Here is a 122720-nt window from a genome sequence, read left to right as displayed (position 1 = left end):
TGACTGATGTTGCATTACTAACTGTATTTTAAATATAAAAACTTTTCATTTTGTATAACTTACTTGTAAGTTGTTACTGTCGAGCCCCAGAGTCAATGTGCCGGGGCTCGAACCCAAACCCCGGATAAATCTAAACCCCGATGACAGAACCATCTTTTTTCAAGCACTGCACTTGTCTGCCGCTGAAGGGCGACATTACAACTAGTCCAGGACTTTTTGAAAATAGAAGGAAAAACCCCAACTGTTTGTATTTGTTTTCGCGTTGCCGTGGACAGACAGCGATAACAGGATTGACTGTTACTCCTCTCTGAAGGGCAGCTCTTTCCTTAAATTGCCTAAGCAGTGATAACGATGTAAATCTCTTTTGGTGTGGAAAAAAATCAGTCACATCACCACATTTATATAAATCAAAGTAAATGTAAACACAACAGGGGCCTGAAGTAAAACAGATCCAGGGCCCTGGAAACCGTAGTCATGACACTGGGCTCTTCCTTATATGGACAGAGTACAGCTGCTTGTGTAGACTACAGTATCTGGACTCCGCTGCATGCCAGCCTCAGGCGTCAACCTGATTTAGTTACTCAAAAGCTTTATTTAGCAGCCAGAACTGATTTGATGAAGCAGTAACTAAGCAAATACAGTAGTAGTTTTACTTTTTGTGCCAGTGTTCATCAAGCCATGTTTTCTAATGGTAGGGGTCTTTTCATAGTATTATTGGTTTATTTTTATGTTGACAAACTGAATCTGTAATCTTTTCTTGCCAACTGTGGCTTGTATCTGGGTGAAATAGCTTCTTGAACTTGGTATTATTTAATTTAGTTAATTTTTTTTTAATTAAAAGAAAACCGGAATAAGAATAAATACATAAATGTGCATGGCTTAATGATTTGTAATAAACACTGCAATATTTCATAAAACAATTGCCAATTTTGATTTCATGGTGACTTTAAGGTAATCTTGGATGTTCTCAAAAATTAATACATTTTACTTCAAACTGGGGGTGGAATACGAGAAAATGAAAACATCTACACATTGACTGACAGAAAAATAGTTAAGACCACTTTATTGTGTATCAAAATACTGTAAATCAAAACTTTACTTTTTTTAGACTTTTTTTTTTTGTTAAATTCTGGAATACTGATTATACATTGACATTGGAGCACAAAGGGCTAAAGAGCTGACAAAGTGAGCGCAAAGTGACATTTTTGCCAATCGTTACGATTTACAAGTGTTTTATATAACCAACAACAACTAAAGCAGTATGCATCAAAAAATCTCCCTTTCGTTACACCTTCAGCCACATGACATGGTCATCATCTTTATTCTGCTATGCAACTTCCCTTTGGTTTCTAAATCACTTGGCACACAATCCCAGTCTTAAATGGCACTGAAGTGACATTTTCAAGAATGTCTTCATGGTCAAACGGAAGTAACATGCAGCTCTGTAGATTGAAAAATATTCAAACACTCAGAAGGTCAGACCCGCAGAGCTTTGGCACCAGTGTTAATTCAGTCTATGTGACAGTCTATGGTTAAGCTCCACTTCACCTTATGGTAAGTTAAATGAAAACAAGTTTGTTAAAGAAGTGGCTGAATCACATCTATATTTCTTGTGCTACTAGCATTGGTTACTCTGTACAATTATGACTTGAACAGCAGTCTCCTAAACCAGGCAAAACACAGTAGCAGCTACTCTGTGTAAAGGACAGGATCAGTTACAGACCAAACACGGAGCAAAAGCAAAAGCCTCGGATTTAAAAGATTGCAGAATGCAGCAAATGTAACAGGATCCAAAACTGACTGGCATACAGTGACAAGGTGCTTCTTTTAAATGCCCCTCTTACTCGAAAGCTAAATAGTGGTGCAGGAAAATACTGGATAAGAGGATCATAAAAAGGAAGGAGGACAAGCAAGTTTTCAGTGTTCATGTATTTGATGTTGGGAGGAGCCTAAGATGGTGTTGGAGGTTTTGGTGGAGAGCCATTAGACAGTGATGTGATACGGGCTCCCGGGAATGTGCTCATCGCCCCATTTCACCACCAGGATGTACTCTCCTTTCTCCTTCAGCTGGTAGGACACATTATAGAGACGGTTACCCAAGTGTTTCACCAAGATCTCTTCGCAGGGCACTTTGGGCCCATCCACTCCAACCAAGAGCATGTTCCTCCCTGAGTGGACAGATGGAAATACAGAGTCAAACGTGTGCATTGAACATGAACATTTGATATGGATAGGAATGTTTAATAGTTTGGTTTAAGGTTCAAAGACATCCATCTCTTGTCCGTACCTGCTTTACTACAGTCCACACTGAAAGTGTTCTTCTGTCCTATGAAGCCCTTGTTGAGTCCCAGACCCTTGGCAACTACACGGCTGGCGTCGGAGCTGCCCCGGCCTGGCGCTGCCTGCTGGCTGGTCGTCACGCTGCGGGTCACAGGGTCAACCAGTACTGATGAAGTCTCATGCATGCTGTGGCTATTGACCAATCGGGTACCTGCAAAAGGACACATTTGAAATTATGCACAATAACATTTCTGCCCACCACCAATTAAATACCATGATAAAACATTTAAGTTGACAAATGAGGCCCAAAAAAATAACACTTAAAAATTAAAACATTGTAAGATAAAACATGGTTTGTAATTGTTACAAGTTATTATTATAAAACTAAATCTTAAGCATTTTTTCTTACCTGTAATTTTAGCTTTGAATGGGCTGCCAACAATATGGTATGGTCCACCATATTTGATAGAAATTAGGTAGTTTCCAGGTGCCATAGGTGTGTAGGTGACCTTGTAGCCCTCTGGGCATTCCTGACAGTCCATCTTCACCTTGGAAGGTCCATCTATGGTCACTGCCAAAGCACCTGGGCCAGCTGAGCTGGTGTTCACAATGAACTCACACGGAGATCCTGAGAAGGTAGAGGTGTATAGTCAGTTGCACACACTGACAACTATAAAAGATCACACTATACATGATAGCTAAAGCTCTTTGTACCAGTGGTGCCTCCTTCTAGACCAGCTCCATAAGCAGACACCATTCCTGGGTCTCCAGCCTGGCCAGTTTCACCAACTCGGATCTTGAAGGGGCTTCCAGGGATGTGAGAACCATTGAATTTCACATCTATCAGGTACAGGCCATTCTCCCTGGGGATGAACCTCACAGCATACTTATCTGTGAGGAAAGACGGCAAGAGGACAGCAGTTGAAGATAAATTACAACTACTTTTGATAATTTGGGCACCAACATTACATATGGTAGCCTTGAGGTAATCAAAGTAATATCATTTAAGTAATTTTTTAAAGCTCTTCATCTTTATCCTGGATGCTTCATTTCCAAAAATATGTAAATGCTGAAGTGTGGCATACAGAGCAAAACACAATCAAATCAAGCTATCGTTACCTTCATCGATCTCTGTAACACAACATTCCTCAAGTGCTCCAGATGGGCTGTGAACTTTGGCATCGATGACTCCCTTCGCCCCATTTAGGCTCACAGCAAAAGAGGCCGGCTGGTTCACCTTTAATCCGGACTCCTGCATTAACACGACACTGCCACACTCAACCAAGGATCAAAAACGATGTAATAATCTGACACCACAAACATGCGACAGTCCCTCGCCTAATATGACTCTCTACATCTCTTACCTTTTCAGGCTAACAGGGTTAAAGAGAGAGGCTTTGAGAGACCTAGAAATGAAAGCCCTCCACCCTCAGCAATTCACAAAAGGAAATAGTTTAAAGTCAAAGAACAGAAAGACAAATGAGCCTCTTTTGCCCTCTTTAACCCTTTAGCCTATTATTTCCATCCATGTTGATGGTAGGGCTGTTGGGAGCCTTTAGGACAAGGCACGAGAAATACAAACAGTCCTTCAGTATCCCAGAAACCCCAGCACAGCCCATTAACACAGCAGCAACGGATAACAGTGGACTTTTTGGTGTGATTGGTGTTTGCAACATTTAACTTTTTTTATCAGTAATGAAAAAAGGAAATGATGTACCCATTATGCAGCTACCGAATGCATGCATGTATGTATGTGAGAGTATGTGGTGGTGTATGACTTTTACCTCTCCTTTCCTGTACCTGTGGCAGTACCATGACATGAAGCTAAGTTTGATTTGCTTAATGTGAAGTAATGTTTTCACTGTTACTGTGGCTGCTGTGCCAAGGGTTGACTTGGAGGCTTTTTTTGGGTGGACAAATGTCTGTCTTTCTCGAAGCCTCACCTGAAGACTGGCAACAGTGAGACGGCGAGCGTCATCGGATGGCGAGGCCACAGGCACCACAAATGGACTGTCAGGGATGTGCTCATCATTGAATCTGATAGATACTTCATAATCACCTGAAACGGATTGAGGCCAGTCAGCTTAAATACTTATAACTTTCCATAACAATGAACAAACTTCCTGAAGTGTAAATGTGTTATATATATAGGAAGAGTCCGGAAGAAAAGCCTCACCAGGCTCCTGGACAATGTAGGAGACACCGCTGGATCCATCCTTGCGGTCTTCAAAAGCAATCTCTGCCTTGCTGGGTCCCTCGACCGCAATGGACAGACCACCAGCTCCTGCTTCACGGGTCCAAATGCTGAACTCAGCTGCACATAGAGAAAGCATGAAGCATTGAGGGGAGATCACATTTATCATTGTTCTGGGAATTTCTGTGGGTGAAATCCATTATTTTCAATCGTATTCCATGAACCAAATGCTAAATCTGTGTTGTGATCTTTCACCTTCAAGTAGAAATCCAAGTTTCAAGTTGTTCATGCCATCTCATACCTGGTACACCTGCTTCTGCTCTTTCTAATCCTGGGCCTCCAGCACGGACCTTATGGGCGCCTCCCTCTCCAAGAGGACCCACAGTGAACTGGAAGGGGGATCCAGGGACATGTTGACCCTGATACTTCACACTGACCGTGTGCACACCCATCTCCGTGGGCACGAAGCGAATGCAGTACGTGTTGTTTTCTCCCTCCATGATCTCTGCCTTGTGTACTTTGCCAGATGGGCTGGTCACCTGAGCGGTCATGTCTGCGATGCTAATCTCTGTGGATCAACAGAAGGTGGTGCATTAAAAGAAGGGGATTGTTAATAATGATTAGGTTAATATTTTTCCCACAAGTCTTACCGGGGATCTTCAGGCTGAGGTCGCACTGGCTGCCAACATTGGCCACAGATGCAGCTCTTCTTTTGCGGGTGATGCTCTCTTTCATCCGACCCTCTCCTGTCACTTTGACAGTAAAAGCACTTCCTATTGGAAGAGCATAACGGGTGAAGTTTAACGGTCAATTTAATCATAGATCAATAACTGACCAACTTAAACTGCTGTTATGAAAGTACAGCACTGCTAATAAATACCTGGAACATGCTGGTCTGCAAATCTGATGTTAATTATGTAATTTCCTGGTTCTGTGGGGCAATATGTGACTTTGCAGGTGCCATCTTCCTGGTCTTCAGTGTTGATATCTACTTTACTGGGTCCCTCAATAGACAAACTGAGTCCTCCATATCCTTAAAATAAATACAAACAATTGAATAAAAAAAACAAACTACAAATAAATACATTAAATAAATACAAACAATATATAATAATATTACGATGAATCCAAAAAATTTTTTGGCTTTTGAACATGTTAATTACCTGCATCTCTGGTGTCAATGACAAATTCTGCAGGCTCAAAGGTACGGGCTTCACTCAGGCCTTGACCAGTGACACGCACGCGGCTGGCATCACCAATCTCTGATTGTTTGATCATGACGGAGATTGGGCTATTAGGAATATGACGTCCATTTTTCTTAATGTTAACAAGATGCTCTCCAATTTCCTTGGGCACAAAGGAGATACCTTGACAGAAGACACCAGAAATAGATCAGATTAGAACAACTGCAGACTTCACACATTTTATTCCACTTACTTTCACTTCCATTGTAACACTTACCCACATGCCCATTCCTGAGTATCTTGAGCAGACACTGCTCCTCCCGGCCAGAGGGGGTGGTAAGAGACGCGCTCAGCTGGCTGAGGTCCAGCTCACCGATGTCTAGAGGGATGTCAGCAGCTGAGCCCACCTTCAGATGAGACATGCGCATCGAGTCATCGCCTGTGGACAAACACGGAGTTGATGACATCACTTCAAACAATGCACATAAACTGACTTTTTCCCCCCTCATCTAAATATCAAAGCAGCTCTTAAAGCACCTGTGATCTTGGCCATGAAAGGGCTTCCGGGAATGTGCTTGTCATTGTACTTGACAATGATGTTGTAGTCACCAGGAAGAACAGGGAGGTAAGAGACTGTACAGGTACCGTCCTGATTATCAGTGCAGCTGATGTCTGCCTTTGACGGACCCTCGATGGCCAGAGACAGACCACCTAATGAACACACAACAAATATTGTAATCAGCTTTTCATTTTGGGCCATTCAAATTGATTTAAGGTCATCTGTTATAAGCCAGCGGCATTACTTACTACTCTTAATTAATGGCTTAACTAATAAATAAATTAAATAAGAAAATACATAAATAGGATCAATAAAATCAAAAACAACAAATTAAAAAGCTGAATTAGTCAATATGTACCCTCTCCAGCATCCTTGGTGTTAACAGTGAAGACTGCAGGCTTATTAACCATGCCATGAATTAGACCAGGACCATAGGCAGTCACATGACCACTGTTGACATAATCCACATAGAACTGCAGTGGACTTCCTAAGAGACAAGAGGAGGAATTCAGAATTGAACCATTTAAAAAAAAAAATAATTCAGACAAAATATGTTGATTAAACCAAAAACAACTTTTAAAGCATTTAATTATTGTTAACTTGTTAGTATGGCTAGAACGGCTCTTTTACCTGGGATGTGTATTCCGTCATATTTTATGTCCATCTCATGCAGGCCAGCCTCAGTTGGGGCGTATTTCACTGTGACTGTGCCGTCCTTGTTATCTGTAATATCAGGCTTGGCCACTTTTCCAGAAGGCATTCTTACATCACCTTTAAGGCATCGGGTACACATAAGAATCTTCTTGTAGAAATCAGGCCATTTCTATTTGATTGATTTGTAGAGTAGAATACCTGTAATTTCTCCCTTCTGGATGGTGAAAGGAATGACCAAGTCGAAGGGTCTCAGTCCAGCTACGTCCAGTCCGTTCATGCCCAACTGTCTGTCTGTAGCCTGTGAGGAAGGAGAGGGGAATCAGACCGATCAAACCCAACCAGGAGAGGGACACTGAACTCAGACAGACATCAGAACCTGAAGATCTAGAACTAACGGGTTTGTTTCTGAGGTTAACATCAAGTTATCCGAATTTACTAATTGCTTAGTTTGTTCATTATTACCTTTAATTGCACTTTACATTTCATTTACTAGGTCATGAGTCTACTCAAAATAAATGATCAATGGCAGACAAAGAATAATATTCAACTATCATCCTGATAATTTAAAAGTATGGCTGATGTCCACATATACTACTGTTAAAAAGTTTGGGGCTGATAATTTTTTTTATGTTTTTCTGTCTTCTGTGTCACATGGTCCTTCAGAAATCATTCTGATATGCTGATTTGGTGATCAAGAAACATTTTATATTGTTATTAAATATTTTATATTATTATTAAATGTTAAGATGTTTTAGTTGCTTAATGTTTTATGGAACCATGATACAAAAAAAAACCCCAAACCTTTTATCGGTAGCCTATATTGATTCTGATGTCAAGAAAACAAACATTTTGTATATATAACAAAAATGGAGATGAAGTGCACAAACAGCAGACATGACGACAGTTCCCTTAATAACAAAAACAAAACAATGATAATGGAGATGAGGATGACGAGGATGTTGACGCAGCCACCAACACTGTGAGAGAGAATGACACTAATGAGACACCGCAGGATCAGTCAGTGATTGACCAATCTGGAGAAGGGGTGGAGAAAAAGCCAAGCAGACAAGTGATGACGTGACCAACGATGATGTACCACGCACAAAAACAACATCTAATGCCCACACAAAAGACAATGACAGTGTCAAACACAGGCATAAGCTCGACAACAACCAGCCATTTTGTTCAAATGTAGATTCAACACATTTATGCTTTCCAAAATGGCTGTCATTTTATGTTTCAAAGAAAATGTATTCAAGAGTCCACATGAAGGCAGAATCATTGGAAATGAGGTGAAATAACCCCTACACCTGGAGGAAGAGAAAAACAGGAGGGTGAAAAAGGGAAGGACATAGGACCGATTGGGGACTTGTCAGTAGCAGAGCAGGAAATGGAGACGGGGAGGAAGGAGGGGTGTGTCAGTACCCATGGCTGGCCCATGTTGGGCGCGTAGGCGTACTGCAGGTTCTGGGTCTGCTGCATTAGTTGGTCAGGAGAGTCACCTTCCAAAGCCTGAGACAGGGCAACAGAATCAAAGATGAAATCCCTTCAATAACAACCACCTCTGGTTCAAAGCTGCTCACCCTTATGTTTTTACAGAACCTGTTTTTGTGTTAGGAATTGGCTGAAATGTCACTAAATGATGTCTGATATCTACCTCTGCACAGTGATTCAACTGTAAATGTAAAATATTTAAGATGTATATAATGCTAAACAAACACACAAAAAACAGCATGGTAGTAAGATAGGTTACAGAATAGTCCTCACTCCTGTAAATATTTAAACTGTGTGCGAATGCAACAGTGTTGAGGACCCTGACTTCATATTGTATGCTGACAGACTTACAGTTTTCCTTAAATCGGCGATCAAGAATCTCTCAAATCTCATAGATCTACACTGACAGATTGTTCAAACTCCAACTGACAAAATTCAAATGTAAACATTCAAACGTAAATGTAAAATCTCTTATTATGCTAAAACATGGTAGAAGTATTAAAACATGCTAGCAACATGCTATAAACGTTGCATAACATGAAAAACATCTAGGCTAGAAGTTTACTTTGTTGGCTTGAAAAAACCTTTTCTTTCAAACTTAATCTATTTTTTTTAAGAAACACACAGACACATCTTGAATCTTATAGAAATCACAAAATAAATTTGTCGGAAATACGAGAGAAAATATGGGGGGGGCTTTGAATTTTTGTTATTGGACAATGAGTGGCCTTTGAGTCTAAAGATCAAGAACTGCTACCCTAGAGGAAAGAAAATCATATGGCTTTGGAACAACATGAGGATGACTATTTCAATTTTGGGTGAACTAATCCTTTAAATTGAATGTGGATGCATTCACATTATAATGACAGTTTTGCACTAAAGGCTCACAGGGTATATTTAACACACTATCCCACTGGAAAGGCTTGTCTGTGAGAGTTCAACATTTGAAATGAATAAACAGTGCTCCATATGAACACAGGATATGTGTGGCATATATGTACCGTGACTTGGAAGGGGCTGTTGGGGATGAGCTCTCCACCGAAGCGTACACAGATGATGTATTTGCCAGGCTGGGGTGCTGTGTAGAAGATGTCAAACGTTCCATCCTCGTTTTCAACAACGTCCACATCCACCTCGCCTCCATCCGGAGTGCACACTGTGCATGTCACCTTGCCCTTCCCAGCCGCCTTCGCATCCACAGTGATGACCGTCTGCTCTCCGATCTGAATAGTTGGACCAACTCCAGCGCCTACAGAATACAGAGAAAGGTTTAGTAACAGGTAACGTGCAGGCAGATGTTTTGTTATTAGGTAGTTTAGTACCCATCTCTCCAAAGTTACATTCCACCATGCACTAGATGCTAAATGTCTGGAGCGTCAAGGCAACAGCTTTAGAGATTTAGGATCAATCATTTAAAAAATGTCTGCTTCTCATCTAGACCAATGATTCTCAACCAGAGAGATGAGGACCTCAGCAAATTTCCAAGGAGATCACAGGAAGACTTTGATTAATAAATAAAGAATCATGTTTAAAATCAAATATTATTGATATGCTCTTATTGAACATTAATTTCTGATTCGCTCAAAAAAAATAATTGTTTTGATATAAATCTTGACACTAAATAGCTGTTGTAATCTTATCATTAAGAATACCAAAAATATATTCGCCTTTGCGGGTTGGGGGACTCAGAGTCAAAAAGGTTGAGAAAACACTGATCTAGGCAACTGTTCCTCTTCAGCGACTTCAAAATGATAGATCCACTATCCTTTTTGTCTGCTACCTCAATTTCCAGAGTTGTCCATTTAATAATGTGATCACTAATACAAAAAGAAATGTACGAAAGCTGAGAAAAAAGAAATAATGAAATAATATCAGTACATGTACATTCCACCATACAGGCATATTAAAGACCTGTAAAGTTAGTCGTTAGTCACCTGCAGTCATCAACTACTTTGCTGTTGTACTGCAGTCCTTTTGAAATGGCAGAAACACAAGCTTATCTACAGTATGAATTATGTCTTAGCAATAGTAGTGGATAGGATGGCAAATTGTAAGGCCTTTAGAATCGGACACCGTGCAATTCTGCATGCAGTACAAAATAACAAGACTAGAGCATTATTCAAAGCGCTTACCCAAACCGTGACCTCCAATTGAGACTGAGAGACCGTGAAGCAGAGCGAGAAAAAGTGAAAAAGTAACAATCAGGGCAAAATACAACAAAATGTGTGCAAGAGATCAAACAGAAGTGAGGAATGAAGTGATGGGAATGTGAGCAGCGCTGCACAACAGTGTGTGTTTCTGGGTGGGGGATGAAGATGGGAGCAACACAGAACAAACTTTACACAAAAGATAAAAATCTGTTCCCTTGTGACAACCAGCCTGAACACTGAGGTTTAGATTAAATGTGAAAGTGGTTTAAAGAACAGAGTGGAGAGTCATCAAAACATTCATTTTCCAGTGGCTCCCAGACCACAGAATTTATTTTGATCACTCCACTCAGTGTGCACACTGGCAGAACATCTTAAAACACCTGAAATGGGTAAATAAAGAGGCACACTGACCCCCTCCTTTTTTATAATATGGACATCATGCAGTATGGCTTATTTTGCAGAAAAAAATCTAGTATTTTGAAGAACTGATACTGTAATTTTTTGCTATACTTTTATTGTGATAAGAAAACCATGTTAAGAAATACAGGAATTTTCAGATGATTTGAATGGTTATATTTTTAAAATCTGAAACTTTTTTGATGCGTGAACCATAATTTGAAGGGTTGACGATTCAGAAAAACTTGGAAAAAAAAGTGGTTGTTTTTACAGACATTCCACACAATTTTTTTTTGACATTCAATATTACTACAAAATATACATATATTTTTTTTTAATAAAAATATTACATAAATATTGCAACAATATTACTGTTGAAAAAAACAATATACAACTCATGTTGTTTTTAAATGTGCTATAGAAATGATTCAAACAATTGTGTGACTATACAAATCGGCTGAGGTGCCAAACAAATCGCGATTCATTTGGATTCTGCATTTATATGAATTTATACTACAGGGCAGTCGAATGCTCAAATCTGATTGGCTGACAAATGTTCTGAGGTGTGCAATTATTTTCAGGGAAATGCACGGAAAACATAGTTCCAGGCAACTCTCCTGATCACATTACAGTTCCATAGTACTTCGCATAGTTAACTAATAACGGTCACGCAGTTTGCACAAAAAGGTGTTGTCAGTGCTGCCCTGACGATTTTATCAGTTAGCCTATATAGTGTAGCAACTCAAAGGCTACACATGACATTTCTCACTAGCGGAGTAATAACATCAATGTCTTGAGGTGTGGTAACCGTAGTATATGCGGAATAGTTGACTCCGGGCAATTGTCTTTTAGAAAAAATTGTTAGAAAAATAATGCACACCCGTCGTCAATTATTCAGGGGAACTGACTATCTTTTCTTTTTTTATCTTTCTTCTGAACAATGCATATTAAAGCAGCGTTCATAAGAGCAGCTCTGTTTTGTTTACAGTGGTAACCCAGGCAACACTATCATTGTGGTTCATAAGCGCCACCTGCTATCAGAGAGTGAATCTGCATCTCATTAAGATCGTCTGCTGTTAGTACAGTTTCACAAAACTGAAGTCAGACCATTCTGTTCTTGCTTCAAATTTCGAAATGGTCTTATTTCGATTAAAAATTACTCAAGCTGCATGTATGCTGCATCTTTGATTGGATCATAATTAACATACACAGTGGTTGCCTCTAATTTTAGATGGAAAGAGCACAGACAAAGCCTTAGTTTGTTCATATTAAGAGATGTATTTTATTTGTGTAACTTGATTTGGGGTTTGTTGTAAAATATAAGTTAAGTTTTTTTTCATTTCAATTTCACAAAAGAAACGTGCAGCAACAGTCTAATAAAACGACACTTTTTTTATTTACTGTATAATGTCTTCAGTATTGTATTCCAATTGTAAATGGAATTTTGAGTTGAGTGAATCATTACATCCCTAATTATCAATTTCAACAACATGCTGCCCTACTATATTACTCTTTGTATTTAGAGCTAAATAATTAAGTTTGAAATGAATAGAAAGGGGCCTGAAATGGGAACGGTCCTTTATTTTGACTGTTACCACCGGAGCATTACATACCTGTGACTGTGCATTTGCTGGCGTCTCCCGTTGGCAGGGCTCTGATACGATATGGAGAGTATGGGATCTCATCACCACCATATTTGATGAGAATGGTGTAGCGGCCAGTCATGTCAGGCACATAGGACACAAGATACGTCCCATCCTGGTTATCACGAATGTTAGCCTTCTTTGGCTTCCCTTCAGGGTCCTAAAACAAGCATTAAGAACAGAAAAATGCATAAAAGGTTGAATGAGACCTTGGCAACTATAGAGCGGTGAAGAGAAGCATCAGCTCACAGTGATCTGGACAGCCAGAAGTCCCTCTCCTGCATCTTTGGCATCAATAGTGAACTCCACGGGCAGACTGGCAGGCACACCAGTGGTATTCAGACCAGGGCCGCTGGCACGGACCTTACTAGCATCATGAGTGGGCAGAACCTTCACCTTATAAGGACTGAATAAAGACAGAGCAGAGTGTGTGAGAGAGGGGAAATAAACAGCAGGGAAGGACAGGGACCAGGGGAGTTTAAAAATGCACCAGGCATGCTATAATACCACCATTCAAATTTCACAATACTTTAAATGGCAATTAAAGTAATCAAGACTCCAGCAAAAACTGACCTGCTACTAAACACACTACTTAATGCTGGCTTGTCAAAAAGACACACATAACGTTAGTTTACTATGTAAAACTGTTATCCAATCATAGCAGTGGGCGTTTACTTCCCAAGTCTTCGATGTGGCATACCCATAAAAACGGAGCGTCTCTCAAGCCGGCCTCAAAATCAGGGTAGAAAACCGTCTATTACTTATTGATTTTGAGATTTTTGAATGTAAAAACCATGTGAACGTCATAAGTGGACTTCAGACAACAGTATATTAAAAAAAAAGAGATTTCATGACCCCTTTAATAATTTTAAAACAGAGTACCAAAGGAATGTTACTTTTTACTAGTGGTTGACTGATATGTTTTTTTGATAGCCAATGCCGATATCTTGGACAGCAGTGTCCGATAGGATGATGTTTTTTTTTCATTAATATTTAAGAAATTAGAAATTTTAAACCGGATTAAAAAATAAATATGTAAAATATACATACTTACAGTTTAGATCTAATAATATAGAATTAAAAAGGAAGTAAATACTGTAACCAACAGGGCACTCAGTATTCTAGGAAGTTTGTGTGCACTGGGAATCATATGTTTCAAATACAGCCAAGGAAACCCTTATTTTACATACAGCACACAGAAAATGTCATGAATATGACAGTGGGGAAATGCATAAAGCGCAGCATAATTTGAAATCACAAGTTTAAAGTTTAAAGCATTCAATTCACACGGACCGACCGTCACCTACACACCTCACAAGTTATCAAAGCTCGATTCGACTAAGTCTGCAAGATTTGTGAAATTAAAGGTTAATTAATCATTAAAAGATTTGTTTAAATTATATAAATGCGTATTAGCTTAATTCTGATGGCAAACAAGAAAGTATTATAATGTTTGCCTTTCTATTACTGATAATATAAAAGCAATCATTATAATACTTTCTGTATACATTAATTCCTTTTTTTTAACCGTTCTATCTGATTATTAGACAGACTTCTATCCGTATTTGACAGAACTGTTAACAACGACAGAAAACAAGAGGGAGAATGTGAGCTGTGTGCGCTCAGGTGCTGCCTTTCTTAGTGACATCAAAATAAAAGTCCCTCCTTGAACACATCAGCCAAGCAGAAAAACTTAAAAATGCCAAATATCGGCCGATATATCGGTCGACCACTACTTTTGATATCACTTTAAAAGCACTAAAGATTTTTTTGTTAAAACTAACTTTGATTAACAGGGTGGTGGTCATTGATCTGAGCCAGCAGCTTACCTGTGTGGGATCTCCTCATCCGCATACAGGACATTAATAGAATAAGGTCCTTCTCTGGTGGGTACATAGCTGACCGTGTGAGTCCCGTCACCATTATCCACCACCTCAACAGGCTCCACGACACCTACATGACAAACAGTAAATCAATACAGTCCTCTAATTCAATGGAGGGGGAAAGAAAAAAAAAAGCCAAATGAACAAGATGATTCTTGAATCACACTCCAACCTTTGGGTCCCTGCACTCGGACCTGCAAGGGTGCCACTCCAGCCTTGCTAGCATCCACAGAAAAGACCTGTGGGATATTGGCACGCACGTTGTTTCCAAGCCCCTGACCCTGGCATTTCACTTTAGTTGCGTCAACAGTATCATGGACAGGTACAGAAAACGGGCTTCCTGTGGAGGGGAAAAAAAGGATTTAAAAATAAATAGTGAATAAATTTTTTTTAAAAAAAATCTAGAAAAATTTGATAAGAAATATACAAAAGAAAAAATAAGATAAAATGCAAAAATGAATACAAAAAAACCTATGCTGACCAGTGATTGGTTGGCCTCCATAGGTGACATTGAGGTTGTATGTGCCTGGCTCATATGGGATGTATTCAACACAACAGCTGCCATCTTTGTTATCAGTGCAGGACATTTTGGCCTCAGAAGGTCCTTCCATAGCCAGCCCCAGTCCACCTGTACCGGCCCCACTACTCAAATGACAGACATGGTGTGAGGTAGACAACCTTTTTGATCAAGAAAACAGCAGCTCAAGATTAAAACTAAAAGCTGAGTGCTGAATCTACCCACCGGGTCTCCACTGTAAACTTGTTGTGTTTGTTGGTGATGCCAGACTGAAGTCCTGGACCATGTACACGGACACGTGCTGGGTCACAGCCCTCGGTCACAGGCACACGGAATGGGCTCTTGGGAACTGGGCTGTTATCGTATGTAACCTCAACATTGTGTGTGCCTATTAACATAAAATTAACAATTTATAATATTACAGTAATACCACAATTTCACATTTTTCAAAGGTGGCGCATAGCCTCGTAAAACTCACTACCATGACGCCAAAATGTTTTATTACAGCCAATAACAAATATCCAATACGATTCTATACTATGTCCAAACACAAAAATCTATTATTTTAAAAACTACAAGTGAATTTAAGCATCACATGAATTTGAAGCCTGAAAAAAGGTTATTAATTTAGAAATTTGCCAAAGATTATACTTAAGAGTGTTTTTAAAGATATACTGTTAGATATGCATTCGACGACTAAGATAATCTAAATGCAAAAATAGGTAAAAAATAATGAACAATGAAATACCCCAGACTGAAACTCACCCTCCTCATAAGGTGTGTACTCCACTTGGTAGGTGCCGTCCCCCAGGTCTCTGATCAGAGCTTCAGTGCGGTTGCCTGAAGGGTTATTGATACAGGTCTTGATATGATTGCCACCCGTTTTGGTGAGAGCACGAGCATCAACAGTGAAATCAGTAGTGGCCTCCCGGAAAACACCTACAGGCAAACATTCAAAGTGACTAAATGAGAAAAGACAAGAGAAACACCTCCCAAATTAACCTGAGAACACCACACTACCTTTGCCTTCCACCCCAGGTCCGAACACTTTCACTCCACTGGTTTCCACAGCAGGCTCCACATTGAGTCGTGCTGGGAAGTTTGGCACATCCTGATCACCGTAGCGGATGGTGAGAGTATAAGCTCCAGGGTACAGTGGGATATAGGTGATGGTGTATGTTCCATCCCCATTGTCCTGAATATGGACCTCAGCCTCGGTGCCATTGTCTGAGATGATCTCGATAGTCAACTCAGCAGGACCAGCATTAGTGCAATCGACCACAAACTGTCCCGTCTCGCCAACCTTAGCTCGCTCCAGACCTGGCCCAGAACACCGCACCTACACATGAGAAGAGATATTGGTATATGAATGAAAGAGTACATTTGTTCTACTGTCTAAGCCAATATGGGACCAAGCCACCAAAATCACTCACTGAGAAGTCCTGCAACATTAAGCAAAATTACAGTTTATAGAATCTTTTTGTCATCTTGCAAAAGTTTGAAATGTGTCGTCTTGTCGTCTGCAATATTTAATTACTAGGTTGAGCACCATTCCAAACAGCCTCACCTTGGATGGGTCAGTAGGTGCAATGGCTTCCACGGGGAATGGACTGCCGGGGATGGGGGCACCATCATATGTCAGTTCAACCTCATAGGGTCCCTTATCTCTGGGGATAAAACGGACCTGACTGTTTTCTGGGCTCAGGCCTGGTTCAACTTTACAAGGCACAGATTTACCAGATGGACCTGTGACCTTGGCGCCAACCTTGCCCTGACCACCTGCTCCTTTGGACTTGACCGTGATCTCCTGATCCTTTCCAACGGTCATTGCTAGAAGAGAAAAAGCAGATTACTTTACTCTCAAATGGGTAAAGGGGATTCAAATCCAATTAAAAGGTTATTTTTGCTTTTCTCAATATATATCGTTTCAAAACAGCCTCACAGGTGTTTCAATGTTACAATCAAAGAAATTCTCAAAACTCTCATTTGAATCTCCCAGGATTACTAATCAAAAGCTAGACGAGGAATGGGATTACTTACTATTGCCAAGACCAGCCACTTTAACTTTACTGAGGTCCAGGGATGGGGCAACTGCTACAGCAAATGGGCTCTTGGGAATGGGATCACCTCCATATGTGACATTCAAACCCATATTGCCCTACATAAGAAAATGACCACGTAAATTTGCACCAGTATTCAATGGCTAAATAAAATTTAGTTACAATATTCAAACAATATATAAAAATTGCAATATAACTTCCATAACCAAGCACTACCAGACATTGAGACTGAAATAGCAAATGTGTGCTCACCTGTTGAACAGGGGTGTATTTAACAGTGTGGGTGCCGTCATGATTGTCGATGATGTCAAAGTCATGGACCGCCTCTCCTTTGGTTGGTCCAGTGAACTGAGCATCAAGTCTAGCTTTGCCTGCGGCCTTGGTGTTCACAGTGAAGTGAGTGGGTTTGTTCAGCTCCACATCTTGAAGAGAAATAACAGCAATTTTTTTCCATTAGAGGTTCTCCTTTAAGCTAAAAACAAAACTAAATGGGAAAAAACAAAACATTTAACAATGCAGAGAGTCATACTAAATAACTTGCTTATTATTAAAGGGGGGTCTAATGATATTTCATGTGTTTACAGTTATTTATACAGTTACTTGGATTCTCATGCTAAACATGGTCAAAGTTTAAAAAACGAGTTGGATGTATGACAGTATTTCTGTGCCAAATACATTCCTTCCATGTTCAAATAAGTTTCAGAAAGTTTTTTTTTTTTGGTGGGGTGGGGGGGGGGGGTGTATGGTCCTTCATGAAATTGTGAATTCCTTGTATGGGCCCTTCTCCCAAAAGAGCACATGCACACAGCAGACAGTGTGAAAGCAAGAGCAGCCCATCAACATGCTTCATTCAGGTTACAGAAGTCATCAGCAGCGCTGCATAGGACTTGATCGGGAAGAATGTGGTTTTTGATTTGAGGGAAAGATAATCTTGTTCAGCTTCCCAAAGAACCCAGCATTAAGGGAACAGTGGATGTAGTTTGTTTTTCCGGCATGGCAACAGAGTAGTGTTCATGTCTTTGTTTGTTCCCAGAATTTCAGGGACAAATAATTTATAAACAAGGCCCAGTTTGACACTGGATTTGCACATTGTTTGATACTGAAGGATGGAGCGGTCCCAGTGGTACAAGATCCTGGTCATGAGTCGGACCTTCAGGCGGTAAGTAAATCTGCATCAGATTTGTTTGTTTTGTTGGTAATTGGCACATAAGTGCATATAATGTAAACAACATGAACATGCTCATGACTGATTAGCATTGCCCACGGCACACCTCCAAGAGCTTGGCTGTTTTCAGAAAGAAAAGCTGTATCTCTCTTTAATAAATCTGATGAAACTAAAGACTCTTCGGAGATATGAAAGATGAAATTCCACTCTATGGGTACTCAAGATTAACATGAGATTGCCAGCATCTCACCAGTACGACTGAGTCCAGGGCCCTCTGCCTTAACCTTGCTGGCATCATGAGAGGGATCAACCTTGATTCTGATGGGCGTCAGGGGAATGGTCTAGAAAACAATACAAGTTTGAATAAATAAAAAAAAAACCTCACTAGACCATTTACCACATTCACTTATCAGTTTTCTTACCTGTTCAGCAAACAGCACCATGATTGTGTAGCTGCCCGCTCCAGGTGGTGTGTATTTGACAGTGAATGTGTCATTGTCATTTCTAATGATGTCAAAATCGATGTCAGCTTCAGCAGGTCCCACAACACCTGGAGCGCATTTGATGCCTATGCTGATGTCACCTAGAAAGACAGAGGACAAAAACAACACTATTAAGCTTATTTGCCTATGACATGAAAATATTAGTTTACATCTAGTTCTTTAGAGTTAAAGCTCTTACCCTGTCCCGCCTCGGCACAATCCACAGTGAAGTATGTTGGCTCAAATGCCTTCAGGCCAGTCTTGGCCACTCCAGGTCCTGATACTTTCACCTTATTGGGATGGCACCCTGCCCCAATGTTCATCTACACCAAAAATGTAGTAAAAACACATTTAGACACTTCTTGTTAGTAATTTTAAGGATGTTAACCATATCTGAATGACTACCCACCCTGAATGGGCTCTCTGGGATATTGACTCCACCCCAGGACATCATCACGGTGTGTTTGAGTGGTTTGCGAGGGGTGTAGCTGCAGCTGTATGTCCCGTTACCGTTGTCCTTCACCTGCACATCCACTGGGTTTCCATCACGGTCCTGAAAGTGAAAAAGCTTGTTAGTGCTTTGATTTAGAGCAAAAAAAGACCAGTCAGGAGCCATAAAGCAGGATTCACACCTGAGCTTGAATCTTTAGAGGAGCTTTGCCACCTAGTTTGGCATCCACAGTGAACTCGGCTGGTTTGCCGACTGAAAGGCCAGAGCTCTGCAGACCTGGACCATAAGCCTTTACCTGAATTAAAAAATTAAACCCATCATAAGAATTACCAACAGACTCCTTTACAACATGGACAACAAAAAGCTCATGTAAGGAATAATTTTTCAAATCACCAGATCAATTACCTTGTCAGGGTAAAAGTCTTTTCCTGGAGCAGGCACGATTTCAGCCATGAAAGGGCTGAGCTGGATGTCCTCGTTCTTACAGAGCACATGAACTGCATATTCGCCTGGTTCTGTGGGCCAGTACCTCACATCACAGGAGCCATCGCCCTTATCGTCACATTCAATCTTAGCCGGGGATGGGCCCTCCACTGAGAAACCTGAATGGAGAATTCACAAATTCATTTTGGACTTAAATACACTTGTATGTTGTTTAAACAAACCAATGAAAAGTCAGAGCTAGTGAAACATACCCAAAGTCCCCACGTCATCCCCGACAGCTTCCACCACAAAGTCAGCCGACTTGCCTACCACACCACTCTCTAGCCCTGGACCCCATGCCCTGACCTGCTGCGGTCCTGCTTCAGATCCAATCTTTACCTCAAACGGACTGGAAACAGGAATAAGCAATGGAAATTTAACAAGTCGAATCACTACATTATTATCAGAAGCGGATTCAATTATTAACTGTGCGTTTAACTTCTTTACCTGCGTGGAATGTGTTGTCCACCCCATGTGATCGTAATGATGTAATTCCCAGGTGTGGTGGGGTAATACTCAAAGCTGTACACACCATCTCCCAGATCCTTCTTCTTACAGGGCTCCTCAAGACCCTCTGCATAATACATTAAGCTTTTGGTCAACTAGTTCATAAAACATCTGTACTGTAGCATAAGTAAAACTACCCTATTATGCCGTTTTGAATATTGTCTTTCAAATGATCTGCAAGTTGTAAAGCCAAAAGTGCATGATATATAAAGTTATTGCCTCCCAAAAGAAAGAATGGACTCAGAAGAGCCTACATGAGTCGTTAGTATTTAGAATCCCACATCTGTGATGGCTACATGTCAAAGGGTAACACATTTGGATAATTCCCACCCATATTCTACATTGGCCGTCCATGAACAACTTGACCCCGCCCACAAACAAGTAATTTTACTGACGACTGCTTTTCTAATCTAAAGGAGTTCACACAATGCTTGCTCTTGAAAGATGGCTCAGTACCTGGTTTATCTGGACCAGCTGGCTCCACTGAATCACAACCAGTAAGTACGATAAATTATAGGATGTTTAGGCTATATATTTTATTGAGCATTCAAAATAGGCAACTATGGCAATAAGTGTATCATTTCTGATACGTGCTGTACACGATAGACCAAGCATAACAGACTGGGACATCTGACCAATCAGAGAGGAGTACACTCATTGCAAGGAGGAGTTTAGAGAGTCTGCATCTTTGAACTTCTTCGAACGAATCGAAATTATATGAACAAGGTGATATGAAATGCATATTTTGAGAAAACTAAAGGGTTATTTGACCTTACATGCATGTAAACCTATTGTAGGAGACTCCCAAAACAATATTAGGAACCTTAAGATGGCATAATGGAGACAGAGGGCTTTGGTACTGTGAATGTGAATACAAGTATGGCATCCACTCACTGGGCCCCTTGATGGTGACTTTCAGGTCTCCAGTACCAGCTCCCTTGGTGTAAACCTTAAACTCTGCAGTCTCCTTGATCCTCAAGCCTTTGGGCTGCAGACCACGGCCCTTGGCTTTACACAGGCTTGGATTACAGGCTGGTGAGAACAGACAACCAAGTTAGTACAAATTTGCGGTAAATGGCGTGCCCTTCTATTTACAAAAAAAGTATTCAACAGAAAAAGCAACATGCCAATAAGTATAAAAAAAAAAGCTATAAATATAAAATAATAAAAAAAATAAGTCACTGTGAGAAATTGAGAAATGGTGTCACAATTTTCTATGCATGATTTTTAGGCAGAGGCAGAAACGGGCTTCAAAACTTTATGCTTGCATAAGTTATTAGGTTAACAGTCTTTACTGTATGTGGTCATGACAGGATTGAAACAGGCTAACTGTCTGTGAAGAGGCGTGTAGGTGCTAGTTAACAAAATAGTCTCATGTTAACATTTATAATGTTAATGTATTTATTTTAAGTATTATTTCAATGTAATGCCTTGCCACACAGATTTTCATTGTATACTGCATTACTGTAAATGCATCTTGTATTTACAAACTGAGGGACATGATGAAATGTATGATTTCTATTATGATAAAAAAAAAAAAAAAAGTTATACATTAAAAAAAAAAAAATCAGGCATATTGGGGGAGAGATATTGCCTCTTCTCATGGTGTAAATTTTTTATCTTTCTTTGTCTTGATCCAAACAGCCTTCCTTACAAGAGGAAGTGGTAATAATGACTACAGTGCTGAATAATACTGGTGGAAAAACTGTCTGATAATAAAACTATTTTTAATGTTCCATTTGTCTACTGTGCCACATGTTACAGAGTCACAGGAATTTAGCTTGCTTAAAATGCCACGGATAACAATATGTCTAAACATGTCTCCTGAGAAATGGACATCTATTAGCACTTATATGGGCAGTTAAACATTTTCTGGTCAGTATAATCATCGTTTGAAAATGATGTCATGTAATTTCGTTGTCTTTTTATTGATGTAAAGGGATTGCAGCCTAAAGTGAGGGGCAACTGAAAATAACAGGACACTGACAGTAAAGCAGCAGGTCAAGTACCCAAGACATACTGTATCCAAGGAAACAGGAAAGGATACCAAAAGCCAAAAGGAGGCAGATCCAAAGAGAAAGGAAGAGATACCAGTAGACGTAGATGACACCCGTCCTTCAAAAGGAGAGACAATTCCCAGTGAAGAAAAACAGAAGAAAAAGACCGCAAGGAAAAAAAGCAATGCAGACAAAAGAGCATGCATCAAGGACAGATAACAGAAACGTAAACTTTTATCTGAAGAAGTTTTATACATATTATTCAGTGGTAATGGCCTTTCCATGCCTCATTAAAATGAATCCTGTGTGTATATCCCTTTCACCTACTTCCCTTTCCTGTCTTTCACACTGAATGCATTCATGCTTAGCCCTTCTCTGGCTCTTACCCTCTCCCACATGGACAGTGTAAGGGCTCTTGGAGATCTGTCCCCCAGCGAAGGTGACATAGATGGTGTGCTGGCCCTCCAGAGTGGGCTTGTAGGTGCATCTGTAGCTGCTGTTGCCCTTATCCTCAACACTGCACTCAACAGTGCCCTTCTTTCCACTGGGGTCCATAATGACCACCTCCACCTCTCCTACTCCAGCACCTGAGAGAGACCATCTCTTTTTAAAATAATATATATATTTTCTTATATACTCAATGAAATATAAAACAAAAACTAAAATGCTTATTTTGCATCAATCTCACTCACTTCGATAAAACAATAATAACAACATGTTTATTTTGCCTATTTATATCTTTAATTAGCTAAAAATCCCAAATGTTTATATACTTTATTTTTAGGGAATCATCATCTGCAACCATAAATGTAAGATATACTGAGGGCACGTACCAGCTGTGTAGACGTCAAAGTATGTGGTCTTGTTGGCGATGTTGCCAGCAGGCTCAAGTCCTGGGCCCTGGGCAGTGACCTTGCTGGAGTCTCCCTGAGCCATTCCCACATCCACCTCAAAAGGGCTCTTGGAGATGTGTTGCCCTGCAAACAGCACTGTCACCTAGGAGAACAGACACAGGTCTATTAAAAACCAGGCAAGACTGCTTGCTTCCACACTGTGATATCACAGTGTTATTTTTTTGTTGGGACGTTTTAGGTTTCATCTTTTTCAGGTAAACACTTCTGGGTACCTTGTGTTGTCCAGTGACTTTTGGAATGTAGAATACGGAGTATGTGCGGTTCTTGTCATTATTGGCTGTAACTTTGGCCTCCTCGCGGTGGCCGGCTGGGTCCTCCACGTAAACCAGTACTTCGCCCTGACCAGCGCTGATGGTCTCAACAGTGAACACTGCCTTCTTCATCACAACATTACCTGTGGGCTCAATACCTGCATGACACAGAACAATACTCATGATTCTTTCCAAGGGTTTCAAACGATATTGAAGTGATCAGTTTCAGACACAACTAAACCACATTAAATAAAACTGCAACAGGCAACTGGTCATGGTTTACCTGGTCCATAGGCACGGGCCTTTTTGGGGTTGAGTTTGGGCCTCAGGGGGGCACCAGGCTTGAGTTTGGCTTTGGGGAACTGGGACAAGTAAGTCATAACAGAGTGCTCGTCCACATTTGGATCAACGATTTCTTCTGGAGTGATCACCTGTTAAAGAAACAAAGCATGCAATTTAACCCAAACCATCCAAAATGGATGCAATTTGTAAAAAAAAAAACAAGGCTTTACTACGTTTTCATGTTATTTTGAAACCATGCCCACATGCCAACAGGAAGTTTCTAAAATACAAATTGTGAAGTATGTATCATAGCATAAAATCAGCCCTGTGGACAGAAACACCCAACCACATGCATAACCGATGGCACGCAACATGCCAACTATGGCACACCATCATCACACGCAGTGACAAAGAAACCTCACTGGGTAGTTTCGATACATCAGTATAGAAAAAAAGATCTGAATCAGTTTCTTAATAGCCTATTCTTTCAAAAAAGTAAAGTCATAAGCATTACTATAATACCAGGTGAGATCGCATACTGCAACCGTTATGGCCAAGGTGGAAAGAGCATGTGGCATGACAGAGCCAAACACTTTTTCATTGGTTTCCTTTCCAATTCAAGTCATGATCAAACCACAAAGCCATAGTTGCTGCACTGAATAGGAAACATGCAAGGTAGGGGGCTCTAGAACATTGTGTTCTTTAATTATTCAGGAGTTAATGAAAAGGCAAGAGATGAAGTACCTGAGGAACACCAAGCCAGTCATCAGCCTGCTGCATGGCCTCCCTGGCATTGTCCACAGGTTTGGTCTGGTCCCAGGAATCCCAGTCTGGACAGAGACCTGCACACAAAAAACATAATAATAATTACAAAAAATTGCATATGCTCAGGTTTTCTAACGAGTGTGCCGGACTAGTTTTAAAATACTTGATGGACTTACTATTGACAGCTTGAAAATTTTAAAAAGGTGTTTGATATGGATTAACTGGATTGATTCATGTAAAATCCATGCAGGGCCCATTTCCAAACATGTAGTGAAAGTGATGTGACATTCAGCCAAGAATGGTGACCCATACTCAGAATTAGTGCTCTGCATTTAATCCATCCAAAGTGCACACACACCGCAGTGAACACACACCCAGAGCAGTGGGCATCCATTTATGCTGCAGTGCCTGTGGAGCAGTTGGCCCAAGATTCGAACCCACAACCCTATGTTCAAGAGTCACACTCTCTAACCACTAGGCCACGACTCCCCATGTATGTATTAAACAAAAAACATACCATTATGTTTATATATATATATATATATATATATATATATATATATATATATATATATATATATATATATATATATATATATATATATATATATATATATAAATAAATAAATAAATAAATAATATATATACAGGCACTGCAGCATAAATGGATGCCCACTGCTCTGGGTGTGTGTTCATATATATATATATATATATATATATATATATATATATATATATATATATATATATATATATATATATATATATATATATATATATAATATATGTACCTGGAGCACAACTGTCCACCAGAGCACCAAGGGCTTTCCCTGACTGCCAGTCCCGACTGAAGTTGGTGATGGGCAGCTCGGGCAGCTTGTTCTGGATCCATCCGAGCAGCCTCTGTTTGGGTGTTTTCTGCTTGCTTTCTTCAGTCTCCTCCTCCTCGTCCCACATTGGCATGGAGATGGAATAATGCAGAATCAGAGTCCATATCAGACCCAGGATCAGCTTCAGGTTCCCATCCACTATGGCCTTACTGTCTGTAACACAGAGACCAGGGTTAGCCAAAATGCATTGGAGTAATTCATATTTTTAATCATCTGAGGGCACCTGTCTCCATAAAGCTGGAACAAATCCTTTTATAATTCAGCACAAGATGGTGCAATATGTTGCAGACCATCCTAAATGGTCACCAAACAATGAATTGCTTTTAACTGCACATTGGAAACATTCAGAATTAAAGCTGGCATCACTTCAGATTCAGATTGTAGATAATCAGACGAGACATTTGTGGATTAAACCATCTAGATGGTTGGCACAGTCCCATTTGAGGATTATTTCAGGACAAAAATTTCAATTTGAAATCTAAGAGCCAGATGAAGTCTGATGGCCTGCTATTATTTTTTCTGCACTTATTCGGTTCTTAAAAAGATGTAAATAAATGTAAACCCATCTCCTCTTCTAGTCATTCAACCCTGTGTCAACAAGCTCTGAACATGATCTGATCTACAACACTTTCAAATAATTTCCTGATATTTTTCCTGGGATTGGATGAATGCCTCAAGTGTGTGATGGAAATGTTACACCCTTTACCATGCTGTGATTACGCCCCTTACCATGTGGATTTGAGACTTTAGTCTTTGCAACTTTACAGATCTTCTTCATGCACCAATAGCTCATAACACTCCAAAGAGAAAGGAAAACTTTAAATTGCATAATATGACCCCTTTAATTTCTTTTTGACTGAGGAAAGACGTAAACATCTAGGATGACATGGGGGTGAGTAAACTATCAGGAAATTTTTATTTGAAAGTGAACTAATCCTTTAACAAGAGCACACGCCCATTCAGAATGTGGTTATAAGCTTGCACATGCATCCCAAGTTACAGAAGAGAGGGACACAAAACAATTGCAAAAGCACAGACAGAACACTCGCTCCGTCTCCTACACTGCATTTAGGATTTAAGTGAGGCCTTTAAGTGATTTTCTTTAAGCTTCAAGTTCATAAAAATGTTGCACACATCATCCATAAGATTCAAGCAGTTCATTAAAATACATGATTACTTTATAACAATGCACACACATTTAGGCTTTCATTCATAATAGTATTGATTAACACACAAACACACAATTTTTTTTTTTTTTAAATCATCAAGAGCCACGAGAGTTAAAATGACAAAACAATCCCTTTAAAACCTAACAAAACTCGATCTATGAGCAAATCATTGTCTCGAGGAGGAAAGAAAGCATTTGATCGGTTTAAAAATAGACTCTGAATAAATGCACTGTATATTTAGAGATCTCACATAACATTTTATCCCCCTCCTGAACCGTTCCAGTTATCCAGCAGCACTTGTTTGGCCATGTAAAACAATACATCCACATTTTTCTCTAGTTCTCTTCTTTTTCTCTAGTTTACAAACTAAAAGCCCCCAGAGTGTGCTGGAATTAATCTTGGCTTCTGCTGAAGGTGCGCTTGTACCCTCTCTGATCCCTTTATTCACAGACACACTGGGCATGTGCTTCAACATTGGAGCAATCATATGCAAATTTATGGATCTACAAAGAAGTGACATTATGGTTAATGCCTGAAGGGGAAGTTTAAGCATCACCAAATTTATCCAGATTCCACTCAAGTGGAACGTCTTGTAGATCATGCTAACTTTGTGACTCTGATGAATCTTAATCCCTGAAGGGAACTGAACTGTAAACTGAACTGGTACTGAAGGGAAAATTAAAAAAAACATGTGAGTGAAATATTAGAAACAAACCCAAGGCAGGATAATACAATAGCAAGGACTATGATGAGTGATTATTACGGTCTGATTCACTGTTATGGCAGTGAAGAGAAGACAAAGAAATAAAAAAAAAGATTGAATGAAAGTGTTATTAAATGGGAACTTGTTGGCGCTTGTTTAAGGTATTAGGAGGCAGACATTACCATCAACTCAAGGCAGGGTAGGGCTTACACAGACATCCTGTGGATTGTACAAATAAATTGACCCACAGACACACAAAAAAAGAAAAAAAAAAAAAAAAAAAGCATGCTGTGATTTACAGTTCCCAATAATCTGATGAATGAGTAAAAATGTAATGTGAGCTAATGTCGGAGGATTACTTTTTGGGGTGCATTTAAGATGGGGGTAGGCTTGTTTGAACAAAGAGTCTACTAGTCAGTATAAGCACTATGTAATTAGGCTGATTCAGAGGCATGTCCCACAATGATTAATAGGATTTCTTAAGATTGTGTTCTTGATTTTATAAACCGTTGAATGAAGAATATACACGAAAGCAACATTTTCAAAACCAGTTTTTTTTTGTATTTCTATATGATCATTGGGTGAGGTATTTATAAAAACAGGCTTGGTACACATGCTTGGTGACGCACTGCACACATGGCAAATGTATGAAACATGACAGGAATCTGTGTTGTTGCAGCATTCCCACCAAACACTGCAGGAAACACACACAGCACACTCATTCCTTTTAAGGACATTCATGCTTGTAGCTCTCCATCAAATTCCCAAAACATGAATTGCACATCCGAGAGAGAAAGCTGGCAGTGAGTAAAAGATGATAAATCAAAGAAGACTGAGAAAGAGAGATTATGGAAAGGGAGAGAGAGACAAAAGAAGAAAAAAAAAAGATATTGACAAAGACAAAATATACAAAGGACACAGACAGCCTGTGTTCGGAACCCAATGAAGCCGCATTCCTGCCCAGTCACTCGATGACTAAACTTGACATTTTCTGCATGAAGGCATCATGACATCATGTCTGATGATCCAAAACGAATATAGAGATTTAGAGATAAAGGCAAATATTTAGTTACCACAATGATTATTTCTTAGGAGACACAAGTAGTCATAACACATTCTTAGATTTATCTAAACCACTCCATCAGATGCCTTTTTTTTTCCCTTCACAAAACATCGACCACACACACACAAAAATAATTGTGGGATAGAGGCAACAACATACTGGCAATCAAATGAAGGCATCTTGGTAGACAAAATGTTATGCAAAAGTTGGATTTGGAAGGGTTTGTACCTTCCTTTCTCCGTACACTGCTTCTCTGGCTTTCAGACACAACCATTGGCTTGGACAGGGAGGGACAGAGACAGGGTTGGGGAGTTGTGTACTTCCTGTTTGAGCCATGTTGGAGTGCTGAGTCATCAGTAGTGAATCAGAGCAGATTCATTCCCATGACTCACCCTGTCTGAACCTGCTAAATAACCTCAGCCATCCTGACATCAGCCCTCACCCTTGACCCCACACCTCTGGACAATATAACGCACAACAGATGTCTGAAGACATGCCGAGGATGAGGAGGAGTGTTTGTCCAGAGACACATTTCATAAGAAAATGTCACATATTTCAGTTAGATAATTAGCCAAATAACTTTTCATTCACAAAAGTTTTAATAATTTTCCAGCAGTGGGGGTATAATTTTTTGCGCATGGTCGTAGACGAGGATTGAGGAAATTGCACACATTCCAAAAAGGTCTTGTCATCATGGTCAAGACGTCTATAGACAAACGCAATCAGAGACATGGAAAACTTGACAGGACTGACCCCCCTTCTCTTTCTCTAGTCTACGAAGACATTTCTGCTGTGGAACACAAAAGATGATTTAAAAAAAATAAAAAATAAAATAAAAAAAAAATAAAACTGGGAGCTAATGTTGTTTGGACCACAATGTTTTTAAACAAAATTGTGTTCAACAGGATGAAAAATCATACAAGTTTGGAATGTTATTTGTTATTTTTAATATGTTATTAAATTACTCCTTTATTTTTGGATGAACGATCACTTTAATGGAAGTAAAATTTGAGATGTAACAGAAGTAGCAACAAATCTTTTCTTCTGCAAGATAATATTAATAAAAAAAATAAAAAAAACAATCAGGAAAAATGTAAAACGTAGGTCTTGGTCATGGCCATCAGTTGATGATTGAATGGAGGCAGATCTGAATGAGAGTTTGTGTTTGACTGGGAGAATGTGGCAGGTTTAAAAGGACTATGTGATTGCAGACATCCTGCATAAGTTAACGGAGATAATTCGGTCACTTTATTAATTATGATCATAATTGCATAATTGAAACGAGTCAGTCTATTGTTCGTTATCTGGCTCGGCTCGGTGTTCATCACAGCAGTTCAGTCAATGTACTGTTTGAGTACATGAATTACTCCGGGATATTGGTTTGTTTGAACTCAGAGGGAGTGTCAGCCACATTAAAAAAGTGAACAGCTTAAGTCGTTTGTGGATTAAAGCGTATTAGAGATGCGAACCGTTTAAAACGATTCAGTTCGATTTGGTGAACTGAATGATTCGTTCGCGAACCGGAAATCCAGCTGCTTTGATTTGAACTCTCTCTCTCACACAGACACGGAAGAGAAGACAATGCTGAATAAAGTCGTTGTTTTTGCTATTTTTGGACCAAAATGTATTTTCGATGCTTCAAAAAATTCCAACGGACCCTCTGATGTCACATGAACTACTTTGATTATGTTTTTCTTACCTTTCTGGACATGGACAGTATACCGCACACACAGTTTCAATGGAGGGACTGAGAGCTCTCGGACTAAATCTAAAATATCTTAAACTGTGTTCTGAAGATAAAAGGAGGCCTTACATGTTTGGAACAGCATAAGGGTGAGTTATTAATGACATAATTTTCATTTTTGGGCGAACTAACCCTTTAACACTAGGGGTGCCTGGATTTTCTCAGATATAACATTGTGAGATTCGATGTTATATATCCATTTAATGCCATGATACATTTTCACCACATGGGTCACCCGCAACGACACTAGTGCCTGTCAGCATGTTTCTCTATCTCCAACATCTGTAGTTTGAAGAACCAAAAAAAAAAAAAAAGAAAACACGAAAACAACTGTTGTGCCGCAGGTCTTAATGAGAACCATGTGGCGTACAAATGTCAAATTCTGTTCACCCCGGCTTTGGTTTTCCAAACAGAGCACATCCAATACACATCGTAAGGAGAATCAACTCCGCAAGAAAACTTCCTTTTCTTTTACTTTCTATAACTTCCAAATGTCCCTCCCTCCTTTCCTCCCCTTTCCTCCCCTTTTCTCACTCGCTCTCTCTCTGGAAATCTTCCCCTTGGTTTTTTAGCCATAAAAGGGCAGAAGCAAACTTGATCCTGGCAGGACACCCATTCCCTTGCACAGTGGTTTCCGATTACAGCTGGGAGAGGGAGGGAACTGGAGGAGGCAGGGAAAGAAAGGGAAGGAGAGAGGGAGGGAAAACTGACTGGAGCAGAAAACTGCTGTGGTAGTGCTTTTGTAAAACCCCATATTGACAGAGCTGGACTGTCATTTGGCTTTGTTGTAAAACCCAGTTCCATCAAGTTCACCCCTAAAAAGAGGTCAGGAGAGTATCTGTCCATATTAAACATTCGATTTACATTACGTCAAAGCCAATAGAGCGTGTGTAGTGTCAAAGTCCATATATCACACAAGCATACATTCCAGACTACATTTTAACCTGGATGTGAAAAAGATGTGGCCATGTTCAGTGATATTTCCGTTCATCAGTAGTTCTGCCGGTGTGATTGTGAACATAAATCTGTGCTCCTAAATAAGGGTGGAGGTGAATGCCTTGGGACAATCTGATAAGTGCCAATTGAGCTGGATGCTTTTCCTGAAACCATCAAGGGTGAATCACCCCTACTATCTCAATTATACAATCTGCCAAAAAAAAAGAAAAAAAGAGATGGATTCTTCTATGGGTAGCGTGATCAAGGCATGCCATGCAATTACACCCATTAGGAAACACCCCCACGACCACTCCACCCTTCCTCGATCCCACTTGCACTTCTCTTATTTGCAGTAAATCTCCCTCTGACACACCTCCCCTTCACCCAAAATGAGTAAGTCATATCCTCCATCTAAAAATATTGCAAAACACACCCAGTTTCTCTGCATTAGCTTGACACCCAAGTTCAATTTCTTATCTCCAAAAGAAGAGGAAAGACTGAATCAGCAGCAATCTCAGTTCAGCAGATTAAGAGGTTTTCTCCCTTCCATTGACTGCCACATTCTATTTCACTCATCTTGATCCACCGTCTCCTCTCCAGGTTGCGTCCCTATTTATTCAGTCTGCCTACCGATTTGTCAGTCTCTGTTTGTAGTCTTGAGGCTTTTCTGAGAATACTGAGCGTGTGGCAGATGCCTGCATGTGGTTTTCATGCAGCTGTTGTCTAGTGGGGTGACAATGACCTTAAAAAACCTTTCAAAAGTTTTATAATAAAAATGGAACTTCAACTTTCAAGTCACAAAAAGTCATTAGAGTGCAAAATAACCTTATTCTTTTGGTTATGCAGAAATTTGGAGATGTGACTAAGTGTGACTAATTAAAAGAGCAATGAGGATTAAAAAAAAAAAAAAAAAAAAAAATTGGGTTGCAAGACAGGTGGGTGCTTTCCAGTGTGGTGAATGGTGTGAGGATATACAATCACGCACACTTGCACACATGCCACTTATTGGCTGGTGCAAGTATGCAATAGTACACCCATTATACTTCCATTTATGGCTACTTGAATTTCACTCGTATTTAAAGCAGCTGTAGCTGCAGTGACACTTTTGTTCAGGAGCACTAGAGTGCAGCAGTCGGGTTCCGGAACTAAAATCCCTTCATCGGTTTCAAGTTCACCATCTAGCATCGCACTACCTGTAATCCTAAACCGGATCCACAAAGATGTCACTATAACCATGGAAACAAGGAAACAAGGCAGCAAATTCCCATTCCAGGGCTCCAAACAAAAAAAAAAAAATCGAGGATGGAGCCTTTGGCTCCTATAAGAAAAAAACTTAGGTGCCAAATGATTTTTTTAGGTGCCACAGAATAAACAAGTTTTATGTGTTTTATTTAAATTATTTATTTTACATTTTAAACTTTAATCATACTGACGTGTTTATGTCTCATCTTTTCTAGACTTTATCAGCATTTTAATCCATCTTGTAGAGGACCTGGGAATGAAGGTTCACTTAAAGTGGGAGCTATCTTTTCCAACTTGAAATATACAGTCATGCGTTATTACACAAAATCTGTACCAATATCATGGACCATAAGCCTCACTTGGCCCCTGAGTATAGTTTGGGGTCCTCCTCAGTGTATCCTGTAAATGTTGTCATCTCTGTTAAAAATAAAGGTGCTTCATGATACCATAGAAGAACCTTTTTTTCCTGTCTAAATGGTTTCATAAAGAACCTTTAACATTTGAAGACAACACCACATTATGAAAAGGTCAGAAAGAGATTGTTCTTCAAAGAGCCTTTGACTGAATGGTTCTTTGTGGAACCAAAATTGTTCTGTGAAGAACCTTTTAAGCTCCTTTATTTTTAAGAGTGCATGTCTTTCACACTTTCAGTCTGTTTTTCTTAATTAGTAAAATAAAATTTTATAGGAGGAGTTGAATCATGAAGACAACAGCTTAAGTAAAAATATAAAAATTCAATAGCTCAGAAATATAGCAAAATGCTCCTTTTTATTTATTTTTTAGAATCCCGCAAGCGCACCGCGGGACATGTGACAAGAACCAACCAATCAGCTTCATCCTTTCCAGTACCAACAAAGCTCAGCCAAGATGAAGGAACCGCTGTTCATAGCTGTATATGGATTGCCATTTTTAAATAAATTTAGTAACAGAGCTACTGCAAGCGATTTTTAGTGCTGCAAATCCATTTATCCTTTGCTGAAATAAGCGTCTTCATGGAGAGAGCAGGTCATGGTTGCTTAATTTGGAATAATTTTAAAGCTGATACTTTGTAATTTAAAAAGTAACAAAGCACAAAGCTTTTTGCGATTACTGGATGGCAAGTGCACTTCAAATAATGAAGTTCATGCATTAACAGAACACTAAGATCTTAAGAAGAAGCCTTATGATTATAAACGAGAACTGTTAACGATATTGCCAATATGCACACAGATGACAGCTTTACCTGTTGTAGTTTGTTTAAGTTATGAACGAAATAGACGCTGTTTTTCTGCACTTTCTTCAAGTCTCCATTTCTCTCTCTCGCACCGTCGCGCGTTTATCAGTTGTTTTAGTGGGGGTCAGCTCTGCAGTTCTGCTTAATTCAGCTATGATTATCATTTCAGTTTATGTTTATAAATAAATATATATAAATAAATAAATAAATAAATAAATAAATAAATAAATATATATATATATATAAATAAATAAATAAATAAATATATATATATATATGAAAAATGATATTTAATTTAGAATTACATATGCTCTACTTTTGTTTCAGAAGCTGCATCGGAATCGTAATATATTTACAGACTAAAACAGTTTGGTTATCAGCATTCTTCAAAATATCTTCCTCAAACGCAATAAAGGCATAAGGTTTGAAACAACATTAGGTTGAGTAAATGTAAATGTAAATAAACAGATTTTCTATTTTTGTGAAACTATCACCAACTATTTATTAAATTGAAATGATAGCCTACTCAAAATATAATATAATAATAAAATAATAATATTACTTTCGTATTAATTTAACTGTTGAATAAAATATTTTCCAAATTTGCACTCATTCGTGTTTTAACTTTATGAGACAAAAGCTATATGTATAATTGTAAGGGCTATCCTTGCCATCTTCGCGCTCTTGCAAACTGGATGCTCTGACTTGCCGTAGAGTCCTTGTAGCCATGAGAGGTGTGTCCATGTAGATGAGTAAATAAATATGCATCTTAAGTGGCGTGTCGCGTTAACTTAACGTCTGTCGGCGTGTGGCGTTATTTTAACGCGTGGTGGCGTCTGGCGTTTACTTATCGCGTAACGGCGCTTATTTAACACCTGGCGGCGTTATGAAAACGGCGTTTTAAAATTAATACGTCGTTGAAAAGCACGCGTTTTCTGGTCCACTTGGCTTTCCATATGTGTCAGCGCTGCTGCGCGGCAGATCAGGACTGTTTAAAACTCTTTTTCTCACTAAAACTTCAATGCGCGTTCTCTCAATGCGCGAACATAACAAAAAGGAAAAAAGGCATAACAAGCTATTTTTTAAGAGATAACATGTAAATACATAGGCCTAGTCGCCAGTGGCGACCTCAGCAAAAACTTCACTCGCATTTTAATATTTATGGTTGCAAATGCGACCATTTTGGTCGCAGTTTGGAGCACTGCATTCCCATGAATCACTGCACATGACATTAGTCAGACATCCTATAGATACTTTCATATTTGAATATTTGCCATTAAATTCCAAATATGTTGCGTTTAATACATTTAAACAAATAAGGACAGTATGGGAACAGCTAGAACTTTTTATAGCAGGTTTTGATTCAAGTACAAGTTGCAATGCTTCATGGGATTATAGGTTTAAGAACAGTCTTTTATCTTTGTCAGATACTTTTCAAATCAAAAGAGTGTAATGTTGAGATTAATCTCCGAGCTGGTTGGTTCGGTTCATGGTTAGACCTTTATTTCGTTTTTTTTAATCCCCATGGAGAAAAATGAATGGGAAAAAATATTTCCACTACAAAAGGCAGCTGAAAAAGTGCTGGACTGTTGCACTTCATTGGCACAGGACAGTCACTTAAATGAAAAGAAAATCCTGGTATTGCCAATAAAGCACAAGAACATCAGGAAGCCTCCCTCGGTCATGGACCAGTTAAATAATGGCATGCCTCTCGATTTACAAAAAAAAAATAGCCTTAAATGCTTTCTACAAATAAAAACACTGGAAAGCTAAGTGGATGTTATAGTAAGAAAGTAACAATTGAATGTGATGAACAGGGAAAGACTTAAACCCGGCAAAAAACTCAAGATAAGTGGTCAGAACAAAACCAATATACTGGAACCTTGTGCTCACTGCATTTCAGAGGCTTTGAACAATTACACAAAGGGCCACAAATGTTTAATAAAGTCATTGTATTCTGCACCTATAGGTAAACGCTTACTGCCTTCACAACAGAATCAAGTCCTTACATGCAACTCAATTTGACAAGCTCAAATAAGTCAATTAAACTCAAATTCATTATCCGGACTCATACAGAATTATTGGATTTAAAATCACGTCAAGATATTGAGTAGCATCAAATATTCTTAAGTGTCCTAAATATGATTTAAAGGACAGTGCTGATTAAGATCTTGTTTTGTTACATCACATTTAAGCATGAACACATCAGATGAAGAGCGCCTCCTAGGCTCCACACTTTAAGAGCACCACCCAGATGAAGACAGCGATACAGGGCTGTCACGCTCTTCCAAACTTTGGAAGGCAGCTCTTTATTCGTATAGACGGGTAAAATATGGGGCTTGTCATGACAGGGGAACAGATATACCACCTTTATGCTTGCTCATATTCAAGCACACACAAATGCACATTTAATCATTTTCTGTCCATTCACACAGTATAATGTTCTCGCAAAGAAAATGATAAATTATATAAACCGTTCTATGAATTAGGGCTGTCAAAATGGCTGAAAAACTAAATTGGAATTTTGTTCCTTAAATAATTTCCAAATTCGAAATATATTCAAATTTTAAAAAAAAATTAAGTTAGGGTAAAGAAAAGCTTTTTGCTTTTCTTCTAAGGCAACAAGAGGGCACATCGAGCATAAGAAAAAATAGTGCACAATGTTCAAAAAAATGTTTATAAACCAATTACAATTAAGTTGGTTAAAGGTGCAATAGGTGATTTTTTTTGTTATACTGGAAGAAAGTCTCTTCACATCCCGATAGCAATCATTAAGTTGGTCTAAATGCATTTATCTGCATTTATATATTCTGTGGAAGACGTAGGACCAAGAAATGTACATCCAAATCAAAACACTCGGTCTGAGTGTTTTAAATGGCGTTCCTACCTGCCAGTCAATGTATGTACCTGCATACCTCTGCGCACCCTGTTCACGCAGACAGGATAAGTCATTAGCGCATTCACGCATGCTGTGCAGACAGAGCTAGAATGGCAGACAAACATCAACAACCACATTTCCTTCCTTGGATTGTAGTACTTTTAAAGTTTTCTCGCTGGTGAAATGACACACGATGTAGCCCAGCGGTTCCCAATTCCAGTGCTCGCACACATATTTTGGATGTCTCACTTAGTTAACACAAGATTCAGATTACCAACTCTTAAGAAGTGAGCTACGTGAATGAACTGTGTTCTATACCCTGTTCATTGCTCCCTACTCCCAGAGCAGGGGTTAACTTTACTTTGGAACATGGGCTGGAATTGGGAAACGCTGATGTAGCCTATTGTAGTAATGTTGTCTCTGGTATTCTGGTCTGCGAGCATAAATGCATTCAGGGGGCGTGGCTTTGAACGGCAATTGCAGGGAGGGTGGGACGTTTGGTTTCAATGCTATCAGGCTAATGTTAGCATTTTCCAAGATCTCCTATTGCACCTTTAAACAACTATAAACAAAACAGCATCAGGTATGCATGTATTCAAAGTTTAATACAAAGGGCTGAATACCAATCACACATTTTTCATTTAAAAATACAATCTGCAGTGGGATGGGAGGGCCGCCATTAAGTGTCAAGATATGTTTTTTCAAAGTTGTACTTGCATTAATGTCTTTCTAAATATGTGATTCTCTTGTGCGAGACTCGAGTGCAACGGTGATGTCCCTCTAGAAATATGCGTTCTGTGTGAAGTCTTGGTATCAATTTTGATGTCTTCTCCACATTGATGTTCTCTTCTCGCAATATTTGTAATAGGACTGTCACTTTTGAGAAAAATCAAATTCGAATGGATATCAAATATCATGCAATGTATTCGAATATATTTGAATATTTACATGACAAGCAACCCTTAGAAAAAAAAAACGAGCGCATCGCACCGCCGACCGCGTAGCTTACATTATGAGCACACATACCTTGGAAATAACGAACATGAGCACGCAAAAGACGCGATATGTGAACGGCCCCTAATGGAGAATTGGAGATTACATCACAAATGTTTAACAGGGAGTCATAAACAGGACTATATATCTGGATTATTATTTTAATTTTTTTACTTAATGTTTGAAACAGCAGGTTATCAACTTTATGAAGTGCCACTATGCATATCCCGCAACATTAGACTAAATGAAAAAAGAAAAGAAAAAACGATTCAGAACAGGCACAAACAATAACGTGACAACTTAAACAGCAGCAGGAATAAGGCATATAGCCTAGCCGAATTCATTTCTTAATATTGTTTGCAAGAAACACCAGTCTATCAACTTGATCTGGATTCAGTGCGGCTCTCTTTTTATTTATAATGTTCCCCGCGGTGGAGAACACACGTTCGGAGCGCACAGACGTGCTTGGCAACTAGCTCTTATTCGCTTGATTTGGTCATGGGCCTAAGATACAATACGTCTAGAGTGCCCTCTACTGGATAAGATGGCAAAGAATAAAATAAAAATCAAACGGTCTAATCATAGACTGTAAAAAATGCGCTACACATGGCATTTTAAAAACCAGATATTTTATTTATAGTTCGATTACGGATATTTCACGTCATGTTTGAATGCATATTCGAATATAAAAAGTGACAGCCCTAATTTGTAACCAACAACGCAGCAGCGCAGCAGTGTGTTCAACTGGATAGGCTTACAAAAACATTATAATTCAACGACACTTACAACGTCATCATATCTCGTGCGCCACTGAGAAGGCTGCGTCCTTAAATGCGCAATATGTAATTTTTCTGCTTTAAAAATAGCAGAATCACTATATGTTATATATATTTTTTAGTTGTGTACTTACATCATCCCGACAGTTTCCACGAACTTTCAAATCCGGAGAAAATTATAGTTTAATTAGAAGACACGGCACGTTTCTTTATTTCCGTTTTGTCGCCCGTCTATGGCGTCATATAAACTTTGACCCCTCTAGTCTATCTAACTTCCTGCGGAACCGCCAAATACAAAGGTGAACAGAAACAAAGACGAGACGAAGAAGAAAAAGTAGATTGAGACTATTATATTTTATATTTATATTCGTATTTAAACCTCAATCAATAACTAAGTTATGGATCATGATTATGCTTTGCCTGCATGTTCTGTGAAGCGCAAACGTACGGGTGAAATGACCCGAGATGGTTTTGGGACAAGATAAGAAACAAGACACGGGTAAATATTGGAGTTGCATTTCCAAGATAGAGAGAACTTCGTGACAAGCTGAAACTACAGAGAGATGCTGAACTCGCTTGCATTCTGATAAACAGGTATGCATCCATTCAGCTAACTGTATCTGTATATTTTGTGAAACGATGATGTCTTGTGTAAAACGCAGAAGGACTAGCTCTCATGTAAATCTACATTTGTTCTATATCTAGCTGAATAAAGTAGCTTCAAATGCAGTTCTCTAACTTGTTCGATATCATACTATAACGTAATTATAATTATTAACGAAAGGCGGCCGTGTTTTTTAATATATATTACTACTAGCTAGATGGAATATTGATTTGATAGGGGTCTCATAATTCATATAGACTGTTTCATCGGGCGCACGCGCCTGGACCTAAGTTAACTTCCGCTCTGTGTTGTGTATATCGGTCTGGCTGCAGTGACTTCTACAAACGCAGTTAAAGACAAGGTGATGAGTAGACTGAAGTTGGGCTTAGGTGGTTGTGCTGTGGGATGTGTTTCCCATACATTTATTTATTTTTGGAGACTCACCACAATTTTAAAACTGATTTTTTTTCAAAAAGGCTTCATTGAGTAACGTTAAGTACTGCACGTTTAATAATAATAATTCCCTTACATTTATATGTTTAAATATCAAAACGAGGCACAGGTGTTTTTATATCGCCGTATTTCTGAAGGAAGACTTGCATGTTATATGCCTGATAGCAGCGTATGAGCGTACCAGCTCTGCTTTGTTTACAGCTGTTACTGGGGAAACCTCTATTTCTCACGCTTTGTCTATGCTTTAAAACATCTACTGTTGGCAAATAATGAATTGCATTTTCATTAAGTCCGCCTGATCCACGCAGGAAACATTTTGTTTGTTATCAAAAAATATCTACTCTAGCGGGACTTGGCTGTTGTTATTGATTCTATTTGGAAGTCTACCAGAAGTTAAGTTAGGTCCACAAAATCGCTCATGCGCAGTAACGTTTTATTTATGTTGTTGCCGTTGAAACCGTCTCTCCGTTCGAAAAGACGTGATTGTCAAAATACTAAGTTAGAATGAGTGAGGAATGACAGGGAGCGACAGAGCGCGTGTTCCAATGAACAACAACTCCCATGAGCCTTACGCTCTTTCCCGACGTCATCAAAGTACGTCTTATGTTATTATTTTGATTGCGTGACCCCTGGTGGCCAAAAATTCCATACTACACGTTTAATGCACACCTAAAATTCTAATGCAACGTTTTTGCATTTGAATGTGGATTTTGATTTTAAATCCGACAAATACTCAAAAATATTTTTACAGCATTCAATGAACAGAAAAACACAAATAGTCCTACCATAGCATACTGAATTCCTAGAGGAAGCAATAACTCACATTCATGGTGAAAAATGTTTTACTGGCTGTTAGATGCTACTATGAAATTACACCATCATCTGTGGGTGGGTGAGCAATTCAGAGTCCAGAAAACTCCAGCTCAAATTAACAAGGGATGAAAGTGTTTCAAAGTAAAAACATTGAGCAACTGCGGAATAATCATTGATTGCAACACCTTAAGAGGACGTTTATTTATACCCTCTGGGCACTGTTGGGAAACTATCCCTTTAAGAGCAAAATCTACAGTCATTGGGCTATGGCACTGCTGATAAAAGCATGGGTTTTTCCTGAAGATACATTCTTTTTACTAGAACTCTAAAAGGCAGAATAAAATGAAAATCTTGAAATTCAAAAAAACAGTTTAAACTTGTAAATTGTAAATAACCCAAACATAAATGAAAAATTAAGACAAACTAAAGATGCTGGACTATTTCTAGGAACTTAATTTAAAGATGCTAATTTTTGACATTAATCATGTGAATCTTTGTACAGATTGTCAAGTATATCATAAATCAAGCTTGAGCACATGAAATCCAAAGGTTTAAAACAGGATTATGACACGAAAGTGCAGTCAATATAACAGAAAGGGACATTCTCAAATTCATGCCAATTTTGTGTTACAATAACCCAGCTTTTCTCTAAATATGCAGAGCAATTTGTTTTGTAATAAAGGGGAAATGATGAATGCAATCTTGAAGGAATGAACTTCAGTTAGATGTAGATGAGAGTAAATGACTTTCTATTCAAATAATTTCCACCAACCAAAAGGAAGTCAAAAATAAGTAAACTAAACATACATTTATATAATTTAACTATTAGTAAAACAAATTAAGCAGGCTGTAATGTTGATTGCCATTTGTCACACATTTAAACCCACACACATTTCAAATCTAATTCAGTATCTGACTGCACGCATTCGGTGAAACTAAGATCTAATACAGATTCACTCTGCACCGACAGTGACTGAAATGAGCGATAAACTAGAGGGCGTGTCCCTGTGTATGTCATCAATCAATCACAACCAGAACTGAATGAAGGGACCGTGTCTCGACATCTCGAACACAAGCAGTGTTGTGCAACTTGATGTTCTAAATCTCTCCGTTAAAACATTGACACCCACAACAACAATCTTAAATTCAGATGAAGACAGCGGTGCTCCTCATGAGAGGAAGGCGTGTTCTCGCTTTGTGCCACCACCGAACCGCGTGATAATTATAATAATAATAAAAATCAAAAACTGACACAAAAAAAAAAAAAATCAAAACTTCGTTGAAATAAGAGCGGAGGAAGTGAACATTCCCAGCTAGAGAAACAATGCAGTTTTCCACCCTTTTCAGCACTCTTATTGCATCAATATATATATATATATAAAAAAACATTTTAGTGCACTAGTCGAGTTCTGACTCATTCAGCACACAAACTAGTGTTAAACCACCCTAAACTATTCGCCACGATGTCTACTGCTGCTTTACGACATTTCGGGGCTGGACTTAGCTTACAACAGTTGAATGGAGCGACTGAGGTTCATCACTTCTTTGTCAGATTCTCAACAGCAAAGGCGATTAAAGCAATATCTTCTTTTCAGTCTGTGTGAGACACAAGTTCTCAAAAGTCCACAAAGCACGTGCAACTTGAGAAGCAATGCCACAACTGTGCACAAAACAGTCCTTGGCCACACTTCATTTCCATCATTCTTTCCCGTTATTTCGGGGCCTGCCTAAAATGTCATGCCCTGTTTATTGCCCACAACTCGGATCATAATGGATGCCACAAACAGAGGGCTAAACTCCAAAGAGTCACTGCATTATAACTTTATACTAGATGTAATAAAGTGCGACGATTAAAATAAGAACTGAAAGGACACATACCTATAGACACCAGCTTGATGTTTTCCCTGTCGAGGAACTCCAGAGCCACAGAGACGTTCTCCAGCTGCATCTGTCTGAACGTGGGGCGCTGGTTGTACTTGCGGAACATCTTCTTCTGGCTGAGCACCTCCAGAAGCGCGATCAGCCGGAGCCCATCGCTCAGGTCCGTCTGCAGGTTCGCTATGCGCTTATTGACACATTTCAGGTGCTCGTTGCACCAACGCGTGAATGTGTTTTGCTGGATCTTCTTCCATGGCGCGTCCTCGGCGAGATCTTTCTCTGTAGCGGGCATGTCTGCGTCCTTGTCCGGGGAGAGAGAAGCGTTGGATAGGGGAGCGGCGGCGGCGCTCGACTGGTGGGGGCGTGTGTGTTGACTCATTTTTATCGACTCTGGTCTCCTGCACTAATTCGCTGTCTCGCTTTTTGGGTGGAGTCTTGTGGAATTGTACAATTCGTGTGCTCTTCTTTACCAAGTTATGTGACTAGAAGGGAAAACAAAGAATTGACAGAAATCAGGCTAAAATAAACACGTATGTAATTACATTTGTGTTGCTCATCGACACATGGCAGAAGTACGTGGATATTTTAAACGTGTATTTGTTCTGTAAAACCTCTTTAGGTTTTTAAGATGTTGCTGAATGAAATTATGTCATTGTGTCATTCATTTAGTCGATTTATCAACGTTTAATGCGTCTGCTTGGCATGTAGGCTACTGACTAAGAAACATTACACGAAATATCGCTCAAAATCAGTATTCAAAGTAAAGCCTACCTCCTCTGACGTGAGAAACCCATTTCAATTAAACAATTTATGTTACACAGCATTTAAAAATATGTTAATTTATATTATGTATAGCCTATTTTTTTTAAACATTGTCATATGTTTAAAAAATGAATATTAAAATATTGTTTCACTATGCATTTATCAACATGTAGCACAGACTAAATTTAAGCAAAGTTCCGTGCCATATTTATGTGTTCATGTACCACCAATTATCAAATTATTAACTGCTGTTGGATATGGTGTCCAAACAACTTAAGTAAAAATTCACAAAAGATGAGTAAGAAAGTTTGTATGTTTAAAGAGGTGTTTGAATACCCAAGGTGTGCATACAAAAAAATCTTGGCAGGATCTCCATCCTCCTTTTACCCATTTTGTAGGAGAAAGTCACAAAACAAAACAATTTAGAACTGCATTAATCCCACATTTGACTAAATAAGGCAAGTGGACCAAAACAGTGTGAGGACGCAGTCCAAAAAGAATGTTTCCCTTTAGAGCTTTTTTCAGAGTTTGTCTCTCCAGGAGAATCTGTGGAATGCCCTTCATGTAATGAGCCACTGATACCTCCCTGACCCCCCTCCAATTCCCCCGCCCCCCATCATAAAACATCTACATAACCACATAATGTGTTAGACCCTTGCTCTCCTTCTCTGTATCGTTCATATTTATGCTCTGTGAAAACTTGATATTTCTAGCAGAGCATAAGATGAGCAGAAGAAATGCTCGGACTAGTCATTAAGCACAGCCTAAACTTTATCACATAAGACCCAAAATCATGAACTTCATTCATAACTATCAGAGTCCTCGCATAACTTTATATCTCATTGGCTTTATTTCCAGTCAGTAAAATCACCAATGTCCTATTGTTCTCAAATCCCATGTGATATTATCATGGCTACAATGCAGTCTAAATGTAAATAGGCCAGTTGCTCAGAAACAAAAAAATGAGAACAAACAATTCAGGCATTCAGAACAAGCCATTATTGCAGCCATATTATAGTTTGGCGCCACCTGCAGGAAATATGAAGTACGACAGGGTGATTTTATGTTACTCCTACCTCATAGCTCCACACTCGACACTTATTGATAGTAAAAGTTAAGTAACAGTTAACGAAAGAACTCGAATCATCAGAATCAGCAGGTTCTCTTTTTTTATTTGATGTGTAACATGGGATACAGCTACTACAGTAACTAGCAGCTACAGACAATAGTGAAATTGTCTAAAGGAAACCTAATAATAATAATAAATTAGTAGTTTAATATATTTCATTACTTTTATATCATCAAAACATGCTCTCAATGTAGTGAGTTCAACTAACATTTATGTAATCATTTATATAATCATTATAACTTTAGGTTCATTTGAGGACAGATACTTGTCAAATAGTGAAATGAAGATGGCATGTGATGCCATGATTCAGCCAAGCTGAAAAAGTGTGGTTAGCCCACACACTAACTGTTGGCTGCAAAGACTGATGTACATCTCATCTGCACTAGTGAAAAACACAGATTACCCACTGAGGGGGAGAATGGCACTATGGGTATTTTTGTAAAGGTGTTTTACTCTTGTGTCAACAGGATGTGGGGTTGCTATGCTCCTGTGCACATGGAAACCAAACAGAAAATATGAGCAGCAAGTCATGTTTTATATCATTTTAAACACAAATAATCATAACTCTGCAAATGACAGGGGCTAGTTGTCACATTTTCACTGCAGTGAATATATTCCTCTGGGTATGTTTACATTTGACAGTGAATTAAGCACATACCTTAAAGTCTTGCATACAAAAAAAAAAAAAAAAGAACATTTCTACCACTGTTGCCCTGGAAAAAAGATACGTTTCATTGCAAGCGGGCTGACTAAAAGCTGGGATCACACTATATGGGCTGAGTTGTCACAATGGAGCAGCAAAATTTAAACAAAAATTTGACACCTTGCCCCACCCTCACCCTTTTTTTTATCTCTTTCTACACAGACACAATCCAGCCTTTCAAATAAAGGCTTTCATTCATATTTGACTCATCTGAATGTATGCCAGTGTGGTTTTATTGTGCTCATTTATTTAACCAACACAGCAAAAATATAGCCTAGTGATACAGTAATTTTATTTTAAAGGAAATAATTCACCAAAATAACCCCAATTTAAGACGGTTTTGAAATGTGTTTTAAACCAACATACAAAACAACTGCTAGAGAAAACCCATTTGGACTTTTGACTCAAAACATAGTTACTGATACATAGCTCCTGTGACAACTAGCCCCGTACTCCCATAAAAAGGAAGAACATTTGTGTTGTACTGTAAACATAATGTTTTATGTACAGCAGTACGAGTCTTACTGTCTTACGAATGTCATCCAGGTGAGGTCGCGATGTTTCGTGCAAGATTCTCCTCGAGCATGGGGGGGCGCGCGCACCTCTCACATTAAAGGATGAAGGGCGCGCGCGGACCTTTCCATATTTTCCCTTATTTGGTGAGGGGGGCTTTAATTAGATTACGAATGATGCCCCCAAAAAATTCTGAAATTCTGAAATGAAGTCCATCGGATTTATACACTTTTTGTAAATGACATTCAGTATTAATTTTAAATAAATAGTAATGTTAGGATTTGCATTTACAGAGCCAACAAAGCCTTCAAAATAAATTATTTTTTAATTTCAATCATTTGTTTGGTTTTTTCCCGTCTTCTGATTCTTTGCAATATAGATACGCCCTCATATGTCCTTTGCAGGGCACTTAAAAGTACCCAGTAAATGAAAGACACCGAGCTGGACTCGCGACACCCATCACGTTACAAGAAACATTTACGCAAAATACAAACAGTTTGGTGGTGAAAGTGTGCGTCAACGATTTTTGTTAAGAATTAACCCCTAAGTGAACTCAATTTTGACGCAAACCGGAATAAAAGTAAGCTGCCCAGGCTCAAAACACTGAATGCAAGACAAAACATGCCTCGCAGGACTGAATAGAGGATTTATAACTTACATTTAGCTGCGTGTCTTGAAGTAATTACAGGTCCTGTATCCCTTCAGAGTTTGCGTGTGGCACAGGCAGCAGAGAGAGAACTTAACTGTACCACAGAATCTCTGTAAGACCCTCCCGGACCGGACGAGCGTCCCTGGAGGAGAAGCTTGTTCGTTGAACTAGAGAAAAAAAACACTAGTGACACTGCTTAGTCGTCTCTGCCTCCTTCTGTCCTCTCTGGTCTTAATGCGAGAACCTTAATTGGTAAAGTATTAAAAAGGGGGGTTACTCGTCTCGAGCTGACGTGATACCGGCGGCCGCGCCTTCAGATTGTGAAGGTATGATGTCACCCTGTTCAGAGCGCCTGTATCTGCTCTATCTGCCTGATGCCTGAACACTACTGCTGCTGCTGCTGCTTAACAAAGAGCTTCGGCTGGCTGTTTAACACCAGCTGTTATGTTACAAGTCCAGAGGTAATAATATGCATTTCATTTTGAACCATTGTCTCAGTGAAAAAAAATAAATAAATAAAACTTCTTATTGACTAAAACACTCTGGCATATGTCACATTAAAAAGGCACAGAACAAGTTTTCTCTCTCTCTCTCTCTCTCTCTCTCTCTCTCTCTCAGGACACACTGGATTTTATCCAGCCTTTATACTGCAGAGTGTAAATGTGTCATGAGGGTCTATATCCTGGTGAGATAATTTATCGTGCGAGTATTTTGGAGGGCCACATTTTGGAAAATTCTTCACAAAAAAGGTAAACCACTTCAAAAACCAACTTGAAATGGTCCGAAACTCATAAATCAGCCCATTCTGATTTAAATCTTATACATTTTTGTGTACATTTTAGGGGTCAGATTACGGTCATCACCACTAAAAGCCATTGTGTAAGAGATGTTCTCACTATTATAGTGAAGCCAAATAGTCTAAGAATATTATTTCACCTACTTTTGGGACAGATTTCTCATTTGATAAAAAATGATTGGCTGCTGAAGAGAGGCGAGACTATAAGTATGTCACGTTTTTTAATAATTAAAGACTCAAGAGTTTGCTGTTTTTAATACATTACTCTATTTCAGCTAGATGTTTTAATGGCCCAGTATGGACCTGTCTATGTGACTCCATAACCCTCTTGGTACCAATAAAACCTGGCGTAGACAGCCACTCTCCCTTGGGTAACTATCTTTGACTGCAAACATTCCCAGTACTTCATTCCTTAGAGGGAAAGAGAAGGGACTGCCTGTAACTGCCTAATATATCAAAGAACCCTGGGGTGGGATGACATCATATTGCCTTCACCAAACCTTTAACTAAATCCAGTCTGAATCAAGGTAACATTTGAACCATATGGGATTTGACGCAGGTATTTTTTATTCCCCTTCCAATCTCTTGTATACAGAAACACATACATGGCATAATGAATGTTTGCAAATGTAAACTGATATTTCCTACTGGCACAATCAAGAACAGTAAGTTTCTTAAACATGTTGGCGTTTAATCTAACATGCTTAACATATCCTTTATACTTTGTATACATTGTATTTGTGTTTTTTTTTAACCCAGCACCAATACATATTGGTGTTGGAGGAAATTTCATAATTTGTCTTATGTTTTTTCTTGCCCACATTCCCTAGAGTGTGATCAAGTCAACTAGATCAAGACAAGACAGGCAGAGATCTTCTGTCAACAATAGAAAGGCAGAAAGATATCACTGGAGAGTAAATGAAAATAGCCACATGCAAAGAAAAGATGTCATCAAGACCGGGAATCTAAGAGGGAATAGTCCAAAATCTTCCATTCCTCAGATGCTTCAGACTAACAAAACATCCCAGGTAGGTTAAACAAGCATTACCAATTTATTTATTTATAAAAAAATTGTGTGAAGACCTGCTTCTGTGTGTTTTATTTGTCAAGGTAAATGCAATATTGGAACACATATAAATTGAGAAACACATATACATTTAAATTGAGAAACTTATGCAGAATCTCTTAGTTGAGTTTACTTTGTTTACTTAGTTTATGTCTAGTTGCTTGAGTCCTAAATCTCTGAATTTGAGATAAAATAAAGAAGTCACACAAACACTATATCACAATTCACAACAAAACATATGTTCGCTATACACAAGGAGGCAATCTCCTTCAGAAGACTGTGAAGACTGGAAAAATGTTGTCATTTCTAGAAATCGGGCCTATATATGGGCTAATAAAATATTATGCTCAGTTTTATTGACAGTAAACACAGAATTAGTACAGTAGCAGGCAAAGAGATCAAGCAAGAGCAAAGAAAAAGGGAAAAAAAGAGAAATGTAGGGAGAGAAAACTGCTTTTTCCCTTTGTAATCCCAAGAATTCTTTGTCTGCATTCCTATTTTGTTTTACTGGTTTAGAAAAAGAGAGCAATTTATTCTCAAAGATAAGTTTAGACAAAAAGAATGAGGCAGAACATTTTTTTATTCAAAGTGAGACTTGCACCTTAAGCAACATACATCACTTTTACATGTTAAACAGAAGCCAGAGCAACATTTTGAACAGTTTAAATTCACTGAACATTCACCTAATAATGTTTTATGAAATACGCCGACAAAATAGTAGTAAGTTTAATGAGGCAATAATGTTTATCAAGAACGTGCCAAGCTAAAAAAGCAAGTATGTCTTTAATGAAGTGTCACACTATTGAGAGAAAAGAAGGACAGAAAGATTGAGAGAGAGGGGACTGTTGTGACCCATCCGTTTCTGGGTGTAATTCTTTAACACAGGAAGCTGTAGTGACAGATACGACATGTTTTTCACAGGCATGTGTGGCTCTGTGGAAGGATGGATACAATCATTGGAGGGCAGAGAGTCCTGTTTTTGACCGAACTGTATTAGCTGAAAAACAAGGATGATAACTGACCTCTGATTCACCACCACTCTAACACAATCAGAAGCAAAATGAAGGCCAAAACAAACCAATACCTTTCTTTTTTCCAGGAGGAGGTCAGGTATATTCGGACTTGGTTATCATAATCCTGTCCAAATTAACTACATTTTTTCATAATATGGTAAAATTGCATCTCATACATTCAGCTCAACCACACCCAGTAAAATACTACAGAGATCCCATCAAACTGAATCAGTACATGAATTGAGACATCCAATCAAAACAAATGACTCTTGTGTTTTCCTTTTCTTTGTCTTTGTGATGTTGATGGCCTTCAAGGACTGTGCTAAGAGGTTCAAGTCATATCATACAGGGGACACTCTGTATCGTAATCCAAACAAGACAATTCTTCCAAAAGACATAGGTCCGATTTATACCACGTTAACACTGCAAGCATTAGAGCTCTAATTCTGATTTATTGCTCAGATATGATTTTTTTGTTTGGTTGTTCATGTTATCTTTTTTTTCTAAATGTGGTCAATATCAGATTGTTATGTGGTCCTGAACTGACCCACATCCACGATAACAAGATGGCATGTAACAAATTGTCATACGTAAGTAAACACGGAGGCCACTTGAAGTAAGGGTTCACATGTTCATTTATAAGGTGCTGGGGCATGGAAGCCAGTGAATTTGTGAGCAGGCGATAAAGAGGATGAAGTTGGGAAGAAAGGGAGCAATGTTTTAAAATATTTAGCTAGAGCTGTTACTGTAATAGAGGCAACACCTCACTGTCTCTCCACTGATAACCTCCGCAACTGTCTGTCATATTCACAGATGACCACAGAACTGATTCTAGCCATCACTATTTGGCCTTTGTCAAATTCACTCAGATCTTTTCGCTTGCCTATTTATCCTGTTTTAAAACTGAATGTTCATTTGCTCCCTTTATATATCCCACCCCTTGACATGCTCTATTGTAATTATATCATTAGTCAATTATATCAAAGTCAGTCACATGTATTTTGCATTTCATTTTGACATTTTATGCTACTGTTTAATCTTATGTTGTGTCGTCTTCACAAGGTAAAGATAAGAGGATGTCTTCATCTCAAGGTTTTCAGCATTACAGGACAGTGTTGTGTTGTCCTTCTTCATTGTCAAGCGAAAAACACATCTGCATCAAAGTGGAGTTAAATAGTGTGGGGAAAGTCATCTTACGTACAACATTTACATGTTTAAAGACACACTATACACACCAACACCCACAAACATACAAACATGTCTGAAGGCAGTGAAAGAGTCTGTACCATCTGTTACTGTTTGAGAGGATATTACAGTAGAGTGAGTCAGAGCTGAAAGCTCTAGAAATGGCTGGGTGTCGTCAGCTCCAGTGCTTTATACTGCGGCTTTATTCTTCACTGCACATCACAGAAAACAGAACGGCCTTCTAGTTGACTCTGTATGATCAGTCACTCTGATCACACAGGTGGTTGAAGTACACACACACACAGAGAGAGAGAGAACAACCAGAACATTGCATTGCATGGCTAAGTAAACCTTATAATAAACAGTTTTGTTATCTTTGATCTTCACCATCCACTAGAAAGAAGTGTGACCAGTGAGCACTGTAATAAAGGTGATCCATAGAAAAAAACTAATTTAAAAAAAAACTTACAAAAAGTCACACCCTTCATATCCGTCTCATTCCGCCACACCTCATTAAAAAAACAAAATGGGTCATACGGATTTGGTAGCATGACAATATAAATAACGAGGCTTGTAGCTTCTCGATGATTCTCATGAATGAATAATCATCTCTTTTTTTTTTTTTTACGTCCTCAAGCATGCAACTTTCGGTATAACCACTGCCTGATGGTGACTCTGGGAGGGGAGCAGATGTGGTGTTTGGAGCACATTGTCCTTCCCTGGGGTATCTAAAAAAAAAAAAAATTCAGAGAATTGGTCAATTAACTTGTTCCTGGTCCTGTTTTTGGCAGCAAGGAGCCATTCCGTTTCAACTCCATCATTCCCTCCAACCACCAACTGGTAACTTCTCAATAAGTATATTTATATGGAAGCTATGGTGTTTTTATTTTTGAGTAGCCAGTATCAGTTTAAATGACACAATGAATAATATAATATATGAAGGATTAAATAAACATAACTTTTTTTGATTAATATCTACATTACTGTTCTAAACTTTTGTTGGTATGATTTTTTAAAAAAAATGTTTTTAAAAGAAGTCTCTTATTCTCACATTGCATTTATTTAATAATAAAATACTGTAAAAACAGTAATATTGTGAAATATTTCAATTAAACAAGATATCTGTGATTCACAGATACATTTTAGCAGTCATTACACTAGTATTCAGGGTCACATGATCATTCAGAAATCACTTACAGATAGTAACTGTCACTTTTGATCAATTTAATGCAACCTTGCTCCATAGAAGTAACAATTACTGACCCCAAACTTTGGGACAGTTGTGTGCATGCTGGATGAAGTTGAGCTATATACGATCAGATTAGTCCAACTTTGCAGAAAACAGGCTTATATGATTACAGACAGACAAAGGGGAAATGAGTGGTAGAATTGCTCATTCAGTTAATGAGCCAATTCAAATACATTTACCAGACGCTTTCATCCAAAGCGACTTACCGTGCATACATATTCCCTGGGAATCAAACCCACAACCTTTTGCGCTATTAACACAATGCTCTACCACTGAGCCACAGGAACAATTAGTTAAACAAGTTAGTGAGGACTAATATTAAGTTGTTGATTTTTAACTCAACTATTGCATTTTTACTGTGTGGCCTACACTGTCTATGAATATTTTACTGTAACACATGCCCACTTTTGTCTCTCTATCCTTATGATGAGATTGGACTGAGATTAGCTTTCATTTAATTAATGCTGCTTTCTTGGAGAACAGAATCAGCTGATGATGGAAGTGCCAAAATTATGTGCACTTAAAGAGATAACTGAACAATTAGCACTGTAAATTCATAAGATCAGATAACAGAAATTCTCATTTGCAGAAAGAATTGTGCATATGAAATCATCCATGTTTAATCATATTGATTATAATATCTTAGAAAGAGCCCACATTTTCCATTTTGATGAGCTATACATATATACATAATAATTTCAAATGAACAATGTGTGCATTACTACAACAATTTCACTAAAGACATTAATGCATTGTAGTCAAAATTCAAACATGATTATACATTTATTTTACATTTGCTTTTCCCAATTGTGTTTGAGCTGACTGACACATTCATAACTATGCTTTTTACAATACAGTTGTCAATTTAATTAGGGTAGATTTATTCAAACACAATTCGATTAACGTTAATAGGGTAGATACTGTTTGCACCACATTTAACTGGCAACCAACATAATCATGTTAGATACAAAGAGTAATATGTTATTTGTACAAATTAAAATAGTAATATAAAATACTTGAGCAATGAAGGGTGGAGCCAGGCCCTGCCTTTATTTAAATAAAATGTTCCTCTTTTTTATGTTATCATAACATGTAAGATACATAATTGAAGGACGTTCAATTTGTAATATTGTTTGAGAATAGGCAACAAATCCATAATTACAGGGATTTGGCTTCAGCCAAGTATTTCATTTCCAGTCTGCTTACATTCATCCAAAAGTGTTGTGGGAAGAAGGAAAAGTAAACAAACTCACAGTGAATATTTACTCCTGAGGTGCGGAAATGTGACATTTTGGCAGTGAACGCTGTGTGTGAAATCTTTGTAGTGTGCAAAATGAGGCCCAGTGAAGTGAAAACAGACATTAAATGTTTTGGGGGATCGAGACAACGACAGTCAATGAACATCATCTGCACGTGATAATTTATTCCTAGCTTACAGCCGTCTGTTTGTGTTGCTTTCAAGGAAGATGCTGAGACATGCTCAGGAGGTTTGACTGTACAAGGGTCAGCGTGACACAGTAACCTGCAGAGCTGCGGTCATGATGTCTGAGACATTCACTTTTCTTCCTAATGTTCTCTCTTTATTTTCTCTCTCACTCTCTGATTCATTCCAAATGGGAAGTCTGACCATATTAAGAACATTGTGGGATACAGGCACAGGCAAGCAAGCTTGACAAATTACACATTACGTCACACCCTGCCTTCTAGCGCATTTCGTATTGCAAACGTGCACATATAAAACAACGTGCTGCCAGTAGTTGGTAAATAGTAGTTCATATTCGGTTAACTAGAGTCACTGAAAGCAAGGTTGCATGAAATGGTTTTCGTCTTACATTGTGATATCTTCATGAGACATTATGTTATTCTCTTCATCGCTGGCTAACATGATTCATGATGTCTTTAAGCCTACTAAGTAAACTCTGAATCATAGCCAAATAATCTCTTAGCAATTTTCTTTCAATACTTTTCCAAAAAAATTATTCTTGTTTCTTTTTAATTTAAGAGTTGTTTGAATGACAATTTATACCCAAACACTCATTTGTGCTGGGACATGATGGTGCAAAGTTGCACAACTGAGCGCAGAGACACACACTTACCCTTTTACTCTCCACAAACACAGCCATATATGGTAAGCTGTGTTTGTGGAGGTAAGAGAGACAAGGAGAGTGAGAGAGAGACAGAGAGAGAAATCTGCTCTCACAGAGAACTAAACAACGCTCCATCAAGAAAGCCTCTGTGCATGGATTATTTCAGCCATGCCTCGAACAACCCTAAAATCATGCTGCTGTGTAAAGACTGTAGAAACATCGCTTTTGGTGGACTGCAGGTTACATCACTTGTTTGCACTAAAATAAAGAATGATGATCCCCTGCAGAGTGAAGCTCGCCTGGCCTTCAGAGCTGCAGTGAGGAAGGAGGTCTGATGATTGCTGAACAGATGAGGAATGTGGTTTGGTACACTCTCATACCTACTCAGTGGTAGCATTGTACAAAGTTTACTTCATCTGGACATACCATGGATGCTTACAGTACATAGTGATATGTTACGGCTGGTGGAAACGAATTCTTTCTTGAAACTGGCTTGTAAAGGATGTAAATTTGATACTGACATCAGAAAACCTAATCTCGGGAAGCAGAACATAATACAGTTTAATGATCTAAAACAGAGTTCCCCAAACTGGTTTTGTGAATTATTAAATCATAACATAAAAAAAGAAATAAAAAGTCAAATAACCAAATAAAACACTTACTAAAAGATTTTATTTATTTGCATGCATTGTGACCATTATTAAACCAGCTGAACTGTGAACATGCAAATGTGTTAAATATGAAATTAAAATTGTAAGGATATTAAAAGTAAGTAGTTTAGGTAAAATGGGATAGGCTGACAAATGTAGAATTTTTGTTTTACTTTTTTTATTTGGGGAAGATATCTAACTCTTGTTGGTCGAATCATATAAAGATGATATTCAGACCAACATTATGATTGTTAGTGTAATATTTCTCCTGTATATCTTCTTCATTATACAAAGAAGTAAGATTATTTAGTAATATTTGCAATAAACAAACCAACAAAAATAGAGGTTCCAAAATAGGGAAAATAGGCAAAATATATTCAACTTTAGCGTCTCTAAGCAACGCACATTGGTGTTTCGTTCCTGAGTGTATCTGAATGACTGAATGATTCAATGATTCACTCATAAAGACAGGTGTTTGTTTCGTTTTTAAACACTTTAAAAATCAGTGGCTGAAACTGATATCGCAAACTTCCTTACTATATTAGGCTAAATTCAGTATGGGAACAGAGTAGTATGTCCGAATTCACAGTATTCATAAAATAGTAGGCAAAAAGTACCTGGATGTAAAAAAAAATTAAAATACCCTCCACTAAGTGGTACAAACAATGAAATGTCTCCGTGCTGTTGGATTGTATACTTTTGTAATACGAAAAAAAAAAAAATCAAGATATATAATAATGAATCTTTTAATAATTTATGTTACGTTGGAAAAAAAGTTTACAATTATTTCCACCTCCCTGGTCTTAAAAATGAATTGTGTACAAGATGTTACACTTTTACATTCAGGCAGGGGTTCAGTAAACTATGAGGCGCTGCAAAGCTAATGTTACCCTCAAGACCCCCATCCATATTCACTGCTTCATCAAATCATGCTGAGCCTCAGAGGAATAACAAAAATATCCTCCCTGTGCTGCTTCACTTGTACACACGCTCCCCTAATCTGAACCAGCATCAACACACAATCATCTGCACAAATATACATAGACAAATAAAAGCTTAAAAGCCACGATACATAAAAGCCATGATCTATTTTAAATGCTTGTGCATCAGCTATTGTTTGTTGAACATTATGTCCTCATATGTGAGACAGAGAAAGAGAAGAAGAACAAGCAAGAAAAGGGCAGAGAGAGAGAGAGTGTGTGTCAGTAACCCTGTCCTTATTTGGGGAGGAGGAATGTGGAGGAGGTCCAGAACATAGCAGCTATCAGTGACGAATCTCTCATTCTCACACTATCTAGGATTTGTGTTTTTTGAGTATGTGAGCAATAATAATTATTTTAATAATTATAATAAATATAAATAAATTCTACATATGAACACATAAGTAATATATATATATATAAATATATATAGTGGCTATTTGTCCATAAACTTAAACAAAACTAATAATACCAAACTTCTCAAATGGCTACTGAGGCTACGTCATGGGTTAGGCTTTACGCATGGTTAGAGGTACCAAAATAAGCTATGTCCATAGCAAAATATGAGTTCGCTGAGGTTTATTTACACATATAAGCAAGCTCACAGACATTTCCTGCTGCTTCTCTCATGCTGTGGTAAAAAACCATATGCCCTCGCAGCCCTCCTGGTTCCTCCCACCTTGACCTATTTATGCAAATTAACATAGCACCACCTGACCAATAAACGACAATGTAAACAAACAAACAAATAAGCATAAATGCAAAATAAAGCAAGTTAACTTTTAGCAAGAAAATAAAAGAAATAAATTAGACTATAACTTAAGCCTAAAATAAACAAAGTGCAAAATAGCTCCAACAATATATATATATATATATTATATTATATATTATAATACTATAATATATATATATATTATTACTTATTATTACGTATTATTATTTTTCAAATATATCTTTAAATAAGTACAAAATAAATAAGGATATGATAGGGATATGAGAAATTATGCTGTTGTGCTCAACTGTGAAATGAATAATTGATGATATGTTGTATGCATATTTTGCATATCATAATTCTGACATAATTCACAAATATGTTCATAACATCACACTGGATGAAACTCTGGACTGAACAAGCAGATGTTTTTAGGCAGATAAATAATGATGTCACTTTTGAGTGAAAGTGACGGCAGTGACGGCAGTGTTTGTTTATCATGTCCACTACATGTGCAGCTCAGACTGTATAACAACCCCCACCCCCCACCACCACCATCAGCAGGCTCTGCTTGACTGAGTAGCCTATGCGTGTATATGAGAGTGGGAATCTGCACTTTAGAAACTAGACTGAAAATGAAACTGTCTAAATAAGAATCCAGACAGTTCATCCTTCAGGGCTGTGAATTATCTGTCTGATCGCAAAGCAGATGGATGTTGTGTTAAAAAAATCAATAGATGCATCATGCAGAATTATGCTGTGTCCTCATTAAACAGTACAGCTAATTTACAAAGGGAACATTGACTGCAAGACAGTGCAGAATAGACATGCCTGTTACGTGTCAAATCATTGTGAAATGAGCAGTAACACTTGGCACAGCTGTTTGAATTTCACAATTTCAATTCCGAACACCATGGGCCAGGTAACAAAGGAGATTAATGCCTGTTCCCACTGTCTTTTTCGATGCTTAGATTCTTTCTTTTAGTTAAGATTAACCTCCCATGACACATATACACATCTGCAAATCACAATTTACATGTTCTATAAATTTGTAGTTCACACATAATTTGTGTATTATATTGTGAAGGATTTTCCTCCTTCACTTTAATTTGCACATTCATTCATTCACTCTTTATTTGTTTTGTTTTACCCCTTGATCCCGACTTCCAATTTAAGTCCATCTTTCAGTTAACGAAATTCACTATAATATTTTACTACACTATAATAATTATGACTATACTTACACAAATTACAATGGTTCTTCAGTTGTAAGGTCATTTCCATTACAACCAACAAGTATGGCAGTAAGATTTTAACAAAAATAAAAGGTTTACTTAAAGCAGCCCTAACATTTATTGTATGTTTTTTCCACTATTCACTGCCTTTTTTGTTTATTTCAAGCACAGCATGGTGACTTATACTGTAGAAGTTTTTCACCGCCATCCAGGTTGAACTAAAAACATGAAACCTGAAGACAGGGCCCCTTCATACACCCGTTATGACATGTGCTTTTAGGTGACCCGAGATGACATCACATGATCTCATGACTTTGGTAGTTCACATGTCGGCACAGGTTTAAGTTAAGCAGTCCTCAACACATCAGTAGACTAGAGATGCTGAACGAGAGGGGAATTTATGGAATTCTTCCGTCTTTGGTGATTTCGGCAGGACAGCAGACAGAAAGTTATGATGTGTCATACTCTAGCAGCGGGCTTTTCTGGCTTTTGTTATTTACAAAATAGTCGTCATCCCCATAGCAACGGATATATTTTCACTTCCTGTTTAAGGTGATGCTGTGGTGCAGTATGCCAGCTCATCATGTTTCTCAGTGCCATCATGAAACCTATTTTGTCTTTCTACAGAAATGGAAAAACTAAAATAAGAAGTATTGGGGAAAAAATATATAATATATATGTATATTATATAAATAAATAAAAAGTTTACAATTATTTCCACGTCCCTGGTCTTAAAAATCAATTGTGTACAAGTTGTTACACTTTTACATTCAAGCAGGGGTTCAGTAAACTATGAGGCCCCGCAAAGCTATAATATATAATTTTTTTTTTCATTAATTATATGTTAAATAAATATTATAATATTGAATATTTTAAATGTTATTTAATATAATATGTGATATTCATAACAATATTAATAATAAATACGGCCTTACGGGGGTCGATGATGATTATATGTTAAAACTATCAAAACCTTTTTTTTCCTTTGAGACATATCTCAGTAACTTGACAAACTGGGGTCTATGTCAGGAAGCAGACAGACAGGCTAAACCTCACGTCACGTCACAGCACATAGAGACTCCTTCACCAATATGTTATACTATAGGCTGTGTTTGTTCCCTGAACTAGCAAATACAAAAAAACGTCCAAGCAAATTTAAAGGGGTCATTTGACGTTGCTAAAAATAACATTATTTTGTCTGTTTGCTGTAATGCAACGTGTTTATGCTGTTTAAGGTTAAAACACATTGTTTTCCACATAATGTACATTATTATTACTCCTCTATGCCCAGCCTTTCTAAATCGTCCTTCATAAAATGCGTTGCAGATCTGAATATTCGGGTTGAACTGTTCTGGAATATTGTTGTAAATACAATGTATCAACTGATTTCTAGTCATGTCCTCTTTTGGAAGACCGACAGCTTTTCCAGTCCAAAGAGAAAGGAAAACTTTGAGTCGCATCATATGACACTTTTAAGGGTAACAATTTAGTTGATGTTAAACAAAAAACAGATATAATACAGATAAATAAATCATAAAGCTGGGCTTAATGAATATTAGATCCCTTTCTATGAAAGCACTTTTTGTAAATAACATGATCACAGATTATTACCTAGAGGTACTCTGTTTGACAGAAACCTGGCTAAAACCAGACCAGATGATCACATAAGTTTAAATGAGTCTAACCTCATTTAAATGAGTCTAACCCCCCCACCTCCCCCAGGCTTACTGTTATAAACTTGTAAACTTTAAAAAGGTAAAGGGGGAGGTGTTGCTACAATTTATAGTAATACTTTCACTATTTCTTAGAGGTCTGTTTTGACTAGTAGCTAACTATTTATAGGTGCCATAAAATGCATTTATATAATATTTTAAATTGTTCTCTGATGTTCCCAGGGTGTGTATATGATGTTTTATTTCAAAATACCCTACAGATAATTTTTTATAGCTTGTTGAAATAGCCACTTCTAGGGTATAAGCCAAAATGCTCTGTTATTAGTGTTTGTCCAGTGTAAAATGTTAGCAAAAATTTATAGGACTTTTCAAAAAAAAAAATGAGACATTTCCTTTCGAAAATGAAAGTGAATCACCGTGTCCTTAGTGCTCTATGGAGACTCCGGTGTTCATTGGTGCATCCCAACACACAACACTTATAATGGCTCTTTGACACTGGCATTGTATCTCCAGCAGCTACAGCAAGAGAACAGTAATGGCAGACCGCAGCTTCTCACTCTGGGCTGTGTATATGCTAATTGGGCAGAGAGCATCACAAATGGACTTTCACAGACTATATTGTCATAGTAGTGAGAAACCTGGAACTACTTGTGTGGGAGATGGTTTATGATTTATTAGGATTATGAAAAAGTGAGTGGTCCGGTTCTGTGTGGATTACCGCAAGGTGAATGCTGTGTTGAAATTTGACGCGTATCCAATGCCGCGGGTTGACGAGTTGCTTGATTGGCTAGGCTCGGCTCATTTTTATTCGACATTGGACTTAACGAAGGGTTATTGGCAGATCCCCTTGTCTCCATTATCCAAAGAAAAGACAGCTTTCACGACGCCGTTTGGATTACATCAATTTGTTACCCTTCCATTTGGATTGTTCGAAGCACAGGAAACCTTTCTGCACCGCATGGATAGGGTTCTACACTTGGGGCATGGACAGGTGCGTCCCCAAATTGCCAAGACAGCCGCTATTGCGACCTGTCCGTATCCCAAGACCAAAAAGGAGGTAAGGCAGTTATTGGGACTGGTGGGATATTATAGACGATTTATTCCTAATTATTCGGACCTCACCAGTCCTTTGACTGACCTAACTAAAAAGGAGGTTCCAGATACGGTCCAGTGGACAGAGCCATGTCAGCAGGCCTTTACCCAGGTTAAGGCTGCCTTGTGTGTCGGGCCGTTGTTACACTCTCCTGATTTTTCTCCCCCTTTTCTGTTGCAGATGGATGCGTCGGACAGGGGGCTGGGTGCAGTCCTGTCGCAGGAGCAGGAGGGGGAGGAACGGCCAGTGCTGTACATTAGCCAGAAGCTCTCAAAGAGAGAGGCTAAGTACAGCACTATAGAAAAAGAGTGCCTCTGTTCAGACCACACTCCGCTGCAGTGGCTCCACTGCATGAAGGATACCAACGCAAAGATCACTTGTTGGTATCTGGCTCTACAGCCTTTTAAGTTCAAGGTGATCCACAGGCTGGGTGTTCAGATGGCTGTGGCCGACTTCCTCTCCAGAAATGGGGGGGTGGGGGGCTGCAGGCCGGATTGTTCCCCCGGCCGGAGTATGGGTCTGTGGCGGGAGCGGCGTGGTTTAGCGAAGTCTGCAGCGGGAGAGAAAATCAGGAGACAAACGGTAAGTGAGTGGTTTTGGCGGAAACGATCAACACCTGTCTCATGTTTCAGTAATTGGCGTGGAGAGAGTATAAAATGCCAGGAGAGACAGAAGCAGTTTAGAGAGAGACGGACTGCTGACCACCGGAAGGAGTTAACCAGAAGCGTTTGCCGACAGAGTCTGCTAGTGTCAGAATAAAAGTCACCATTGGTATTTGTAACGATTATTTTTGATTTATTAAATACCTTGTCAGCAGTCCATCCGACCCCTTGGCCTCTTCCTTTCCTCCTACGAACTCACTACAAGTACTTTAAAATCAATCCTAAATGTAACTGGAAACCAGTGTAAAGACCTGAGGACTGGTGTGATATGCTCAGATTTTTTGGTTCTAGCCAGAATCCTGGCAGCAGTGTTCTGAATGAGCTGCAGCTGTCTAATGGTCTTTTTGTGAAGGCCAGTGGGGAGACCATTACAATAGTCCTCCCCGCTAGTGATAAAGACATGAACAAGTTTCTCCAAGTCTTGGCTGGAAACAAAACATCTAATTCTTGCAATGTTTTTTAAATGATTATATGCTGATTTAGTTACTGCTTTGACATGACTACTGAAACTAAGGTCTGTCTCCTGACTTGATTTTTTGTTGTTTGTCCACTAGAGTCAAGGTATGCATTCACCTTGAAAACTTAATCTTTTTTTCCAAATGCAATGACTTCAGTTTTTTCCTTGTTTAACTGAAGAAAAATATGGCAAATCCAACTATTAATTTCATCAATGGATTGGCAGAGTTAGTCAATGGGGCTGTAGTCATTTTGAAATAAGGCTAGGTAAATCTGGGTATCATCAGCATAGCTGTGATGGGCAATTTGGTTCTTTCTCATTATTTGACTTAGTGGGAGCATATACAGGCTAAACAAGAGCGGTGCAAGAATTGAGCCTTGTGGATCTCCACATGTCATGGACGTCTACTTAGACTCTCATAATAGCCTCTCCCTTCTAAGTATGACCTGAACCATTTGAGTACCATCCCAGAAAGCCCGACCCAGTTTTCCAGTCTCTCTAGAAGTATGTTATGATCGACAGTGTCAAACGCAGCACTAAGATCTAGCAATCCCAGCACTGATATTTTGCCAGAGTCAGAATTTAAGCAAATATCATTTATTATCTTAATTAGGGCTGTCTCTGTGCTGTGATGCATTCAAAAACCAGATTGAAAATGGTCCAGGTATCCATTTGAGTATTTGTTCAGCTGATTAAAAACTACCTTTTTTATAATTTTGTCTATAAAAGGAAGATTTGATATTGGTCTATAATTGCTCAAAATGGTGTTATCACATTTTAGATACACCGTCTGGTGCACCTGGACATATCATCAGTGATGTAACCTAGGATCACGGGGGGTTTCGGGTCTTTCAACAATCAGACCCCCTCCCCTAGGCGACCCAGCCGGGGTGATCAGGTCCCAGCTTATGTCCGGGTAGCGCTACTACCCTACACGCCATGCCTCTCCTCTCCTGATCCACAGCCACCTTGATGCTACTTCTGCAGCATCAGTGGCCAACTTGATGGCCCTTCGCTTGCTCACCCCTGTGATGCCAAGCATTTTGTAGGCCCTGCAAAGGGATTGGCCCACAAACCCTCGACATCCCACTTCGATATGTTGACATATTGCCCGCCACCCATTGCTCCGGCAATCCTCCACAAGCTGGGAGTACTTTGCCCTCTTTCTTTCATTGGCCTCCTCCATACGGTCTTCCCAAGGCACTGTGAGCTCCAAGAGAATTACCTGCTTGAAGGCCTCTGAGGTAAGCACAATGTCTGGCCTTAATGTTGTTATGGCAACTGCCTCAGTGAACTTCAGCTGCTTGCCCAGATCAACTGACAGCTGCCAGTCACGCGCCATTGCCAACAGGCCAGAGGAGGTGCCCCGGGCAGCTGGTGTTGACTTCTCCCCAGCTCTGACAAAAGCTGTGGTCTTCACTGGGCGGAGGCTCTTGCTGTGGCTAATTCCACTGCAGATAGAATCCGCTACGGCTTTTAGGACCTGGTCATGCCGCCAGCGGTAACGCCCTTCACCCAGGGCTTTTGGACAGCAGCTCAGGATGTGTTCCAACGTTCCTCTCTTCTGGCAGAGGGGGCATGCTGGTGTCTCAACCTTTCCCCAGGAGAAGAGGTTGGATGGACTTGGCAACACGTCATAGACCGCCTGGATCAGGAATGTTATCCTGTATGGTTCAGCCTTCCAAAGCTCAGTCCATGTGACTTTGCTCTCCACTGTTTGCTCCCATCTTGTCCAGGCGTCCTGTTGCCGCATCCCAGCCATCTTGCAAGCTCGCTTCTCCTCAACTCCTGCACACACCTCCTCCAGAATCAGAGACCTCCTCTCTTTCCCTTCTGCCTTGTCATAGCGAGGAGTTCTTCTGCTGCCCAGGCCAGCTCTCCCCTGTGCCACTGAGCCCACCAACACCTTTTGCCGTAGCCTTGCGTCATCCACTGCCACGGTAGCCCTCCACTTCCGCCCTGTCCTGACCTCAATCCCAGCCTGGGCAACCTTTGGATCACTGGAATCCCGATACTGTAGGACCTCCCTGGACCGCGTCACCATGAACTCCTCGCTCAGGCTGCTCATGGGAAGCTTCAGCTTGTTGTTCTGCCCATATAGAGCGATGCTGCTCAGGCTTCGAGGCAGTCCCAGCCACCTGCGCAGAAACCTGCTGATCCTCATCTCAAAACCTTCCACCGTTGAAATGGGGACTTCATACACCAGGAGGGGCCATAGGATCCGAGGGAGGATACCGTGCTGGTAAATCCAGGCCTTAAACTTGCCAGGAAGGCCAGACTTGTCCACCACGGCCAGCCAGGTCTCCAGGTCTTGGTTGGTCGCTTTTGTGGAAGCTGCGTCTCGCAGGCTGCAATTGAACACCTTCCCCAGGCTCTTCACAGGTTCCTCTGTCAGTGATGGTATCTTGGTGGTGCCAAGTGAGAAGTGGAACTTTTCAGTAACCTTCCCTTTCTTCAGCACGAGGGACCTTGACTTTGCCGGCTTGAAGTTCATGCGAGCCCAGGACATCAGCTCCTGAAGGCTGTTTAGGATCCACCTGCAGCCTGGGACAGATGTTGTGGTCACTGTCAGGTCATCTATGAAGGCTCGGATGGGTGGCTGTCTAACTCCAGACTTAGAGAGGGGCCCCCTACACTGCATTTCTGTGTGCAAAAAGGATGACTGAGATTGTACAGCCAGTGATGATCCCCTTCTCAAGCTTGTGCCAGTCTGAGGTTGTTGTTCCGGAGGAGACTCTCAGATGGAAGTTGGCATAGTAGTCCAGGATGAGGTCTCTGAAATTCTTCGGGGTGTGATGCTGGTTCAGTGCCTCTTCGACCAGTTTATGGGGTATGGATCCATAGGCATTTGCGAGGTCCAGCCACAGCACAGCCAGGTCCCCCTTGTTCTCTCTGGCTTCCCTGATAAGCTGAGTGACCACGCCTGTATGCTCCAGACATCCAGGTACCCCTGGGGTTCCTCCCTTCTGGACTGATGTATCGATATAGGAATTCTTCAGGAGGTAGTCTGTCAGTCGCCTGGAAATGAGGCTGAAGAAGATCTTTCCTTCAACACTTAGCAGTGAGATGGTCCGGAACTGATCAATTTTCTGAGACTTCTCCTCCTTCGGGATCCAAACCCCCTCTGCCTGTCTCCACTGGTCTGCTACCCTTCCCCTCCTCCAAATCACCTTCAGGATCTTCCAGAGTCTGTGGAGTAGTCTTGGACAGTTCTTATAAACCTTGTAAGGTACTCCACTGGGCCCTGGAGCGGAGTTTGCCCTTGCCCTTCTAACCACCTCCTGGATCTCCTTCCAACCGGCTCTTTCCCGTCAAAGTCCAGTGCTGGTGCAGGTGGATTGATCAAGAACCTGCAGGGCCCTTGGTCTTGCTCTCTGTACTCATCACTGTAGGATTGCTTGAGGTGGTGGTCAACCTCGGCTTTGGAGCAGGTGAGTTGGCCGCTGCGCTTCTGTCCTAGCAGCTGTTTCGTAAATCCAAATGGTTTCGCTGGAAAGGCAGCTCTCCTCCTGGACCTCTCCTTCCTCCTCCTATGCCCCTCCGCTCTCCTCAAAGTCATCAGCTTTTTGCGGATTATGCTGCGTAGCTCCGCAAGCAGTCCCCTCTCCTCTTCGCTTGCAACCTTGAACTGCTACCTCAAGGTCTTCAGCTCCTGCCTGAGCTGATGGATTTTACTTGCTCTGTTGTTCATGGTATGGGGGGCTTCGCTGCTCGCTTCTCCTCAAGCTCTCCCATTGGAAGTTGCCTCCAAGATGGTATCTGCACCTTCGTCAAACTGACACCACTCCTTCTCCTTGCTAGCTTGGGGCCACTTCACCCGACGATGTTCTGATGTCCTGTGTGCATCCGGATGGTTGCATCACCTCCAGGCACTGTGGGGCTCCGGCACTGTGGGGTGTCTCCGGGCCTGTCTCCTCCTGCGTCTCACCAGGCGTAGTTCCTGTGCGCTGTGACTCTACCTCCTTCTGTATACACTTCTTCTTGGCCTGGTGGATCCGCAGGCCATGTCGGTTCTTGCATATCTTGCCACATTTGCATTCCGTTGTCGTCGTCATGTTTTCATTGCCATATATCGTCATCCTTTGATCTGTCCTGTGGGATTCTCTTCCGCCCACCCCTCTCGGGAATCTCTAGGGGTATATCTCCTGTAGGTCGATTCGTAGCTTTGTGGGTTCCTTCTTCTCAGAAGGTGCAGCCTTGGATGCTACCCCTCACTGCCCCAGTGCCGTCTTTCCGGGCTGTCCACTGTCTCTCCAGCTGTCACCAATCGGTACTTGGTGGTCAACCAGACTGTTCCTGGTAGTCACTGGTTGTTCCAGAAAAATCAAGATTGCTCTTTTTCAGAAGGGGCTTAACAACTGCAGTTTTCAGGGAGTTTGGAAATGTCCCAGAAAGAAGTGAGGCGTTCACTTCTAAGAGATCTGCTTCTTAACAGTTTTTGAAAAAAGATGTGGGTATTGTGTCAATATAGCAGGTTGATGATTTTAGGTGCTGCACTATTTCTTCCAAAATGTTGCTATAAATTTCTTCATAAATAGACATAGTATCTTTTTGATATTGCGGCTAAATCTGACTTCTGCATTTACTTGAGTATGTGCTAATCGCCTTCCTGATATTGATTATCTTCTCAGAGAAGAATGAAGCTTACTCATTACATTTGCTGTCTAAGAGCATTTCACTGGGAATCCGACTTGGGGGGGGGGGTTGTCAGTCTCTCAACAGTGGCAAAAAGAGTACGAGTGTTGTTTAAGTTACTGTTTATAAGATTTGAGAAGAAATTCTGTCTAGCTGTGGCTAGTTTCATATTAAAACCATGAAGTCTGTCTTTAGATGCTATAGTGAATTTCAAGTTTCATCTTCCGCCACATCCGCTCAGCTTTTCTGCATTTTCTCTTCATAGTCTGAACTGCTGTTGATCTTCTCCAAACTGATTTATGTCTGTTTTCTTACTGACTATTATTGGAGCAATATCATCAATAACATTCTTAATTTTTGAGTTGAAGGAATCAAGGAGAATATCAACAGAGTCATGATAGAAATGCTTGGTGTTAGAGATAGCCTCCATAAACAGCACACATCTTAATGTAAACTCTAAATTGCATGCATATTCTATATTGATTAAAATTTATTCAAGCTACAAAAGTTAATCAGCAAGCAGAGCAGTCAAATTATTTCTCTTTTTCTTTTGTTATTTGATTTAACCTTACATCAGTCACTGACTGCAAAAAGTTTCACTTTAAAAGCAGTGCTGTCTCTTTAAATCCTGACTTAAAATAATACTTACTGTAGTATTATAATTATTTTCATGTTAACATTATGTACTTCAATGGTTCTTCACAATAAAAGTATGTAAATTTTGAAAAGACTATTATCTTTTATTTGAAAACGTAAAAAGAATTGCTCAGTAACACTTGTCAGTTAAGACACGTACCAAAAACATCACATTAATGTGTTAAGTAAAGTGACACTGAGCACACTCAGAACACGTTGTGTTGTTTTTAACACATTTGTTTAAAGAGTGTAAGTGTGCTATTTGATAAATCCTTTGATAATTCTATTTCTAGCATGTGTAAAACATCTAAATTACGACCTATGCTCTTAATGTCAAATGCAGAAACGTTAGTTCATGCGTTCATGATTTCAAGGTTAGATTATTGTAATGCTTTATTGGGTGGTTGCTCTGTGCGTTTAATAAACAAACTCCAGCTGGTCCGAAATGCTGCAGCTAGTTCTCACTAGAACCAGGAAGTACGACCATATTAGCCCGGTACTGTCAACACTGCAGTGACTCCCTATTAGGTCAACTGGGACCAGGAACATTTCCCATTGCACCTGAGGTACTAATCATAAGAAGAATGGGCTAGAATTTTCTTAGTCTTTTTTTTTTTTTTTTGGTATATTTTTTTTTGGATTGAGATAAATAACTATCCATTTGCCTGAATCTATCACTGGGGAAATCATTAGCCTACATTCCCTGAAGGGATTAGACTATGACTTTTCCACACAGATGAATGGAAAATTATCCAAGATCATCAAATGAACACAAACAATGATATATATATATATTAAAAAAAAGTTCAGTTGGTTTGTTTTGATGTCACTTTTCAGCTGGCCGATCTACTAAATCAGCTTGGTCGGGTTGAGAGTCAGGTTTAAACCATCTAAAACTAGTAAACCACATTAAGCTGGTTAATATCTTATTTTAAAGTGGGATGTAATAAGTAACATCCGACCCAGCCCTTTTTCATACCATTTAGTTCCCCCTTTCCTAACGTTTTATATTCCTCTTTTACTTCATGAGTCATGAGCCTCACTCTTCTTCATTTTCTTTTTCTTCTCACATTTTTGAGCATTGAAATTACGCCATGTACCCTACCAGACAGTGCACACATGCCTTTAAACCACACATATACATGTGCACAAGCATATGCATGTGCAACCTGCACAGGACCTGTGCAAGGCCAAGACACAATGGCATGTGAAAACTCATTCTACTTGAGAGTAAAAGCTGATGCTGTGCATTATATGAGTCCGTGCAGCTCTTCTACACTGATGTGTGAAGGCTTTGGGTGTGGTAACTGAAGCCCCACACCTAGTTTGTGGTTCGATGAAAGGAAACAAGACCTTTATTAAAGTGTGAGTTCTCTGTAACTAAAGACCATCACCATGATACATTCTGACCACTCTTATGTGTCATACAGTATCATACCATATACTAATCAAGAGAACCACAAGGGCAACTAAAAAAAAATGCTTAAACTAGATGCAAAATCACTAAGTTGGATCATGTAGTTTTTGTCATGTTTTGTGTAACTGTAAACCAAATTTGGTTTAAACAATGAATAAAATCATAACAATAGATAATAAAGAAATACTGTGGCTGTTTTGTTGCATATTTGCATCATGATCCAATAAAAGAGCTGTTTAGTCATGACTTCAGTTTGTAAACCAATGTGGAAACCACCATGTTTACCTTGGGAATGTCAGATGGGTTTTTAGAATAGCGGTTTTTGATTTATGAGCAAAAAAAAAAAAAAAATGTGGTAAACTGACATGAAAATAGTTTCATGTTTTCTTCTTCAACATAAATTACACAGTCAAACCTCAAATGTGATTTTTGAAACGTGTTATAACGAAAGAACTGCATAGGTTATCTGATTCATCAGTCAAGTAAACTCACATGAAAAAAACGAATCTAAATAGTTTGTGACTGATTTATTCAGTCAAAACATAAATAAATACATTATATTTATTTGTGTGTGTGTGTGTGTGTGTGTGTGTCCATAGGAAATCCATGATAAAAAATTGCTCAAAACTATTTTTTTCTCTCTCTTAAATATTATTACTATATATGCCAAAGCCTTAGACCTACATTCTTTGCGTATCTCCAGGCTGTGTTGCTGTGGGAGTAATTGCCGGTCAAGTCTGACTCAGTTCTGAACTCAAATGAATGAGGAGGCAGATCTGACTTGGCTTGACCTGTGCACAGTCCCATCTAAGGTATGAATGTCTGCATACCTCATTTAGTTGAAGAACACAGAGCGACTCAAGAGGAAGATTTCAGACTGTTTACAGAGCTTTGGCCTCAGCTTTGGATAGAGTGGATGTTTCCTTAGATTATAAATTATCTTTGTCAAGGCCTGAAGAAAAAAAAATTATTTATATATATATATATAAATATATATAAATATATATTTATGATTGGCTTTCCATCAAATGTTAGGGTAGAAACAGGATTTTTGTAGTATCAAGTCATTTTTACACTAATGTATGAGCAACATTTGTAATTTCATTGGTTCCAATGACCATCCGAGCATTTGGTCCTCATTATCCACAGTTCAAAGATATGATGTCACTGTGCAAGAGGGATTTCATTACCACATCCGGACTGGAGAAGGACAAAGCAACAGTGCTCCCTCGAGACGATGTGCAACGAGCGAACAATTTGACAATCTTTGTCGCCCTCTTGTGTTTTCAAATAGGCTGCTTTGTCGTAATTTGTGTCGATTCCAGGATTGTCTGAAGTGAGACAAATCATACAAAATAATTTTGACAGCATTCACATGTTGTATTTTTACTAAAACTATGCTTACACTAGTATATATATATATATATATATATATATATATATATATATATATCTGTGTGTGTGTGTGTGTGTGTGTGTGTGCGCATAACTGTAACGTAAACAATCGTTTAGCCTATTACTGACCAAGGAAATAACGGAATCATATTGACTAGCTTTTAGTTTCTACACCATACAGCATTCGCTGCAGAATTCTTAAAATTCTTTTAAAGGGTCACTCCACCCCAAAATGAAAATGTTTTCATATGTTCCAAACTCATAAAAGCTCCGTTCGTCTTCGGAACACAATTTAAGATATTTTGGACTGCCAATTAAATAACAGGTAATAAAATAATTGATAATTAATAATTAAATAATAGGTCCATAACAGGTATGAAAAGCCTTCGTAAGAATACTCCATATGCCATCAGACGTGCATTCTGGGTTATATGATGCGCACACGATGATATGGGGTGACACAGAGGAAAACGATGACAAAGGATTTATTGAATAATGTCATTATTTTTGTTTTCTTTGCTTATTAAAGTTGTTACCGTCGCTACAACCCAGATTGCACGTCTGATGGCATTACAAATAAAAATATCAGAAATGCGATTATTTATAAAAAGATCGAAACTATGGCATTCTGGTTAAATCTACAGGGACAAAGAGATACTCATCATGTAAGGAAAGTTCTGAATGATTGCAGGGAAATTTTATATGCAACAGGTAAAGTCTTTACATTTACATTTAATCATTTAACAGACGCTTTTATCCAATTAAATGAGAACAATAGAAGCAATCAGATCAACAAGAAAACAATCACAATATACAAGTGCCATGACAAGTCTCAGGTAGTCTAGCACAGAACCTGTAGCTAAGTTTTTTTATTTTTGTTTTTCTCCAAAGAATAGGATTGACAGGAAAGGGTAAGTGTTAGTATTAATTGGTCAAGTGCTGGCGAAAAAGATGAGTCTGTTTTTTGAAAATGGGGAAAGAATCGGCTGTTCGAATTGAGATTGGGAGGTCATTTCACCAGCTAAGCACAGTCCAGGAAAAGGTCTGTGAGAGTGATTTTGAATCTCTTTGGGATGGCACCACAAGGCATCATTCCGTTGCAGAACACATGCATCTGAAGGGCACATAAGTTAGAGCTAGTGAGTTTAGGTATATCGGTGCCATGCCAGTGGTCGTCTTGAAGGATAGCATCAGTACCTTGAATCTGATGCGAGCGGCTACTGGTAGCCAGTGTTACTTAATGAGGAGAGGAGTAACGTGAGCTTTTTTTTTTTTTTTTTTTGGCTCATTGAAGACAACCCTCGCTGCTGAACTCTGGATCAGTTGTAGAGGCTTGATAGTACATGTAGGAAGTCCCACCAGGAGATCATTACAATAGTCCAGTCTGGAGAGTGCAAGAGCTTGGACAAGAAGTTGTGTGGCTTGCTCTGACAGGAAGAGTCTAATTTTCCTAATGTTGTATAGGGCAATTCTTTCGTGGGAAGAAGGAGGCGGGAACCGGCTGACAATCAAATAAGATTTTAATTACAAAATACAAAACAGCACGTCAGCTCCTCACGGACGACTGATGCACACAAATAAGAACCAAACACAACTAAAAACCCAGGCCCCGTCCTCTCTCGTCCTTTACTGTCGTCGCTCCCATTTTATATCCTTCCATCTCCTCCGTGGGACTCAAGGCCAATGACTGTCACTTGTGTCGCTGATTTCCAATCACTCCACCGGCCTCGCTCGTTCCCACGTCTCTCGGCCCCACCCCACTCGTCACAGTCATGTAAATGGAGAAGAGAAGTGGTCCGAGTACTAAGCCTTGAGTACTGAGCCCCAGTAGCAAAAAGTTGTGACTAAGAAACTTCGCCCCTCCAAGACACCCTGTAGTATCTATCAGAGAGGTAGGACTTAAACCATAGGAGTGCGGTTCCAGAGAATTCCATCTTTCTGAGGGTGGACAGTAGAATCTGGTGATTAACTGTTTCAAAAACTGCAGACAGATCCAGCAGGATGAGTACGGAAGATTTGGAAGCTGCTCTTGCCAGTCACAGGGCTTCAGTAAGCGAGAGCAGGGCAGTCTGAGTTGAGTGGCTGCTTTTGAAGACAGACTGGTTGCTGTCCAAGAGGTTATTCTGTACAAGAAACAGAGAGTTGGCTGAACACAACTCACTCAAGTGTCTTTGCAATAAATGGAAGAAGGAGAGTGAGAGAGTGGAGGGAAGGAGGAAAGAGAGTGTGTATTAGTCGTTGTGTAGTTATCCTCAGTCTGCGGTGTGGAGAATTGGTCACTGATGGTTCTTTGAAAACAGCAAAGTCGTCGGCTGTAAGAGTTGATGAAGCAGGAGGTAGAGTCGAATTAAGAAAAGAAGAGAAAGTCTTGAAAAGTGTGTGAGAGTCAGAACAGTTGTTAATTTTGTTGTGGTAGTATGCAATTGAATTTCAATTTTGTTGCATGGAAAATAAAGAAGTGGGATAATGAAGGTTGTCTAGAGTCTAGACTCAATATCAATATCATTAGTGGTAATATCCCCCATTACTCCTTGGATATTAGTTTTACCTGAAATAGAGATAAAATTACATAAGAACAGAAGGGAAATGAATGGAAATGGATGGAGCGGTTAGTTTAATCACATATGTAAATGAGTATATAAAAAACTCACACTACTAATTTCTTCAAATATACAGACGGGTCAAAGAGTATACTGGAGGACAGGGACTGCATTCTATGTGCCAGTGTTTGAGGTGAGGAAGACTGGAAGGATAACAGATGGTACATCTACAGTATACAGCTGAGATGAGAGCATTTCTAAAGGCACTAGATTAGGTTTATTAAGTTAGACCTGATAAAGTAATAAAATGCTCTGATTCAATTGCAGTCCTTATGAGTTTACAATCATTGGAAACAAATAGAACTGACATTTTAACAGAAATCATGATTATGTTATACAGTTTACGACAGATGAGAATAATAATTCAATTTATGTGGGTACACACGTGGAAATTCAAGGTAATGATGAAACGGACATTATACCCAAATAATCAATTAAAATGAAAGAACCAAGTATAAACATTGAACTCAGTAGATCAGAAGGAAAACATTTCATTTAAGAAGCATGCAATAGGAAATGGCAGGCAGTCTGGGACTCATGTCATACAGGTTGGCACTAATACAAGGTTAAAAAAACTAAAGAAAAGTAAAATAATTTTCAGCTATTGGTTATTTGACACATTTACCTACATAAAATTTAAATCTAAATCATACTTTTCACATTATAGGGAAACATAGCACAAGTTTATCTGATGTCTGTTTAACAGAGGAAACCGTAGCATAGAGCATATGTTTTAAAGATATGTAAAGCGTATAAAAAAGAAAGGAAGGTACTTATGGAATAATTACAAACAGTAGGATGCCAGGAATTCAATATATTATTGAATATATATATTCAATATATTATTAAATGACGGGCCAAATTTAGGAAAACAAATAAATACAGTCATGAGATTTATTAAGAATATTGGGTTATGTAATAGGATACAGGAGGACTTAGTTCATTCTCTTCACACTCCATGACAGTAGGTGGTGGTATGCACCTTTAAAGTTGGTACGCAACCCTCCATAAAATCAAAAGAAGAAGAAGAAGAACCGGAAGAAGTTTCACTCTGTGCATTTATGACGCAGCGGAAGCTCGGTATTCTTCCTTTCCTCCATTAGGTGAGTTCGTGGTAAGAGCGCGCTGCGACGCTCTCTTCAGGTTTGTCGAAAAAAACACTTTATTTACTGTCTTATAAATACACATTTAGTTTTTGTAAACTATTGTTATTGTGTATATTACAGATCGCAACCATGGGCCGCCGTCCAGCCCGTTGGTAAGTTGTAAATTTGTTGTTTTATAAGCCGGTCGTGGTGAAGATGGCAGGGCCCGCTAACCATGTGCTTCACTCAGCAGTGACAGTACACTAAAACACGCTACTGTCTACTTAAGACACTTTTGGACTCAAATTCACTGCTTTATAAAATTCTTGATCACTTGAAACCCAGTGTTTGTTAATGTGAAACTCACAAATGAAAGCCCAGTTAGACGCCGAAATTAGGTTGTTATTTAAGTTAGTCTTTAGGAGCAGTTGTAGTTGTTGGGCTGTTTGAATCTCTAAATATAACAGATGCTATATTGAACGTTAGGGTGTTCAGCTTTGTGTACATTACGTTTTTGTACTTAAGTATTAGTCACGTGTGACGGTGGTTTTAAGTCTTACTAATGGTCCGTGTTGTCTTGCAGCTACAGATATTGTAAGAACAAGCCTTACCCGAAGTCCCGTTTCTGTCGAGGTGTTCCTGGTAAGCTATGGAAAACAACCCATGTCCAGTATCTTTATGAAAGTGTAGATCCAAAAATCCCCTGCTCATGCACAGCCTGGAGAATCATAGTTTTAAAATGCCATTTACTGTCCTTTTTAAAAAGTCATTGAAATTGAGAATTTATAAATGGACTTTCTTTATTTTAGAGCATGTTTAATCAGCTTTTTTACGTGTTAAACTCATAAGACATGGTGACAGTTAAAGGGTTTCGTAAGTTGACTTTGAAGTACAATGGTGAATTAGAAATATTTCTAATCCTTACAGCGTTCTCAAACTAAAAAAATGAACAGATCAAAATATGTGGGAACCCCCGAATGCATGTAATATAACGATTTAAACTTAAGAGCCTCTATTAATGAAACCAATAATACAAGATTTGTTCTGATGAAGCGCATTCCTCTCCCAAACTCAGATCCCAAGATCAGGATCTTCGACTTGGGCAGGAAGAAGGCTAAGGTGGATGAGTTCCCAATGTGCGCTCACATGGTATCTGATGAATATGAGCAGCTGTCCAGTGAAGGTGAGGTGTCTTCATACAATACTGCTGTTCATATCTTAAACATTTTGCATCAAACAATTTCTGATCAATACAGTCTTCGTTTTTTTACCCTCTTATCTGTTAATTTTCTAGCTCTTGAGGCTGCCCGTATCTGCGCCAACAAGTACATGGTGAAGACTTGCGGTAAAGATGGTTTCCACATCCGCGTCCGCCTGCACCCCTTCCATGTCATCCGTATCAACAAAATGTTATCCTGTGCTGGAGCTGATAGGTGAGCGTGTGTGTGGTCTGAGGCTCTTACCTGCAGCTTATTAAGCCGACTAGACAGGTTGTTTGTACTTGTGTGGTGTGCAAAGGCTGCAGACAGCAAGTCTTTGGTTTGTGTATGAGCCTAGCTGCGCAGTGCTAGGCCCTTAAAGGGACCATTGAGACATAACATTCTTTATTTCTTCAAATGGAATTTGTTTGACCACTTTTGAGTGAGTTTATCTTTTGTTCTTCTCCTCTTCAGGCTCCAGACTGGTATGCGTGGTGCTTTCGGTAAGCCTCAGGGCACAGTGGCCCGTGTGAACATTGGCCAGGTGATCATGTCCGTGCGCACAAAGGCTTCAAACAAGGAGCATGTGATCGAGGCTCTGAGGAGAGCCAAGTTCAAGTTCCCTGGCCGTCAGAAGGTATGTAAAATGAAGTTTAAAAACCGTGTAGGTGATTTAATTTTTGAAGGTGGTATGCTAACGGTCTGCATTATATTCATGTTAGATCCACGTCTCCAAGAAATATGGATTCACAAAGTTCAATGCCTGCGACTTTGATAACATGCTGGCGGAGAAGCGTGTGATCCCTGATGGCTGTGGGGTGAAGTACATTCCCAGCCATGGACCCCTGAGCCGCTGGAAGGCCCTGCACGCCAACTAAGCACTCACACTTATTCATCTGTGTGAACCAAGGCTCTAATGACACCAATAAAGTCCATTCTTTGATTTACAGTCTGTTTGTTTTCATAATTTTGCATTTTGAGTTTATTAAATATCTACTCCAGAATGGTTTTCACATTAAATTTAAGTTATGCGTGGCATTGATTTGGCATTTGGCTGTTTGTCATTGTTTTGCCTTCAGGACAGAGCTTAACTTCACTGTTATCAGACTGTATAATTCTGGAAGATGCTTTGCCGTTTGCTCCAAGCAAGACTTTGCTAATTAAATTGAATGCCGATGTACATTCTTAGTAAATACTTGGCCAAGTAGTTGTGAAAATGTAATTGTGAAAATTTTTTGGCAGTGAAAAACATTAATTGGTGTTAATACATTTTTCTGTGGATTTTTTTGTCCTTTTGGGCCTTTTGTGTGACAACATTTCCTGAAAGTTTCCACAGTAAAACAATATTTATTACAAAGATTGGATCTATTTTCTCTAAAGCTATTTATGGAAACCTGATTAACTTAGATTAATCAAAGCAAAATTTTTCATAATTTATTCATAAGTCACATCCACTGTTCAGCACATCCTGAAGATGCAGTTGTGGATCTGTGTAAGCTCCGGTACATTAACAGCTGTGTAACAGCAAAGTAAAGTCCACTTCATCTAGGTGAGATGAATAATCCACTTCTGGTTCATTGGTGTTCATATGATCATTTGCAGTAGCAGTGAGATGTTCAGGACAAACACTGTTGGCAGAAGACACGAAGCTTTGCTGTTTCCTTTGAAGGACACTTTCTGAGTTTTGAGGAGCACCTCGATGGGGTAGTGATCACTCACTTCTAGGGCCTATAACACAACCTGAAGTTCAATGGCATGACCATGTGCAAAATAAAAACAGTAAGTGCTGATTTTGGCTTACCTCAGCCTCTGTAAGGTGGAATTCCTTGGGAAAATTGAACGGCTGTGCTGAAATCGGTTCAATTGTTCTGAGAAATTGCTCTCTGTGCACAACAATTCTGAGGATTAACCATTAAAGAGTATGGTTAAATGTTGAGCAAGCATAAAAGGTTGACCTTTATTGCATTAAAGTATTATTTTATTATGCTGATTTGAGTATTTTACTATACCGGTCATATGCACAGTTAGTCGAGTGTTTCACTGTAGTGTCCACGTCATCCTGAATCAGCCAGATGAAAGACGGGTCAGTGAAGAGCCTGATTTTCTTACGGTTCTTTTTAGCCACATAACCACAAGCTGCATTGAAGTCCCCAAGGAACATCACATTCTGCAAAGATGACAAAAAAGCTAAGCTCGCCATTTGATCTCAAGATATTATACTCTCTATAATATTAGAAATCTGCCGTCATACCTCAATTTTCCACCGTGCTCTAATGTCCACAAAGACATCGTAGAGTTCGTCAATCTCTTTGGTGGCATTTGAGGGAGTGGTGTGCTGCGGTATCAAGACAAACTCCTTGGCCACTGTTAACAGAAGCACTATGAGATCGCATGACATGACCAAAATCATCAAACTTCAGTTTATAATGACTTGTTTTGGAAAAAAATCAATGCATAAAGTTTTCCCTGTTTTATTTTTTACCTGTTTTAGGGGCTTGAAAATGTACCACAAATGGTTCTCTGGAAAAAGCATCTACATCCCCTTTCTGTGTATCTGGATACTGATACTGGTTTTTCAGCTTCGCTGTGCTTTTCCTGTGTGAGTAAAAAAAAAAAGATCTGAAATCTAAATGTGCATCACAATTAAATATTCAGTAGCGACTAATACTGATAAATTAAAACATTTCTAATATCAGACAATAATAAATGTGATCCCATTCCTAGTCTTTACATATAACCGTAATGTACAGAAGTGCTGAACACATACCTGAAAACAAAAACGTATTGCTCCTGATAGTTTTGTGTCCTCCCGAGACGTTCACTTGCCACATAGTCATAATCGTTATCATTAAGTCTTGAAACAAAATATAAGATAACAGCATTTATGCACTGTGCTCTTAAATATGATTGGTTACAGTGATTTCAGATTTGTTTTTTTTAATATTTGCATAATATCTACCTGTTGACTGCAGCAAGCAGTCGTGGGATGGCTTTATTTTTCTGATCTCTGACCTCCTGTAGCAGGCATATGTCACAGCGAGATACAATCTGCAAAAAAGAACACATTTAGCGAGATGCTTTTACAATAAGATAGATTAGATAAACATATTACAAAAGTCAATAAAAAGCACTGTACTGTTAATCTTCTTACCCTTGATACAGAATTCATGATTTTGGCATCGGCTGATTTTGAATCACCAAAACTCTTAATATTAAAGGCACAAATTCTGAAGCCATAGCAGCTCAGCAGGCCAGAGAGAACAGAGAGAGTGAGGAGGAGCAGTCTTCCGGTCATCCTGCATGTGAAGAGTCAGAAAAACACCTCCGTGATTAATACTTCATCATTCATTGGGAAAGAACAGGCTTCAAATGTTATATTAATGGGAGCATTGGAACCACATGCAGGCAGGCACCCAGATGTGTAAAAACATCCCTAAAAGGTAGAGGCAGGTCAATGGGGAAGAAATGACATGAACTAAACATAACATGCTTAATCCTGTTCCTGTGGCTCAGTGGTAGAGCATTGCATTAACAGTGCAAATGGTTGTGGGTTTGATTCCCAGGGAACACACTAGGTTAAAAAAATAAATAAATTGTGTAATCTGGATGCACTGTAAGTTGCTTCTATCCAAAGCACCAGCTAAATGCATAAATTTTTTAATATGACTTTATACAGTTATTGCAAAAATGTTATCATGAAACTGATGAGTTACATTAAGGTAATGTGACATACAGTCAATTATGGTGAACCATACTCAGAATTCGTGCTCTGCATTTAACCCATCCAAAGTGCACACACACACACCCAGAGCATTGGGCAGCCATTTATGGTGGAGCAGTTGGGGGTTCAGTGCCTTGCTCAAGGGCACCTCAGTCATGGTATTGAAGGCAGAGAGAACTGTACATTCACTGCCCCCACCTACAATCCCTGCCGGCAGAGACTCAAACTCATAAAACTTTGGATTACAAGTCCAAATCTCTAACCATTAGGCCTCGACTTCCCTTGATGTTAAAACATTATGTGATTGTGGTTCCCATTTTTAGAACTTTTCGATGATGTGTAGATTTTTTTTTTTTATGATAACCTAATTTCCCGATTCCTATCCCCAAAAGTTAACTTGTCTAAACTGTAACAAATAAAAACAAAACACAGGCAAGAACAAGAACAACTCATCAGGTTTGAAGAACACATTTTGAAGATCCAAAACTATTTAAATTTACAATACAAAAGACTGATTAACCAAACCTAATTATATTCTGATCAAAGTTTTGGCTACTTTTCAGGTGAGACCCTTTGATCACAAAGTTAACAGACTCAGTCAGGTTTCTGGATGTGTCGGTAAGCCCCTCCCCTCGAACACAGATGAGCCAATAGCAGTCGAGTATCAGTTGCACGAGGAGCGGAACTCGAACATCTGTAGGTTTCAGCGCCTTAGAGAAAGGTTGGAAGATACGTTCATCGGTTCGATGATGTTTACAAGATTGGGGGAAAAAAACGATGTGCTTGTGGTACTTGTAACACTGATTCCAGCTATCCTGCGAGTATGGGCAATATAATTTATTTTATTACATTTCCTAAATCCACACAAAACAGCAAACAAAAAAAAAAAAAAAAAAAAAAAGTTAATTAAGTTAATTTTTTTTTATCTGCTCCAACAGAACATTAATGTTATCTTGCGTTTCAGCAAGGTGTCTCTGTCTATAACTAGCTAACGTTAAAGTTACATTATAAACCTAATTAGCGAACTGTTCTCACGTCATGTACAGTGTAACTGTTAGGATAAAAAAAAAAAAAACTTAAACGAAGGTCTACATTTTCAGTGCCTCTCCATATTTAAATTAGTTAAATGTACATTAATGTAGTCGTACTCTGGTATATGAACAGTTGACATCCGCGATCGTGACGACCGTAAACTGAGGCTTCTCCTGTATTCCCTCGCTTCGAGTTACCACCACATTCATTTTAAATTTCCCTCCATGGAATATTTCATTCCCACTTGAATGGTGGCTCTTCTGTGTCCAGAATTGTACAAAAACATCGTGAGACACGGTTTTTCCACTGACAGCTGTCATCGTGAGACAGTGAGCATCTCCGTTTGTTTGTCCCGGGAGCAACAATAACTAAGAGGGCGGGGCTGCTGCTGCCATAAGAAGAAATGGAGACTGCAAATAGCATGTTGAAACTGTGGTGTTAGAGGGTTTCAAACAACCTGCAACAGGTTTGTTTTCACACATTTTTCTAAAGAACATGTCTGTATGTAAAAAATTGTTTTCCTATTAGCTACAACATGTGGAACTCGGCACTGAAAAAGCAGCAACAGTCTCACATAACTGCATACAAAGCTTAATATACTGAAAAGCAGTCATCCTTACCTCATTTGAAATGTTTCACTTCCGACAATAGCCTACTGCTCTCTCTTTCTTTCCCTTCTGCAGTGAACAGTTTCCACTAGTAGAAAGCTCGAGGACAGAGCTTTAAGTTTGTGCATAAGGGGAGGAGCGTATCTTTCAAATCTATGAAGTGCGGGTCTTTCCCTTTCCACGCCCTGCAATAGAATTACAACACATGCAGTATGCAAAATTAAGATAATTGTCCTAAGGGAATCATACCAATTGTGAAAGAACTAGCTAGAGTTTTCAATAATGCACAATATTCAGTAAACTCCACCCTCAGACGTGACGTTACCAAATTCAAGTTATAAAATACACTAACTGAAATCATCCATGATTACCACCAGGCCCACTCAGGATCTGCACACCCAGAATGCCCCTGAAAACAGAATTAGAATGCATGCTATTCACACAGTGTCTCACCTGCAAACCTTGCGAATTTGTTGAATATTTTTGTCTTGATCATGTGTTCAGTTGCCAATAGGCTAAATGTGCTACTGTTCTAGTTACATTTAACATTGGCTATATTAAGATTCTTCAGATTTTCACTCAAAATCATCACAGAGCGCTGATTTGTCAGGCGATGGCGCTAAAGAAGCGCGCTGTTTCTCCTCTATGACGTAATTGTTTCAGGAGTTCTGCTTTATTCGTGTTCTGCAAAGAGTAGCTAATATTCTAGTTGCAGTGGGTCTAATATTTGTTGTAGTCTGTCGGTTTGTTATTAAAATTTGTGTCCTTGAGAAACAATGTACAGGTAGACCCACGTTACAGGTACCATTTTTAGAATAAATTAGTCTACTGCCTTCACTCGTAGAATTTCATTTAATTTACTATTATTTTGGTTTCCTCAAGCTCCCTGCAGAGGCTCTGGCTACAGATGTCTACAGATCAACTGTAAAATGGACCAGCTTATAGGAAAAGCAGCCTCTGCTGTTGGATTTACACACAAGCATTTACATACAGTTTGTAGAGCTTCAGGCAAACCATGCAGAATAATATTTGGACCTTGCTACAAAGATGCTTTGCCTGCAATAATAATTTTGCCAATCTTTTTCTTCATCTGCATGTTACACTGTCTGGTTTGTCTATGCCATTTCTTTTTCTTTTCCTTGACTTTAATCCTTCATCCCATCAGGTTAAGTAATGGCACCCAGAGGGAGGTTGAGGAAGTGCCTTTTAATTAAAAGTCTTGGCATGCATTTGTTTGAACACCTGGATATTATTAAAATCAGAAAATTTCACTTCGGCTTAATCAAAGGCAAGGGGACAGAAGTTTTTCTCCCTCTTCTCTCAGTCCATCCTGATACCTCCCAAACAAACCGCATTTCTAACAATAAAGCTTTTGAACATCACATAGAGATGGATGAAACGCATTGATTTTGAGTTGGCAAGTTCACCATATACAAACATGCAGTCCAAGATTCCTGAACTAATAATAATTTCCTGTTGAATTCCGTCCTTTATTTCCATGGCCAGCACTGTTCATTCTCCCCTTTCCCTCTGTTTCTCCGAATCAGTGTTCCCTGAAAATGTCTCATTAAATCACAAAAGGAAGGAACACACATCTTGTTGTAAGATAATTCTTATTCATAAGAAGACGGCAAAGTATATCGATTTCAAAGTTTTTTTTAATCCACTTAGACAGTTAAGCACAATTTCAAAACATGCATATGCACAACAGAAGCATAAGGTGGATCACAGCATTTTATTTTGGTGGGAAGAGAGGTGAGTGATCTGTTAAAAAACCATAAGACAGCACAGAGTGGGATAAAGCCGTTTCATGAATGTTTTTTAATGGTTCACAGGCAGAGAGGTCTCATTTTACTCTGAGGCTGTGACAGACTGTGTCGCTCCTCTCTCTTCTTCACACACCACAACAGCGATGATGGATCTAAGGATTTTACTCTTTTTCGTGACCGTGTCGTGGATATTTTGTGAACCAGCATGAACCAGTAAAGTGGTGCCTAAACTCAAAGGGATACTGAAAATAGTAGATGATGAAGAATTAATCTCAGAGAGTAGAATTGTCATGGAAGCCAAGAAACCAAAAGTATGGAAATTAATGCTGATAATGCTAAGTTCCTATTATTAAAACAGGTTTTGCTTAACATGTTAATGTTTTTGATGGCTAAAACAAATGTATTTTATATTTGTATAATCAGAATGCAAGATATTATAAATCTATTCCAAGAAAGGTATTCGATGGAAAACCTGTTAAATCCATTCTGGGATTATATGATATCTAATGGGAACCAGCACCGTCAGCAAGTTATCTGGGAACTCATTAGCTCATCAAAAGGCAAAATATCATGTGAACTGGTTGAACTTGTTCATTTTGAGGGAAAACAATACACTAGTTTTCTTTTCATGTGCTAACCTAGAAAGAGGTCATTCTTAACAGCTGATACAGATGATGAAAGTCCAGGAGCAGACTATAAAGATGACAAGGGTAATTGTTTATTACTTCAGTTTTGCATTCATTTGATTAAAATAATATTCGGTGTATTACTTAAAATCACAAAACATTTTTATTGCAGGAAAAACTTTTACACAAAAATTGCCATTTTCCTTACAGAAACAAACATTAGCAGCTTTCTGCATCTCATAATCACACAGTCCATGTCACAGCTGCCCTACAGCTGATGTGTAATAAAATTCCCATTTTTGAATGATATCAAAAGTGTGTTAGTGTGCAAAAGTCTCAAGGCGGTTTTGTTTTCAGTCTCTTTATGATGGTGAGGGTTTATTTCCAGTGTTTTCTGATGATCTCATTTGGCTTCAGACTCTGTGAGCCCAAAGCCCTCCTCAATCTTGTGCTGGTATTCCCTCTCCGATTGTTTTCTTCTGTAGACATCATCTGTGAAGCCAGAAAATAATGTAACCAATACATAATAAAAATTGAATTATTATTATGACTACATAAATATATTCCTGAATAATATATTTATTTGAACATAACCTAAGCGTAATGTCAATTGAGTGCCCCAGCGTAATTCAGATTAATGATACACAGTATTTTTGCTTTAAACATTTAACTATTATTCACGCTGGATGCACACAAGCAGTGCAACAGCACCTGTCTGCGCAAAGAGGACGCACAATGATGCACAGAAACGCTCAAAAAGAGAGGTGTGTGTGTGTGTGTGTGTAGGCTACATATAAGATGTCTTAGCATACTTACAAAACGTTTCTTTTCCTATTCTCACGTTAATCATGATCCACTCCATGACGCCCCCGATACAGAAGAACAAGGGCAAAAATCTGTACGTCCCGAAACGTTTTTTTCCGGGTACAAGACTTAATACATATTTTAGGTTCTGGCTTTTTCTAAACATCTTTCAAAACACAGTCAACGGCAAGACCCTTCCTTTAGCACAGCGCAGTAATATGCACTTATTAAAATGAGCTGTAATGGCTAGAATACACCATCCGAGCAGCTGTCCTTCAACACTGCAGTCTTATCGCATGTTTCCACTGCGCTTACAGAACAGAACAGGAAACATGGCGGCGTAAACGTCATAATGTGTGTGCTCTAATAGGTCCACTGACTGGAGTCAACCAACTCCCTTACATACAGGGACTACTCATCATTGCTATATGCTTTCTATAATACAAAACTTAAATTGAGGATAAATCACCCAAAAAATTTAATTCTGTCATAAATTACTCACCCTAAAATCCTCAAGTTGTTCCAAAGTTTCTTTCTTCTGTTAAACACAAAATATTTTAAAGAAAGTTGGTAACAGTTGGTTAAACAGTTGACAGTAGCCACTGACTTCCATGGTATGAAAACAATACAGTGGAAGTCAATGACTGTTTGGTTAATAACATTCTTTAAAATGTATTCTGTTGTTATACTCAACAGAAGAAAGAAACTCAAACATTTTCGGAGCAACTTGAGGGTGACATGATGTCAGAATTTCCATTTTTGGGTGAACTATGCCTTTGAGATTTAACATATTTTACCTTTGAAATGGGCAAATATAGTACAATAAAATAAGACAAATCTTTTGCCAACTCCTTTTTTCTTTTCTTTTTAAATGAAACTGATGAACAATTCAGTGATTTCAATTTACAGCATGTGGACATTTAATAGTTAAAGAATATGTTTGAAATACATGCACGCTAACATCTCGGTGTTGCACATAGTGCACAATGTTTGACAGATTTCTGATCTGAAGGAATGAATGAATACCTGAAACAATTTCTGGTGAATCTGTTTTTTTGTTTTTGTTTTTGTGGTCAAGGTGTTACTGAATGATGCTTGAGTATTATCTGGATATATATTGCAAATGCATTTGTATCATATTATTTTAATGCTTTTGCAAAATATTCTGCATTGCATGATGTGATCCTTTAAATTTCTTTTTTTTCCCCCTCTTTGTTGGTCTCAACTGACAATGGAATTTCTAAAGATTAAAAGGAATTGGAAACAGCAGCAACCACATTTGGTAGCACATTCATAAATTGGTCAATCTTCTACTTTATATGCTAGCCGACAGAAAGTCCAGTGGTGCTCCACTGTGTTCTCGTTGGCACGCTCGCTCATGTGGTGCACCCGTGTGTTCCGGATCGTGAATCCCTGTTTGGTGATATAGTCCATGAGGTGGACCCTTAGAGACACCTCTTGATGGTGGTCACATGGTCCAAAGGTGAAGGACACCTGACAGTCTCTGGTGTCCATCATGTGTTTGTTCCACTTAGTGAAGTTGTTGGATATTCCCTCCAGCAGCGAGTGGACCTTGGTTGTTATGGTTAGTTGCGTGATAATAACTGCTACTGGGTTGGAGTACTTGGACAGCTTGCGGGTACTGGACAACTCCACCACCTGCTCAAAGGTGTCCAGCGGGTACAGAGGCTTTGGGTCACTGAGGCATTGGATTAAAGGCTCGATCTGATAGAAGTCAGCTTCTTTACGCAGAAGGTCCATCTCCATGAAGTCAACAGGAAGAGTGAGCTCGGATGTGCGCAGGAAGTTTAATATGTAGCGGAAAAGCGTCCCGTCCCGGTCAATGAAGTAGTTTCCCTGAGCGTCCCGCGTTGTGGGGAAGTCTCCACGGAACATGGCGCCCAGCATGGAGTCTGGGTAACGTTGAAGAGTGGAGATGGAGGTCGTGTAGAGGTGACCTCCAACATTTAGGGTGACTGGGTGAGTCAACTACAAGCAATGGACAAAAGCGGAGAATCAGTAATGCAGTTCATCACATATCATCAAACAATAGGTTCATTGAGAATTTTAATGGGGCTAATCTGTCACCGGAGAAGCGCTAATTTTAAAAAAAAAGCTTCGTTTTGGATGGCTGAAACCATTCATTGAAACAATGTACGTGTTGGAATCTCAATCAAATTGCTGACAACCTGCAGGATGCTGAACTGGAATAGAAAAGGAAGGTTTGACATTTTACTTTAAAGTTTAATATGCTCTAAAATAAGCTTGTAATTTGAAGTTTACACAGACCTTACGGTCAGACTAAAAGAATTGTCCATCTATCTATGAAAATTTTAACCAATTTGAATTGTGTTATGGAAAAACCTTTAGCCTGATCAGTTAGAAAATATAACAAGCCAAGTCAGAACAGGCTAAAGGTCTGTGCCGATGATGGTGATTGTAGTTTGAACTACAGTTAGAAGTTTTAACTGGCAATCTACTTTTGTTATTTTTTTTCATCTAGTACAAGAAAATCTGTAAAGGCCTGTTCACACCAAGAATAGATATATGGAATGTTTTATTAATCATAGTTAATAGTATTCTGGGATATTAAGTGTTCTTCGATCTTTGTCCAAAATATTGTAATGTATATATATATGTGTATGTGTGTGTGTATATATATATATATATATATATATATATATATATATATATATATATATATATATATATATACACACACACACACACACACACACACATACATGTACATATACACACATACTTTCAAGAACATGTTTTTATAGCTGCAATTTGAAACATACAAAATTGTGTGTTCACCAAAGGTTTAATCAAAGCCAAAATTTCTTAATTATTTTGTTCTATTTATACAAATGTCTGAATTTCAATTACTCTTAATTCTACTCCAATAGCAATTCTGCATAGAACACAACTTTGTCTAATAAACCCTTTGTAACAATAACTGTTAAATATTCCTGTGCACTGTGCATACATACCCTGCCATTCCCCCAGTCCCCATTATCCATTTGATAAGGATAGGTAGACTGGTCTGACCCACAGAAGAAGCGAGGATATTAAAGTTGGTTTATAGTTAGACCTGCAAAAAAAGACACTGATTAGCCCTATATTTAAGGCACATAAATATATACAGATCTCACTTGAGAATCTGAATATTTTAACAAATCAAGTACACACGGAGATAAACAGATGATGTATTACTGTGTGAGGAAGCTCAATTAATTGGAATTCAAAATAATAGGAAAAAAAATAAAGAGAGAAAAAAAGAATTGGGTTCCCAATAGCATGCTAGCTGTTTTGATGAGTAAGGCATTTATTAATCAGGTTTTCTGAAACGTAATTATTTAGTTTCCCTCGAAATAAGTTAAAAACGTCCAGCGACTGTGCCTGATGACTTCTAACATTAAAAAAAAACATGAACATGTTTTAATAATATGAAGCGTTTTACTAACCAGCTATCATAATAAACCGCTAGCTCCCTGCTAACTAATAATGTAAGAGTGACACATTAATAAAATAAACGTTTTTCCTGGCAGCCATACCATAATGGTATGTGCCCATCCTTACCTCTTGCCAGGCCTGAGGGGTTTAAACGTCGGTTTTTGATCATTTAGCGGCTGTACACGACTCTTGAGTGTTTGCTGCTCAAAGACGAGAGCACACGGCACAGCAGCCGCAGTCACGTGACCTCACGTTACACTAGCGCAGGATCACTCCACATCAGTGCAGAAACCACTACCCAACTTTGTGTTGAAGCTTGTGTTAAAGGGACTCACTCAAATGCACTGCTAAATAAATGTTGCTCTAATCCACCTGCAGAATTTCACCAGATAAAAAAAAAATATATATATATAAATTTGATGGGACCTAAAAATGAAAATATTTCTTATTTCACATCATACATTTTTCATTGTTTATATCCAAGAAAACTACTTGGTTTATTTTCATGAAAAACGGGAGGTTGGGCTTCACTTCTAAAGAAGGATATTTAAATTATCATAAAGTAATATGTATATAATATTTATTTAATAGTAATCTAAATTACTGATGGTGATGGTCACAGCATAAAAGAGGCATGGTAAAAAGAGAGGGATAGCAATAGTCCCTGCAGCAATGGCAAACAGATTCACCAGATCTTGATCAATAGCAACTGTTTTTCTCTAGAAACACCCTGCAGAATAACACGGCACACAATTACAGGCAGAAATGCTGAAATGGCTGGCAAATATTACACAGGGGATGAAGTAAAACTTCAAGATACCTTTTGTTGTCCTGCTATAAGACACTATCTGTACAGGTCAGAGTCAAAGAGGGTCTGGCAGCATCTGTTTGTGACTAATCAATACATGTAACCTAATCTCACCATGCATGCACTTAAAATGTATACACTTGTGTGCACAATTATCAGGCAAGTTGTATTTTTGAGGATTAATTTTGTTATTGTACCACTAGTGCTCTTGGTCAATCCAAAATGTTAAAAATCCCTCAAACCTGAACATTTAAGTAGTCAAAGTGAAGTTTTGGCATTCTTAAGAGACTATCTACATGTACACCATTATTAGGCAACTAGTAGTGTGCAGAATTATGCAACTAAATTAAAACAAAGACTTTCCCCGTCTCACTCGTTTATTTTCACCTGTTAAAGTGAGAATAAGCTCAGTTTACAAAAACAGTTCTGAAATTCAAAAAAGAAAACCTCTGTGATCAATATAACCACACTTCTTTTCGATACCAGATCTTAGATATGGTCAAAATAATCACTTGCCTAATAATTGTGCACACAGTGTACATGACCATCATTTTTTTGCTTCATTTCCGTGTCACTGCCTACAAAAGTCTAATTGTACCTTAAGGTCTATACATTCACACTCAGACACATTTTACTAATCTGAACATATATCTATTAATACAATATCTAACTAAACCTAACCTGAGGATAAAAGTATAAATCATTAAAATAATAAGAACGGACCTCTGACTCAACAAATAGATTTTGGAACAATTTGAGAGCAATGAACTTACTTCAGGGTTAATCCTTCATTGACGTCATCGGTGAAGTCAGCTTTAATCAAGCAGTTTTAAATGACAGATCCAAAAGTCCCAACATCATACTGTAGCCGGTCAGTGTGCTGTCTGTCCTTGTAACTTCATAAAAGTCCATGTCAGCTGTCTGCTTACCCCAGTGAACACTGAGACAGTGTCATAATAAAATGACAACAATTTCATATAACAAAAAATTTTTTCCCAGATACATTCCATCTGACTTCACGCCATTTAGTTGGATTTGTGTTTATAGCACAGTTATGTCGACATCTTTTGATGATGAATTTGTTTGATGCATGAGTAAATAAATTAATACTTTCAAGCAGGTATACACTAAATTGACAATCAAACTGTAAAAAAAAAAAAGTTAAATAAAACGTTAATAAATGCTTTTCTTTTGGACCTTCTATTTTTTTTTTTTAAAGATCCTGAAAAATGCATAAAAACTTAATTTCTTTGATATCGTTTTTAATATCGATGATCATAAAGTTTCGTGAGCACCAAATCAGCATTTTGATTTGATTTCTGAAGGATCATTTGACACTGAATGGAGTAAGGGCTGATGAAAATTCAGCTTTGCATCAAATGAATAAAATACTTTTTAAAATATATGAAAATAGAAAATAGCATTTTTTACAGTATTTTTGGTGAGCATAAGAGATTTCTTTCAAAAACACAAAACCCTACCAACCAGAAGCTTTTGACCAGTAGTGTAAACACACACATACATATATGAAGCTATTTCACAGAACAATAATATGAAATGTGTTGATCTCCCCACTTCACTGCTAATATGTATTTTCCTCGTTCCTTGACAGCATAGTACATCCTGTACTGATGTCCGCTCATATGAATGATTGACATGCTCACAGGAGACGGTGGGGCCATGCATGCTGACAAATAAAAGGTTTCATCCTACAACAAATAAAAGGTTTCGTCCTACAACATAAATGCAACTAGAGACATTTCTCTTGAGACATTAATTAGTGAAATAAGTTGCTTAACATTCTCTCTAATGTCAAGCTGCACTCACCAGCTTTACTGCAGTCCACATAAAAAGTGTTTTTGTGTCCTAGAAAGCCCTTACTCAGGCCTGGGCCATGGCAGATGACTTTACTAGCATCCGGCAGGAAAACTGGCTCAGCACCGCTGTCAGATGTGTTTATCTCCATGTCTGACAGAGAGTGTTCCTCAGCTAGTAATAGTTAACTCATTTTTTGGAAATAATATTAAATAATGGAAATAATATGAAAAAATAAAGATGTAGAAACAATTTTCACTTAGAAATTTCAAGTAAAATTCACAATAAATTACAAAAAATACCAAGTAACACTGAATAAAGTTGGAAATGTTCAAGTAGAAAACCTGAAATCCTAGTATTTCTTTTAAAATGTACTCTAATCTTTTTGTTTGCATTTTATTTACGATTAGTTTAATCATAGATATGTTATCATAGAATAAAATAATTATTCTAAATGATTCTAGATCTCTAAATGTCATGATTCCCCACAATCACATCATTTTTGTGGGAAAACAATAGCACAGCAACGGATTTGATGAATTCGTGGCCTAATGGTTAGAGGGTTGGACTCCCAATCGAAGGGTTGTGGGTTCTAGTCTCGGGCTGGACGGAATTGTAGGTGGGGGGAGTGCATGTACAGTTCTCTCTCCACCTTCAATACCACGACTTAGGTGCCCTTGAGCAAGGCATCGAACCCCCAACTGCTCCCCGGGCGCCGCAGCATAAATGGCTGCCCACTGCTCCAGGTGTGTGCTCACAGTGTGTGTGTGTGTGTTCACTGCTCTGTGTGTGTGCATTTCGGATGGGTTAAATGCAGAGCACAAATTCTGAGTATGGGTCACCATACTTGGCTGAATGTCACTTCACTTTCACATGTTTAGTGGTATTATTACTTTATCATCCCGTTCAATACAATTACTTCAAATATAGTAAAAAAAAAAGATCACAATTAACAAATGGACATCATACACGTTATCTTTTGTCATTCTACTAAAGCGTACATAATTAAAGTTTAAGTATCTGATCTTTATCAGATATTTGTGAAAGTGTTGTGTACAATTTTATTCAACATGCAACATAACATATGCTGCATTACAGGAATTACCCACCAGGCTCTTGAAACGTGTAGGACACAATGCAAGAAGCATCCAGCTGATAGTCAAAGTGGAGCTCAATGAGACAGACAGAGTTCCTGCTCCGGCCTCACGGGACCAAATATTAAAGTCATCTGCAAAATGATATTAATGCATACTTTTGAAATTACTCATATTTGACTTGGCTGTCTAGTGTCATTAGTGGGACACCTGGAACACTTGCTTGAGCTTTTTGAAGGCCAAACGCAATTTCACAAATTTTTTTTATAATGCCAATAAATTAAATATAAATAAATGATATACACATGTAAAATAAATAAAAACAATCATTATATAAACATCTACCCAAATGATAAAATATGTAGAATTGGAGTCAGATTATTGTATTTTTTGAAAGAAATTTGATGGTGGCACGAAGGATGTTGGTATACTTGGATGCATCTGGTCAAATACTAAAACCTTATTTGGTTAGGCTCATTAATGCTTGTCATTTCATTTCTCCCAACTGCAGCTGTGTGTAATTAATCGGTGGCTCACCGAGATGGCTGTCAGGTTGTGTTTTCAGCAAACAGGGTACATCATTGCCCGTGGGTGACAAGATGCTCGCAGAGAGCTGGCTAATATTTTCTTCAATGATGTCCAGCGTGAAGTCAACTGCACTCCCCAGTTTTACCTGTGAACGTCTCACATTTACATCTGTATTGGATTTATAAATACCATGATTTAAGGTTTGATCACTATAACATAATGAATACTGGTTTGAGGTTCGTTGGGGTTGCCATACTAGCAATTTTGGCCTTTAAAGTTCAACTGTGATGTCCAGTTCACTTGAACAAATAACACATTCATGACTCTATGATCCATACAGTGCAACAGTCAAAAACGTCAGGGCTTAGAACACTTTAACAAAGACTTTAAAAATTCCTATGTGAAAAAATTAATGGAAAAAGTACTTCTGGAACAAAAGCTGCTGAGAATAGGCCAAAGTTTACTTTGTTTTTGTTTAAAAGAGTAAAAAGACATTTTTATCAGTCATAACTTGTGGAGAAAAATAGAGTAGATGCTGGACAAGGATGAAGATTTCAAGAGCGCATAACGTCGACCGCTAGCGTACACACAAAAAAACTGAAGTATACGTCCATAGGCCATCATGCTATGTTTAGCAAGACTATTTGCATAATACAGCAGTGGAAGTTCTGCAGAAGGGAGAAAGAATCATTTTTAAACCGCTCTAATGGAATAAATATCACAAATGTTGATTGTTGGATGGATGAATAAAGTCAAAATTTAGATCAAACTTTAGAACGACTGTCCCGTCTTTGTTATCAATCACGTCAGGTTGTGATGTCTTTCAGACAGTGTGATCACCTCGCCTATGAATACCATTAAAATAATGATGTGAGGCCACGATTATTCAAATGAACAAGTGAAGCCTGGCAACAGCTCACCTGTAATTTCACCTGATGGCAGGACTATATCACAGGATATAAACCCAGCTCGATTAATGGCACCAAGAAGAATTATATTTCTGCCCTCAACCTGATGAAAAAAAAAAAATGAAGATGTTAATGACATTCAGGGTACGAAATGTCTCAAGGACTCAAGAAATTATTAAATGGATTGAAATTAACCTTGAAGAAACTTCACACTTTTTTGAAAACCTTGAGGTTTGCGTGAGGATGACGGATGGTGACTATAATTCATGTCACAATTAATGAAGGGATAAACAGCACAAATTAGTGAATAATGAATGGGGATATTGAGAGAGAATGATTAATGCATATAGTTTAGATAGAGACTGGAATGTTATGGCCATCTTACCTTTGAAAATCCTCCTCACTGGGACTTCTGACAGCTGAGGAGTGATGGCCTTCAGGGGAGGGCTTGTGTTTTGAGGCATTGGTCTTGTTCTCATTATTTAACATTTCAACAAGATTTGCAGTGCCTACAAAATCAATACCACAACTAACAAGGTTTCTTCTAAATCTATGCCAATACCTGATGACTTCCACATAGATTTGGATTATATAATCAGGACCGTCGGTGATGTTTTACTATAATAAAAATGACAATAACAACAATAACAAAAAAAAAAAAAACATTTTACTTTTATAGATACTACTATTATTTTTTATTATTTCAGTTATTTAATAAATAAATTATATATATATATATATATATATATATATATATATATATATATATATATATATATATATATATATATATATATATATTATGTATAATGTATAAGTATAAGCTATGTATAAGCTTTGACAATTACACAATACACACCAATGGACTATTGCCATGCAAATGACAGCAATATTTCAACCTCACTTTTCTGAGCATTAGCCTTCACTGTGATGACCGTCTCTGGTGCAAATGTCTCGACACTTCCCTCCTGACTCAAAGGTTCCTCTTTTTTTCAAGCCATCTTCATCACTTCTACCAGAGTGAGAAGTTATGGCATGAAACCTAAGAAGATTGAAAGATGAAATAAGAACCTGTGGACATGGAATGGGTGTATTGGGTTTGCTTCATACTAAACACACCTTCTACAGGAATCATCATTGGTATGTTTGGCCATAATTGGGCGAGATCCAAAAGAGTAGAGAATAAAGGCACAATCAGCTTTTGGAAGGTATTCTGCTTTTAAGGTGTTCAGATAATTATCATATAATATCATGCTTTACTTTGAAAAAAGATTGTCTAACCTGCTGCTTCCACGAGGAGTCTGGGGATCTATGAAGGAATCTCTGTCTGAAATCCCATCTTCATTGTATGTGATCTCGGTCACTCAGCCAAATGTGCAGACAAGACTTTTTGTGTTGGACCCATTTAATCTCAAGAAAAAATAACAAATACTTACCACGAGTATCAGTATTTGTAGATACACAAATCCCAGACTGCAGACAGACTCCAGAGGCTGCATTACTTGAAAAATCATTCACTGATGCATGAAATGGACTTCCTGTCGAATGTAGACAGCAGTTGTGTAAAACTAAGGTTTCATTTAAGTAAATATATATATATATATATATATATATATATATCATCAGGAATGCAGTTATCATGGTGAGAACAATGTGTGTAACAAATGTCATACAATTTACGAAACTAGATATTAAGGATAAATTCAAGACAAAATTTTTAAATATGTTCAGCTAATACTTTAAAAAAATCATTTAAACAAATCTCTTAATAAAAATAGTCTATTTACCTAAAAAAAAATATATATATATATTAAAGGGGGGGTGAAATGCTATTTCATGCATACTGAGTTTTTTACACTGTTAAAGAGTTGGATTCCCATGCTAAACATGGACAAAGTTTCAAAAATTAAGTTGTGCGTTTGAAGGAGTATTTCTGTTCCCAAAATACTCCTTCCGGTTTGTCACAAGTTTCGGAAAGTTTTTTTTGAGTATGGGTCTGTGTGACGTTAGATGGAGCGGAATTTCCTTATATGGGTCCTAGGGCACGTCTGCAGGAAGAGCGCATGCTCCCGTATAGCGAGGCTGAGCACAGACATTTCACTGATCAGAGCGATTCACTGATTAGAGCGAGAGCGTCGCGAAAAGTCACAAAAGGAGTGTGTTTTTGGTTGCCAGGGCAAGACAACCCTGCACAGATTACCAAAAGAGAAACAGCATTAAGGGACCAGTGGATGGAGTTTATTTTTACAGAGCATCAACGGAGTTGTGCAAGTGTTTTTGTTTGTTCCCTGCATTTCGAAGATGCTTGTTTTACAAACAAGGACCAGTTTGACGACGGATTTGCGTATCGTTTATTTCTTAAGGATGATGCAATCCCAAGGAAAAAGGGTCACGATCGTGTGTTGGAACCACAGGCGGTGAGTAAAACTGCTTCAAATATCTCTGCCTCCTTGTTAGTGCGTCCCCTCCCATGCCAGAGACCTGGGTTCGAGCCCCGCTCGGAGCGAGTCGTTGCTGCTGCTGCTTTCGTTCAGTTTCAGCCTCTGGATCTGATTCTGGATCATAAATAAACGGCTGAATCTGACTGTAAGCCATGGTTTGTTTTGGATGATGGGTTTTCCCTCACGGTAATGTCACAGCTTCCACATGCTCTCAACGCAAAAGCCTACTGGCGCTCGTGATTCTTTAGCTCCGCCCACACGTCACGCCTCCAGACGCTCGTGTTTTTCTGGGAAAAATCGGTACAGACTATCTTTCTCTTATGAATATAATAAAACTAAAGACTTTTTGGATTTATGAAGGATGCAGTACTACTCTATATGTACTCAAGATTAACAGGATATTGAATGAAAACAAGCATTTCACCCCCCCTTTAATGACCTAAACGGTACCTAGTAAAAACAACTTGATCATACCTAGATTTGAAATGACTACTGTAATGACTACATATTATTTAATTGAAAGTGACTGCAGTAAATAAAATAAAATCAAATATGAATTGTTTCTCGTAATGTAAAGCTTACCTGTACAGCTGTTCTCTCCAGGTAATGGTGATCTTATAGTCACCAGGCACTGAAGGAGTATATTCCACATTATACATGCCTTCACCGCTGTCACCTGACACCCAGACAGACCCTCCACTGTTATGTCCAGATCATCAACCTAAGATCTGCTGAGAAAGAGAAACTTTATGGATCAAATTGGGTTGTCAGTCATTTTTTGCTCTGAATGCTTACCTGAAATTAACTTCTACCTTACCTGGTGTATACACGAAATGCATCAGGATGTCCAGTAAGGCCTTTTGAAAACCCAAACCATTTGCAACAATTTGACATGTGTCAGTTTCCTGATCACCAACCACAACGCCTAAAACAACAGAGTGGATGAGAAGACTATCAAGAAAACAAATAGAATCCAAATTCAAACCAATGGCAATGTGACAAATAGGGGTCTTTTAACCTTGTCTGCTCACATTCACATGGCTTTTGTAGACCTTTGGATCCACCATAACATTCCATATTTTTAGAATCAATGTATTAAGAGGCACAAAACAGCTGTGTAGGTGCCATCTTCATTCTCCTTCACTTCGGTTTGGACCACGACTCCTGAGTCGGAGACAGACTGCACAGATGGAGCTCCAGATCCTACCATTGCACAGTCTATATTTACAATGTAAGTTTTACCAACTTTCACCTGTAACAGACAAAAGCCTGTTACCAAAACCATAGAGAGGTCAATTGGCTTCTGTACAATAGATTGGAATAGAGAGCCAGTTAATGTGAGAGTTGTCAAAAAGGACATTTATTTTGTACATCCCATATTCTGTGTGGAGATAAAACACTTTACAATTGCCATCTTGATTGTCCAGACATCATAGTGTAAAGTCACAGGGTCCATCCACTCTTATGGTAAGTCTTCCTCTACCTGCACTGCATCAATGATAAACTCAGCCTTTTCACAAAGGGAACCTTTTCTGTAGGCCTGGACCATGAGCCCTTACCTGAAGAAACATACAACATCTGACACTTGACTGTTCAAGTACTTTGAGTGGATTCACAAAATGTAAGACTTGATACCTTCATGGCATCTCCAGGGATGTTTCATGTCTCAATGACCACCAGACCATACGTTCTCTAGAAATTCTTCATCAAGGTCCATCTCGTCATCTTCACACAATCAGATAACATAAAATCAAAAATATCTGCAACATAAATATCAGAAAACTCATTGTTCCAAAAAAAAAAAAAAAAAATGAAGATTCTTCACTCCACTGTACAAATACCATCATACAGGTCTGGAATAACATCATGGTTAATAAATGGTCCAATTTTAATTTTAATTTCCGTTAAACTCACCAGAGTAATACATTTCCGTTCCATCTGGTTTAAACCAGACTGGGCTACCTGGTGTAATCTTAATCCTGCGAAGTGTTACCTGAAACATTAATAACACAGAGATCATACAAAATCCTACAGCACACCAAAAGAACCTAAAACTACAGTTATATATTTCAGTGCTCGATGGCTCATTTTTTAATACACGTTTTCTCACATTTGATTTCAATAAGCAGTTTCATTCCCTCTTGACACAGTGAATGCCAGTACAAATAGAGTAATAAACATCCTATTACATTCCTGCTCTGGCTGCAGCATTACACAGCAGTACATCTTCACCAGACAGGTTTAAAGCCACCGCCAGATGAAATGGAATTTCAGTAAGTCAAGAGATGCTGGAACATTAATGCAACAAAATGCAAACCAAATTGGGGAAAATTAGACCATGTAAATGAAATGCATCTGAATGTGCATTAGTTGTTGTTCATCACACACTTATATCTTCACATGGTTCATATGGACTCCAAATAGCATATTTAACACTATTTTAAAGATAAATATATGCACTCACAATGAAAGGACTGCCGGGAACCATGACTCCTCCACAAGCCACAGCAATGGTGATGAAGGGATATAGGACAAAGACACCAGATTGTTCAGAGGCAACAATAACATCTATACACTCTCCATCTGTTCTCTGTGAAGAAGTCAAATCACAATTGCTTTTCATTTAAATGTAAATAATAATAATAATTAAATATTTCACTGTATTAGTACCTGAGCATACATATTAAGTTCTCCTTCACCAGCTTGCCTGGCATCTACAGTGAATTCAGTTTGAAGGTTCACCATGCAGCCAGTTTGGGAAACACCTGGTTCTTCTACTTTCACCCGAAACCCAACATGCATAACCTATTTCACATCTAATGAAAACATCTCATTCATATAAAATGGAGGGCCGGAAACATGTCTGCAAGACAGATTAATAGGACAGGATATAGGAGTTTGCTGGTCAGGGTGGAAGTCTTTTCTCTTAGGTCTGATAGAATCATGAAGGGACTGTTCTGTATTTCTTCATCATCACACATCACATGTACAACATATTCACATGGCCTCCATTGGCCAGAAATTCACAAGTCATCATTATGGTCATCACACCAGATCTTTGTCTTAGATGGACCTTCCATGGCAAAACCTTGAAAAGATCATTGTTAAAAAAGTAATTATAAAACATATATATATATATATATATATATATATATATATATATATATATATATATATGATAGATAAATAGATAGATAGATAGATGTATATATAAACACATGTATATATGGCATATTTAATTTGCTTTGTTATAACATTTTGTTAGTAAACTAATAGAAATCTAATAGAAAATAAGATTTTAAACTGAGTGAAAGGGAGATACAAAAAAGAAAAATTCTGGTTATCTCAAGGTTCACAAGGCTGTACACATTATGAAAAAACTGGATTTGGGTAAGTGACACATAACATGCCAATTACAATCAGTTACATGTAACCTTTACCACCGTAATTGCATTCTTATAGAATTAGAAAGATATTTATATCATGCTTGGGGTGAATCGGTTTGAACACTGAACAAAGCAAATTAGTGGCGTTTTAGAATGAATACATTGAACGTATACTTTAATCATTCACTCATAACAACAAAGACTATTTTTATCACCTTCTACCGTATCAACATAACCTGCAGAAAGTGTTCTCATCAATAAATGTTTGATCATCATCATGATGCATCCTTTCCCTCTTTCATTTTCATTATTATTGACAAAATCAAAAGACTAAACAGCAAGGGCCCATCTTTCTTTGGCTTGAGTGGAGATCCAGGTTTTTAGTCCGATTTACAGGAATTTATATGAAAAACATGCGGGATCAGCAATTCAGTTCATTATCTGTGAAGACTGAGCTCAACACCTGATAATGTCTTTTTGAGAAATGAATATACGTAGATACAATGAAGACACTATAATGACCAGTGTTACTTTAGTATTTTTTTATGTAGAGTTCATATTTTGAATTAGCTTTTTTTTATACTTCAAGTTTTCATTTTCGTTTATCGTTTTGTAAAAAGAAATGTTTGCTTTATTTTTATTTTTTGAAATTCAACTTCAGCTTATTTTATTTTAGACAGTCGTCAAGCAAACGTCTATAATTTAACAACCATTTCAGATTCATTTTTAAAAACACATTTTTAATAGTTTGTTAACAATAACAACCCTGCCAATCAAATCATAATTGTCAACAGAAATTCAACAGTTCTAGGTGAATGTTTTAAGCTAAAAATTAATGTAACCAAGCCTGACGTTCAATATGGCATAATAGCCACAGTTGCAGTCAGCCAGAAACATTGTTAACAGTTATACTGTTTTGTCTCATAAGTACAATTGGATTGAATTATGGCTTGTTTATTCTAATAACATACTTTTTAAATTAAAAGGGAGTATAAACATGGACTAATTTTAAAGTTAGCCATGTTTATTTTTGCAGTAGGTGCTCTGACATACTTAAAAAAATAAAATAAAATTTTACTAAATATTTAACTCATCGCTGGTGATCTTACTCTTCATTTGCTCCAGAATAAACGGAGCGTATTATTGACAGAACTCTCTTGATCGGGGCATGTCCTCATATTTCCGATGCAGTGTCGAGGAGGGATGACTCATCGCACCGTAGAAGTGTGCCTTTGGCTGCAGGTCTATGACAAACTTGGCTTCATATTTATAAATAAAATTAACCTACATAAGCATTAAAACTTTATTATAATTTTTTTTACAGCCTTTGTCATTTAGTTGTACCAAATGTTAACAAATTTACTCTAAAGTTAACAAAATACAATTCAGCTGATTTGCATAAACACAAAAATTAAACAGGGACTTAATAGGGTTGAACTTCACTTTTGCTTATTTATTGCAATTATCATGTATGTTAGATCAGGTAGTTTTTCCTAAAATCTCTGTACAAGTAATAAACATAATATATCATAAACACTCTATTATAGGTCTCTTTCGGACACATTAGCACTCTAATGTCCAAGGTTAATAGTGATCATCTTCATCATCGTCATTAATATGGCAAATCCTTATCACAATAAAGTACAGTGCATAGACTAATCACTAATGGCTTCATATAAGGTGCAAAGACATACAACATTGCTAGCAGATTTAGGCCTTTAAGCCGCAAAACATATGATCAAGTTAAAACGTAAAGAACTTATATGGTTATTACAGTGGGCTTTGCAGTTCTGAATCAGTTTTCATGAAAGTGCTCGTTTAGGGATGCATTAACATTTGTTTTTCTAAAGTTATGTTATATAAGGCAACTCACTAATTTTTTGTTTAGCAAAGCAACAGTGTTCAATAAAATACCTGTTATGGGTCAGATACAGAATCTCTCATTTAAAAAAAATCTATTACATATGGTGCAAATGAGGGAATGTTGTGACATTATTATTCTAAGGCCTTCAATACTCAAGTAAGAAGTTGCATTTAAACACTCGTTACTCAAACTAACACCACACAGACTAAAATGATACAAAATGTCACAAGTCTGAGAAACATTTACTAGATATGCATGTCATGGTGCGTGTGCTTGTTACTGGTTCATCACGTTGTTTATTTTGAGGTCTTTGAAAGCAAATACCCTGTCACGGCAATGGTCACAGCAGCGACGGGCATCCACCGGATCCATTTTCCCTGCAAGATCAAACATACAGATGACATCACCTATCAGGAACTCGTTTACAATCGGGGATGCACATGAGCCGAGACGGGGACACAAAAGCCACAAGGACATGATGCAGAGAAACTGAGGTCAGTACACACAAGACGAGGACAGCAGATGTAGTACAGCGGAAGACAAAGAAAGCCGGGATGCCTTAGAGCTACACTGGGAAAATAACCTTCAAAATGCAGTTGATTTATTAGAAACACTTGTTATTGTGCATCTTATGATACAAATTGGACCTGTAGACGGAAAACAGAAGCATTTTGCGGACGATCGGACAGTATTTGGTAGCTTAAGCTGAGAGAATTATTTAGTGGTCATGCATAGCCCTGAGGATGAATCAGAGGAATGAGACGGGACGGGAGCACTGTGTACCTTTCTACCACAATGGGCCCAAGCACCAATACAGCAAAGCCAGGACAACGCCGATGGCTACGGCTAGGATGGGCTGCAATAAAGACAGCTAAAGAAGGGAAGGGAGGGATATTACTGAATGATTAGCTTGTGTTTATGTACACTTTAACTGTACTGTTGAATTTAACGGTCATCAAGATAAAGAAGTCAAAAGGTGAAGTGTGTAATTGTTTTATTGATACCCTCTCCCCCTTCTCCAGTTTAATGTGCAGAGACTATACAGCTGTTTGTTTAAACATGACATGTCATGTTTTGGCTCAACCGATGCTTAGTTTGAAATTGCTTGTAGTTTTTATTATATTGTTAAATATTATTTTATATATTAATAATTTCATTAGAATAAAAACATTACACTAATCTCAAAGAATCTCAATTGTGTTGCAGGAGTAAATTAAAATAAAATAAAAGTTTCCCTGCCTAAAAGCCCCAGCACCCCTGTGACCCTATCCATAGGTCAAGCAGTTTGAAGAATGGATGCAAAATAAAAAATAAATATTCGTTTTTGTTTTGGTGACAGTAATATTCCACATGTATTTTATGTTGTCACATGGAATTGTTGGGGGGAGGGGGGTTTATTTACTCTTTATGTAAATGTTTGTAGAAGTATTTGGGGAAACCTGTTTGGAAACGGTCTGCAATTCAGCTGTCATTGTTGGCCACAGAAATTACACACTTCACCTTTAGGCTATATACATTTTTTTAACAAACTGTAAGACATGTATGTCAAACAAATGATGCTATGTTTTTCAGCGTTGTTTTCAAGGGCATAAAACAACGTAATATATGCGCTTTCCTCTTGAACTGTCCCTATTGTCAGTGCCCCTGTTGTTGAACATCAGAATTACAGGGATTTCGACACTCACGTTGTTTTCTTTGTCCTGCAGAAGACTCAGACGCTCTTTGCTCTGCTGCAGCTCCAGAGTGAAGGAGCGTTTCTCTTCCTCTGCATTCTCATACTTCTCCCTGAGGCCTGACAGCTCTGTCTGGATCTCCTCATACTGAGAGCCAAAAAGAGAGAGTAGGAATCTTTCACAAGGAGCAATCAGCCTAATCAATAACACACACACAGTCTGTGTGTCTAGGGGCCAGGTCTTTTTTTAGGAGCAGAGCTATTTTGTGACATGCCTGCTAATGAATCTCAGCTTTACTTTCTTTCTTTCTCAACTACGATAGGAATAACCTCTTTCTGCAGTTCTTTGATCCTGCTATTGCTTTGCTCCAGCTGGCTGGTGGCTCTCTGGTGTTCCTCCTGCAGGACGCTCAGTCGTTTTTCCAGGTCTACCTGCGTCTTCTCAAGGGTCTTGACCATGTTGCTCAGGCTTGTGTTCTGTTTCTTGGAGCTGTGGGCAGGATGCAGGTTCAGAATCCAGAGAGATTACAACGTCATTACATTCAAAAGACAGCAAAAAGAGCTTTTCACCTATTTAAAGGTGAAGTGTACCGGTAGGACTGGGTATTGATGCATTTCATGATTTGATTAAATTCTGATTCGCAAGTTCTTCATATGAATTTGTCAGATCAAGGCTGCATCTCATTGCTAATTTTACTTGATCTTAGTGCTGCGTTCGACACCATAGATCATGACATACTCGCAGACTGATTACAAAACTATACAGGTATTCAAGGGCAGGCTCTAAGATGGTTTAGATCCTACCTGTCCGATCGCTACCATATTGTTTATTTAAGTGGGGAGTCAACTCATTTATCACCAGTAAAATATGGAGTGCCACAAGGATCCGTCCTAGGTCTTCTTCTATTTTTAATATACATGTTGCCCCTTGGTAATATTATTCGAAAATACGGGATTAGTTTCCACTGTTATGCTGATGATACTCAGCTATATATCTCAACGAGACCAGATTCAACTTCTAAATTATCTTAGCTAACAGAGTGTGTTAAAAATGTAAAAGATTGGATGAGCAATGATTTTCTCCTATTCAATTCAGATAAGACAGAGATATTAATTATTGGACCAAAAAAAAAAAACAGTACACAGAATCTAGTAGACTACAGTTTGCAGCTAGACGGATGTACTGTTACTTCCGCTACAGTCAAAAATCTGGATGTTATTATTAGACAGCAACTTGTCTTTTGAAAATCATATTTCTCATGTTACAAAAACTGCATTCTTCCATCTTAGAAACATTGCCAAACTACAAAACATGTTACCCGTTTCTTATGCAGAAAAGCTAGTTCATGCATTCTTGACCTCTAGACTGGACTATTGTAATACACTTCTAGGTGGTTGTCCTGCATCTTCAATAAAACAAGCTACAGGTAGTCCAAAATGCATCAGCTAGAGTCCTTATCAGGTCAAGAAAATATGATCATATTACCCCAATTTTACACTCTCTGCACTGGCTACCTATTAAGCTCTGTATCAGTTACAAATCATTATTACTTACCTATAAGGCCCTAAATGGTTTAGCTCCTGCGTACCTAACTAGTCTTCTACCACGTTACAACCCATCACGCTCCCTAAGGTCACAAAACACTGGACTTCTGGTAGTTCCTAGGATAGCAAAGTCCACTAAAGGAGGTAGAGCTTTTTCACATTTGGCTCCCAAAATCTGGAATAGCCTTCCTGATAATGTTCGGTCTTCAGACACACTCTCTCTGTTTAAATTTAGATTAAAAACGCATCTCTTTCGCCAAGCATTCAAATAATGCATCTCTCAAATTGTGAGTGTAGTTGCATCTGATCAAATGTGCATTCTTATTCTTTAGCTTGGGTTAAACTAATACATTTTATTTTGTTGGAACATCAGCTATGCTCATGATGTCTCTATTTGTTTCTCTGTTTTGCCATGGGATTTACATCACATGGTAACTAGGATTTACACAAGCTCCAGTCTGGAACCAGAACACCAGAGAAGAAATGATGTTGACCCCTCAGAGGACCCCAGATGATGCTAACCCTGAATCAACAAACAAAACTAACAAATATTGCTACAAGTGTGATTGCATCATATAATAATTGCTGTTAATAATGTTCATCGTCTGGCTGACTACGTCTTGTATAAATTTTTCTGAAAAATCCTGTCAAACGTGCACAAACTGACAGTCACCACTTATAAGCTACTACTAAATATTGTAAAAACTTAATTTATGTAAAGTTGCTTTGTAATGATTTGTATCGTAAAAAGCGTTATACAAATAAACTTAAATTGAACTGAATTGAATATTAAAAGTTAAGTCCAAAGCCTATTGAGATTATTGGATAGGAGGCAGCTAAAAATATAAGACTTAATGGTTCATCAAAATGAATGCCCCCCCCCCATTTCAAAATCTAGCGATAAGTAAACCTATACAAATAATTCACCCAAAAATTTATATTTTGACATTCTTCACTCATCCTCAACCTGTATGTTATTCTTGCCCATGCAACAAAAAGAGCATTTTTCATGAAAAAAATAAATAAAAAATTAGTCATGATAACCCATTATTTGGCATTATTTTTGTAGTGTAATATCAATTTTATATTTCTCCAAATCTGTTCTGATTAAGATAACGACAAAGACAAATACATTTACATCTTGGATGGCCTGAAAGTGAGTACATTTTCCTTTTTTGGGTGAACTATTCCTTTAAGTACAGGTGCATCTCAATAAATAAGAATGCCGTTAAAAAGTTAATTTATTTATTTCAGTAGCCCTAAGACTTGTCATACAACAACCTGAGGATGAGTAAATAAAGATTTGAGTTGAGTGAACTATCCCCTTAATTTCCCTAAGAAGTTTAAACATTGTGGCTCTACAATAATTGGTGTCTTTGAACATGTCTTACATGGCAACAATGACTCAACTAACAGTCTGAGTTTAGGATGGGAATCGTATTACATGTGGTGCTTCAGTGGCATGGAAATGACCCACTTCACCGTCAAAGTAACTGTATTTGATACCGCATAAGACAGACCTGTCCAGCTCTTTCTCCAGCTGCTGTTGTTTCTTCAGTAGCTGTTCCTTCTCTGAGCGCAGGGTGCTGCTCTCACTCTGCAGGCTGATCTTCTCTTTCTGCTGTTTATCAGCCAGCTGCTCTCTCTCTGACCTCAGAGACGCACAGTCCCTCCTCAGACACTCACAGTCCTTCTGCAGCCGATCCAGCTCGCTTGCTGCATCACACACACACACACAATTAAAAACATACCCAAAGACATGCACACAAACGCGCACACACACACAGACTCACAACGCTACTCTGTTACATAACGGTGGAAGTGATGAGAGAAATGTGAGTCATCTTCTGAATATCTGTCAGATTACTGCAAACACCGCTGTAACCATCATTGATGAACCTAGGGCTTGATGTGTAACCTCCACAAACACATTATATCATTCATCATTCTGAGAAGGGAGGACAAAAACCCCAAAGAGATTATGAATGTGCAGAAGACATAAAAGACCCTTTTAGAAATTGTATAGTTAAAACATAGTTATGCGTTAGTTTAGTAATGATTTAATTGTATTAATTTGTTAAAGTGAAATATTCAAATATTATACCATGCCAGGAAATAGGAGTTTTCTGATTAATCATTATTGTGGTAAAATTTATACTTTCAACATTGCTGAGTAATGTTTGAATTGTCATCATCATCATTATTATTATTATTATTAAAAGCTCTAATTTGATTTGTTCGAATATTCATATTAATGTGGAAGTGTAAATATAGATGAATTTGCCTTAAAATACTACAGGCCAATCCAGTCATCTGTGAGGACAGCGGTTTGTGGGGTTGTGGGTACCTTGCTGTTTGGCCGCTCTGTCTCTCTGCTGGTTCTGCTGCTGGTGACTGGCCTGTACACTGTCAAGCTCACGCTCGTACTTGTTTGCAGCCAACTGCCATTTCTCCAGCTCGGAAGTTAGCGTCGCCAAGTTCCCCTTCAGCGCGCTAACCTCATGCTCTCGCTCGGCTGCCGTTTTCTCCATAGTGCGGCGCAACACCTGCAGGTCCTCCTCAGCTGCGTGCGCTTCCTGACGCAAGCTGAAGATTGTGCTGTCCTTCTGATCCCTGAGATTCTCCATATCTTCCTGCAGCTTCTGGAGCTGAGCTGAGTGCACATTAGACACATAAAAACCATTTGGTATAATACAATGTTTAGTGAATATAACAAGATAGACACTTACTCTGTAAGACCTTCATCTGTTTTGCTGACTCCTCGGCCTGCTGCTTATTACCTCTTTTCTCCTCCTCCAATAGACCTGTAATACACAGCACAGGTTATTAAGGGGACTTGTTTAGCATGACTGTCACCCAAATAAATGTAAAATGTTCTCAAGCTTATATAAGTATCCACAATAATTAGTAATTCCAAATAATAATTATTAATATTGGTTTCATCAAATCTTTAATATTTAGTATGTAATATTTATAATTATTTAATAGCGATTATTACAAACAATGGAAATACTGCATTTTATATGAATATATACAGTATAGGTGATAACTGATCAAGAATACGTTTTTGTCTCTCATATTTAAATTCAAATTCATATTCAAATTCACAAAAGTTATTTGTGAACTTAAAACTGTGTGCAAGTTGTTGTTTTTTTTTTACTTTGATAAAAGTTACAAGTTTCAATATAAGTTTCTAAATCATTCTGATGGCACACTTCTAATAAGGCAAATGGCTTCGGTTTCTTTCCCATGCTCCCCTCAAACATCTCTTCAGGTAGTACGTAAGGCTTCTTTACATGACAAAGATATATTCAAAAACTGCATTATTAAAAAGTTTCACGTATACACCACAGCGTTTTCAAAACGATTTGAGTTTACACATTCGCGAAAAAGCTGTATTACGTATGCCAGGCCAGTAGTTTGTGCTCTCATCTTTTTAGCAAACCGTATCTGTAGGGAAGTGACGATTGTATGTTGAATATATTACATCTCCGCTGTTGGTTGTAATATTGGTAAAGTAAATCCACATTTTGCTGAAGAAGCGTTAGCAAACTCTTGAGCAGCAACAACAGTACCATGTACTCCACCTTTGTTGTGTATGTTTGTTCGCACTTGCCTTTAAAATCGACACGCACTGCCCTTGCCAAACACGTACTACGCACATGCATGATGTCACCAATTTCAAAGACTCCCGTTTTGGGTGTTTACATCGAAATGATAATGGTGGCGTTTTCAAAACATGTACTTTGAAACCTGTTTTCAAAAATATGCTTTTCAGTCCCCAAAACGCCACTGTTGTGTCAACGAACAAGCAAAACACATAAAGTTTCCAGTTTTTGGCTGAAAACATTGTCACGTAAACGGCCCTAAGTTTAGCAAAAGGGTAGATTGCTTTACGGCAGCAATAAATGCACTAGTACAGCTATCCACTGTAATTCAACAGTGATATGTCTTTTTACAACAGTGAATTCCACTTTTTAAATCACAAAAATACACACAACTATGCCAAGTGGCTTAAAAGGCCCTCTTTTACCTTGGAGTTCAATACACTTGTGTTTGCCCGAACTGGCCTGTTCATTGGCCTCCTGCAGTTCATGGTTCAACCGCTGGATGACCTTCTCATACTCACTGGCCTCCACAGTGCTCCTGCTCAGCTCATCTGGAGAAATGATTACACATCCACCACTGATGACATCTAATGGGAACTATTACATGCATAATTAGACACTATTATGTCGCTCTGCTGTCAGAGAATCACTCTTTCATCAACAGTTAATGGGTGATCTGTGTCTTTATCTCTGTATCACCATCAATGAGTTGCATTTCAACTTTCCCGCATTGTTCTGCCCTCTGACAAAGTGCAAACCCTGTCTCCAAAGGTTAATTAAATCAGAATGAATCGCATGGTAATTTCCCTGGAGGTCTGAAAATGGGTCTATTCCATGAATTAATAACTTGACTCAGAATAGATCTATCCTAAAAACATAATGTCATCAGTAGGATTTAAACCGGGGAAGGATAGCGTGGGTTTTAATAAAGCTGCCATTTGATTAAAGGATTTTAAAGGTTTTAATGTAATACATTGCCATTTCGTAATGAATCAGAAAAGTTTTCAAACTGCTATAAAAACATTTATGAAGATTTTCAACTGATCCATTGCTCTGGAAATGTTACATTTACTGGCTGCAATTTAGTTTGCCTAAACTTAGAAACAAACCTGCTCCTCTTACTCTAAATATGGGTTGCTGAAAACCAGGCCATCTTATCAAATGCTCCAGAAAGATATAACCTCATCTTACGAACTCAAGGGTGTATACCAGGGATAGGCAATAGAATTTAGCTCTAACCCTAATCAAACACACCTGAACAAGCTAATCAAGGTCTTCAAGATTAATAAAGCTTCAGACAAGTAAGGTTTTTTTTTTTCAGGGTTGGAACTAAACTCTGCAGGACATCGGCATTCCAGGACCGACGTTGCCTACCCCTGGTGTATACCATAAATGGCCATCTCAAGGGCATATCATTGCAATCAAATGATTCCCAAAAACTAAACTTCACTTGCCTCACTTGCATGACTAAGCTAAAATACCGAAGCCTGTGTAGGCCATACACAACTGCCAGAGCAGAGAGGACGGACGCATTAACATTTCATGAGGTATTGCAGTGGGTAATGTTTATCGATGCCATTCTACATCAAAGAACTCAATCTCTCAGCAGGGTACGAGGACACATAGGAATGCTCTGGCCTAATTTATTTTTGAGTCTGTGAAGGAGGAAGATAGATGTACCAACAGGAAGACAAAGTCAGACAGACAAAATTTCTGCCATGATTAAAGTATTAGCACAGACTGGAAAAGTGTTCCATTCAAAAACCTTTCAATTGCAACTAAGAATATTCTGCCATGCATGATTAAATAAGGCATAGTAAAATGATTTTTGTAAAATGATTTTTGTAAAACTATGTGTTCAAACAAAAGGTTCTATTCATTGCACTGAACTACTGAAGAGCACTGCAAAATATAGTTACAGCCATATAAAACTTATATCTTACAGAAAAGTCACATTAAAAATGCACCAAACTTTATTCCCCTCTCTGTCTTTTTTACATGTAAAAAAAATAATAAAAATGCTTAGTAAAAATAATTAAATTCAAAATTTAAGATTTAGTCCAATTCTGCTCAAAAACATCTAGATTTACATAGCCAAACAATGTTTTAGACCCACAGTACTTTTGGCATACTGTAAGCGAAATAAATATTTAAAATAACAAACAAGCTTTATTATACTATAAATGATTACCTAATGGAACAGTAAAGAACTACAGTTTGGTTCAAAACACTTCAGCAACTACAGAAACTCAAGTGCAGTAATGTGACTTTACCTTGGATCAGAGACACTTTATTAATAGGATCTTTCAGCTGTTCCTCCATTATTTCTCCCACTGTAACAGAGCACGGGAGCAATTGTGTTAATGCTACTGAAAAATATTAATTTGGCTATTTTTTACAATTAAAGTAATTGGCTTGAATAGTAAATACATTAATTACACATTTCCAGGTGATGCCAATTATGCCTCAGCTAGTTAATGAGGCGGTAAACGAAAATAATCACAGTTTTTTTAAAATGGCAAGATATTTTTAATGACGCAAACACACGTCTTCATCTTTTTCAGTTTTAAACGTCAAATTATAGCTCACATTCAAAAGCATAACGTCATGCCAGTTATGTAATGCGTCATTGTATCAATTAAGAAGATTAATCACTACCTTCACTTTGCTTAAGTCTGAGGACTATAAACGGATTCCGTTACCTGAAGACTCGTGATGTCACGTCAGCCGGTGCCGAAACAGAGCTGCAATATTCAAGCTTCTTTATAACTATCGATTCCGGCGATGAGAACTGGACGAGTCCATTCTGAAGAGCGGGGGGCACCGACCCATCGAATATCTTGTCTGGGGTTTCACCTTACAGAATCATGCAGTAAAACGTCTGGATGGGAAAGACTACTTCATAGAATCGCTACTAAAGTATATTGTACTCTGAGGGGACATTTTCTTTGTGGAAATTGTTTGCATGCGTCGTCATTTGTCGCCCCCCTGGTGGTGATGGTCTGGAGGTCTCGCTCACATGGCCACACAAGCGTGCCGAGGCATCCAAAGAGGCTGCAGCTGCATAGTAGAATACACTCAGGCCCATTGTTTTCACTCATTAGGGCGTCTCTTATGTAAAAAAGGTTAACAATAGTAGTCATTCGTGCTTGTATCAGTGCCAAATGGTAACCATAGCACTGTGCTTTAATAAATTATATTATAAGTTGCATGTCAAGATGTCAATCACGTGACACGTCAAAGTGCTCCGATCATTTGAAGAGGGCTAGTCGACATGTAAACATGCAAAATATTCACAGCTGATCCTCAACAAATACATGCATTTTTTTGCTTGCAATGATTTATAGTCACATGTTTATTTAATATTTTAGAGGGTATCCAAATGTAATAACCCTGATTTTGAGTGCTAGGAGGAAAAGTATCAAGTTATTATTTTGGATTAGCTCTTCAACGTGTTTCAGGTATGTTTGGGTGCTTCTGCTTCCATTTATAAATATTTATAAATCTAGCATTTAAGGAAACAGAATAATTTAAAATCTATTGAACTTTCCATAAAAAGATAGATCCATAGATAGATAGATAGATAGATAGATAGGAAGTCTTACATTATTTTAACAAAAATTGTATTCTTGAATCTTTACATAAATTACACATTGCTATTTACCTACCTTATAGAAAATCTACCTTATAGATTCATCTGAACATAACTTTAGATGTACACTCTATAGCTGCTTATCATTTTACATTACACATATGCATTGAATTTCTAGTGCCATCACTTTAAATCTCTTTATCAAATAATTATGTTTTCTCCTTTTGGTTGACTTACACTGGCTAATTTTTCTAAATTTGACCAACCAAGGCAACTGATATGGATATGGAGTTTGCCATTCTCACATGGAGACTGAATCGTTTGTATCGATCTTTCCTTTGTTGTCATGGTGACAGAGCAAACCTGTCTCATTCATAGTTCTTGTCCACGTAGGCGCTGACTGCACAAGAGAAAAATCAGATCCGATCACCAGTGGAGAATATCACTCACCTTGAAGTGACCTTGTCCAGAGCCATCATTATAACCTTGAATCCTTGAGAGGGATGCGTCATGGTCATAAATCCCTGCAATATAAGAATCTGGAGTTTGTAATGACAACAAAATGAAGCTGGGTTTGTTCAAGATTTAGATCTAAAAATAGGTCTCAGGTGCCTGAATAATTTAGTGTTTTGTAGGCTAGATTAAGAAGATTAGACAATTTCTCTATCACTTATATTCTCTTTTATACTCTAATACTTACACTGACTATTTTTATATTCAAAACTAAATAAGTGAAGTTTTCTTTTTGTTGCATTTAATAAGGTGGTGTGTTTACAGTACATACATGCCCCAGCCAGCACATAAACGACATTAAACTCTGAAAAATGTTAGTTGTTGTTTCAATAAAAATATATATATATATATATATATATATAAAAAAAAACATTTAATGCTTACTGGTTATACAGGGTTAACAAAATACTCATAAATCAATGTTGAAATTTGAAGATTTATACGTTAAATCAACGTACAAAACAAAAACTACCTTTTTAATTATTCTAATGATAATTATTATCTTACTATATTTTAATCATAAGGCCTCTTCAAAAATCAAATTTGTATCATTATTAATAAGGATCTACAGGGGAAGTCATGGCCTACTGGCTTCTGTAGAGTTTGACTCCTAACCCTAGGGTTGTGGGTTTGAGTCTCAGGCCGACAATACCATGACTGAGGTGCCCTTGAGCAAGGCACCGAACCCCCAACTGCTCTCCAGGCGCTGCAGCAAAAATGGCTGCCCACTGCTCCGGGTGTGTGTTCACGGTGTGTGTGTGTGTGTTCACTGCTGAGTGTGTGCACTTTGAATGGGTTAAATGGAGAGCACGTATTCTCAGTATAGGTCACCATACTTGGCTGTATGTCACGTCACGTCACTTTTAAAGTCTTTGCCCAAATGCAGACAAAAGTGAATTGTTGGGGTTTATATTGTGATAATTATCAGCTGATTGTACATGATCCCAATTATTACACTGCACAAGATGAAATATTGATTTGAGAATTATTTTATAATTTTATCTTTATATTATCAGAATGCTTCCACTGACAAAATTAGTCCAATACAATGTACATAATAATCAGCCTAGCGACAGTACAAACACTGTGGAATAAAAGTAAATAATTAAGGAATAAACAATTAGAAAGTAGCACTCAGCCATGACTAAGCCGACATGATATTGTTTGTATATGTATCACAAAGCCAGACTGAAGCCAGCTGTGAAGCTTTTAGACCCTGCAGGAAATCACACGCAATGCTGTGAGAGTCAGGGACGACGTAGAAAGTGGTGCATGTGTGAGTAATGTTCGTTTCGAAGGCAGACAGGTAAACTGTCCCGGTAAGAGGGCAGCGCCGCAGGCTCCTGCTGAGAAGTGTGAGGGGAGAGCAGATGGCAGAAAGGGCAGGAAAAAATCTGACAGAAGGGGGTTGCTGCTTTTTCACCACAAAAAGACAGTCAGCGTGAGGTGGGCTAGAAAGACAGCGGTGATCCCTACAGCAGCAGTGTACATGGCCACGAACACTGTTTACCATAATAGAGAACGATACAGAAAAGTAATGCAACATTTTTTCTACCATTGAAGATATAAAAGGATAATGCACTCTTTTAATCTGATCACTGTTTATTGTTCAGACTGAATTGAGTTGACAATGTTCAGGAAACTTCTTGTGCTCTTCAGTGTGTACGACCATCATTATAATGAACACATTACACATTGCTACCTCCAGTATCAGACGTGCCATGGCAGAGGTTTATCTCTAGTCATTGTCATGCTGTAGGTTACTGTGATAATGAGTTACTGATGTTATAATTGTAGATATAGAGGTATACTGATTATGATTCTGAGGGTATTAAACACTTACATGAATAATTGTACAGCATTCTTTCAGCATTACCTCACTATAGTTATACTGTCTGTACTATAAATTCTCAAGGGGTGCTAAATTCATCTATTAGTCCTAATATATTCCACCTGAAAAGGGACGGCATAGCAATTATAAGGGTCATATAAAAAACATTTCTGTGCAATATATCAGTTTCCGAAGCTTAAAAAAGGCTTTTTTCTTGCTAAACGCTTTATGCACTTAATGTTTGTAGATTTGAAGGTGCTTAATACTGGAAGTTTGTTAATTACTAAAATAGCGGTTGAATCTAGATCTATATGAATATCTAGCTGATCGTTTAAAGCCAATAAGTATATTAATGGAATTCCTGAATCCACATTGTATAGTTCTGGAATACATAAGCACTGTACAATTTATGGTTTGTTTTCTATATTTCGGTTTCACATTATTGCTGTCAGTTACCCATCAAGGCCAACAAACAGTTTTGCACCACTTTGGCAGTCATAAGACGGTTCTTGTAATTGGCAGATCAGTCTGCAGACTCCATTCCAGATGAATGAGATGGTGATTTATGAAGTACTGTAAATAAAAAAAACCCAGAAGGCTTCCATATCAGGCCACAGTCATTTCTGTTTCACAGTCTTTTCTCTCCTGCCACCACCACATTGTCAATTTTTATATTTCTATCCACAGTATACTTGTATCCAATCAGAGAAGTACTTCGAAAAGTCTGCCATAATGGTGGTCTATCAAAAGGCAATCTCACATTTTTTGACCCCATTTCTTAGGCTTCCCAGTCCTGGTCCTGGAACGCCGTGATCTGTCCAGGTTTGGCTCCAGCCTGGGTTTTAACACTTTATTGATCAGGCAATCTCAATCTGTGACTGTAAGAAGTTAGGTTAAGACTGTGATAAAGAGAAGAAGATGTAGTGCCAGGCAGGAGGAAGACCAAGAGGACAACGCAGCCATCCAGAATCAGAACTAGCAATCCTTTCCATGCTGGTCTTTTGCTGGTTTTACAGCACTGTCGCTCCTCATACGCTGTTCTTGTCCGGAAGCTCGGCTTCGGGGGTGCGGGGGAAGTAGACGGTGGTCTTGTGCTCTTCATAACGGTCAATGTGCTTGAGGTGGACAACCATGTGCAAGGCATAAGCCAACACCAGCAGCAGAATCAGAGAGGTGATCAGGCCCATCAAGATTGCTGGTGTGAAGAACGTTGCACAGTCGCTTGCTGAAGCAAACTTGTTGGACTGGACATTAAAAGCCTGGATCTGGAGGGAAAAAATAGAAAAATATTTTTTTTCTGTCTGAGATACTGTAGTTTAATAAAACAAATAAATTAATTTCAATTAATTAGTGTAGCTGAGGTAGTAAAGCATGGAAAGCCGGCAAATATCAATAGCAATTATGCTTAATAAATCGAGAGAATAGAAAATCGTGATCATGATTAAAATACGAGTTATCGTGAAGCTCTATCTGAACTGAACCAACACTGAACTGACTTGATCTCAATGATGACACTATTGTTTTTTAGTGCTGCTTTATAGCAAAATATGAATATACAGAAGAATTTTCACAACAATTTTCAAGTAAGTAATACTGAACTTTAGTAAACTTCTGATAAGACTCAAGCACATTTTGTGGCAGCTACCTGAAAATCTGTGAAAGTGATGTGCCAGTTTGCCGAGCTGTCAGTGTGGGAGCTGGGCACCAGTAGGGTGTCATATTTCTGTAAGCTGCTGACATGCTGGCAGTGGTAAGAATATGTGGCAGGGGCATAGACCTCCGTGGCATTGAACGTGGCCTCATGAGTCCAGTTGTAGTGGATGTGAACGCTGTCCAGAGTGAACCAGTTCTGGCCCACTGATTCATAATATGTGTTGGACATCTGAAGCCTTCGGAAAACAGACAAGAGGAAGTAATTAATGACTGAATGTAATTATCAGTCAGTGAGGTTTTGCGCAAGCAACTGACGGATACGTTGACAAGAAAAACTCATCAGTGTTTACCTGATGAAAAGTCCCCTGATGTCTTCCACATCACCCAAATGCAAAGACAGCCTAGAAAAGAAGACTCTCATCAGTACAACTAAACAAAACTATATATACATACATCACCAAATTCAACCCAAAAAAAAAAAAAAAAAAAAGTTTCTTATACTCACCAAGGCTGCATTTATTTGATCAAAAATACAGTAAAAATATATAATTATAATTTAAAATAATAGTTTCAAATGTAATTTTAACAAAAAAGTTCATACTATATTACAATTTTTTAGTAATATTTTCGTGTAAATATGTTAACATTTTGTCAAGATTGTTTGATGAATCGAAAGTTTAAAAATATAGCACTTATTTGAAATATTTATGAATGCCTTTATTGTCAGGCATTGTGGCAAATATGGTTAAAAATATGAATTTATTTTAAAAAATATGGAACCTAGTGTTCAAATACTTTTTTGAACAATACAGCTTCTGTTTTATTATTTTATTATTTTCAGAAATCAAAATTATATATAAAAAAAATGTCTGTTAAATGAATGCCACTTGGTTCAATATTTTGTTAAATATTCTGTTAAATAACAAAAATCTATTTTAATATATAGCGTAATGGCTAAGTGTCCAAATACTTTTGGGGCCACTGAATAAAATAATAAAATCTACAAATATATAATCACTAACTTAAAACTACCAATCTAACTAGTAAATAAAACAGCTGCAATACATGTTACTGAATCTATGGCAGGAAGAATTTTTACATACGTGGCCTTCTCCTTTGTACAAACAGAGCCTTTGGTGTCAACTTGTGCACTGGGTCCAAATACCCTCTCTGTGAGGTCCAGGAAAGTGTTGTTTCTGTATCGAATAGCCAGTCTCTTAGCTTTGAAAAGGATGCATATCTTGCCATTGTAAGCTACAGTCAGTGGGGAGTAGGGTCCCGAGCTGGTAGACTGTAGTAACTTCCGCTTGGTTCTGGGCTGGGCATGCAGATGCCATCCAAAGGGCTGTTTGAAAATGATAACAGGAAAAACTGAGCAACCATGTAGTGCATTATTGATGGGTTTTTCTGATATCAAGTGTTTTTTCTCACAGAAGAAAACACTCAGCATTCAGACGGTAGATATGACAGATATTCCCTGGCCCACAAATGCTTTTTTCCTCATAATACGTTATTTTTAAGACTGTCACTGTGTTATGGATGAATTAAGGCAGAGATGTTGCTTAAGGGAGCCAAGGTCACATTGACTATCAGGGAAAATGCAATACCTGCAGTATTCTTCTGAGTGGATTTTCAGCTGCAGGCGAATAACTCTCCTCGTGTGAGGCACTTGGACTCGCAACATGTTCTCCATCTGCATCACAAAATGTTGAAATAGGACAAAGGGGGAGATGGCTTGGTGAGTTCTTCACTTTTAAGCATGCAAAGTGAATATACTAGAAAATTGCTTTCATTTCTGCAGTATGAAAGTAAGATTCAAAAAGACAAACAGAAATCTAGAGATAAAACTTAGATAGAATGTTACAATCAGTGCAAAAAAAGTCTTGTTTATTGAAATGTTGCACAAAACGGTTTCATTCAACCTGGCTTTACACACATTGCTCATCATAAAGCAAATAAATAGATAAACACAAGTGTGACCTTATACTGTACAGTTATGCACAAAGTTACCAAAAATGAGCCAGCAGAAAATGATATTATAAAATTTAAAAGAAGATGGAAAGTTAAACAAAGAATGCAAGCAAACCTAAAAAGCATAACTGCCATTAAATTAATATAGATACTAACCTGTTCTAATTCTCACAGCTTGAAATGGTGGAACCTCCGAGCTGTAATGAGAAAAAAAAAGCATTACAAAAAAAGGAGTTGATCTCTTTATGTCAGACTGTGGCCTACTTATCAACGTCTAAGACAGATTTCCCGTAGATCCACTCATCTTGATGCAGCAGTGATGCATGACCACAAGTCTGACATCTTCAGTCCAGATTAGAGTCTCAAGAGAAGACAAGACATTTAGTCGAATGTCATGATTCTCACGTGCTTAGCACCTTGAGTCCATCAACAAAGTGGGGGCTGAAAAAGACTTATTGACACCTTCTGTGTATGTACGCACATGGATATTTTTCCTCATGCCTCCTCATCGCTCATGCTTAGGATTATCCTAAAATGAACCGTTTATACGTCTAATCACAGAGATAATGAGCTTGCGGATGATCTCCTAAAACCTTATTAAGAATCTGCTTGCCTGTCTTGGAAAAGGTTTCCTGAAGTATGAATGTGTTGACATCCAAGACTAGGCCTAGATTAAGGCCTGTTCATCTGCACCAAAGTCAGTAGGGTGTGTGAGAGCCAACGAGTGCATCAGATGACCCTGGTTCACTCTCTTTAGGTTCATCTATTATGTACCACACCAGTTTGTCCACCCCACCCACCTCTACTACACTGGACTTTAGTGCTTAGAGCTTTGTGATCATGTAAGAGATTAAAAAATACAGCAAAACATCAGACTTGTGGGGAAAATAAACAGATTACCACATGGAGCATTTAAGTTCATTCAGTTCCTAAGCACGATATGAGCACTGAATCAAAAGCGACGTAGCATATTGAGTCATAAAACCGCTATAATCTAATCAAGTTGAAAATACGGCAAAAAAAAAAACAGGTGTGAAAATCAAAAAAAAAATCTCTCTGCCTAGTGTTGCTCAAAAAATAAAATCCAGAAATGATGTATAAAAATAATTTATATTAGGAGCTCTAGAAATACTTTTGTATAAGGACCAAAAACAATGTAAGCACCAAAATGACACATAAAAATGACATATAAAGAGCTTTAGAACTACAGTTTCTTTCTTCTTTCTGTTAAGTTCTGCTAATAATTCAAAACAAAAACAGTGTAAGCGCAGCAAATCTGGTCTTCAGAGCCCTGCTGAGGAGTGTGTGTGCACGAGGAGTGACTCTCGCCTTTGTTCTAATGCCAGTTTACCGAGGTCAGCAGCTGAGGACTGCGCTGCTGTCATTGGTTATGGCTGGACACAGTAGCCTAAGTGCTGAATTGAGCATTTATGTAATGAAAAGCAGCGCTCACACTATGTCTTCACCTCACTGCCGCTGTCAGAGCTCAATATCATCTATTGCATATATAGATTATAGGTCTAGTATACAGATTAGCACAGATACACAAGCACACACTAGCACAGTACTCTACAAACAAAACAATGTTTTAAAATAGATTTGTCTTTTTGATGGTAATAAGATTATAGCCTTTGGTTTAATTCTATTGGCTGCCATTTGTGTCTGTTTTGGTCTACACTGACCCTGAGAAACTTGAGGAGGGTTGTAAACCACTCAACACTTTTTACTCCTAAAACACATTTCTGGACTAACGAGATCCCTAATGTTTCAACAGCCTGCAATGTTGTTCTTATCCCTAGAATTCCTAAGCTTTAGATCTATCTAGGGAGAGATGGGCAAGTTGGTAGGTTGTTTACCATAGCTGCAGTCTATACATAACTAGAGGAAGACATCTTGATCTCTATCATATAATATATGCACATACATTATTCATATATTCACATATAAAGGCATGGAAATCTGAGAAATTCTAGCTGGTGACAGAAATTTGAAAAATAACCACTTATATCTAAATATAGTTTCGTTTCGTTGATCAAATTAAACTTCACAAAACCTTCACTATATATATATATATATATATATATATATATATATATATATATATATATATATATATATATATATGTATGTATGTATGTATGTATGTATATATATATATATATATATGTATGTATGTATGTATGTATGTATGTATATATATATATATATATATATATATATATATATATATATATATATATATATATATATATATATATATATATATATATATATATATATATATATATGTATATATATGTATGTATAAATATATAACCAAGTAAATTAATGAATAATATATTATTTAACATACTATTTAATATATTAAGTACATATTTTTTAATAAGTTTGCTGATGTTTATCTAAAACCTACCATATATTGTAGCATTTGCAAACCCTTACAGAATGTACAATTATATACAATGTTACAAGAAATTATAAAATTTACAGAAAGTTGCTATTAGATTAATAGCACAAAAATGGCTGTAAAATAGTTTGTGAAATTTCACATTTGTATTTTTGTGAAACTGCAAAATGTTAACATTAGTAAATGTTAAAATGTAAAGGTTATAGTAATTTAGAATCATATATTAAAGGCACATTTTTATTATTCCCATTGTTCTCACATAAAGTAATAGCAGATGTTGCCACTGAGTTTGTAAAGAAATAAAGAAATAAAAATAAATTCAGCTAAATTACCATATTTATGCTATTCCATCTCTGATATGAGTAAAGGAATTCAGCAACTGTAAAAGTGAAAATAAACAGATTATTTGTGTATTCAGAGATGTATATAAAGCAAGAGCCATCATAATCTCACTTCTATCTTCTGTTTCTTGGAGTAGCATCTGTAAGCTGACTCCTACAGACACTGGATGGGGTCTGCCTGCTGCCCCATTGTCATAGCCATGTTTGCATGTCTCATAGTTACAGAGAAGAAAAACTGCAGCAGAACCACAACATGCTCTGAATCTAGAGCCCACACACATCAAATTCATTTTTGAGTTCTACGAATGCTCTTTCAACATTTTCCTAATAAAGCGCATTTTCTTGGTGTCTCTTGTCCACTGTAAAAGACTGAGACAGTGCATCAGCTGCACAGCATCACTGCCCCATTCCCCCTCCCCAAACTAGAGCTGAAAGCGCAGCTCTTACCTCCTGTCCAGGATCGCAGGCACTTGATCGAAGGGCAAAGACAGAGAGATAAACACACACAGTAAAAGAGAAAAAAACAGGAAAAGCTTGTGTTTAGCCATTGAGACAATCTGACGAGACTGCCAGAGATGAGGTCTGCTTCATAATCTGCTCTGAACGCACATCCCTAAACCTGGGCTCTCTGACAGGCAGCTTGCGTGGCCAATCAGCGGGCAGGGGGGAGAGAATCGTGCGTCATTCGCCTCACAGCCTTCATTCTTGCAGCCTTTCTCTCCCCCCACACCCTCACACACTCCTCTACCCCTCCCCTATCGTTTTTCTCTCTCTTCTGCACCCTCTCTCTAATACAAACATACAGTAGCTGCCGGATAACCTCAAGGAAAAGGGTTTATGCGTTTCAACTCCAGTCCCAGGAGCCTAGTTTCATAAGCACTGCATATCTGGCGTGGCTAAAAATTAGTTGAGAGTGTGAATTTGTGTTGAAGCACAATTATAGGCTGTGACAACTGACCTAGATTTACACAAAGAGCTTTGATAACCAAAATGAATCAAATACTAGAAACCTACTAAACCTCTTCAACCTCCATTGTGCATAACAGGGGTTACTAAAAAACTAAAACCATGAAAAATCATTTTCAGTATTTGAAATAATAATAAACATTAACTAAAATAAAGTATTTAAATATAAAAATCAAAAATGTTTAAATATAAACAATATTTTATTTCAGCTACACTGGAAAATAAAATAAAAATTCTTCAAAGTTTTTTTTTTTTTTTTTGGAGTACATACTATTTCAGTTACTTTTTCATATTTAATTCAATGTGTTACTTGTCATTTCTTTGTAATTGTTTGAGATATTTAACAGTATTTCTGAGAGCAAATAGTTTGTAACACATTTTTCAGTGTAGTTTCCAAGGCAACATTTCTGTGCTAAAATAAATAGAACTAAATAAACTAAAGCTAAAAATTTTAACTTAATAAAAAACTATATAGACATTTAAAATAAAAAAAAAACGAATAAGAAATTAAATTACATAAACCTTAATTATAACTAAACCTAAATCAAGATGAAAATGTAATAAAAATCTCATTCAAAACTAAAACTATAATAGTATATCAATAATACTTAAATAGCACTGGTCTTAAAGGGATAGTTCACCCTAAAATTATTATTTTATTAGTTTTACTCACCCTCATCATGTCATTTCCAACCTCTGTGTTTGTGAAACACAAAATAATATATTTTGTCCATAGAATGTGAGTCATTGGGGTCTAAAACAACATCTGACCTTATTTGCTTTTGTGGTATGGCATGCTTGAAAAAAGCAAGAGATTTGGGCATATTAAAATACAACTATAGGAAAATATCCATGTTTATGGGCAACATTGCCTTATGTAAATTGATATTATGTAAATGAATACCAGCAGAGTGGTTTCAGTGAGCAAAGTGGGTCATTTGCCCCTTGTCTCAAATGTGCTTAAAGTGTGATTGATGAGCAGAGTGACAACTGTCAGTCATCTTCATTGGGTAAGACAGACCTATTTTAACGTCGCCTTCACAATGGCCTCAATGCAGTGTAGACAAATGTGTGGCTCTGCTTTCACTTATAATAGTTTTAATAGCTTCCTTTGTCACACAAACCACTATTGCAGAAAATGCAGAATGTATTTTATTCAAATTCTAAACTACAAAGGATAAACTAATAATGCTTGATGGGCCCTATTACACCCTCAGACACCCTTTATTATGGTTTTGCTTCCTTGAGGAGACATTTTCAGGGGAAGGACGTTTACATTGTTGCTGCAGATGAATCAGACCCAGACAGTTCACACTCAGACAGGTCAGACAGAAGTAGAATCTCTCTAAGGTAATTAAACTATGGGACATCTAGCAGTACTTCATTAATCACACCATATAGATTTGATTGTGAACGCCCTGTTGTAATGATGTTGGGGAAATGTTGCCCTCTTGTGGTGTGTAATGTTCTTAAAAGCAACACATTGGATTTTATTTCACATTTCACGAATTTGGTCATCAATGCATATGTTGTTCAGCATCAAACCACATCCTTGTTCATTTTTGATATCCACATTGGAACATGCAAATGAATATACCATTTTATTGCCAAGGTATAACAAAAAGAAGAATATATCCCCCTCCCCACATTTAAAAATACAGAGCTTTGATATTAAAACTAAGCATTTAGATATAATCTTAATAAGACATAATATTGGAAGATACTTTATAGTGTGACAACTGATATTTATATGCATTTTAATAGTTACTGTCATTAGTAAATGTACTATACTATCATTAAGATATTTTACATTCCAAGCTATCAAAATTTTATGTAAATCACAACAGCTGCACCAAACATTTTTTCTTTTTTTAAGTACATATAACAAGAAATAAAAATAAATTAATAAAATTAAATAAATAAATATATCTAAAAAATTATAAAATAAAATATCTCAACAGAATATAAAGCACAGTTGACAAACCTTGTTGATATCATCTTGAAAATATAATATTTAAAAATATAAATGTTTCTCACCCTCATGACTCACGATCTTTCTTCTGTGAAACACAAAACAAACTGACAGTATCACTCGCCGTTTACAGTACTTGCATTGCCTACACGTTTGCAATACACAAAATAAAGAAAATCAGGATTGGAATTAATCATTACATATCTTTTTATTATTTTACTTATTTATTTAAGAATTAAGAATCCCTTTATGAGGCATCCCACTGACAGCTGCGTTTTCTGACAGACGCTACTGAAAGCACTTCCGATTGTGCATCCATGGCAACCAGTGTGTTGACGGAAATTCCACAAATGCAACAAACTTGTATCAGTTTGGGACACGGAGAAAAAAAAAGTGCCGTTAGGAGAGCGAATGACGTGTCAATGCTGCTATAAACGGTAAAATGCATAATCACTTAAAAAAATATATTACATTATTTGTTTACTTTGTCATTGACTTTGTTTTGAAGTCTGTTGTTCTCATAGTTCTAGCGAATGATGCGCCACATTGTGATACATAACGTTACTCAACGGAACAAATATTGTGCAATATTTTCCTTTAGCCGCTGAAATGCCGACCTCAGGAGGTGCACTGAAGTCTCAGGCGGTGGGTGGTTTGAGGAGGTACAATGCCCTACCTCCCATCCCAAGCCCTCCGGTCCAGGAGGGAGCCTCAGGCCTTCCAGAGAGCAGACTGGCCGTGAGGAGAAAACTGCTGCGGCACAGGAGGAGCAAACAACAGCAGCAGGAGATCCACAAAATCATGTAAGAGCACTGCTGTGGGTGGTATTTCATCGCTGGAAGCGTTTGTATTTACTTTGTTAATTGGCTGTTGACAATTAACCTAGGATTTTTTGTAAAATAAAGATTTTGATTGAAATATACATTTACAGTAAAATACACAATACACACTACTATGTTGGGGGTAATGCATTACAAGTAACGCGAGTTACGTAATCAGATTACTTTTTTCATACTTTTTTTTCCCATTTATTGACTGACAAGTCTCCTGTCCCCATATTGAGAGCGTTGTGTGCGCTGTGTGAACATGATGTAATTCTAGATTTATCGTAAATGTGCATTAATTTACCCCACTCACAAAAAACTGATTCAATATTCATAAAAATGAATTAAAACAGTGAAATGCAAACTCAGAATATGATGCAAACCCGCAATAATTAAATGTTAAATAACATGTGTAATGTATCTAATCCTATTTATTATTTATGCTACTGACCTTTGATGATCCAGTTCAACCATACTAATAAGCAACCATGACTTTAGATAAACTAACAATTGTGCTTCATTGTTTTTTTATTACTGAAGAGTGTTGAACCGTCTTCTCCTGTATTCTACTGTACAGACATAAATTTACTTTTCCTCCAGCCTAAGGTTTATTCATTACACTTTTTGGTGTGAAAGGGCTTTTACATTTGCTATAAACAGAAGTTCTTATATTAAAAATAATCAAGCCCTGCTAATATTTAAAAAGTAATGCAAAAGTAACGTAACACATTACTTTCCATAAAAAGTAACTAAGTAACGTAATATTGTAAGGCATTACTTTTAAAAGTAACTTTCCCCAACACGCCACACTACTGTCCTAAAGTTTTGCGTTGGTAGTTAAATAGTAGGCTAAATAAAAATAAAATAGCCATGTACTTTTGTTCAGCGACGATGCATTACAGTGAAGGAATCAGAAGAGACAGTAAGGATATTTATAACAGTAAGGACAAACTCATTTATAATGTTACAAAAGATGTATTTTTCAAGTAGATGCTGTTAGTAATGACAGAAATAAATTGCATTTTAAAATATATTAAAATAGGAAACATTCAAAATTGTAACGTTTCTTTTTTTCTCAATATTACTGTTTCCCATCCTGTATTTTATAATAATTGCAGCCACAGTGAGCATCAGAAACTTCTTTTTAAAATGGTTAAAAATCTTACTGTACAATAATTGTTTTCTAAGTTTTTCACTTTTTAGGTTTTCGTTGTAGTTTGCTCAAATTTTTAAACAAGTTTTGAAGTACACATTCAAATAAGTTAAAAATGGCAATCTTAAAAATGACATGTAGTAATTATAAAAACATTTGAAAAATGTTTACCATAGTTTTATATAAAACTTTTCAGTTACCCGTATGCCACAGGATGTTGTGTATTATAATAGAGTCATATTGTAATGTGATATCTTCAATTGTGTTAGAATTGACAGGTCAATGCAAGCTTACAAGCAGGCCAAGCAGGCAGGACGGACATCTCCTCCGTCTCCTGAACCAGAGCTTCCCTCAACAGTATGAACTCTTCACTCACTATACAGTTTTAAACTATCTCATGTGGATGTATCGTATTTGTTAATAATGTACTTTATTTTTGTTTTCCAGATGATCAGTGAAGAGAGGAAACAATATGTATGCTCTTTTTACCTCATAGTAAACCTCTTTTTTTTAATAGTGGATCATTTCAATGTGTTTTATACTTTTTTCTCTGCGTTCTCCT

General features: G+C 38.1%; 8 protein-coding genes, 1 non-coding gene and 2 pseudogenes across 15 annotated transcripts in view; 3 read left to right on the top strand and 8 right to left on the bottom strand.

Annotated features, from left to right (window-relative positions):
• Positions 1-1037: 1037 nt before the first annotated feature.
• On the bottom strand, positions 1038-45731 carry LOC127945041 (filamin-A). Of its 4 annotated transcripts, XM_052541552.1 has the most exons (47): positions 45432-45731; positions 41667-42148; positions 25103-25354; positions 24291-24388; positions 23548-23695; positions 23226-23422; positions 22933-23095; positions 22486-22686; positions 20997-21134; positions 20043-20169; positions 19808-19944; positions 19518-19714; positions 19294-19407; positions 19071-19214; positions 18861-18984; positions 18602-18762; positions 18430-18520; positions 17267-17436; positions 16995-17112; positions 16522-16784; positions 15975-16293; positions 15720-15893; positions 15180-15342; positions 14919-15079; positions 14610-14777; positions 14384-14507; positions 12804-12960; positions 12525-12714; positions 10498-10521; positions 9367-9614; positions 8297-8383; positions 7070-7169; positions 6848-6988; positions 6576-6704; positions 6196-6369; positions 5936-6097; positions 5638-5841; positions 5355-5507; positions 5125-5247; positions 4776-5042; positions 4457-4594; positions 4224-4339; positions 3400-3532; positions 2995-3171; positions 2690-2908; positions 2288-2491; positions 1038-2168 (listed from the first exon to the last, which is right to left on the bottom strand). In XM_052541552.1, the coding sequence occupies exons 2-47, from the start codon at positions 42043-42045 to the stop codon at positions 1984-1986; spliced, it is 7662 nt and encodes a 2553-aa protein (XP_052397512.1). In that variant the 5' UTR covers positions 42046-42148; positions 45432-45731; the 3' UTR covers positions 1038-1983. The 4 variants fall into 4 exon arrangements, with proteins under 4 accessions (XP_052397512.1, XP_052397515.1, XP_052397514.1 ...); XM_052541555.1 differs by lacking the exon at positions 8297-8383 and having other exon boundaries at positions 45432-45659; XM_052541554.1 differs by lacking the exon at positions 10498-10521 and having other exon boundaries at positions 45432-45659.
• Positions 45732-61162: 15431 nt separating this feature from the next.
• LOC127944325 (uncharacterized) lies at positions 61163-64300 on the bottom strand (annotated as a pseudogene).
• Positions 64301-72034: 7734 nt separating this feature from the next.
• Positions 72035-74196, top strand: LOC127944897 (60S ribosomal protein L10). The gene is made up of 7 exons (XM_052541306.1): positions 72035-72106; positions 72190-72221; positions 72632-72690; positions 73124-73231; positions 73343-73481; positions 73722-73884; positions 73970-74196. The coding sequence occupies exons 2-7, from the start codon at positions 72199-72201 to the stop codon at positions 74123-74125; spliced, it is 648 nt and encodes a 215-aa protein (XP_052397266.1). The 5' UTR covers positions 72035-72106; positions 72190-72198; the 3' UTR covers positions 74126-74196.
• Positions 73512-73646, top strand: LOC127945689 (small nucleolar RNA SNORA70). Its single transcript, XR_008150939.1, has one exon. It is a non-coding gene; the product is annotated as a small nucleolar RNA SNORA70 (small nucleolar RNA).
• A 25-nt stretch (positions 74197-74221) lies between the features above and the next one.
• LOC127944896 (deoxyribonuclease gamma-like) lies at positions 74222-78813 on the bottom strand. The gene is made up of 9 exons (XM_052541305.1): positions 78621-78813; positions 76399-76543; positions 76207-76295; positions 76015-76101; positions 75730-75842; positions 75499-75611; positions 75257-75414; positions 75049-75145; positions 74222-74975 (listed from the first exon to the last, which is right to left on the bottom strand). The coding sequence occupies exons 1-9, from the start codon at positions 78623-78625 to the stop codon at positions 74832-74834; spliced, it is 951 nt and encodes a 316-aa protein (XP_052397265.1). The 5' UTR covers positions 78626-78813; the 3' UTR covers positions 74222-74831.
• A 985-nt stretch (positions 78814-79798) lies between these two features.
• Positions 79799-82559, bottom strand: LOC127945169 (small integral membrane protein 4). The gene is made up of 2 exons (XM_052541762.1): positions 81820-82559; positions 79799-81495 (listed from the first exon to the last, which is right to left on the bottom strand). Exons 1-2 carry the CDS (start codon positions 81971-81973, stop codon positions 81407-81409), a joined length of 243 nt encoding a protein of 80 aa, XP_052397722.1. The 5' UTR covers positions 81974-82559; the 3' UTR covers positions 79799-81406.
• Positions 82560-82703: 144 nt separating this feature from the next.
• LOC127945168 (BTB/POZ domain-containing protein KCTD6) lies at positions 82704-85567 on the bottom strand. 2 transcript variants are annotated; one of them, XM_052541760.1, is made up of 3 exons: positions 85393-85567; positions 84804-84904; positions 82704-83796 (listed from the first exon to the last, which is right to left on the bottom strand). In XM_052541760.1, exons 2-3 carry the CDS (start codon positions 84831-84833, stop codon positions 83110-83112), a joined length of 717 nt encoding a protein of 238 aa, XP_052397720.1. In that variant the 5' UTR covers positions 84834-84904; positions 85393-85567; the 3' UTR covers positions 82704-83109. The 2 variants fall into 2 exon arrangements, with proteins under 2 accessions (XP_052397720.1, XP_052397721.1); XM_052541761.1 differs by lacking the exon at positions 85393-85567 and adding an exon at positions 85278-85367.
• A 5767-nt stretch (positions 85568-91334) lies between these two features.
• LOC127944324 (filamin-B-like) lies at positions 91335-97362 on the bottom strand (annotated as a pseudogene).
• A 311-nt stretch (positions 97363-97673) lies between these two features.
• On the bottom strand, positions 97674-107899 carry LOC127944259 (sarcolemmal membrane-associated protein-like). 3 transcript variants are annotated; one of them, XM_052540137.1, is made up of 10 exons: positions 107594-107899; positions 107209-107268; positions 105361-105486; positions 104057-104131; positions 103675-103980; positions 102848-103043; positions 100113-100272; positions 99796-99930; positions 98894-98981; positions 97674-98487 (listed from the first exon to the last, which is right to left on the bottom strand). In XM_052540137.1, the coding sequence occupies exons 2-9, from the start codon at positions 107255-107257 to the stop codon at positions 98898-98900; spliced, it is 1131 nt and encodes a 376-aa protein (XP_052396097.1). In that variant the 5' UTR covers positions 107258-107268; positions 107594-107899; the 3' UTR covers positions 97674-98487; positions 98894-98897. The 3 variants fall into 3 exon arrangements, with proteins under 3 accessions (XP_052396097.1, XP_052396096.1, XP_052396098.1); XM_052540136.1 differs by having other exon boundaries at positions 107638-107898; XM_052540138.1 differs by lacking the exon at positions 98894-98981 and having other exon boundaries at positions 107638-107895.
• A 2725-nt stretch (positions 107900-110624) lies between these two features.
• LOC127944397 (V-type proton ATPase subunit S1-like) lies at positions 110625-117868 on the bottom strand. The gene is made up of 7 exons (XM_052540284.1): positions 117691-117868; positions 114652-114692; positions 114132-114217; positions 113628-113869; positions 112875-112925; positions 112517-112760; positions 110625-112136 (listed from the first exon to the last, which is right to left on the bottom strand). Exons 1-7 carry the CDS (start codon positions 117789-117791, stop codon positions 111900-111902), a joined length of 1002 nt encoding a protein of 333 aa, XP_052396244.1. The 5' UTR covers positions 117792-117868; the 3' UTR covers positions 110625-111899.
• Positions 117869-120511: 2643 nt separating this feature from the next.
• Positions 120512-122720, top strand: part of dnah12 (dynein, axonemal, heavy chain 12) — a 29209-nt gene continuing 27000 nt past the window's right edge. Inside the window, exons 1-4 of the mRNA XM_052540372.1 lie at positions 120512-120618; positions 120783-120984; positions 122428-122515; positions 122606-122632. Of these exons, the coding sequence (XP_052396332.1) occupies positions 120791-120984; positions 122428-122515; positions 122606-122632 (309 nt within the window). The 5' untranslated portion in view covers positions 120512-120618; positions 120783-120790. The remainder of the gene's footprint in view (positions 120619-120782; positions 120985-122427; positions 122516-122605; positions 122633-122720) is intronic.

Source organism: Carassius gibelio, chromosome A23, assembly GCF_023724105.1.
Source record: "Carassius gibelio isolate Cgi1373 ecotype wild population from Czech Republic chromosome A23, carGib1.2-hapl.c, whole genome shotgun sequence".
Classification (NCBI taxonomy): domain Eukaryota; kingdom Metazoa; phylum Chordata; class Actinopteri; order Cypriniformes; family Cyprinidae; genus Carassius; species Carassius gibelio.
This window is presented reverse-complemented; position numbering and strand designations above follow the sequence as displayed.

What these genes read in the sequence shown, in the direction of transcription:
- LOC127944896 (XM_052541305.1), bottom strand. An exon ending in GAGCACGGTGGAAAATTGAG is followed by an intron (nt 75,415 to 75,498) that starts GTATGACGGCAG and finishes TCATCTTTGCAG; the next exon opens with AATGTGATGTTCCTTGGGGA. An exon ending in TCCACCTTACAGAGGCTGAG is followed by an intron (nt 74,976 to 75,048) that starts GTAAGCCAAAAT and finishes GTTGTGTTATAG; the next exon opens with GCCCTAGAAGTGAGTGATCA.
- LOC127944397 (XM_052540284.1), bottom strand. Translation starts at nt 117,791, where the DNA reads ATGGCTAAACACAAGCTTTTCCTGTTTTTTTCTCTTTTACTGTGTGTG. An exon ending in ATCAGGGGACTTTTCATCAG is followed by an intron (nt 112,761 to 112,874) that starts GTAAACACTGAT and finishes TGTTTTCCGAAG; the next exon opens with GCTTCAGATGTCCAACACAT. An exon ending in TCACTTTCACAGATTTTCAG is followed by an intron (nt 112,137 to 112,516) that starts GTAGCTGCCACA and finishes TTTTCCCTCCAG; the next exon opens with ATCCAGGCTTTTAATGTCCA.
- LOC127944259 (XM_052540137.1), bottom strand. Translation starts at nt 107,257, where the DNA reads ATGGAGGAACAGCTGAAAGATCCTATTAATAAAGTGTCTCTGATCCAA. An exon ending in CAAGTGTATTGAACTCCAAG is followed by an intron (nt 104,132 to 105,360) that starts GTAAAAGAGGGC and finishes TGTGTATTACAG; the next exon opens with GTCTATTGGAGGAGGAGAAA. An exon ending in ACAGATGAAGGTCTTACAGA is followed by an intron (nt 103,981 to 104,056) that starts GTAAGTGTCTAT and finishes ATGTGCACTCAG; the next exon opens with CTCAGCTCCAGAAGCTGCAG.
- LOC127944897 (XM_052541306.1), top strand. Translation starts at nt 72,199, where the DNA reads ATGGGCCGCCGTCCAGCCCGTTG. An exon ending in TTTCTGTCGAGGTGTTCCTG is followed by an intron (nt 72,691 to 73,123) that starts GTAAGCTATGGA and finishes TCCCAAACTCAG; the next exon opens with ATCCCAAGATCAGGATCTTC. An exon ending in TGAGCAGCTGTCCAGTGAAG is followed by an intron (nt 73,232 to 73,342) that starts GTGAGGTGTCTT and finishes TTAATTTTCTAG; the next exon opens with CTCTTGAGGCTGCCCGTATC.
- LOC127945041 (XM_052541552.1), bottom strand. Translation starts at nt 42,045, where the DNA reads ATGAGTCAACACACACGCCCCCACCAGTCGAGCGCCGCCGCCGCTCCC. An exon ending in TTGTGCCGAGGCGGGACAGG is followed by an intron (nt 18,763 to 18,860) that starts GTAAGAGCTTTA and finishes CTGTCTTTCTAG; the next exon opens with GTGACATCAGCATAGGCATC. An exon ending in TCACTGTTGCCAGTCTTCAG is followed by an intron (nt 3,533 to 4,223) that starts GTGAGGCTTCGA and finishes GTGTTAATGCAG; the next exon opens with GAGTCCGGATTAAAGGTGAA.
- LOC127945169 (XM_052541762.1), bottom strand. Translation starts at nt 81,973, where the DNA reads ATGTTTAGAAAAAGCCAGAACCTAAAATATGTATTAAGTCTTGTACCC. An exon ending in AATAGGAAAAGAAACGTTTT is followed by an intron (nt 81,496 to 81,819) that starts GTAAGTATGCTA and finishes CTGGCTTCACAG; the next exon opens with ATGATGTCTACAGAAGAAAA.
- LOC127945168 (XM_052541760.1), bottom strand. Translation starts at nt 84,833, where the DNA reads ATGGATAATGGGGACTGGGGGAATGGCAGG. An exon ending in GGGACTGGGGGAATGGCAGG is followed by an intron (nt 83,797 to 84,803) that starts GTATGTATGCAC and finishes CATTGCTTGTAG; the next exon opens with TTGACTCACCCAGTCACCCT.